Here is a 144,179-nt window from a genome sequence, read left to right on the forward strand (position 1 = left end):
CTGTAGTTAAAGTCGATCCCAAACACACCATCCTGCTGCTGTAAATACTCAAGCAATAAAAGTGTATGAATGCACAGTGTAAAATAGTCCCTAACAAATGCATTATTCATTCCAATTTGTTACCTGGATCTTATTTTGAGATTATTTGGGGGTTTTTAAAGGTCCAATATGTAGGATTTAGAGGGATATATTGACAGCAGTGGAATATAATATAATAAATATGTTTTCTTCAGTGTAGAATCACCTGAATATAAGAATTGTCTTGTTTTCATTACCTTATACCTTGATATTTGACGAGTTGGGATGACAACAAGTCTGCAGTCCTCACTGCTAAATGATCCTGCACAGTGCCCCTTTCAATAAGTATTTATGACATTTTTTTAAAAAAAATTACACCTTCAGTAGGAGCCAGAAAGTTTTGGGGTGCCACTGACAAGGCGGAGAAATTGAATAGTACTGAGGAAACTTTGGCATGCTTTTTTTGGCCTGTTTGTTGACAATGAGTAAAACATAGATAATCCCAGTTTATTCTGTAATTGCAGAGAAGTTCAGTCTGTAAACTTAGTTTATGCAGAGTATAAATAAGTAAATGTATATGTAGAAATTAACCATGGATGATGTAATATTACAGTATGTCTTAGTCACAGTTACAGCATGCATATGTAATGTTTAAGTGCCTGACTTCATACAATAAAGACATGATTCCTCTTCTTCTGGTAGCAGCAGACAAAACCGTAGCTCCTAGCCGTGCACCACTTTTATCTCCCCCCAACAAAAACTCTCTCTCTCTCTCTCTCATTAGCATGCACTTGTCCTCCAGTGTTTTCTCTCCCCGGTTTGTCAAGCGCTGATCTTTTCCTTCAGAGGCCGAGCGATAAAGGCCCTGCAGAGTAAACAAGCCGTGGAGAATGGCCTCTTGTCTTTTTATTATTGCCTCCTAATGCCGCGCTCATTCCTGCCGTGATGGAGTGGGGTCGGAACCTACAAACACCACGTGAGGGGGGGTGGCGACACCGTATTGTACACGCAGGAAAGAGCGCATAGAAAAAGACACACTCAAAGATATTTATATGCGCAAATGCACACTCAAGTGCCTGATCTCAACAGCAGTTTTTTACATTGAGCAGCAGAGATAAGGCGTAAAAAAGATTAGCTGCAGTGAAGTTTTTATGCAATTGTATTTCCAGTGTTCATTGAAAAGTGCTCAACATGTCAGGTATTGTATTGCTGTCTGGAAAATATGTGTAGCAGGCCCCCCACTCTCTCTCTCTCTCTCTCTCTCTCTCTCTCTCTCTCTCTCTCTCCAGACTAAAAGGAGGGGTGGGGGTTTTGGGTGGCGAAGGTCACTTTGATGTGACTATAAAGACACACAGCAGGCCAGTGGAAAGAGATGAAAGAGCCGGAGCAGAAGTAAAATAGATCCTGGTGGAACGGCGAAGGCAGAGGAGATGCATTCTCTCTTCTCCTCCGCAGCACACACAGGATAATGATGCTGTATCATAAACAAGAGGTGGCCGGGGAATAGAGCAGGCATCTCGCAATTAAAGTGAGCAAACAACATTTTTGAAGCGAGCTGACAACAGCTATGGGGGAGATACAAAGTAGCCATCTTGCATGTGAAACAAGCACCAAAAACAGCAAGTTATTAAGCAGGTTAATAAATTAGCATTCATCAAATTAGGGCATTTGGCACATGCTGATCATCCACTGTGACTTATTTACTGAAAGATTAATAAATTCTGCCTGATTTTAAGCAAAGATGCTCTGGATATGCCACGATTACGCAAATTAGATCTGTCTAGATAGCTATCGTAAGAGCAGTTTGCCTGCATGTTGATCTTAATATCTTAATCGCTTTAATGTATGACATCCACTTTGTTCATATTTACAGCATGTTCCTAAAGATTGCCTGCAGTCTGGTTTTCTCATCACCTTATGCAGTTGTCTGCCCCCGTTAGGCTCAGCTGTGTACTGCACATGAATCATCATGTAGTTATTGACTCCAGACAATTTTGGGATGTGCCATGTATCCTGACAAAATGATCATAGTAGCCAGGGGTGTTTCTAGGATTTCAGGACACTGCGGGCTTAGCCCAGACCACTATTGGGGGATCCACAGGGGATTTCCCTTTTTAGCTCTATTTTGATTCTTTTTTATTTTGCACTGTGGTGGCTTATTTACCCCCTTTATTTTTAATTATGAATTTAGAATTTAATAATATCAGTAGTTGTTGTAGTTTGGAAGGCATGTTTCCTAACAAACAAAACTGAGGACCAAAGAGATTGATAGGCATGCTTTAAAAACATTGGTGATTTTTTTTTTTGTCTTTAAAAGTTTTTCAGGGTTCCTTTCCCTTTAAAAACTTGTTAACTTAAAAAAAATGTTTGGTGATTTTTTGAAAACATGCCTTCCAACCTCTTGGGCCCACAGCTTTGTAAGGCATGTTTCCTTTTTTTAAAAAAAAAAAAAAAAAATCCAATTAATTTGTTTGAACAATGTTGGCATTTTTTTCCTGTAAAATTTTTGGTAATTTTTTTTTTTTTTTTTTCTTTAAAAGCTGTGGGCTATTTTTTTTTTTATTGTTATCGATTTTTTTCTTCATTTAAACCTTTTAGTGTCTTTTATAGAAAACATGCCTTTCAAATCCAAGGGCCCGCCAAAATAAAAATCACAGAGTCAGAGTCAGGCAACCTACACATTACACCCACAGGAGCTTTTATGAAATCCCATTCTAAATCCATAGGCATTGATATGGCTTTGGTCCCCTTTTGCAGCTGTAACAGCTCCCACTCTTCTTGGAAGGCTTTCAAGATTTTGGAGTGTCTGTAGGAACGTTTGCCCATTCATCTTGATTTTTTATACCTAGGGCAATGGGACTGAATGAAATACCTGAATTCAATAATTAAAAGGTGTGGCCCAGTACTTTTGTCCATATAGTTTACATTAGAGCTCACTGATGGACACAAACCGATAGAGCAAGATCATGAAATCTCACGTTTCTCTTTAAATCACTATATTTCTGCACAGCTCTGCCTTGACGTTTCCTCTCCGTCTGCTTGTTTCTAACTGCAGCTGAAAGTGTTTTGATGATGGAGCTGTTTTTAGTATTGAAGGTAGCACATACAGAAGCACACAGAGGGAGGAGGAGGAGGAGGAGAAGAAAGAGGAGGAGTATAGAGACAGCAGCGAGACACCAGATGTTCCCATACATTCCAACCAAACCAGCACAGCAGAGGCAAGATTAGTGTATGCAGTACAGTAGGTTACAGTGTGTATGTGTGTGTGATTATTACCCTGGCCAGGGCATGCCCATAGCCTGGGTGGCCCATCAGGAATTCGATGGTGGCAGTAAGTCTAGAATTAGCTCAAGATGTGAGAGATCTGTCCCTCCTGAGGAAAAGATGGAGATCTCACTGGAGGAATTGGTGTTAGAGTATTTAGAAATATCACAGGGTAGACAAGTGTGTGTGAGTGTGTGTGTGTGTAGATGTGCTTATAAGATAAAGATCAGATGAAACTTTAATGATCCCAAGGGGAAATTGGGTCACTGCAGCAGCAAGGGAAAAAGTGTGAAGATAAAAAATACAACAAACAGAACAGTTTGAAGATTAAAGATGCAGCAGCTACATCATTTTAATACAGCACTCCTACAGACTTTGAAAGAGCTCTGCCTTCATCCTATGCATCTGTATATGTGTGTGTGTGTGTGTGTGTGTGTGTGTGTGTGTGTGTGTGTGTGTGTGTGTGTGTGTGTGTTATCATTTCCTTATGCATTTACCTAAAAACAGCTCAGGTATTGCTAGCCAAGGTGTAACTCCAATGAATGCCAAAGAGGATCACAAAACTCCCTCTGTGACCTTTGATGGGCTCACAATGTCCTTAGCCCCTTAAGGTCCCTAAAAAACATCCAGGTTTGATGGCTATAAAGCCTGTGGAATGAAAGCCATAGGCTCCTAAAAACACATCAATGGGTCCCTTAAAATCACCTTTGTTTGGGGCTAAAAAGCCACAGGAAGCACAGCACCAGGCTTTTTAAGAACTCCAATGTTTGAGGGATAAAGAGGAAAAAAACAGCAATGGGTCAATAAAAAATATCCACATTTGGGAGCTAAAAGGCCACAGGAAAGACAGCAATGGATCCATAGAAAAACATCCACATTGGAGGGCAAAACAAGTTATAGGAAACAGCAATGACTCACTAAAAAAACAACAGCTCAGGTCCCTACAAAACACCCAAATCTGAGGGCTGAATATCTGCAGGAAATACAGTGACAGGTCCCTAAAAACTCTTATGTTTGGGGGATATAAAGCAGCCAGAGAAACTGATTGGAGTCCCTAAAAAATATCCACATTTTGGGGCTAAAAGCCACAAAAAAGATGCCATCCGGTCCCAAAAAAACTCAGAGCTCAGATCTCAGAAAAACATGTTTAAGGGTGAAAAATTTGCTGGAAATACAGCTATGAGTCACTAAAAAACAACCATGTCTGGGGGGTAAAAAGCCATAAGAAACACAACGTGTCCCAAAAAAACAGCGACACCTTCCTAAAAAAAACAAAACAAAAAAGGTCCCTAAAAAACAGCATGTTTGGGGGCTGAAAACCACCATAAAAACACCTACATTTGAGGGCTAAAACGTTGCAGGAAAGACGGTAACCAATCCCTAAAAAACACCCCAATTGGGAGCAAAAAAGCCACAGTAAACACAGCAATCAGTTCGTTAACACCACCCACATTTGGGGGCTAAAAAGCTGCTATAAAAGCAGCCAGGGGTGCATGTGTTTTTTATTCACTTACCGGCCCTAAAAAATGGTTGGAAAGCTCAGATATTGTTAACAGAGTTGTCACTCAAATGGATACCAAAGGGGATCACAAAACTCCTTCTATGACCCCTGATGAGCTCAAAATGCCTGTAGCCCCTCCCACACAAACACCACACACACACTGGAGATGCTGATAGGGTCAAGTCGAGGCTATCTCTAGTTTATCTCTGCAGCCGTCAGATCTAAAGCCGTGTCTGTCGCTGATGAAGAGAAGAGAGCTGAAGGCCTCGACTGGGATCACTCAGCCTCTCTAAAACACTACTAGACTCTCTCACAGTTTCCTCCTTGAACCTACAACCGGCTGACTGAGGAAACACACAGATGGGAGAGAGGGGGGAGAGAGGTGTTGAGTGAATAGGTAGAGAGGTGTGTGTGTGTGTTTGTGTGTGACAGAGACGGGGGAGAGAAAGAGAAAGAGAGGGAGAGTTATCAGTCATGCTGTCAGTCTCCGGGGCAGGTTGTGATAAGAGAGGCAGCGGTTGGTATCTGTCTCCCCCCCACACACACATACACACACACACACAAAACGGGGGAGAAAGACCCTGTTGTGTTCCTCTCTACCACCCATGAGTGAACACAGCGCAGGTGTGCCGAGGTGAGGAGTTGGACTGTATGGCAGCCATTTGTCGACTGTATTTTGGGGCAGAGAGATGACAGAGGGAATACAGATGATAAGAGCTGGGGTAAAATATATTAGAGAGAAAGGGCGTTTACATATTGCAGCTGCACGCTGAGCATTTGATATCACTGCTGTGGTGCTTAAACAGCCTCTGACACTGAGACACACAGCAGCCTGTGGCTTTTTTTAGTGTGGCCTCACACTATAGCATGGTATATGTTTGGAATAAGACAGGCCGGTCAACAAAATTGGCCATTTTTTTTACAGAATCATCACTGTTTTTCCTGAATATTTTTAGCCCCCAAGCATGGGTCTTTTTTAAAGACCCATCGCTGTGATTCCTGCTGCTTTTTAACCCCAAATATTGCTGTTTTTAGGGACCTGTTATTGTGCTTCCAGCAGCTTTTCAGCCACTAGAGATGAGTGTTGTTAAGATATCCACTGCTGTTTCTTGCTGTTTTGTTTTTTGGGGGTTTTTTTGCCCCCAAACCTGGGTTTCGGGACCAGACGCTGTTTCCAGTAGCTTTTAGCCCCCAAACATAGATGTTTTTTAGGGGGCATGTCACTATTTTTTAGGGAACCGTAGATGTGTTACCATCAGCTTGTTAGCCACCAAACGGGTGTTTTCTAGGGATCCATTGCTGTTTATCCAGCGGTATTTTAGCCACCAAATGTGGACTTTTTTAAAAGTCCCATCACTGTGTAAGGTACCCATTCAACATAGTTGTCAGACACTACAGACAACATACAGGATAAAAAACATGACAAGAAAATTAAAAGATAATTTTTAATTGTTTTTCATATACAATGCCAACATTATTTCTGATGGTTGGGTTGAGTAGGATATTAGTTTCATTTTTATTATGACAAATGTCTTCTTTGCTCCTCTCTATTGGAGCTCCTTTTATTTAAATTAAAGTACAGGGAATTATGTAAGAGGGTTGATGGCCAACATGGCTGATTGTGCATCATCTACAGAAACTCATATTTCATCCCTGGAAAATCCAAGAAAAAATATATCAGATTATCACCTAACTGTATGTATGAAAGCTCCAGAGTATGTATTCCCCTGTGGGATCAATACAAACATTTTCCACCCACAACATTCCCTCTCTATATCTCTCTCTTTCTCGGGTTCTCTTGTGGACTGTTGCCCTCCATTAGCCATGCATTGACCCAATATTTTGGGGGTTGAGAGCTGATGGTGGGGGCAGAGATGTTGACAAATGGGAGAGAGGAGTATCAAATGACCTCTGGGGACTGGGAGGGGGAACAGAGCAGAGCAAGAAGTGACCCACTGTTGCTTGAAGGTTTTATTGTGGCTGTTTTCGCTTTATCTCTCTATCTCTGTGAGAGGGTCATTGGAGGGGTTAAGCGAAGATCACGCCGCCGCTCGTCAAGAGAGTTTAATCAATGCTTTCTCATCGATAAACTGCTTGAAAAAACTTACAAGCATAAACAACCCAGCGCATGGCAAACTGGTTTATGCCAGCGCAGACCCCCCGCCCAGAGGCTCAGATTAGCCAATCACAGTGATGTGTGACAGCCGCCGCGCCCTCGGGCTAGAGGTGGGCTTAGAGAATGACTGACAGGCCTTAAGAAAGCTGCAAGTTGATGGCATCTAGTCAACCTGGGGGGTGCGGAGCAGCAGGGGATGACAGTTGAGTGAGGTGACAGACAGACAGTCAGGCAGTGACACCCAAACCTGTCATACAACCTTCTGTCAAGGGCATCGGGGTCTTTTGTTGACATTGTTTACAGCTCGTGGTTGTCACGGGAGATGATAATGACTGGGAAAGCTTTTTTTTTCTCTTTACCACCATCATCAAACACTCCTAATGTTCAGTTCCCTTCAAGAAAAAGTGTTTGCATGGTGCCTTTTGCATGCACCAAAGTTCATGCAAAAGGCATACAGCCGGGACACTCGACACTCTTGCTTTGCGTGGGGGCCACTTTTGCAAAATGACGAGGCCAGGAGCTAGTTGCATCAGCCCCATGCATGTTTTTTTTTTTTTTTTAGGACATTTAAAGGATTTTAGAACATTTCTTTGATTTCGGGACATTTCTAGGATTTTAGGGGGTGTTTCTCGAAATTTTAGGACATTTATAACACTTAAGGATGTTTCTAGTATTTTACGACATTTCTAAGATTCTTCAAAATTTCTCAGATGGTAGGACATTTATCGGATTTTAGGGCATTTCTAGGATTCCAGCACATTAGAGGCTTAGCGAGGACCTCTGGTGGGGGGTGCAGGGGATCCTCTACTGGTACTTTTTTGATAAACAATCTCTATTTTGATGTTTTTTTTTAATGCACTCTGGCACCTTGTGTATACTAAAAGTACAAAAACAACTCCCAGTGTAAATCACTTGTTATTGTGAATTAAAAAACGATTCCATTCATGGGCAGCAGGTCGTAAGTTGAGTATCTCAGCGTACAGTGTGCTACATTGCCCCAAAACGTTTCCCCATGTGTCTTGACCTGTAGGAATGCACCTAGCTGTTCCAAATAAAGATGCCAGCGGGGATACATACTGTACTTCATTACACAGCCAGGCCTCCGCCAGCCCATTACATTACACGGTAATACAAGCCATAGGCAGGGCACATGGGCTGGACGCTGCAGAGGCCTTTCTCAGCAGATTATTTTGGGCTCACTACTGTGTCATTACACGGCCTCCCGCTCTGTATTTAGGCCTGTTGATTGCAGGGCAGAGATTGGGCAGGGCTGAGGTGGGCTCTCCCTCCATTGAGTTGAGGGCTTTGACATTGGCTGGGTCGTTTGATGTGTTTTGTGGCGAAAGATGGCCTTGTGCCTTGTTTGCTGTGCAGCCACCCCTTCCCCAGTGTGACACTCCTCCCTGCCTCACTCTTTCTGGGATTCTCTCTGCTGCTTTGAAAACACCCTGAGGAGAAGTTCTGCACCCGCGTTTACATTACAATATGTCTTATCTGCGCCTTATCTGTGGGAGAGTTCATATCTGTGGTATCTTCTGAAGGGGGATGCGCCTGTGTGTGTGTTAGTGTGTGTGCAGCTATATGTGTGTTTGAGAGAGAAAGAGAGAGAGCGTGGGGCGCGTGCACGTGCGCTCTCTCTCTCTCCCTCCCTATAATCAGCGAGCGACGGGAGGGGGCGGAGCCGAGGCGCCGTGACTGTAACGCGATAGCTGCTCAACCTCAAAAGCGCGATCACTCACACACACACTCCACACACACCTCCCAGACGCGTTCACAGCACACACGCCGGTGTCAGAGCCGGAGCGCTGGCTGCACAGAGAGAGACACACAGGAGAGAGGAGCGGTGCCGCAGGAGGTGGCACGACATGACCGGTGTTTTTGGAGCGCGCAACACTTTATTTTATTTATTATTCCGTGACTTTTTGAGGAGCAGCTTGTGACACTCGGACTGAGCTGCTTTGAGAACTGTGGACTTTAGCTACCGAGCAGGAGAACCTCGTGTGCGCAAAATACGCGGGGACGCAGAGAGGGAGATACGCGGACTGAGGGGCTCTCAGTCGGAACTTGGCGCACCCTGGAGTCGCCGTTGCTGGAGCGCAGATATCGCTCGAAGCCTTCCAGCTGCGGAGCGCACGCAGTATTGATCAAGGAGTTTGTTTGTTCACTATTTTTGGATGAGTATCAGCGGCTCTGCTAGATGGACAGACTGAAAAAGGCGAAAGGGCTGTGCAAATCTGAATTTCTTCAATGACATGTTGTAGGCACATCCACCGATGGTTTAAAAAACGCCGTGGGATTGTTCCTGAAGTGGGCTAGTTTTTGGCTGTTGCCAGCGTTTTTTTTGGTCCTACACGGGTGTGGATTTTGTTTTTGTTTTTGGAGGAACAGCAAAATTGGAAACAAACTTAAAAGCTCTCCGCGAGTTTCTGCATCATCCAAGATGGATTTTGACTCATCGTTGATTGGATTTTTAATGGCAATGTGTCATCTGGCGTTGAGAGTCAGAGGCGATGAGGGTGAGTTTTGGTTACTTGTTTGGTTTTGACGCACGCATGGTCTGCCTCCACCAAAATACAAATGGAAGAACAATTCAAATCGCAGAAGCAGGAATGTGGTCTCATTTAATTGAATGTGTTGGGCTTATTCGTTGCGATTATTTTACTGTTTTTACAACATTTTTCAAGAGCTGCTTGTCATATGGTTCATATTATTTTAACACACATCAGCGTCTGGCATGATAAAGCCATTGTGTGATAATCAGATTCATGTGTGTCTTGGATATTTTTCTCCCATAATCTTGGGAAATATTGGAGACATCGAGAATGGCTAAGTCCGTATGTACATATAGACTTATACATGCACATACATACATATACATATCTGTATGTAAATATGTGTGCGCTTGATATGAAGCATAGGACTAGAGATCCAAGATGACTTTTAAAAACTGAGCTCAGTGACTAATTCCGCCCCTGTGCAAAGTCAGCTGTTACACATCCTAAACTAAAGAACTTAGACGCTTTCATCAAATATTTATTAGCTGGGAAACAGTTATCTGTCCCAGCTCGACTGGGAGCTGCACAGAGCCTACCATCAGCCCACTGGACTGTGAATGAGCTGATTATATGCATGAAGCTTTTGGAAATTCAAACACATTGTTTATTCCGAGTTGCCTGTTGTTTATCTTTGATTTAATTATTCATCAAGTGAAATAAACAAACCCCGTGGCCTGATTAAAAATGCTATTTCACATCCGGATGAAAATTTTAGGCGGAGGCTGACCTGCTGTTTTCGAAAATCGCTGGTGTCCAAGAAAACCGTGCGTAAAAGCGACGCTGTCATTGGATTTCCGCTAATAAGACTGTAACCACTTCCATTATAATCCCTATCTTCATCGGCCACCACAAGTCTCACTCCTTCATTATCTCCTCGTGCTCCGTGGGGTTGCGTGTGCAGGGTGAAGGCTGCTGGTGACGGAGCGCCGGCAGCTCCAGGCGGCGGCGCACCGTCACCTCCGTGCGCTCTTAGCAATCAAATAACAATAAGAAGGGAGATTACAGTGCGGGATGAGCCGCGGAACAGCAGCCCTGCAGCTGGTAGGGATCCACAGCCTTGCTTTGAGGCACTTAAGAAGCGCTTATTCTCCCCATAACGCACGGATACGGCACCAAACGCGTCTGATACACTACCGAGAGAGCATGAGACAGTGCCAAATTTATGTCGAAGCCTCATTAAATGTGGATTTAACACCAGGGAGCGCACAGTTCCATCTGGTGACATGGCGAAATGATAATTTTAAGTATTATGTCACTAGAAGTGCGCAGGGTGTTGGTGGGAGAAAGGGTTTACCATGCATAGAAGTGGCGCCACTGGTGGCATGACACATGGCCTTTCGCTCACTCATCCTTGTAAGGGACTATTCCAGCATTCTGGCTGCTTTTGCGGTGGTTTGAATCCGCGTGGCACCGTTTTATATTTGTGCGTTTTCGCAGCAAAGTAAAATTTTTACGCACAAAGGAAACACGTAAATATAATGTCCTCGCGCGTTTGTGTGTGTGTGTGTGTGTGTGTGTGTGTAACATAATCATGCTTATCCACACGATTTGATTTTGGAGAAAATTATTTTTTCATATCATAATTAGGACTGTCAACATTAAAGCGTTAATCAAGATGGGAAGAAAGTTTTGTGCAGAGTTTTTTGTGTTTTTTTAAATTGCCAGTTGACATTCTCGTCTTTAAGAGGCACTCTTGGGCTGAGTTTGAAAGCTAGAGTGATGATACTGGTATTATCTGAAACTAGACGAATTAAGGAATCCGTGTCATGCTAGCTTCTCAGAAAAATTGCTTAAAATGGTCCAAAGTTTGGCTTAATTTGTCCATTTCCATTTCATATATCTCTAACCTCAAGATATATGAATGAAATTGGGTAATGTGGGTAGCCATGAGTCTCCTCTTTACAGACATGCCCACTTCATGCTAGTCCCATGCAGTTTTTGCTGCCATTTGATTCCTAATCAAGACAATCTGGTAACCATTGCCTTACTTTGCCAATATGGACTTCAGAACTGTTTTGTAATGCGAAATAATGGAAATGAAAACATGCTATTAAAAATGTGATTAATCACGATTAACTGCTTAAATTCTGCATTTAACTGTGATTTAAATTGACAGTTCTTATTAAAACAGACTCTGAATAGGATGTACAAGGTGTTTTACATTGGGCCGGAGTGCTGCAGTTCCTATCCAGCGGGAGTAGGCAGGGTGACGAGCTGGTGACGAGCTGTTCATGATCCCATGATGTCTGTTGAGATTTTACAACACCACCCGCTGGTTTGTCTCAAGCTCTGCTCCCTTCACATGGTGCTCTTCCTCTTGTTTAGGCTACTTGTTTTAAATAGGACAGTCACCCCAGCCATCCCTCTGAATATCTGTGTGTGTGTGTGTGTGTGTGTGTGTGTGTGTGTGTGTGTGTGTGTGTGTGTGTGTGTGTGTGTGTGTGTGTTTACTGGCTGCCTGTGTACCCCTTGATCAGAGACAGATGTGGGCCTCTTGGCAGCCATCAGGCAAGCAAGAAGCTAGATCCCCCCCCCCCCCTTCTCTTCTCGCTCCACTCTCGCTCTCTCTTTTCCCCCTGCCAAGACACTGCATGTCCCCGCTCCCCTCAAGAGCCACATTACACACAGATGCCAGAGGAAAGAGAGACTGAAGGGGAACAGAACGGAGACAAAACACGGAGGTTCGGAGAGAGATGTGAGGGGACAGAGAGACTGCAGAGAGGGAGGGAAGCTACCCAGAGCACAGAAAAGTGAGCATGCACCAGGTCTTAATGTGAAAACAGAAGGAACACTTGGATGGGGGGCGGGGGGGGGACTGTGCAGAGCGAGAGGAAACAGCAACATCAAAGCGTGCAGGGGTCGCAGAGTTAAAATGGCACTGGACTTAGAGGGAACAGATCGCGTTAGGGGTTTATGAAGTGACACGTCTGGTGTGACGGGGGGTGGAAGTGAAATATCTAAAAAAACAAAAAGATGCTCTCATGAAGCACATTGGAGTCACTTTAAAGGTTCCTGCTTTTGATGATAGACACCATCTGTTTTTTAGCAACCTGGTCCATTTCCAGTACCAAAAAGGTTTCCTTAACCCTTTGAAACCTGGTTCAACATCACGTTTTCTTGTGCTGCATTCAGATGCCTTTCACAAGTATTTAAACCCGAAGCAAATTGGTTTGATTGCTTTCAAAAACACTGGGAAAGGGGAAATTAGCAACTTGGCAAGATCTGCCTCACAAGTTGTTATAAATTAGTACATTTAGAAAAATATTTTGAAAAAAGAAACTATATTTCTCATGATCTTTTTTGTTTGTTTGCTTTGTGCTAATTTTCAGGTAATTTTCTTTCTTTCTTTAAAAAATAACAACTAACTAATTTCTTGCTAATTTCTCAGTCGTTTCTTCTCAAGTCAATTATTGCCTTCTTCCCATGTTTTTAAAAGAAATCAAGCCAATTAGGGTTTGTTTCAAAGGAGGGAACATGGGAAGGAGACAATCAGCAACCTAAGATACATTAATTCAAATTAGTAAGAAGTACAAGAAAGTTACCTGAAATTTTAGCATAAAAACAAAAACAGAACTGAAAAAAACAAATGAGGAAATGACCTGAAAAAAGTTTTTAGAAAATTAAATGTAACATAATTTCAAATATGTAATTATGATAATTATATGTTGGTTTTTTTCCCGAAACATCTTCCCCTTGATTAAAATAAGTATTCTAAAGTTAAACAGTTGTTGCAATTAGTGAAACATTTCTTTAACAAGTTGCTCTTTGCCTTTTTTCCCCCATGTTTTTGGAGGAAATCGAGCCAACTTGCTCAGGGTTTAAAGGTTTAAATACTGGAGAAAGACATCTTAAAGTGTAGTCGATCCAGGTTTGAGAGAGTGAACTACAACGTTGTGGATGTTTGACACCTGGGACATATGTGCCTGCAGCTCTAAAAAAATCTTACATGGGCCGAAAGATAAATGATCCATAAACGATGCATTGGACGTCTCCTGTTGTGGCTTGCTGTTCTCTGCTGGTGGCGACTAGAAATGGTCCCTTTTCTTGTCTCTTTGGTGTAAGACTCCCCCCGCACTTATACTGTAATCGCAATAGTTTGACTCAGTGACATGTACATCAATTACTCCTTACCACATGCATTAATATTCAGGCCATTAAGCAGCTCATTTGCATGTTTATTGAGTGGGCGGCTGTGCATCCTCTCCACCTATGGTATCAACTTCTTCCAGAGTTCTACTCATTTAATCGTGTCTTTTCCAAATGTTAGCGCTTAGCTCAATTTTATCTTCTTTGTTGGTCTTTTTTTTTATTATTCTCCCAGCCTGCCCTTCAATTCTTTGCATTTCTCTGCGTTTTAATCTGCCCCAGCCCTCAGAGGTATCAGCTGCGAAAACAAGGTCACCTATTAGCATTCATAGCCAAAGACAAACCGAGCGGCCCGTTCAATAGCAGTCAGGTATGAGAGTCACAGGCTCATGCAAAGCCCCTGGAACAGCCCGCCGCACTTGGGGTGAAATTAAAAACAAGACCCCCATAAATAAAACAGAGCTGGGTCTTTCACTCCACCGCATTAGCCGCGCAGGGGGGTCTTAACGGGTGCTCAGGGACGGCTTTAGATGGGAGCTGGAGGGGGGTTAGCATTGTCAAGAGGCAAAGCGTTTTAAATTTACTGTAATTCACAAGCGGGGTTAAAGAGGAAAGGGTGTGAATTTACAAAAACTGCTTTTGTGTGAGCCGCAATTCTTCCAGAAATGTCAGTCAGTTCCACTGAAAGGTAACATCCTGTGAGGTGGGGGGTACAGGGTGGCAACAAATCGCCAAGACTCTTGCAGCAAAGCTCAATTCTTCACAGCTCTCTCGCTGATGTAGGCTCCGCCATCTCTGCTCTTTAGACGGGGGAATCTTTTGTGAAAAGTGCTTCGGCTGTGCAGGTTTGACGCCGGCGCACAGAGACAAAAGAGTGCGCCAGGGGAGAAAGAGACATGATACTTTAGTCAGGTAGTGTTTAGGACCACGCCATTACCCCCCTGCAGGCACCACTAACCATCTGTTTACCCGATTGATCCATTGAACCATTGATCACGATGGCCAGCTCTGTGCATTTGGCTGATTAGCATGGGGCACTTATCCTGTTAGGGAGAGAGGAGGAGAGAGGGAGAGGAAGAAAAAGCAGGCAGAGAGAGAGGAAAGAGGATTTGGGGATATTATCTCCCTTTGATGTAGCTTTTGTTAATTCTTAAAAGAAAAAAAATCCCCCCTTAAACACATTTAACACTGTTAAACAAAAAGCTATTGTCTGTGTGTGTTACAGTTTTTGGGCTGATTGTTGTTTGCTGGTGTGTTTTGATCAATTTTCTTTTATTCTGGTAAATAACTGGCTGCAGAATATGTTGAGTTAATCAAAAACATCAGCACGCATTTTTAAATGAGCAATTTTGTACCAGTTGTTGCAAAATATATGTAATTATATAAAGACATGAGTGTATTACCAAATCCAGTGGCCTAAAGGCTTGAGGGGCCCTTAAGCCAGAGCCTCCATGTGAAGTCACTGCTATTAACTTGGCATTTCTTGTCACAGGGCTGAGTCATCATGTAAAGAACAGAGCCCTGAAACAGGGATGCACATTATCTGATTTCTTGCCAATATCCAATATGCCGATATATAACAACTCACTTGGCAAAGAACAATACAGATATTGATATTTCCACTTTTTTTACCACCAAATTTTAGCGATCATCAAGTCTCTTCTGTAGTGGAATAAACATCATATAATACAAACTCTTATCATGATGGCCCACCAGCAGATAGAGACATAAAATGCAACAGTTTTCAATGTGTGTAATATTCATTCATTGTGATTAATAAGAAAAATATTTCAACTTAGGGTTTATGTGTTATATATGTTCACTTTGTCAATAAAAAAAGACGTTGGCTTGTATGTGATATTGTCAGAAATCAGCATGTTGGCCGATGCTGATATTACATCTTGAAGCCTATATCTATTACTATATATCCCTACCATATATATTGAATAAAATTGAGTTGCATATCATACTGGGCCAATAATAACATGTAGTGGTTCCTAAAGTGCCATGTATACACAAGCCTTTTTATGGTCCATACAGTGCCAAGCTATTAAAATAATAATTATATATAATAATCATATTAGTTTCTTAGGTGGAGGATACTTTTGAGTCTCTTGCTCAAAGTGTTTCAAAACAGTTTACTTCGGCTCATGAGAATGTCCGTACACTTGTGATAATACTACAGCTCATCTTGTTCGCCCTGCTGTTATGGATATGATGATTGCACAAGGATTTATGGGTAACAGTTAGGCTACCATCAGTGTTGTGTATTGTAACCTAAATCATTTTAAGTTTAATAGATAAACTAAAAAGATAATTATCTCTTTGCTAATAATATGTAGGATCTAGGATCTGTAGGATATTTAATCGTGCCAGTGAGGATTTTTTTCATGAATGTGAGTTTTAACTTTGCAAATATTCACTGCCACTAATACTGCTCATACCGCTACCTCTGTTCCCTGAAGCACCGTCATTCTACCTCAGCATAAAGGTGTAAAAGTAGAAGGTGATGAAAGTGAATCTCTTTTTCTTCGCCCTTCCTCCTCATCCTCTCCTTCTCCTTGGGTCCAGTCTAGTGTGGAATGGGTGAGATTAAAAGCAGTCAGAGAGACAACCCCTGCTCCTGACTGAATGGATGAGTGCTGCCCACTCTCCCCTCTCATTCCCTCACTCTGGGCGATAGCACTTTTTAATTAAGGTGGGGGGGGCGAGGCGAGGGAGGGAGCGAGCGAGCCAGAGACACTAGGAATGATGGAGGGATTTATCAGTGCCTCTCCTCACACTCGCAGCTTATCCCAGAGCGTGACGCCATACTTCCCCGATAAGGCGGCTAATAGAAATGAGAGCGCGAGCGTGCATGTACACACACACATTGTGAGCTAAGACATGCAGACATATGCACATTTTCCCAGATAATGAAGATAAAGGCACTCACAGCGGGTACAAAGACGTCTCTGGCTTTGACTTGATCCGGAGTGACTAGAAAATGTGCACACACAGATTCACCATCATCATTGACACACTGAAAACAAACAGCTGCATGTACAGGCGCACACAGGCACACACACACACACACGTTTATAGTATTTCTGAATTTCAGTTCCAAACAGAACAATAATGAAAAACTCACTTTTGCAAATACGCTCTCACTCTCACATGCAGTGCACACACACACACACACACACACACACACACACACACACACACACACACACACACACACACACCACACGCACGCACGCATACACATAGTGGTGACATTGTTCTCATGTAATAGGGGTTTGGTCCCAGCGTGGTGGAAACATATGTGGCACTTGTGTGTGTACGTGTGTGTAGACAGATTGGCTCCTCTAGTAGAAGAGACAGTGTAATTCATGAAGCTCGCTGGCAGCTCCTGAGTGCTTCCCCCGTGTTACTCATCCAACACCGCAAGTTCTGTTCTCGCCAAAACATGCTGCTTGACAACGAAACACATTACACACACACACACACACACACACACACACACACACACACACACACACTCATATATATGCATAGTTTTTACTAACTAACTGCCACAGACATTCAAGCAGTTACGAAAAAATACACACATCTGTCATCAGAATAAAAAAAAACATTGTCACAGCAGCACCCCCCCCCCCCAATGTAAGTCAATTTGCTAAAATTTACTTACATAACTTTCCAATAGATTTATGTAACTTTATGTTACGTTTGTTGCGACCCCTAACCATGTTTCTTTTCCCATACCGTGTACCCATCTTCTGATGTAACTTTTGTTTCCTAGAGATAACTTTTTTAACTTTACTTTCTACTTTCTTAAAACAAACTTATGTAACTTTATTCTCTTAAATCCTACCTAAGGAACATAACATTAGGTTCATACTGTTATGTTAGTAACATGACAACAGCCAACCATCTTTATTTTCCTGTAACTAACCTATGTAACTTAACTTTTCTAAGGCTATCCTATGTACTTTCACTTTCCTAAACATAACCCTTGTATCTTTATTGTACTGAACCTTATCGACATAACTTTATGTCAAGTATTTTATGTTACATAATGATGCCCAACCATGTTTTTTCATGTATTTTCCCATACCTAACCTATAACCTTTACTTTTCTAAATCTAGCCTACATAACTTTAAGTTCATTTTGTAACTTTATGTAAAGTACGTCACGTGATGATGCACAGCCACATTTCTTTTCCTAAACCTAAACCTAATTATCACAACTAAATGCAGAACCTGAACCTTTAAACCAAGTCTTGACCTCAAACAGGCCTTTGAACAATGACAACTGGCAAAATGTCCTCACTTTGTGATAAAAAAACAAAAACATTTGTTCCTCACTATGTTGCAAGTACAAGTACACAAATGCGCACACACACACACACACGCACACACACACACACACACACATACACACATGCTGCCAGGAGTAGTGTATGTGTAAGCTGACTGACAGAGGTTTCCCAGTGGGGTCAGTGTCTACAGGGAGCCGCTGGATAGCAGGCATGTCTTAATGAGGCTCGTCAGGCTCTCTGCACACACACACACACACACACACACACACACACACACACACACAGAGTCCTTCGCTCATCTCTTTTCTCACTCGCTGCATCTTCTCTCTTCTGTGTATTTCTCCTTCCTCATCACCTTTTGTTGCTGCCCTCCCTCCCTCACTATCTCTTCGCCTGTCACTCCTCCCCTCTCCTCCTCGCTCTTCCCACCGCGCACACCGCCCATCGTACATCAACCCCACCCACCGCCTTCACCCTCCTCCCCGTCCGATCAATCTTCCCCCTTCTTCCTCAATCCATCTTTTATCCATCGCCTCACTGTCTCTCCTTCGTACCAATACTCCTCTCCACTTCTCTTCCCTTTCATCCTCTCCCATTTTCCTCCCCGCTGTAATCCCCCATCCCTTCCCGCTCCTTCCCGCCTCCACCCCTTCCTCTTCATCCTTCTTGGAGGCCACTGAATGGGCAGCTCAGGGAAAAAGTGTCGAGGCTGCAGGATTCTCCCCAAACGGCTTAATCTGCCGAGGCCCTGCGTGCTGATAGCCTCCTGCACGCTGTTACCTCCATAGGCTTCCCAACAATGCCTGTCTGTCTGCACTGCCACAGCAGATAAAGAGATGTCTGTGTGTGTGTGTGTGTGGCTCTCTGTCTCTCTCTGTCATTCTTTGCCATTCCTGCTATCTTTTTGAAATTTTTCAGTTAGCTATTTTTCCCACCTCTGTCAGCCCCTGTGATTGACAGGCCCTCTGTGTGTATTCGGATGTGTGCGTGCGTGGGTGGCCGTTTGAACACGGAGCAGCCGCTGTGTATGAAAGTGTCGGCGTGTGTTTAAGCATCCCTGTATGTTCCTTCACACGCGCACACGTCGCTGAACTTGACTGTGTGTTGCACATTTGTGTAGCAGCTTGTGCATGTGTGCGTGTGGGCGGCTGAAGTCGTGCACACGCATGAAATCACCGGCAGCTGTGTGTGCCTGGTGTGCTAGCGTGGGCATTGCTCCTCTCCAGCAACAAAGTAAGGAAGCCATCGCAGCTCTATCAAATGTCAGAGAATCTTAAGTGTGCCTTTTAAGCACAATAGGCGGTGGAAATGTCAACACTTGAAGGGTCTATTACACTTCAAGCCTTTGGTGCTGTTTTTTTTCCTCCTTTCTTTCCGCTTCCTTTATTGATGCTTTCACAGAAATTTGAAAGAATATCAACCCATTTATGTCAAGAATAGATGCATCTCAGCAGCTGAGTGGTTAAGCCCACCATTTGGCAGTGCATTGATAATGGCAGTATACCATAAGCTTTAGTTTGTAGCCTGATATAGTCAAGTCAATTCTATTCATGAAATGCATTATCACAAATAACACTTTGCTTGAGAGGGCTTTACAGCATGCAACATGCCTCTGTTTTTGGACCCTCACAGCAGATAAGGAAGAACCCCCCCAAAAAAATCTTTAAGGAGGAGAAATGGTAGAAACCTCAGGAAGAGCAACTGAGGTGGGATCCCTTTTCCAGGGCAGACAGAGATGCAATAGATGTCTTTTATTCAGAACAGATCAACACAATAAAATTACCAGCCCTAAATATACATTTTATCAAAGAGAAAAGTTGCAAGTCCACTCTTACATGTGAAGATGGTGTCCGCCTCCCGGACCAAAACTGGAAGATGGTTCCATAGAAGATGAGCCTGATAGCTGAAGACTTTGGCTTCCATTCCAGTTTTGGGTGACTCTAGGAAACACAAGTATCCCTGCATTATCAGAGTGCAGTGCTCTTGTAGGATAATAGTGTACTATGAGACCTAGCACTTTTTCCTTCCTCTCTGTGTTGTTTTTATTTGGCCGACAGCTACATTATTAAGAAAACATTTGTCCCTTTGAGTTCAATATCACAAAGTTCATTACATTTAGAGATCCCCCTGGTGCACGAGCAGCCAAACATACACAGAGGTAGACAGCTAAACCACCCATTGCTGTTGTCATGGAGAACACGTTGCGCCTTTGCCTCCTTAAAGAATAATAATGCCTGCAAATCTATTGCAATGCAAGAGTAATAAAAGAACCATTGTGAGCTGTTTGTGTGTGTGTGTGTGTGTGTGTGTGTGTGTGTATGTGTGTGCATGCAAAATAACCATATACATGTTTCTTTTGTATGTGCATGTGAGTTTATGTGTTTAGTGTGTTTATAGGAGATAACGCAAAGCGCGATGGCTGCCTTAGCTGTCAGGGCGTGAGCACAGAATAGGGCCTTTGTTGCAGCGTGAGCTTCTCATTACAGAGTCGGTGTGACCCCCAGAACCCTGCTAGACAGGCCGTCTGTGTGTCACTTCCTGCCTAAGCCTGCCGAGCAATGCCATTGGCAGGCTATTGTTCCTGGGAGAGCGTGATAGGATCAGGGAATGTGTCCTAATGTTTGCAGATTGGCTTGCCGGAGCAACAATTACACTTGGAGAACGCTCCCGACGGGGAACGAGAGAGATAAGAGCCTGGGTGTGGAAGAGGGTGAAAAAGGCTCTGTGTGTATCTGTGTGTGTGTGTGTGTGTGTGTGTGTGTGTGTGTGTGTGAGTGTGTGCGCTCACCAAATGCAGCATTGATGATCTTTTATTGTCTTAATAGCTTACCCGTGTGGTTCCACTCGCATTGAGGATCCACAATGGAGAAGTTTTTCCAATTTCCTCCAAACGGACGGACTAAATTGCTTTCTTTGTTTTACTGTTCATTTGTTGCTCATCACATCTTCATAAAGAGTAACAAGGTAAATGAAAGAGCGTCCTCCGAGTCGCTGTTAAAGGGAATGCGCCATTTAAGTGGGGATTTTTATGGTTTGACGCCAGCTCACCATTCAAATGATTGATATAGAAATGCATTAAAATTAGGGCTGGGGGATTTAGAGAAACTCAAATATCATATTTTTGACCAAATGCCTTACAATCAATACTGTGATGTGTAGGTTAGACTATTGGTGCTTTCAAAGTATTTACATATTACAGTCAATGCATAACACCAACAGTACAGAGCAACTGATACTCCGTTAATATGGCTTGCGTTCAGGTATTCTCTGAGCCCTTCAACCTTTATATTGTGAATAATAATTTTAAAAAAAGAAAGAAAAGATTTCTTACACCCCTGAAAATCAAGAAAATCACCTCTTACTGTTTAATGACCCCAAGTGGGGGTAGGGACCCCAATTTTGGGAACCAGTGTTCTTTTTCACCTGGAACATTTAAATTGTATTTCCTGAACTATCTCTTTCACACGTATGAAATTTACCTAAATGATCAAACGGCATCCTTATTTAATAAATGAAACAGCGCATAGTGCTTATAGGGTTTGCGGTTTTGATTTGAGCTGTGGACCTGGTGTCGATGGGTCTGGTCGTATTTGGTCAACTGTGCAGTTTCTGGTTCAGGAGCAGGTCTTTAAAATCAGCCCCATGTGGGACTCTGATGTGGATATGATATCGATATGTGTATCTCCCAGCACTAATCAAAACTATCTTTAAAATAAAAAATGTGTTCAATTTTCCTGAACTGTTCTTATATTTTGTGTATTTTACAGTCACTAACTGTTTCCCCTCTGTCCCCCACCCTCCTGTCTCTCTCACAGTCACAGAGTGCGGAGGCGTCTTCGATGCCAGCGAGGCGGGTTACATCACCTCTCCTGGTTATCCCCTGGAGTACCCGCCTCACCAGAACTGTCACTGGATCATCACGGCGCCGGAGCCTTCGCAGCGCATCGTCCTCAACTTCAACCCACACTTTGAGATTGAGAGGCTGGACTGCAAGTAAGGCGGGGAGGGTGCAAATTGTGGCTTTTTGGCGTCATGTCACAACGGTGACGTTTGAAAGCACTATTCTGTCAGAGTGAAATTGCTTTGACCAATAAGACTTCATGGTGTATTATTATTCTGGCTGAATGATGATCTGTGTTTACATTTTCATTAGTATGCTGCAGGCGCATTTGCATCTCAAATAAGTAATTTCCTCTTGAAGCACACTTTTTTTTTTACATATTATTGTAATTCAGTGCCGGCGGTTTGGCTTCGTCCCAACTTGTTGAAACATTTTCCACATTTTGACCACAACAGGTCAATTGCAAAGGAAATTTTAATTGTAGATACAAGCTTTCTGCAAAACGCAGACCATTAAGTGGACTGCGGTTTTCTTTTTTGGGGAATAATTATTTATGGAGAGAATGGCGAGCCATCAGCGCCATCCCCTTTTTCACATTCACACCATTACACACATTATGTCCTGGATGCCGCCCAGCACAACCACAGACTTTTAGTATTGGCCTTTTGAGGAGCAATTACTGGGTAAAATTCCTTGCTCAAGGGCACATCAGCTGCATGTGACCTCAACAGTTCAAGGAGCAGAAAATGTTGCTCATCTGAGTTTCCACATTGCATCTGCACAATGGTGAGACGAGCAAAGCGGGTCACATGAAAAGCTGAGTGGAAAAAATGATTCATATGTCTCAATAATTGGTCCATGTGCTCCACTGGTGAAAGTGATGATGTAGGACAAAATACCTTTGCCAGGGGTTATTTTTGTTTAATTCTGCTTGGAACCAGATGTTTTTTTCACGCTGAGGGACATCTCATCTTAAAGAGATAGTCTTTTGAGTTGGGGTTTCATGAGGTACTTACTAACAGGCAGTTTATTACACAAGGTGACAGTCGATGACAGTCGGCAGTTTGGAGGAGTATGCTGGAGTCCAATGCAGACGCTATACTATATACTGCTGTGGATGTCCCACCTAAAAAAATCAATATCAATTTAAGTGTATTGAGTATTTTCACTTCTCGAAAGAGTAAGAAAAAGAACAACATTTTTTGCTTGAGTGCCTCCTCCCTGGAATGTTTTAAAAATGTGCAGGGCTGAGAGGGGGGCTAAGACACACCCAGTTGCCCATTTGTGTCTCCTCTTGATCCACAGCACCTCCCCGACCCCTTGGATACACACAAAGTAGTCAGTTGGTGAGAGTGTGCCAACAGGGGGCTCGGTTGGGGATGAAAGCAGGCTCTTGCTATCAGGATCAGCCAATAGCAAAATTCAATTGCAAAAACCAGGCTTCAACCTGTAGAGAGTAGTCACTATGCACATTTATTCACAATGTGTAGGATTTTAATACTTTGTACTCAGATGTCAAGAGTTGTCCCTTTTCAGCAAGACCAGACCCCATTGAGACAAAGAGTAATTTTAGCTTACTCAACACAGGAGCTGCTGGTCTACTGCTGCTTGAATCAGTTAGACAGTTTGTGTTACTGTGTGACTTTAGGGAATCCAAACTAACTGTTTTAAACAACAAAGTCGCACAATAACACAAACTGTCTAACTGATTCAAGCAGCAGTAGACCAGCAGCTCCTGTGTTCAGTGATGTTAAATCTGTGCTTTTCTCAATGAAGTCTGGCTTTGAAGAGAGCAATATAATGGCTTAATTTTCCCATTGGAAAGCATTGTCTGACATTAAGATAAAGCAGTGAAAATATTCTAAATATAGTGTACACTTTGATTTGTATTTTTTTTTAGGTGTCTAAAATGTGTTTTGTTGCTACACCAATCCACAGCTGTACATTGCTGAGCTTCCATGGACTCCAGCCTGCGTCTCCAAACTGGGAATGCGCTGACTGACATTTGCTGCATGTGATACACAGACTATAGATAAGTGCCTCATACAGCCCCACTTTAAAAAAAATGAACTATCCCTTTAAGGACAGATGCAAAGACAAATGAGAAAGGATGAAAGAAAAGAATTCGGGGAGAGAATAGACAGGGAAGGGAAATAGAAGAAGAAGAAGAAGAGAATGAAGCCCAGCTGTTTTTCTGGATATGACTACGCTGGTCAGTTTCCTTTCTCAGAGACATGAATAATCCAAATCATATGTTCTTCTATTGTCTTTGACCTCAGAGGAAGGAGGGAGAAGTCAGTCTCCACTGTTTAATCCACTTTTAAACAACCGGGAAGAACGTTACACAATTCATCCACTTTGAGACTTTTTCTGTTTAGTCTGTTTAAAGCGAACACAGGCTGGATCTATCAGCGCAATTATGGCCATTTATTTCTCCAGAATTAATAATCCTAGATGGGTGTTTTTTGTATTGTTCACTGACAAAGCACTTTGTCCAGCCGGGGGAAAAAAATGATGACATCAATGGCAGCTTTGGTGAAAAGGGTTTTGTAATGATCGTCGATTCTATTCACACAGTCGCAGCGAGTCGGGGAAATGTTATTTTGATGTCTCGGTTTTGTGTCTCCAGGTTTCTGTCGCTTTTGTCAAAAAAAAAAGTTGCATAATTATCTCCCTCGCAGTACGTTTCTCCCGCTTTTACACCAAGCGTTACAGTGTCAACACAGAAGCACACTGGACATCCCCTGCTGTAGTGCTGCGGAGACGAATGGCTCAGCTGTTGATAAGCAGTGTGTCAAGCAGTTTCTCACAGCCCAAGGCGTGCAGGGCAGGAGGAGGCCGAGGGAAGAAAAAATACAGCGTCTTTTTTCCTCTCCACGGAGGATTTTATAGGGATGGGTTTCTTTTTTACACTTGCCTGGAGGGGCTGAGGCCTTGGCCTGCCCTCTAACACACACACCCACTCAATCTGCCTTCATCCTGTATGTATGAGTGTGTGCATGAGAGAGAGTCAGCGAGCGTGGGTGGGGAAGAAGGCGTCTGCGTGTGAGTAACTGTGCAAGCATGTAGGGTAGTATTAGTTTGTAAGACAAGCCGCCATCCAACCATCTATCCATCCATCCATGTCGCCTCCTTGTGATAACCCCCATTAGAGAAAAAGGGGATCACACCAACATTTAATTATGCATAACCTCGAACACTAATGCAGGGATACTCAACTTCTTTGCTTGGGGGGGCCACTCTAGCAAAATGCCTGGAGGCCAGGGGCCAGTCACAGCAGCCCCGTACATGCTTCTAGGATTTGAGCATGTTGGGTTTTAGGATACTTCTTGGATTTTAGGAAGTTTCTTAGATTTTAGGAGAATTTCAGGATTTTAGGACATTTCTGAGATTTTTAGCACATTTAGGATTTCAAGGCATTTTTAGGATTTCAGGGCATTTTAGGATTTAAGGAAATTACTCAGATTTTAAGATGTTTCAAGGATTTTGGGCATTTCACAAATTTTAGGTCATTTCTCAAATTTTAGGACATTTCTCTGAATTTAGGACATTTCTTGGATTTTCAGATGTTTCCAGGATTTCTGGTCATTTCCAGTATGTAAGGGTACTTATAGGATTTCAGGACATTTCTAGGATTTTTGGCATTTTGCACATTTTAGGTGCTTTCCAGGACTTTAGGACATTTCGAGGATTTTTAGACATTTCTCAGATTTTAGAACATTTGTACGATTTTAGGACATTAAGTGCTTAGCTAGGTCGGGGTGCAGGGATCCTCAACTGGCACTTTTTTTTGATGAACAAGCTTTATTTTGATGCTGTTTTGGCACCTTATGTACACTAAATGTAAAAAAAAAAAAACTATTCCCAGTGTGAATAACTTTGTATTGTGAATTGGAAAATGTTTGGAGGGTGACCAAGCACCCTATCTGGGGCCACATTTGGTCCGCGTTCCGCAAGTTGGGTATCACAGATGTGCTTGCCCCTTTGTGTTTCATAGAAGATGCATTTTCCTTCAGGGCTCAGAAAGAGCAGCAGAAATAAGTGGAAACAGCCAAAGTACAGCTCGATATTCCTCCTCTCTCCGTCCTACGCTATGCTTTTTACCCAGATTGATCCGAGCCCTGTAGCACCGTTATGGGTTGCTTCCTTTTTTTGCCTGTATGATTAGACACGGCAGTGTGAGCGAGCAGAGAGTAGATTTTTGCATGTTTTCACGGGCCTCGGCGAGGTTGGGGGCCGGCCGCAGGGCTGCAGAGGTGGAGGGCTCAACATCTCGGTCAAGGCTGGAAATCTGCGTGACAGCTGGGATTACAGAGACAGCAGTAGAGCAAAGCGGAGCTGTGTGTTACCTTAAAGAGCAACATGGTGTAGACTGCTGATCGTGGAAAAGAAGAAAATATATGATAGCATGGTCATAAAGATAAATGGACATATGTTTTCAGCACTTAAAAACACATGCACGTACACTCTTAAGCATGAAACCTGTCGGTGTAAGAGCGCTCATGAGCCATCATATCCCCCCTTGGGCACTTTAGGCCCGTATAAAACCCAGAAAAGTGCTTGGTCAGCTCAAGCATAGGGTCTAATATCCCCGGCCAGCTGGTGAGTATCCCTCAGTGGGTTCAAACAGTCAGTCCTCGGACGATGTAACGCAGCCAAACCGCCGTTCTACTGCAGCAATCAAATCGGCAGCCTTATGCAGGCGCTCCGCGTCTGAGGTGGCACTTTAATTCAGGATTTCATTTCAGGGGGAGTCCGGCTGCGTGCCAAATAGCTCTTACCTCCAGGTTGCCAGCCGATTGATGTGAACTAAATGTAATAAAGGCTAGATGAAATATCAGGCCCATATCTCTAATGCAATCTGCCATCACCAAGCCCCAGGATGCTACCTAGTGATATACCAGGAGCTGAGGAGGAGGAGGAGGAGGAGGAGGAGAAGGAGACGACTCTCTCTCTCCTTTTACTGTTTCTCTCCGGCTCCCTTCCTCTCTCGCTTCATCTCCCTCCCTTTCTCTTGATCCATCTCTTTCCTTCCCTTTGTTCCTCCATTTTCCCTCTCCTCTCGCCCGAGGATGTTTTATTTTTACACACTTGAATTAAACATTGAAACAATCTCACACACACACACACACACACACACACACACACGCACGCCATAAAGCTGTAGTCATTCTGGAAGATCCATTTCTTCCACTATTGTGGTTTTTATTTTCTCACTTTTATTTGGTTATTTGTTATTGACTGCAGCCTGCGGTGGGAAGATTTCATGAAATAACTTTATAACTTCACACACACACAAACACACACAGAGCTGTAAATCCCCTCTGCCTGTGACATGCCACTGAGAAGCGTCACCAGCAACTCTCTTGTGCGCATGATATCACCCTCTTACTAATACCCAAAGGGGGCACAGAGAGGTGTGGGATCAATGTGTGTATTCCGCTTGTAATGGGAAATCGATAGGTGATCAGGAATGGCCACAGGCAGAGGGAGAAGGAGATGAAGAGGAAGAGGTGGAGGAGGAGGAGGGTGATGGTGAAAAGATGAAAGGAGAGACAGATGAGTTGCCAGAGGTCATGACTAAAGGGAGTTGTTCAGGTTCAGATTCGTCAATATCTGGCACTTGGCCTGCGTTTAGGACGAGATCACGGTCATCAGCGTGCAGTGGTCAGGGCTATTACAGTTGTCAGTGGTGTAATGATGATGTAATAAGTAAGAGGTATGATTAAATTAAAAAAAAATGTGTTATACATTTAAAATGCTCTTGCAGCCTCTGAGACATTTAGATAGATAATTTTGGGTGGTTTCCGCCTCACTGCTCTGTATAAAAGCTATGACTGTGGAACAGGATGCCAGAGTTGTCTCGCCTTTGTGCCGCCACAGGAGGTAGTAACAGTGCCAAATCAACATCTGTGTAAAGGGACAGCTGGCAGGATGGGACGGGTGAGACTGGTGTTTGGTGGTTTTGATGACGTGTTATATGTGGTTATACTGCCAGGAGATTTAAAAAGCAACTAGCAGCTAACTTGACGAAGAACAGCGGCCAAAAATGTCCTCAAATAGGGAAAGCACTGAGATCCAGGGGCTCCTTAACCTCTGAGCAGAGGACAAAATTACACACCATAGATGTAGATGATTATTATTGCCGTGTAATGTCATTGTTATTATTTAGAAAGCAGTATTTCCTATAGAGTTAGAAGCTATCCAAGGAAAACTTTTGTTGGTTTTAATCTTATGTATGTGTTTGTCCCTTTATCATCATTCTGTGTCCCCTCTCTAATTTCAGGTGTTTTTTTCTGGTCTGTGAACGCATCACAGGCAGAGCTCTCTATGAGGTTTTTTTTTTTCTGACACGCGTGGTGGATGATTGACCTGTCGATCCGGTCAGAGCTGATTAGATCAGATTGATGGATGAGAAAGCAAAGCAAAGCAAAGCAAGCTAAAAGCAAAGTTTTAGACCAAGTTTTAGACTGCTGAGGAGAAAGAGCACTCATGGGGAACTCCGCTTATGCTATGCTCCCACTAAAAATGCTAAATTTATAGACAGGACACAGAATGATACAAGGGGAAACACATGCAGAAGAAGAAAAAAAAGTTTGCTATAATCTTGCCTTTTGTGAAGGTCTTCAGTTCAAACAAATGTAAGCAAAGTGAGACTGTAGGATCTAAAATGTGTCTGAGTAAAGTGCAAGGAAAGCGAGAAAAATGTCCATCACAAATCCACGTTGATAGCGGTCGATTAAAATGCATCCAGCACGGGGCGGCGGGGTCGCGGCTTCAGCTCAGACAGCAGTTACAGTCTGATGTTTCAGATCGATGTCCGCACTAGAAGGTCTGGGGCCGAGCCCAGACTGCCTGTGGTCAGCGGTTTGCCCTCAGTCAGGTGTAAGTATGAGCGTGTGATGGACAGCAGAGGAGGGAGGTGAGGCGCGAGGAGATGAGGAGACAGGGAGGGGGAGGAGTGCTATTTGTTTTTTGGGGCTAGATTGAAGATGGCAGGCCCTGTGGATCTGCAGGGATTTTGCTCGCAGCATCTAGTTAATATTTCAGAGGCACTTATGGTTTATTAGAGTCCCCATCGCGGGCAGGAGGAGTGGGTGGTAGTGTAGATGCTCGTGTGTCTCCTCCGCCTTACTTAATTCGTGCCTCTGTACATCTTTGAGAAGGAGAAGAAAGATCTTCGTTGTTTACCAGATCCAGATCTTGTTGTGCTCCCAGAGTGGAAAACAAGGGGAAAAGAAACACACACACAATGGAGCAGAGCAAGTCAGGGCCTCAAGTGTGTGAGCGCAGCCAAGTTTGGTTTGCTGATGTACAGCTGTTGCTCTTTTATAGGCGTAAACAAAATAAATCAGATGAGTGTGACGCGCCCACAGCAAATTATGTGTTAATCTTTTGTGTAATTTCTCCCACTGAATGCTTTATGTATTTATGTAGGCATTTAAATTAAATGAAACACAAGATCCCAAGCTGCTTCTTTTGAGCACTAAATGAGAAGTGGTGATTTCACAAGATAAAAATAAGAAATATTACAGATTCCTAGAATAAGAATACTTATAAATAGAGAAAGACCTATAAATATTTATACAGACCAGGGATACTCAACCGGCTTTGCTTGGGGGCCACTTTTGCAAAATGCTAGGAGGCCAGGGGCCAGTTGCAGCAGCCCCACGTGTGTTTTTAGGATTTAAGGACATTTCTAGGATTTTTGGACATTTCTTAGGATTTAAGGACATCGGATTTTTGGATGTTTCTAGGGTTTTTGGATGTTTCTAGGATTTTAGGACATTTTTGGATTTTAGAACATTTCTTGGATTTTAGGATGATTCTAGGGTTTAAGGTACATTTTCAGATATTAGGACTTTTCCTTTTGTATACTAAAAGTCCAAAAACAATTCCCATGTGCATCACTTAAATCTTCATGTGAATTAGAAAATGGTTTGGGGGCCAACTGGCACCCTATCAGGGGTCCAGATTTTGCCTACAGGCTGTAAGTTGAGTGTCACTGGTATATACATATTACCGTTATGCTTCTTTGTGGTGAGGTGCCAGTGCCTGCAGGGAGTGTCCCCCGTCCCCGACAAACAGCAAAGGTGTGAAAGGCAATTAGTTGTTTTGGCGGAGTGATATATGAGAGCAGAGGAAGAGGAGACATGTCTGGACTGGTGCAGAATTACCGGCCCTTAAGGGTTTTTAGTTTCCTTAACCCCTCTCCCTCTGCTCCAGCTATTCTCTGGGGGAACAATGGGGGTGGGGGGGGGGGGCTGTAATGATTCCTGAACCCAGACAGACTGCCAGACAGACAGAAAGCTGGGGATGGGGAATAGACGGTGTCAGACATAGGCGGGGTTGGGATCAAAACATGCACCCTAATGGAATCTAGATTTTGGATGAGAGGCTGAGTCTGTGAGGGGTATGTGAAGCTAATGTGAGTCTTCTGTGTGTGCGCATGTGCGAATGATTTATGTCGCGGAATGCGCTCAAGTGTGTGTTTTGAGAGAGACAGACAGCGGGGCTCTCACACGTCAGGGCCTCATGCATGTATTCATCAGAGCCTGGGGAGAGGCTGAGCGAACAGGTCAATAATCACATCTGAGGAACACTCACTCACTGACGCTAATCCACGACAGGAGAGAGCGAGACAGAGAGAGAGACAGTGAGAGAAAGGATAGAGACCCACTCCAAAATCAATTAAAACCTAATTAGGCTCTCAGCTCTTTCGCGGGCCTTTTATCCTTGGTGTTGGCGATACGGCGCTGAGTGTGTACGCGCACGTCTGTGTTTGTCCGTATCTGCCGGTGTCTGTCTATCCACGCGTGTATGTGTGCATTTGTTGGCACATTCTCGAGTGTGTGTTTTCCCTAAGCATGTGTCAGTTACAGCCCTAAGCAGGCGTACTTAGGGATAGCCGTGGCTCTTTACAGGCTCACCGTGGGAGCTTGCAGCTAAAGCCTTCACGATCGCCTCTGTAATGCAGGATTACAACCAAGACATGTATAAGAGAATTGGACAACGGCTCCTGTACTCACCAGCACAAGTGCTCTTCAGGCCTACTTGGTGCAGATTTGCTTCAGTCCCAAACATCACACACTGCAACTTTTAAAAATAAAGGTGCCAACTAGAATCATATAGAGTCCTTCTTCTTATATGGGGACAAGCCGAACCTTTTTATAAAGTTTTTATGGAACCTTTTTTTAAAGTTCCTCCTGGAACTCTTTCTGCCCCTTTTTTCTGCAAATGAGCAAGTTTTTCAACTGGTTCTGTTCAGGAAACGTTTGTGCTATCTAGCACTCAAAACATTTCCACCAATTTTGAGTGGCATCACTGTAAACAAGGACGCTTCATCAGTAGAAGGTGTTGTACAATCCACCATGGAAGTAACTATAGTGGCAAGATGGCAGATCATTTGTTTTGGACCAACAATTAATTAGACCACATGCTCTTATTTTGCAATGATTCCTCATTTAACCTCTCTCAGAGTTGTAGTATTTGTCGAGGAGATTGGTGTACTATTAGGTAGAGGGGTATGTCACAGAGGAGGAAGCGGAGGTACTCTCTTACATATTCCAATTAAAATTAACACAATTAAAATTAATTGATTAATGGGGCTCCAGATACGTCTACATACAATAATATAATTTAAAACATGGGTAAAAATGTAAATGTTTGAGGATCTTTTAACCCCCATGCTATCAGCAATCCTTGAAGAACTCTTTCTTCCGAACTGGGTGATTTAGATGACAAGGGTTCTTAATGGATCCGACCGGTTCTTCAAAAAAGGGTTTTTCAGAAGCAGATGGTTCTTGGTGCAACCTCATCCCTTCAGAGAGAACCCTTTTGGACCCCTTATTTCTAAGAGTGTGGGACACTAAAACTTCTTATCAATAATCACGGCACAAAGTCGTATTGTAAGGATTGTAAGGATTGCTTAGAGAGGAATGACATCTGTGTTTGAATAATTCACATATGTTCTTCCATGCTGGTGCACAGATATAATATGAATTGGTGAAAGAGCTTTACAGGGATGTAGAGTTGCACTTCCAGACAGCTGAGGGACACGAGGGAGAAAGAAGAGCCAGCCTTAAAGCAGCAGAGGCAGATAGATGCTGACTTTTAGTCAAAATTTCTGCATCCTACAGCTTCCATTAGACCCTCATCACACCCATGACTAGCAAACTGGTCTCAGTGTGAAAAATTGGTGAAATGGACGACTCCCTCCACATTGTCCCACACTTGCACAGTGCCAACAATGTTGTGGTGACATTACAGTCTCATTGCAGCATTTTCGCACTTTGATCCTCACCTGTACATGTGTCAGTCTGACCCAGATTAAAGTGGCTGGGATTATCCCTCCATCAGCAGTCTGAGCTTGAATGCTCTGTATAGGAATCAAAACACTGCAGGAATGAGATAGCCAAAAAAGAAGCTTACTCACTCCACTTAATCCACATTTTATTCCAAGCCGCAGCACAAAAGCAGCCTCAGTGCTTCGATGCTATAAAGGAACACTGATTGGTACCTCTCGGCTTTACTGAAGACTTTTTTGGGGGAAGTAGTGAGACAAAGCAGTTTAGAGTATTAGCAAGATGCTGTGCTTAAAAAGTGTCTGAAAACCCGGAGACGTCTGTGATGCTTTTTTTCAGCATCAAAGAACCCATCACAGTAATTAGCGAGACAACAGCGGCCCTGTTGTCTTTCTGACGGCTTCGTCATATGAACTAATTGAGACGAGTGTGTTAGTATGTCTGTGTGATGGGAGGGCGTCCTCGGTGTAGCTGCAGGGCTCCTGTGGCGATGCAGTTAGTTACGCAGGGAATCACAATAAGGGGTGAAGACACACTCTGTAGTACTGCAGAGAGAGAGAGAGAGAGAGAGAGAAAAGCAGGAATAATGTTATGGAAAGCTAAATTACAAGGAGATTTAGTACAGTAGAAATACAATAACACGCATATTTAGCCAAAAATTCATACACACAAACACATGCTTACAGAAAGAGGTAGAAAAGTGAAGATTACCTTTTAGTATGATTGCCTGTTTAAGAAGAATTTTCCTTAAAACAGCACTTAAGCACTGAGAGAGTAACAAACAGAAATTAAGGAGTTTTCCACACCTTCCAATATTGTCACAACCCCAAATTATTACCTTAAACCTGATGGTTCTCTGTCAGCTCGCAGGCATGGACTGGTCCTGACTTAATCATATCAACACAGCGATGGTATCAATTACTGGATGTAATGCACAGGAGGACTGTGTTTTATAGTAAATGACAGTTTTCATCGTGCAGTACTCAGTGGGCGTCTGAGGCCTCAAAATGTTGTCAAGTTAATCAAGGAATGCAAACTTTCTGTGGAAACAGCATCTAGATCACATGCAGGGCTGCAACAAACAGTGTAATAGTCAGGAAAATACTCTGATAGTGATGCAAGGGTGCTTTAACTTGGAGATAAAACAAGCAGCAAATAACCTTCTATCTTCTAACTGGGCTTCACTGGAGTGTAGAGTCTCTCCTTTCCCTCTTACTCTGTACTTTTTATGGCTGCCTTTATTTGACCTGACTCCTTTTTGATGCTTTTTAGACACTCTGTCTGCATATTTACATTTAAAGTATGAGCAGATTCCCAGTGTGCATCATTTTATTTTCATTGTGAATTAGAAAAATGGTCAGCAGGTCACCCAGCACCCTGTGGTGGGCCTGTGGGCTGTAGATTGAGTTTTTTTATACCATAGAACCAGAACTATTAAATTCATCATTAAATGTCATTATGTTTGTGGTCACTCACATTTTCAGCATCTGTTAAAATTTGAGAAAACTTTCATTTTTTGCCATGCTTCAGTGTTCACCCCTCTTTGTGACTGTGTGCTGCTGCATGCTCATAATAACATTGGAGGAATGACACGCAGGGCTCTGAGCTAATTCTGGATCAGCCAGGTGGGCTCTCTGTCTCTCACACACACTCATAAACACACACACACACTCAGTGACCTGACAGTGAAGAATTTGCTTTTATCGTTCAGGGTCAGTTGGCTAGTCAAAAGTCATAATGAGCTGAGAGCTCAAGCATGTGGAAGCTAAAAAGTGAGTTGTCTTTGCATATATTTACTCTAATTTCTCTCTCAGCTCAACCCCAGTGCTGCTGAAGGCAGGCAAGCAAGCAAAACTTTATTTATGTAGCACATTTCATTCCAGGTGGAAGCACAATGTGCTGCACAAACTGAGAAGTACAAGTTGCAGGCACAAAATAAAGCCTTAACCAGCCATGACAACAGATCAAATCCACTGAAAATAAAAATAAAAAACTCATAAAATAATAACTAAGAAGAAGATGAAACCAACTAAAAGATACAAAGACATGTGAGTCAGAATTGATCTTAAAAAATGTAACTAAATAAAATAAAAATACTAAAAGTAGGCCATTAAAAGAGGATAATACACGTTAATTGAAATAAATTAAAGGACTAAAAATAAAATAACATAAAATAAGATAAATAGACCAATAACAGATGATAGAGAGATGATTTTACATATGAGTAAAAACAAAAAAATAAGACCTAACAAACTTATCGAAAATGAGACTTTTCTAAAAATAAATAAATAAACCAGTGAAAGTAAAAACACACCTAAGTTAAAGGTCCTCACCTTTTCTCCCCTCAAGCCCTCACCTCTTTAGTTTTTCATGAGCTCTACTGTCTATTTTTACACTTCTATTAATGAATCCATCCAGCTGTCTGTTTGCAGCATCTTCATCTTCACCCTCAGTCTGCAGCCACTCGTTCGAGTATATTTGAATCCTCTTTCCTGTGATCTAAGATTTGGGGATTGCTCGCCCCAAGCAGATGTAAAAGGAGTTTGTTGTCCCGAGCAACAGTGGTTTGCAGGAGCTAAATTTATTGAATGCAGCTGAGGGGAAAGGTGGAGGAGCTCTGACTCCGAGCCAAGTCTGTGGCAGATATATTTCCTCGTGTCTTCATGTTGTGTTCCTGAATACTCCACTCAGACACCATGTGCTCTGTCCTGAGGCTGAACTCTGATGGTAAATAGGTCCACACCTGTCTGTTTTTTATTAGCTTAGCTTGTTACATAACCCCATAACTATCTCTCTATGTTTATCCCCCTCCACCGCTCTCTTTTATCTCTTTATGTCTCTTAATTCCTTCCTGCTGCATTAAGCTCAGTGTAAACTCAGTGTTGAGATTGTTTTCTGAAGGTTGCTTTAGGGAAAACATTTTAAAGCAATAATGTTTGTTTCATCAGGTACGACTTCATCGAGATCCGCGATGGGGCATCAGACAACGCTGACGTTCTGGGTCGACACTGCAGCAACATCGCCCCGGCGCCGATCATCTCATCCGGGCCGTCCCTCCAGATCAGATTCGTGTCAGACTATGCACACCAGGGGGCGGGCTTTTCTCTGCGCTACGAGATCTTCAAAACAGGTGAGGGACCGGACCTGAAACATGAACGGCATTTTAGAATAAGACAGATGTGTGTGATTGGTCGACAAAGTTTGGTATGTGATGCTAACTGGCTTTTTGATTTATGCAAAACTATTGCATAATTTAAAAAGTAATCAGATTAACAATATGATTGATATGTGAATTGTTGTTTTATAGTATTTGAAACCTAAGCAAATGATGAGGAAGGCAATGAAAAGTTATGGGGAAATGGTAAAAAATTAGCAAAGAAAAAGTTGTAAAAAGTGCAAGAAAAAAACAAAAATAAAAAATAAAGAAAATAACTACGGAAATGACCTAAAAATGTGCTTCAAATAATACTAATCTTGCAAAAGAATTTTAATCAATATTTAATTGTGATAACTATAAATATAGGTTTTTGGACATTACCTAAATCAAATTCATTTGCTGAAGTTTCAAAGGTTCAAGGGTGTCTGACTGCAACACAAAAATGTATGTTTGTCCAGGTGTTTTTTTTTTTTGTAAAACAATCACAATCAAATCTGACGGCGAAATGAATATTGATATTTACCATACCCTCAGATTTCCCGTCCATTCTGTCGCACTAAAGTCTAAGCCCGCCCACTTTTTAGCAGTCTAATCAAATATGAAAGATTAGATTTAAATCCTTCCTATATCTGTACACTGCTCAAATATTTTGTTTCACTGGGAAAAACATCACAGCACAAAACTTCCGAATCACAGGAAATTCAGGTATCGACTCGGGTCACTTGGAACCTTGACTGAGATAGTATGAAAGAAAGTACCAGGTACAGGGTGCTATCTCCAGCTTCCGCTGATGGGAACCCAAAAGAGAACGGTTCCAAGCGAGTCAAGCCGTGCCGTGGAAATGACACAATAGTGAAATTTTGTCTGCATTGTAAAAATATGCAACATGAATCAAACATGAATCAGCTGCTATCCTTTGTATTCCAAACTGCACATCAGCATAATGTAAAACTGAAACTAGATTATAATAAAACAAAGTGTTAGAAGGTCAGAACAGTCAAGAAATGCTCTGCACACTCTGATCTCTGCTGAATATCTAACACACACATTTCCAGCTACATTAAGCCTTAAATCTTATTTTCTTTTAAATTATTGGAATATTTTACCAAAAAAGAGTTCAACTTCAATGTTTTGCAGACATTCTCCTTGTCACACAGGACTTTAAAGCCTGAGTTTCAACACTGCACACCGCTGATTGGTCAAAGAAAGTCTTCAGTAGATTTGTCACCTGTGCAACACAGGACTTTGTGCACAAACCCACTATTTTTAAATAGCGAGGCTATGGTCCATAGTTACTTTTTTTTAATTATTATTAACATGACCCAGAACTGAACCCTTTGGAACCTGGGTCAACATCACTTTTGTTGTGCTGCATTCAGATGTCTTTTGCAAGCAGTGAAACCCCCAGGACCTGAGAAAATTGGTTAAATCTCCCTTGAAAAAATGGGAAAAGGGCAATGAGCAACTTGGCAAGAAATGTCCCATAAATTGCAAAAAATTAGTGAAAGGTCACGAGAAATAACTTAAAAATTAGCCGTAGGGGGGATTTTGAGATACTATCCAAACGTGTATATATATATGTTTTTGATTCTTATAATGACAAATTTAATATTAAATATTACAAATATATAAAATAAAATTATGCAACAGAAATGATATATTCTGTGGTAATTTTCTTTCAGTTTTTTTCCCTTTTTTAACTGATTTTTTGCACTTATGTTCAGGTAATTTTCATGAAACTTTTTACTAATGTTTTGCTATTTTTGGGCACTTTCTCATTAAGTTGCTCATTGCCTTCTTCCTATGTTTTTGAAATAAATCAAACCAATTTGCTCATGTTTCAAAGGGTTAAAAAATATGGCAGCCTGCAAAGTTACGCCGTGGTCAACTGACAATGTTTGGTAGCTGACAAAAGAAACCAGCCAGAGGCCACACTGTGTTTGTGTTGTGTTGAAGACGATGTCACAGTCTTTTCACAGGGTGTTGTGTGACGATCAGCTTAGAATCAGGTGTAAATGAGTTCCATCTGCAGTGGAAAACAATTTCAAGAAAAGTCGCAGAAGTAGAGTCCAGTGTCACCATGCAGTGGAAATGTGGCATTAATGTTGGAGCTGCAGCGTCTCTGTGTCTGTCACCACAGTCTGCCAGGGTCCAATGGTCATTGCATACAATTTATCTCAAAGTCTTTAAGTATTTCTGACCTTTGTGGGAAACACAAGTTTCAACTTTTCCACACTCTGAACCAAACACGAGGCTCCGCTGTACATTAATACTTAACTTAATGATTTTGTCTTTGCCCCGTGTTAATGGCCCGAAACCTGTGATCGTTCACCCCAACACTCTTACAACAATTTACATCAGCAGAGGCACCCGTGCATATAAACAAAAGTTAAAGAGAGAGGAGGAGAAAAACTATTTTCAAGCCGCCTGGAAGCATGTGAGGAATGCTCGCTTAATTGGAGCAGGATCCGCTTCCTCTGGGAGACGAGGGGTGGGGGATGTTGTTGGTGTGTGAGGAGGTGGTGGTGGGATGATGGAGAGAGCTCCAAGGCAACTTGGAGTTGGACTTAAGGTTAAAGGTTTATGGGTAGAGGTGGAGGCGAGGAGATTGATGGGGATGAGTGTGTGTGCTGAAATGGAATTTTCTCCAGGTCCTGGACAAGGTGAAGTGCTCATTGCAGGTGAGGTTGTAGCAGGGAGTGTATTTGTTTTGGTGGTTGTGTGTGTGTGTGTGTGTGTGTGTGTGTGTGTGTGCGCGCGCGCGTGCGTGTGTGCGTGTGTGTGTGTGTGGTAGTAGTAGTAGTAGAGGTGAAATAGTCAGACAGCCTTGAGGGAGCTAAAAGATTTATGCTTACGTGAGGGACCAGCTGATTGTCTTAACAGCATGTGCTCTACAGCTGGCCAATTTTCATTTAAAGGGACAGTTCAGACTTTTTGAAGTGGGGTTGTATAAGGTACTTATCATAGTCAGTTTATTAAAGACAGCAGATGTCAGTTGGCATGCTCCTAGTTTGGAGAAGCGGGCTGCAGTCTGACATGGAAGCAAAGCAATGTAATGCTATGGATGCAACAAAACATATTTTAGTCACCTAAAAAAATCATATCAGTTTAAGTGTACACTATATTTAGAATATTTACTATACTATACTATATTTACTATACTATACCTTAATGTCAGACAGTGATTTCCGTCAGGAAAATTAAGCTGTTATATAACTCTCATCAATGTCAGACTCCATTGAGAAAAACAGTGATTTAATATCACTATTTTTTGTGCTGTTGTGTGACTTTGGTGTTTAGCCCCTTGAAACCTGTGCAGATTGGCTTGAATTTTTTCCCCTGTTATATTATATGATTAAGATAATTTTAAATAATCATTTTTGGACATTTTCCCTTGCACATCCCTCCTCCCCTGCAGGTAATTTTCAGATAATTCCCTCGTCACCTTTGACTTTTTTTTTCCAATGTGCAGGACATTTCTCGTTGTGTTGCTCATTATGTTTTTTCTGTGTTTCTGAAAGAAATCAAATCAATTTTCTCAGGTTTCAGAGGTTTAAATGCCACAGAAAAGGTCGTCTGAATGCAGCACTAGAAAATGGATATTGATTCAGGTGATGAAGAGTCAAAAGTGTTAGTTTGGATTCACCAAAGCCACACTTTAACTGCACACACATTACTGTTTTTGTCAATGGAGTGTGGTGGCTTCTACGAGAGTGTAGATGGGTAACTGAAGTAATAAACGGCTTTCCTATTAGAATGGGCTGTCTGATGGAAACTTAAAGCAGTAAACATATTCTCAATATAGTGTACACTTGAACTGACAATGATTTTTTTAGAGTTAGGACTTTTTTTAGGTGACAAAAAATTTGTTTTGTTGCTGACGCCCATCTACAGCAGTACATTGCTTAGCTTCCATGTCAGACTCCAGCCTGCTTCTCCGAACTTGAAGTGTGCTGACTGACATCTACTGTTTGTAACATATTCACTATGGATAAGTACCCCATACAACCCCCCTTTAAAAAATCTGCACTATCCCTTTACATTCAGATCATTGGGTCTTAAAATGTATTTTCATTGAAAAATAAAAACTTAAGAGTGTTTCAATGGAAAGCTGTTGAAGAAAAGTAAGAGTCAGGGTTTATGGAGCACAAAAAAATCAGCATTCATCTTACAGGGAGAGCACTGAGTTATCACCTCCTACCTTTGAAAAAATATCTCCGCTTTTATGTCAAATGAATGTGACCCAGATTTGACGTTCAGCTCCGTTACCAAGGCCACCAGCTCGAACCCCGACAATGTAATAGCGTAGATTGCATCTGTTTCACACACACACACACACACACACACACACACACAGGGATGAATTGAAGGCTGGTGGATGGGGGATGCGGTTGCCATGGCTTTAACAAGATCCTGGTATAAATTCAGGGGGCATAAGAGATTGTGTCACTGTATGAGCACATGTAGGTGTCTGCTCGCTGCGTGTGTGGGTGGTTCCACTCAGCTTGTTGTGTGAGATTCTGTCTGTCTGTATGTATGTGGAGGCGGAATGATCCATGCACGTGTATGTGTGTATATGTGTGTGTGAGAGAGACAGACAAACAGAGACAGACACGATGGGGAAATGATTGGGGCGAGGGGAGATAGGCCGGCGACACAGCAGTGAGTCAGAGAGTGAAAATGTATTCAGGATGCGTGATTGAGGCCATGTGTTAATTACGGCGTTTCTAGCGCCTGCACGCTCTCTCATCATCGCTGTTTGTCTCACCGTGGCAGGCCCAGGCCACGGGTTTCCACTAAACACAGCTTACAACTTCTGATGGGAGCGCAGAGATTTCGGCTGAGATGTGTTTATTTAACCGAGTGGAAGTAATTGCACCACCATTACTTTTACCCTCGTGAATGGATTTTAGCAGCATTTTTGTCTACCTGTAATTTCTGAGCAGCTTTGGAAGAAAGTACTTATACTGGTTTTATTTAACTGTATTTTACTATGTTTAAAGGGACAATTCACCCCAAAAATATCTTCCCTCTTACCTATAGTTCAAGTTTTTAATCTAGTTTTGGTGTGCGTTGCAGAGTTTTGGAGATATTGGCCGTAGAGATGTCCGCCTTCACTCCAATATAAAAAGAACTAGATGGCACTTGTGCCAAAAAAATACATTTGTAACACTCAACAGAAATGACTCTTTCCAGAAATCATGATCTTGTTACTCAAGATAATCTAGAGACCTTGTGTGCAGTTTCATGCAGGAACTTTGTTCTTTCAACACCCGCCAACTGTATCACAGTGTGGAAGGAAGTGTGCATCTACTGCTAGCTCACCTAGCAGTGAGCTGGCTGATGTTTAACATATCTATCTACAACGGTTTATCGGGTATCTTACTAGTTTGCGCCCCACAAATGAAGTACTGAAAGTAAAGTTATGTACTGACCATTAAGTTACAGAGGTTATTTTAGGAAAAGAAACATGGTGACATCATCTGTACACACTCTTTGCTGAGAATGAAACGTACAAACAATGCACAAGAAAAACCTGTGTTACAGCTCAGCCGAGGAGGGTGTTATAAATGTTTACATCTTGAGCTTTTATAAGCATGAGCCTCTCATCCAGGAGTAGATGCACTATTCCTTCTGTGCAGTGATTTGGTTGGTGGGTGTAGTTCCAAAGAAAAAATAGTTCTTACATGATATCATACCAATTGTTGCATGATACATTGTGCACTAACTAACTCAGTGTTGCAAGGTTTAGTTAGTGTGATACGGTTGGCGGGTGTAGTTTGGTAGAAAAAAAAATAGTTCCTACATGAAACTGCACACAACAAGGTCTATGGATTATTTTAAATAACTGGCTCATGATTTCTGGAAAGAGACAATGCTGCTATTGAGCTTTTCAAATGTATTTTTTGGTGTTTTAAACACAATAAATCAAGTGCCATCTAGTTCCAGTAAATTTGAGAGAAGGCAGACAGCCGATATCTCCAACACTCTGCTACTCACATCAAAACAAAGCAGCCTGATAAATAGCACTACAGCTAAGAGGAAAAATATGTAGGTTTGATTTTGTGGTAAACTGCCCTTTAAAGGGAAGCTGTATGAAATCCTAGATTGCAGCGACATGGAATATCTTTGGTGCAGTGTGTTTGTGGGTGCGTATGTGTTTTTAAAGGGTGCGTCCTGGAAGAGATAGACATCTCAGCACAAAGCTGGGAGATGTGTGTGTGTGTGTGTGTGTGTGTGTGTGTGTGTGTGTGTGTGCGTGTGCGTGCATGTGCGCACGTGCACGTAAGTGTTGAGCTTCCTGACTATATCAAACAGACAGTACAGTTTACAGTCCCAGCTGACCCCACCACGTTGTGTCTGGAAGTTAGACAGTGAGTGTCTGGTTTTGGTTGTATGTTTTTGTGTGTGTGTGTGTGTTTGTGTGTGTGTGTGAGAGAGAGAGAGAGGCATATCTTGGCCTGTTTTCTGTACTATGAACTAATGATACTGCCGCTTGTTTTTGTTTTGTTCATTCAACCCTGTTACATAAGCAGTGACTGTTACAACTCTAGGGGGTTTTGGATTGGACAAGCAATCTGTTTGTGACAACGTGTGCATACGTGGGTGTGTGTATGTGGGTGTGTGTGTGTGCGGGTGTGTGTGTTACAGTGCAGTGAGAGCTAATTATTTCCAGCAAGGAGGAGCAGGAGTCGACCTTTGACTGTACATCCATCCTGATAACCCTCCATCCTTTCGTGAACCTCCTGAGGGGAGCTGGGGTGAGCGTTTGCCCCAAAACAACATCCATCCACCTATGACCAACCCCCCCCACACACACACACCCACACACACACACACACACACACACACGTATGCCTTAACCCTTCTGTACAGTGAAACTCCCCCCCCCCCCCCCCATTATTGTTGTGGCCTACTTTGCTCCTACTCATGCGTGCTTAACCCTTTATTCAACCCCCCAGCCCCCCATCCCTCCCTCATAGACTTTCACTTACACACAGTCATGCGCAGCTGACGCTGTTACCACGGCTACAGGGGGAAGACTTGCCAGTAAAGCCCCCTTTCTCCCAGTTCCCCAAAGCCCACCACTAGCACGACGGGGGCAGATAACGTCAGCCAATCCCGAGTTAAGACACAACGGGTATCACCCCAGGGCGTTGGGTCCCCTGCATGACCGCTGCATCTGTGGGGTCGCGGCGGGAGCGCAGCCCAAGGCAGGACCCCCGACCAAGTGCGAGTCACAACATTGGCCCTGTGTGTATTTCTGACGCCATCGCAGTGATTGGATGTCAACCCGCCCTGCGTCAGTCAGTCATAGCTGTTACTATATAGCTAATTGCCATGTGGTGTTTATTCCCAAAACACCCGATTCATCCCAATGCTGAAATTAGACTAAAGTAATTAACTGGCAAAGGTAAATTAAATTCATGAATAAATAAACTGGATGAGTGTGACGAGTGTTGATCAGTAATGAAGTGAACGTGTCTGAAAATGAAATAATAAGGCGTGATCAGCCGGGGCATGAATAGGGAAATGGAGAAATGTGCAAACACTTTGATCACAAGCAGCGGGAGGCTTTTTTTGGGCATTTGCTCAACATTAAAAAAACTTGATGATGGCATTCCACATAACGGAGGCGTCAGTGTGATACGTGACTCAGAAGGAGCATTCCATTCTATATAAAGCCACCTCAGCTTCTCCGAGTCCATAAATGTGTTGAGCCGTGCCACGCCAACAACGCTGTCTTTTCTTGGGTCTTGTTCGCAATATTGTTGTTGTTGTTGTTGTTGTTGTTGTTGTTGTTATTGTGGATTTTTTGTGTCCCAACCCCCGCTGTGTGGCACGCCCCTTCCGCCACACATACACACACCCTGACTCTGGAGAGATTTTCTTCAATGAAATGTTGCTCCAGCAGTGTTACATGAGAGAGGAGCAGATGCACGTCAGACCGAGACAGGCAGGTAGAGAGCAGAGGTTTTGATGTGCGGCAGACACTCTGCGCCCTCAGCAAGAGCTGCACGGCGAGGACAGGACGAGCGAGACGACGCCAGACTAGAGTTAAAAGAGTGAATGAACACAGACTCGGCGTGTCGCTGCCGAGAAGACAGGGAATGAAGGAAAGGAAGAGAGGAGGTGGAGGAGGAGAGGGGGTTGCCCTGACACAACATGTGGAGCAGCTACTACATCAGGCACTCATGTGCAAGAGTCTAGTGCTTTCTACCCAGCAACCCGCCCCCGCCCCCGCCTCACACTCACACATACACACTCACACCATGACCTCCCAGTCTTTGCCAGCAGACAGCTCTTGCCAAATGGCAGCTCATGGTGCGATGCAAGCACCAACCGGTGCCCTGCAGAAGGCAAGCATGTGCGAGTGTGTGTGTGTAAGACATGGGTCGAGAGTTGATGGAGGGAGGTAGTAACAAGGACTTGTTTTTGGCGTGTGCATACACTGTGAACTAATGAATGAAAAGAGAAGGTACTCATGCATACACTGCAAAGGCTGCACACGCGAACGCATGAACATATTCTTACAGCGTTGGCACGTGGCAGAGCTGAGTGTGTGAAGCAGCAACTGTGTGTAAAGCACACAGGAGCGGTGTGTTCGGAGGCGATGGAGTCAAGCTGTGCTGAGATTGAAGTTTTTCGGCAGTAGGACTCCAGTCTGCTGCACTGTGACCCAGTAAGAAACAAGGCCAGTGTGTTACTGGGTCTCACACATGCTGCGAAGCCATCACACACACCTTCAGACACACACAAAGACTCATGCAGAGAGACAAACACGCCAGCAGCAAAAAATACACATGTGAGGAGTTTAATAAAAGGTAGACACAATAAAAGGCATGCACAAACATGCTTTCACAGAGCTCATACATTCTGCATTTTCTGTTTCACTGTTAGCATATTACACACACATGCACCTTACTATTTTAAAGGGGTTGTTCTGCTTTTTGAAATGCGGTCTTATAGACTACTATACATAGTCAGTGTATTACATCCAGTAGATGTCAGTCAGAATGCCCCCAGTTTGGAAAAAACAGGCTGGAGTGCTGAAACCAAAGCTAAGAGATTTCCCCCCCCCCCCCCAAAAAAAAAGTATTAGTCTAAGCCACCAGACTTCATTGACAAGAACAGTCACTTGACACAGACACTTTGATCAGTTAGTTCATTTGTGTTATTGTGTGACTTTTGTGAAAATGAACTAACTCTTCTAAAATGCCAAAGTCACACAAAAACACAAACCGAGGCAGCATTAGACCAGCAGCTCCTGTGTTGCGATGATCACTGTTGTTCTTTATGGAGTCTGGCTTTAAAGAGAGATCACGGTCTAAAATTAGGATAAAATGCTACGAATATTTTATATGTAGCATATACTGAAACTGATATTGATTTTAGAAATTAATTTAGGTGGCTAGAATATGTTTTTATACATCCACAGCAGTGGGGCTCTAGCCTGTTTCTCACATCCTGACTGACATCTACAGTATGTAATACACTGCCTATGGATAAGTAGTCCATACAACCCCACTTCAATCAATCGGAACTGTCCCTTTAAAGCAGTAAGATGCATGCAGCTGTAATGTGCTTACAGTGAAACATTAAATGAACTATGCAGTATGTATGAGCCATATGTGAGTGTGTGTCTTTGCATGATTTTTATTGCCTTTCATTAAGCTCCTCACTGTTCCTTTAATGGATTCATAGCATTTATTCCAATTTATGCAGTTCAGTCAGTAGCTGTAGACACACACACACACACACACACACAAAAACACTCTTTCCACAGAGAGGTGAGGTCAGTAGTTGAGGGGATGTGGAGATATCGCCGGTAGCTTGCTGTAAATTACTGTCATATTTCAACACGCCTGCTGCTGTGTGTGTATGTGTGTAGGCAGCCAGGCTCCTGGCATGACGGCAGATGATCCAAGGGTGTTTTTGATGCTGCAGCGTGCGTGGGAGTTGACACAAGAGGTTGAGTGCCGCTTTTAACATGTGGGGGAAGATTGTGTCAACATCTTCGGCAACAACATACGCTCATGTATGCAAAATAGATCGATAGACCGACAGGTACATGCATGGGCGTCGTAAAAACATTAGCGCATACATGAGTCAAGGAAAATTTGTGAGACAAACGGTGTTAAAATAGAGAAAATAAAAGCAGGAGAAAAACAGAGGCTGCTGGGAAAAACAAAGTGAGAGAGACACAGACAGGCTGTTTCTCGGTGCTGATTGGGGTCAGTTCTCTGCCATTAACCAAGTGTAGACAGGGGAGGGCCGGAGCAGCCAGTCGACCCCTCAGCTTTTATAGGGCTGCCTGATAATAAGGACTGGTGCCATGGAGGAATGCTGCAGAACGAACGCGCTGTCAACATGTCTGTGCTCCTTAAACACTGCTTTTTACAAATATGTATCTGGTTATCAAACGCAACCTGGCACTTCTCTGAGACTGTGCAGTGCTGCACACTTTCCCAGGTTTTGAAATCCACCAGAAAGCTTCTCCCCTGAGTCTCTTCAACCTGGCCTCCCTATCTGCTTTCCAGCACTTTCAATGATAGGAAAATACTACAGGAACTTTTCCTTCTGCTAGTTTTGAGTCGTGAGAGTCTTGGTGAAAGGGAATAATAATGAAATGTGTCTTCTATTAGCTGTAATTGGAGACAAGCAGTGTCCATTGCAAGTGCTCTTATAAATAGCCACAAGAAGAGGAGTGATTTAAGTGGCATCAGTTGGTTTAGAAAGGACACAACCGCAGGCATTTCTGACATGTGCAGTTAAAGGGATAGTTCTGATTTTTTCATGTAGGGTTGTACAGACTACTTATCTAACTTATTAGTTTAAGTGTACGCTATATTAAGAGTATTTTCACTGCTTTATCCAATGTTAAACAGTGAATTTCAACTGAAAAATTAAGCCTTTTTACTGCTCTTTCCAAAGCCAAATTCCATTAAGAAAAACAGTGATTTAAGCTAGCTAAATACAGGAGCTGCTGGTCAACTGCTGCATGAATCAGTTTGTTAGTTTGTGTTATTGCGTGACTCTGGTGTTTGACAGGGTTAGTTTGGATTTACCGAAGTCATGCAATAACACAAACTAACTTATTGATCAAGGCAGTCGGTGACCAGAAGCTCATGTGTACAGTGAGCTAAGATTACTGTTTTCTCAATAGAGTCTGGTGGCTTTGAAGAAAGTATAGAAACTGAAGCTGTTTACTGCTTCCAAGATGAAACAGGCTGTCAGACATTAAGGTAAAGAAATGGAAAATACTCTCAGTGCTGCTTACACTTTAACTGATATAAATTCTTTTAAGGTATGACTTTTTTCAGGCAGTTGAAATGTGTTTTGTTGCTGGCCCCCATCAATAGCAGTACATTGTTTAGCATGTGTTGGACTCCAACTTGACTCTCCAAATTAGAGGCATTCTAACTGACATCTATGTTATACAGTACGTTGAAGATGGTTAAATGCCTCATACAACCCCACTTTGAAAGATCTGTAGTGTATCTATAAACAAGGACACAATGAAAACCCTGCAGTCTTATCTCAAGAAGATATTTGCCTCCTGTTAAGCATAAAAATAGCTAGATGCAGAAAGGATACAATTAAACACACCTGCTGTTTATAGCCTGTATGTAAAGATAGAAATGTCTGAGGTGAGAGAGAATAAACCGGAAATACCCAGGGTTTGTGAATGAGACTCTGTGTGACATTTGTGTGAAGTCCCCTGTATATTTAGTGTGTGTGTGCATGTGCTGGACCGTCTCCCATCCTCATTGATGTGCCGGTCCATAAACACTCGGCCGTGACTCAGGCTCCCCAGCGGGGCCACGGAGCAGTGGCTGATGGGTAGATGATCTGAGCCACACAGCTGCCGCCGCTCAAGGTGAGCCGCCCAGGGCGCATAAATCTGCATGGGTAATGAGCAGCCGCCGCAATGGGCCCACTTAGAACCATTACACAACGTTTGTGGTGTGTGTGTGAGAGAGTGTGTGCAAGGAAGAATGGGAGGTTAGAGAATATTTGTTTAGGACAGAGCAGGGGTCGGTCTGGTCCCCTCTTTAGCCTTGCATATTATGAAAGGTAAAAGGATGGGGTCTTTTGAGGGCACAATAAAGCCATCAAAAATCGATTTTTTTCCCACATATTTATTATTTTTGAACACGAAAGTGGTTGAAGATATCGGTGTGTTGTGTCAAGTACGGAGAAATTGGTGGCACACGACTGACAAACAGAGCTATTAGCCTGCTCATCTTGCACGCCGCAGTGTTAGATATGCCCACTTGAGCATTTACTCACTGTGTATTTTCTCCTCCATCGGTGATCATAAACTGTGTTTGTGTGTTTCACCACCACATATTCCAGCTCGCTGTCAGTGATGAACGACTCTCTGAAACACCCTCTGCAAGTCAGATGAGATATCCGAGCGTGATCGATTGCTCACGCCCATATCTTCCCCTAATATGACCGATTGTTTAAATATCCTTGTATCCGCACAGGGTCGGAATTCTGCTTCCGCAACTTCACCAGCTCGTCCGGCATGATCGAGTCCCCGGGCTTCCCGGATAAGTACCCGCACAATCTGGAGTGCTCCTACATGATCATCGCCCCACCCCACATGGATATCACCCTCACGTTCCTGACCTTTGACCTGGAGAACGATCCCCTGCTGGTGGGAGAGGGGGACTGCAAGTACGACTGGCTGGACGTGTGGGACGGCCTGCCGCAAGGTGGGTGCGCACAAATTACACTGACTCAGCACAACAAATCATTTCATTTATTAAAAGGATAGTTCCATTTTTTCTAATTCTGGTTATATGAGGTACTTAAATGTAGTCAGTGTATTATATACAGCAGATATCAGTCAGCACGCCCCCAGTTTGGAGAAGCAGGCTGGAGTCCAACACGCTAACTAAGCAATGTACTTCTGTGGATGAGGGTCAGCAACAAAACATATTTTAGCTACCCTAAGTCCCAACTAAATAATTCTATAACAGATAAAGTAGACACTATATTGAGAGTATTTTTACTGATTTATTTTAATTTTTGTAAGGAAACTGGATCTGTCTTCAAAGCCGAACTCCATTGACAAAAAGAGTCATTTTAGTTAATTGAAGACTCCAGCTGCTGGTCTATTGCTGCTCTGAGCAGTTAGTTAACGCTTTGAAACTATAGCAAATTAGATTGATTTCATTCAAAAACATAGAAAAGGGTCATGAGAAACTAAGCAAAAGATGACCCAAAAATGAGCAACATCATTTGAAAAAAAAGAAAAAATTGAAAGGGAAAAATAAATAAATTGATAATAATAATAATTAAAATAATAATAGACAGTTTTCCACAGTGTTTTGATAATTTTCCCGTAATTTTCTTCTTTTTTTTACCCATTACTAAGTTCTTGCATTATGCAGGACATTTCTTGCCAAATTGCTGATTGATGTTGTATTTGAAGAGGCATCGTTTTTCCTTTGGAAATCAGTGAGAATACTCTCAATGTACTTTAATGATATTGTTTGTTTTAGGTGGTTAAAATACATTTTGTTGTGGACCCACGTCAGACCCTAGTTTGTTTCTCCTAATTGGGGGTGTGGCAACTGACATCTAATGTATGTAATACACTGAATAAATAAATAAATACCTCATATAACCCCACTTATAAAAAATGAACCATCACTTTTAATGTACAGGGACACACATAAGTAGAAAATATTTCTGGGGACTCTTTACATCCACATTCAGAAAAGACTCCCCTACACTCCCACACAGAAATTTGCATCCCAGTCTTGAATTTCCTGTGCAGCCTTTGATGTAAGCAGCCTCGCCTTACATTTCTTCACATTCCTTAGAGGAAACATTATTTCACACGGGGAGCCGAAAGTGCCTGGACACCCCTAAGGAGCAGCCCTTTCCCATGCCCCTCTTCCCTCGCCATAATAACACCCTTCATCACCCCCTTCCTATCCTCCCTGTCCTCCCTCCTTATCACCTAGCGCTTCCTTCCTCCCCCCGGCGAGTGAGAGTGATGGCTACGATGAGTATCTGTTTGCATCCAATAGGAGGTGCTGGGTGTTGCGAGATCAGGAAGTGGTGAGGAAAAAACATTTGAGGATAGCATCAAGGGTTTTGATAGTGACCGCCGTAGGGTAATGTTGATGAAAAGCACATTAGCAGTGGCGAGCGGTTCACTTCCCACTTCTCTCTTGCTGACTTTTTTTTTTTTTTTTTTTGAAATATGAAGCAGAGAACTGAGGATTTGCTCTAATTATTCTATTTTCAGTTGCTAAAAAGGGATCCGAGTGGATTTAAAATTCCAATTATAGCCTTGAATTTGGGAGCTTTGATAACTGAAAACAATTTATACCATTCAAAGTTGAGAATTAGGAGGAAATTAAAGTGTAACCCAGTTCCAGTGCGCCGAGTCCTCAGGCGTGAAAAGAGGGACGGGAGACAAGACAGGAAGGGTGAAGAATTTGGTGTCTGGTGAGGGAGCTACTCTTGAGACTATTGTAATCCTCGCTGGTGTGAGTCTGTGTATGTGTGTGTGTGTGTGTATGTGCAGCTGATCCCAGTGCAGCTTGCATTAAGGCGGGGATTCCAGTCCCCCTGCTGGGCCCTGGCTGAGACACACATGGCAGATGGAGGGATGGACAGGAGAGAAAAGGGAGCGAGAGGAATGATGGGAGGAAGAAATGTGGGGGAAGCATGCTGCGACTCATTAGACAACACTTACTTAAGCAGCATGGCCACTGCAAACCTGCATTCCTTTTCCTATTTTACAGGGAAAGGACGCCCCTAAAGACGCTGCAGGACAAAATGTTTCACATTTTTTCTTGTAGCATCTCATAGAAAATACAGCCCAGCTGGTCTCTAACATTATTAGATGTTTATATGCAGTTGGCTTAAGGGTCAAGTGACCAAGATTCAGTGTCAAGATGTCTAAGGCCAGCGTCAGTTTCACGTAGAAAATGAAAGACTGCATTGATATTTTGTTGGTTTGTATTTGTGTTTTAAACCCTTTCAAACCTGAAGTGGCTTGAATTCTTTCAAAAACATGGGCAATGAGAATTTTTAGAGGAAATCACCCAAAATCAGTGAGAAATTACTACAAAAGTACAAGAAAATTACCCGAAATTTTAGCACAAAAAAAAACAAAAAGAAAAGAAAAGGTAAGAAAAAAAAAACAAAAAAACTATTAGCTCAGGGTTTAAAGGTTTTAAATACTTGCAAAAGGTGTCTGAAAGCAGTACTAGAAAAAGTGATGTCAATCCAGGTTTCAGAGGATTAAGTAACATTTTCCAAATGTCTCATGCCAACAACGTCTTGACATAGAACAACAATATTTGATTGAAAGGTATGGGAACAAAACCCAACGTGTGGAAAACATTCACAAGACATGAAATTCTAACGTTAAAGATTTAAAATATTGTCAACCTGATTTTTATTCCAACCAAAATTTAATGTCTATTCGATGTAAGACCCATTTGGATTTAAACCAGATACATGGTTGCACGTTAAAGTACATCGTCATGCCTCCTCGTCGGCCACAGTCATGGCCGTCCATCCCATTCTTGTGAATGTGATATCTCAAGGACACCTTGATGGAATTTCCTCAAATTTAGTGCAAACGTTTACTAGGACTCAACAAGCAACTGATTCAATTTTGGTGGTCAAAGATCAAGGTCAGTGTGACCTCACAAACATATTTTTGTCCATAAGTCAAGAATTCAAATGCTGATTATGACAAAATTTCACACAAAGTCACTGTGACATCATAATGCTCTGCATAAAAAACTTTCCTGGCATTGCTTAGTGTCATAATTTTGGAACAGAAGGGGAGACATTTGTTCAGATACTGAATTGGTGACACTCGTCTTGTGTGTCTACTTTGAGACTGTGCTGATTGTGTCGATCTTCTGTGCTGCCGGATGAAGTCTGTGAAGCTAGTTTTCAAAATAAAGCACAAATGGCTTCCTTTTACTTCATAATCAAGTGTTTTTGAAGAGTTTTTTATTGCAATATCACCCTGAAAACTGATTTAAAATGAAACTATATGACAATGTTTGTGTCTGCAGTGTCTCCTCTGATTGGCCGGTACTGCGGGACCAAGATCCCTCCAGAGATCCAGTCGTCCTCCGGGCTGCTGTCCCTCTCCTTCCACACAGACATGGCCGTGGCCAAAGACGGCTTCTCCGCTCGATACAACATGACGCACAAAGAAGTCAGCGACTGTGAGTGCCAGATAACTTTTAGCCAGTGTGTGTGTGTCGGTTTGTTTACCCGTTTCTATCGCCACCTCTATTTTCTCTCTTTCAACAGCCTCTCCTTCGTCATCTCTGCTGGCACTCGTCTCTCTTTCTTCATCTCTCACTCCTCTTACCCTCTCGATCTTTTCAGCTTTGCCTACTTTAATGCTATTTAAATCTCTCTCACCTCTCTCGGTCTATTTTGCTCTCTCCTAAGAGAGCATGGTTTCACAGAAGCAGGCTCATACTTTTTTCTTTTAGAATATAAATTAACTTAACCTCAATTTACCTTGGCTCACCTGTTGGGCTGCTCTTTGGCTCCTTTTGCCCTTTCTCTGTCTGGATTTACCTTTTCTCTGTCTTCAAGTGTATAAAATACAGCTTAGAACTTCACTTTCGGCCTCTTTAAAATGTTCTTGCATCTGTCATCTGTTTGACTTCCTTTTATTCTTTTTTCCCTGATAGCTTATTTTCCTCCTCTACTGTAAAGTCACCAAATATACATTCAACACCGCTGTCTCCATCTCTTTCCAGCGTTCCATTGTAGCATGGCGCTCGGCATGGAGTCTGGGAAGATCAGCGACGATCAGATCACCGCTTCCACAACTTTCTACGACAACCGCTGGCTGCCGCGCCAGGCTCGCCTCAACAACGACGACAACGCCTGGACGCCTTCAGAGGACAGCAACAAGGAGTACATACAGGTCAGTTTTCCATCCATGAGATCTTGCAACAATTCCAGCAGTAAAGTGGAGAAGATGCATGTGCAGTGAGGACATACAGCAGGACACACACACGTGCTGAAAGGAAATAGAGGAACTGTGAACTGATGATAAGGAAGTGCTTCTGCGCTCTCAATCTTTTCCTGTCTCGCGTCGGCATGCATACGTCGACACACACACGAGCGCAGAGCAGCCCGTGATTGATGAGGGCGCTCTTCAGGAATGCATCCGAACACTACGCCATTGATCTCTGCCTCCAGCCTTCCTCCCCTTTACACACACCAATACACACACACACACCACCTAAGCTCCCGCAGCAGTGGGCCACAGTCGGTGTCTATCCCCTGCTGTGTGTGTGACAGATAGAAACAGCAACCGGTCTGTCTCCGTTATCTACATCAGCGCTATAAATCCCTACAGCAATCTGCACACTCCTTCTATTGCTCAACTCTTTTCTAATCCATTTTATTTTTATTAAATAATTTCCCTTTTGTTCCTTTTTCCAGGTTGACCTCCACTTTTTGAAGGTTTTGACAGGCATTGCCACACAAGGGGCCGTTTCCAAGGAGACACAGAAGTCCTACTATGTCACTACCTTCAAACTGGAGGTCAGCACCAACGGGGAGGACTGGATGGTGTACCGGCACGGCAAGAACCACAAGGTAGGAGTTTATACACTCACATAAAAACACAAAGGGGAAAAAACGCACTTCCCTCATCCAGGATATGAACTTGTAGCTACAAGACTGCTTTTCTCCAACCTTTACACAACCATCATGATACCTTCTCCAACAACAGAGGCTGCTGTGTGCATCCAAAAGCCATATCAACATTCCTGAAGGAGTCGTTCCCCTTCCAGGACTGTTTATGAACCTGAGTCATGAACCCAGTCATGACGTAGAGAGAGAGAGAACAGGAGGGAGGAAGAGATAGAGATAGAGAGAGGTGGGGAAGCTGACAAACAAGAACAATGGAGTCCTCTATGTGCCCTTATCTGGGGCTTGCTATTCATCATCTCTCTCGCGCCAACACACACGTAAACACACACACACACCTGGGGTTGTGAAGTCAAACCAGGTGTGAAGTGAGGAAGTTCAAGAGTTTCATGGATTTTTAATAAATGCTGTATTCAGCGGTAATAGCTCTGATGGCTTTCTGGAGATGTTGATGCTGAGGTTTTTAATGTTACCTGTTGTTATTGTCAGGGGGAGTTTTTAAACACATCATTCCACAGGCTTTGTATAATCATGAAAAACCTGGAAAAGTCATGGAATTTGCAAATAGCAATTTCTAGGCCTTAAAAAGTTTTGGAAAACTAAATGTACTGTGATAGATTTGGAAAGGTCATGGAATTTTGTTTCACAAACAACTCAATATGTTCAAAGACTGTCAGAAATGTGAAAATAAGTTTGGTTTTTACGATTTCTAACAGATACCTGGTGCTTTTGGTGTTTTTTTTTTTTTTATAGAAAACATGGTTTGGGAGGCAAGTTTTCCTTAAAAACTGCCATATTTCCCCATAAAAATTGCCAGTAGACAGTACAGAAGACAAAGTCACCAATTCTTTTCTTTAAAATTGCCCATTTTTTTTTTTTTAAACTTTAAAACTTTTAAAAAAAATTATTTTATGTAAGAATCCGTCAAAAAATTCGACGAGCAAAAGCAAACCAATCCATTTTTTTTTTTTTTTTTTTTTTTTTAATTTGCCAAAATCAATTCTTGAAAAATCTGCAATGAAAAAGAAGAAATAAGGAGGGTCATTCAGAGAATGTGTGTTCTTGAAATTTTCCCTCAAAGTCATGGAAAGTGTTCCAATCAAGTGGATGAATTTTAGATTTTAACTGATTTATAGAATACCCAGATATCTTGGAGAACATGGAAAGGAGCTTGAAGACTTCTGGGCTGGGTTCAGTGCTTTGCGTGTAAGGTTTGGCCTGAACGTGTTTACAGTGCAGGTTGTTGTTGTTGTTGTGGCGTACAGTAAGCCGTCTCCAGGGGATTTGAACTCTGTCCCTTATATCTGGGTTAAGGTCACTGCGGATTGCAAGAAAAAAAAAAAAATAGAGAGTGGCAAGGGTTGGGGGAGTGTATCGAGGGTTAATCCACATACCAACACAGACTGGGGGCCCCCTTCTGTGTGTGCCAGTGATTGGTTTGGGTCGGGCCGGTGGGGGGTATCTGATGTGGTGATTATTGAGCGAAACGTGGATTTGACTTAAAAAGTCAACATCTGTGCAATTTATTAGAACCCCCCTCCCAGATGCCCCCCAGTCGTCCACATACACACACATGCAAAATGCATAGACCCCTCCTTTAAATAACCTTTGGCTGATCTCTCTGTCTGGAGATCTGTGCGTGTGTGCACATATGATGTGTGCCTGCCTGTCTGTCTGTAGCATGTAATCTGAGTCTACTAATCCGTCTGAGTAAAATAACACTTTCAGACATGAAAGCAGACCGATGCATCGATGGGCATTCGGGAGAGATGCTGCTCGCATGAGCGGTCACTTTGGAAGTTTTAAATTTGGTTATGTTTTCAGCTTTTAGAAAGTCCAGCAGGAAATAATAGATCAATGAGAGATTGCAGACACATTCGACTCAGTATCAGCTGACCAAAGAGCTTCTGAATATTCCTCTAAACCCAAGTTAAAACCAAGGAAACTATATATCAATAAATATACATAATATACACTATATACTAAAAAAATAAAAATATATATATATATATATATATATATATATATATTACTGGTAGTTTCCTTGGTTGAAACCAGAAATCAAGCTTGTTACTTTACTAATGCAATCAGAGATGTCAGTTTGTTTGTTTGTTTGTTTGTTTTTTGCTTTTAATAGCCCAACACTCATTAACTGGTAACTACCTGGTTAATCTTTATTTTTTTTTATTTAAACTTTTCTTAAAAGAAGCAAAATTACGTAAAATACAAGTTTTCTTTTGGTGGTGCTCCATTCTTGGGTTTCAAAAAGTTTGAAAATAAATGCAAAATACTACTAGTTAAAGTTGATGGTCCCTCCCCTTAGTCGAATCAACAATATAACTCCATCCTTAGTGTTTTAAAGTTTTTTGTAGTGCCTCCTCCGTTTTACACCACCCCCTCCCAGCTTAAAAATGACAAACAGTCCCTATAGGTTGAGATTCTCCATGTTTAACTGATTAATGGTTAGCTGTTGACATCTCTAAATGGAGCATTACATCATCTATGTAAATGTAGATAAATGCCATCTGTTTTTGATGATCATAAAGAAAAGATGACAACATTTATTCTGTGCATGATCGGAATAAATGTTGAATTATGTTTCAAAGCCGCAAGGATTTATTTTGCATCATTCTCTGATGTATAATTTAAAGATCTCAGATTACACAGGATAAAATTGTCTTTGTATTTTTGCCGACCTCAGACAGTGACGGATGGATACGATTCAAGAATAACACTTTGACTAATCTGATCGCACACAATGTGCAGTCCCGGCCTGACTTTAAAAAGCCAAAGAGTTCACCGTACCCTTCACTGTCCCCTGTCAGCCAGGTCCTCCTCCGGACCCTGTGGGCTGCGTTTGAGTCTTCCGTGACTGCTAATCCACCAGTCTTGTCGTACGAACTCCCAGTTAGCCCGTCCTAAGCCCCCCAAAGAGCCCTTAAGTGGTTGAAACTGAATTCTCGTCAGGGGGTGCTGTAATGACTGGGATTTGGTTCTTCTAATTGTCATTTAACAGTGAGCTCAGAGCTAATGTGGCTTTGGGAGAGTACATGTGCGTGTGTCAGTGAAGCACAATATGTGTGTGTTTGTGGAAGGTTGAGCCGTGAGTGAGTCTGTGCATCAGATATGAATCACCCGTGAATAAAAGGATTGGCTTGGCAGTTCTTGCCTCACTGTGTTTGTTATTGGGGGAGAACGTGTTGCCATTTATTGTCAAGATTTGTGTTCTTATTTGCTGTGTTAACAAAGAGCGACGGATTTAATGCCAATAAAGATTATTTGACAGAATGAGAGGCGGAGGGAAAGAAAGGAGCTGGGAAAGGAAAGGCATTGTGGGAAATGGCACTTTTTTTTTTTTGTCAAGCAATGGAAGTGCTGTCAGAAGAGAAAAACACCAGCGCTGCAGATTGCAATCACCTCAGTCACACCAGCAAACACGCTTTGTGCACATGTGTGAGTTTGTGATTTTTTTTTCTTTTCATTTTTTTGCACGCCAACACATTTTCACTTTGACACCCATGTGACTTGTTAATTTTAAATCACACTACTCACATATGCACCTCATTACTTGATGAGACGCTGGCACTCTTAGGAATTGCATATCTCACACACACACATGCACACAGATACAAACACACAATCTTTTTTTTAGATACACACCCAAACAAATTAACATTAAATACACACACTGTCATTCGTCTGTGAGAAAAATCCCATCAGCCCCAGTGCTAACCGAGAATTATTATTGAAAAGCATTGTGAGGCTAAATCTGTCCGACACACACGCACACACATACATAGACACACATGCTTGTACTTCTACCTTTGTGAGGACCATCATTGACATAATGCATTTCCTAGCCCCTAACGCTCACTGCAATCATCATAATTAAATACATAACCCCAAACCTTACCTTGGCCCTAAGCCTAATATTATTGATCCTCAGCTAAGCCACGCCCCTTTGTGATGGTCGATCAAGCAGTCAAAGCGAGCAAGGCTCTCACACTGTAACTAACGGCACTCCCTTAAGAAATATTTTCGAATATTATGGTAAATGACACAGCGATTTCACAATGAAAAATACAGATGGGTCTACAATATGTGTTTAAAGTAATATATATATAGGATGTGTTAACCTCACTCAGCAGCAAAAACTGGTTTTAAAGATAAAGCTAAAGCCTAACAGAGAGATCACAGAGTAAAACTGAAACACTGGTGTTGTTGTATTCAAGACCACTTTTAAAGAGTCTCGTCTCGGTATTGAGCGCATTTTGACTCAGTCTTGTCTCGGTCTCTGACATTGCAGACTCTGGACTTGTAATCAAGACCTGTCGAGACCACACGGATTTATTTGTGGACATAATTACTGTGATTGGATGTAAAACTTCCTTCTTTAAATCCAGCTAATCACATCAGTCATTTGTAGTTTCCTTTTTGTCACTGATACCGGCTGCCACCCATTATAGAAAGGAGGAGGAAAATTGTTTTTTTGTTTGTTTTTGTTTGTTTTGTTTGTTTTTTGTCTCGGTCTTGACTTACTCAAGGCCCTTTAAAGTCTTGGTCTTGTCTTGGTCTGGGCACACTCTGGTCTCAGTCAAGTCTTGGTCTCAGTTAGTAGTAGTTAACGCTATGAAACACCATGTCGCCTGGCAAATGAGACAGAAGAAAGTGAAAATAAAAGTAAACTTTGCTGATATTCAACCAGTTGTGTGTCATCGCAGTGTGTTTAAATAAAGAGTGTTAAGCTTTCCCCCATGTTGCTGCCAGCACCCGGTCCTTCATCAGACAGGTGGAGGACAGGCCTCTGCTCTCTGCTGCATTATGTTTTTTCGCCCTCACTATGTAGCATGTACCAGTGAAGACACGCACACACACACACACACACACACACAGTAACCTGGAAGAAAGAGAAAAACAGCCCACACAGCATTTCAGCCTGCTTCTCCATCACAGCGTGTCACATACCCTCTGACACACACACACACACACACACACACACACACACACACACACACACACACTTTGTTTTTTACATCCTTCAAGCTAATATAAACATAATTCCGCACATGCAGACAGACAGACACAATATTGGTACAAAGTGCAAGACTTTGACATAAGACAATTTCTAAGGACCACTGCTTCAACCTCACACACACACAAACACACACAGTGCTAGTTCCTTTTAGAGGCAGTTGTGGAGAGCAGCCAGCTGGAACCAGTTCCTTCTGTCAACATCTTCATACCGAGAACGAGGGAGAGAGAGGACGTCTGGAGCAAAGATGGAGGATTGAAGGGGAGAATGTAATGGCTAGAAAGAAAGAGACAGAGGGAATAACTAGAGCAAGAAGACGGGGATGACGAGAGTAATGGACAAAGAAAGGGACTGGGACCGGGGGAACAACACTGGGATGAAAAAGCGTCCAGGAAACGAATAATGTCTTGCGCAGAGCTCGCCGCGTCTCCCTGCGGTGCCATCAGCTTGAAGGAAAACACTGGCAGAGGAAGGAGACGTGCCAAAAACACACAACTGAGACAGAAAAAGATGAATCATCTATCTATCCACACATCGTTTTCCAGGCAACAAATTTTCTTCTCTCTAACAAGACTCCAGTGAAATTGAGTCTGTTTAGGATAAAGAGAGGATGTTTACGATAAGACATGTCTTTCACGGTGACCTCGTTCTCCGGAGAGGTTATCAATAGTTAAATACCCATGGTGCCCATGTCCCGCCAATGTCCACACAAAGGAGTCTGGTCGCCTGCTGTGTGTGTGTGCGGGGCTTCGTTATATTTTCATGACTCCACACTGGGAGACACAACATGACGGCGTTAATTATTCAGCCCACCTTGCCAGCACGTCACGTGACAGACAGAGCATATACAAAAAAACACACTAGTCGTCAGGCAGATTACAGATGTGGCGCAGACAACAGACTGGCAGCTTTGGTCCAGCTACAACACGAGCTGACGTTTCAATTCACATTCCTAGTGAGTCAAACAGTAACCACAGCGTGGTGAATGACCAACCATCTGCTTCCCCAGGTCACTGACCTTTAACCTTGGAAGTAACAGGTCAGAGGTCACATGGGTGACCTCTCAGGTACCCTGACAATAACTGGGAGGAAGTGAAGGAGACAGAAGAAGCTGACTGACACTTCTCATTGTCTGTCTCTCTCCCGTCTAACTTTGTTCTCTCTCCGCTCACATCTAAGAAAAATGGAAAGAGCCTCCTGAGAGCTGATTCGTATTGAACAAATTGTGTCAGTAATGTTAATGCCATATTGTCTGCTTTTATCCAAAGATGAAAAACAAAAGGAAAGCAGCTGGAGATGTTGTAATGCATCAACTAATGGCCTTTTAGTCGTGACGGGCATCTCGAACGACTGGAACATCAGACATTTCTGGGAAGGCAAATATTTTACAGACCTTTTGGAACTTTACACTTCTGAAACTAATTTCTGCTGCTACAAGACCGTCTTACCACTTCCCCATAGCACTGCACCATCTTTTAGCGTCATTTCCATTTAAAGGTGAATGGATGAATTGGTTTACAAAAAGATGTGTGTGTGTGTGTGTGTGTGTGTGTGTGTGTGTGTGTGTGTGTGTGTGTGTGTGTGTGTGTGTGTGTGTGTGAGATGAGCCAAATATGAAAACCTTATGTTGTCGTGATATCAGATCAATACATTCCTCTTCTTGGAAAAACTGACCCACGCGATGGCACTTTTACTTTAAAGGTGCAGTATGAAAGATTTAGGTGGATTTAATGGCATCTAGTGATAAGTATAGCAGATTGCAGCCACATGAAACTTTTCTTAATTAAAATTCTTTTAGTGCTTAATGTTCAGGAGGTTTTTTTTACATGAGCTAAATTATGCAGAGGACTCTTCCTTTCCAAAAACAAAGCAGGTGATTTAAACTGGTAAAAACACCAAATAAAGCCGTTTTGTGTTAAAATCAGTGTTTTCCTACCCTGTTTTGTTCACTTGCCCAGCGCCTGCTCATGAGCTGCTCATGTATTTTGTGATCCATAAGTTTAGCAGATTTCTACTGTGAGACGAATTATCCACAGAGGTCCCTTTCTCCCTATATAACTAACAGAGCAGGTGATTAAAACCAGTAAAAACACTGAATACAGCAGTGTCACATTACAAATCATTGTTTCTCCAATGCTGTTTGGCCTGAAGGAGTCGGGCCACTTGTCCAGCGCCTGTTAATCTTGTTTCTCTGATAGCTTAAGATCCCAATATTCAGGAGGATTTTGCTGGGAGCAGAATTATCCACAGAAGTTTCTTCCTCTCCAAACAAATGGACCAGTTGATTTTGGATTGGATAGATATCTCTAAAAAACATGAGAGGAAGACAATGAACAACTTATCAATAATAGCCTAAAAATTAGCAAGGAATTTTTAAAATGTTACAAAAAATTACTGGAAAATATAGAAAAAAAACAAACAAAAAATGCCAATGTATCCCCCTAAATCCAACACACTTGAGCTTTAATTTCTTCATTGAGAAAATGAAGCCAAAGTTCAAACTATTGGCAACAATATTCAGTCATTTGAAGAGTTTCCGCAGAGTTTTGTCTCATCATGAGATAAATTCTTGGACAGAGAACTTCCTGTTTTAGTGATGAATCTGTTGTTCTTTCCGTCCTACTCGCCACCACTCCCTGCCTCCTTCTCCAAATTTCTCTGCTCCTGCTCCTCATTCAGATATATCCGCTGCCCTCCGTTCAACCTGTTTTTTCTCCTCTCTCTCTCTCGCTCTCTCTCTGTTTCTGTGTCTCTCTCTCCCGCCTCCACCCCTCTCTTCATCTGTTTTTAACTATTCTTCTGTGGACTCTCCCTCCCCGCAGTAATTTTTTTTTGTTTTTCCTGTCCTCCCTGTGTCTTCCCTCCACGCTGCTCTTTGTTTCACCGACAGAATATCTGGGAGCGGTTGAGATGGGGCCGCTTGTGTTCGAGGCAAACCCCTCCATCATACACTCGTCTTTGTGCGAGCATGCGTGGGTGTTTACATAACCCCCATAAGAGCCCACATCCACTGTTTGGCCTCTTAGGTAAACATAACGGCTGTCTGTCCTCAATCGAGCCGCAGATACAGCGCAGATAGACCCGCTTATCTGTTCAAACACTCACGCTGCTTTGTATTACCAGTGTCAGCTCCACTTGATTAAATCAGGCCATGCCCAAAATCAAATAAAACCCCTCGAGTCGGATTTTGAAGTCATATCTCTCATATTCCCACTGGTTGTGGAATTTCTGGAATATCATTTTTTGGAGGCATACGCCAGACTGGGAATTTAACAAATAGGTCACTTTATACCAATATGGCAGAGCGATATTAACTGAAGTCACACTGTTTATGACTTATAATGAATAACAACATTATCAAATCAAGAGGGAATCAGATTTTTAGGCTCAGGGAGCATGCTTTGGTTTGATCATCCTGTGCTTGGATTAGAGTAAAAGAAAAATCATGTTTTTTTTTTTTTTGTTTTAAAAAGTGATGCCTTTGATGTTTAATTCAGCTGCTTGTAGCCGTTGTCTCTCCTTTGTGTGTAGTGATGTTTGTCAGTGGGTTTTTTTGGTCTGCTGTGGCTGCTCCTATCAGGCGACCCGGTCGACCACAGACAGATAGAGCGAATGACACTTAACAGTCACTCAGTCGGTTTAAAGACACTTCCTCTGCTTATCTGAGTGACGGAGTGTGTGTGTGTGTATGTGTGTGTGTGTGTGTGTGGGTATGTGTGTGTGTGTGTGTGTGTGTGTGTGTGTGTGTGTGTGTGTTTGTGGCTTCCTGTGGTTTCCTGTCCCTTTGTGTGTGTGGTTTCAGTTTGTAGCCACCAAAAAGAGGCTACATGTGTTGAAAGAGGATGTGTGCAGAGATGTCAACTGTAAGGTTTAAAAGAAGAAGCTTAAAGGAGGTGTTCAGACGTCTTCAGAGGGACGCGGTAATGACACACAGAAAGTGGAGGGAACTTGGCAGAGTAGGAAGAGGAAGTTTTTCAGTTTGTCCGTCCATCCATACATAGACTCGTCCCATTCCTGCCTGCGCAGTATGCAGTTTGTCAAGAGCATCTTGAGGGAATCATTTCAAATTTGTCACATACGTCCACGTGGACTCAACGAGAAACTGATTACGTGTTAGTGATCTATTGTCAAGGTATATAGAGAATATCTTCAGCTTTGGCACAAACGTCCTTTTAATTAGTCTTTTATTTTGTCTTTTAATCTTATCTTCTAATTTATCCCTTTACTTATCTTTTTATTCTGCCATGATCCTGCTTATTATTATCATTATTATCAATGCTCTGTGTCTCCTGACTTTATTTTGTTATTTTGTTTTCTGCTTCTAATCTCCTGTTTAATTCTGCCTCAACTCTTATCTCTTGTCTTCAGCATTATTGGCTAACTTCAGTTGTCAAGGTCAACCTCACAAAATATATTTTTGGCCACAATTCAAGAATTCATCCGATAATCATGACAAAATTTCACACACATGTCTAAAAGGATAAAATGATAAAAGTGATGATGTTTTTTTTGTACAAAAGGTTGAAGGTTAACTTCATGATAATGTTTTGCAGAAACACTCTGGCTTTTATTTAACACCATAACTCAGGAACAGAAAGGGGAGACATTTGGTCAGATACTGAATTGGTGACTTAACCTTGAAACTGTGCTGATTGTAGACATCTTCCATGCTGTCGAGGGGAAGTCGTGTGTGAAGCATTCATGTTCTCACAGACATGGATGTAAACTATAACTACATCTGGTATGTGGAGTCATACAACAGTGAAGCAGTAATTATTTTCTAATTATAAACAGGAAGTTATGGTTTTAGAAACAAAGTGTGACAAAAAGGATAGAAAGGAAAACTCATGTCTATCATTGATTGTCTTCATCAAACGCCCTTGAGCATCATGGGATTTCCACCCAAAACAGGAAGTAACTTGATCACCCTAGTTACACTTGCCCTCTGACCCCCTGCTGCCCCACCCCGCTGCTTAAGAGCAAATGGAAGGAAGGGAGTGTTCATAAAGGAGAAGTGAATGTTGATGCTTTGGGAAGTTAATTTCTCTCACATCCTGCCCACCTGCACGGATTTCCTACGTCTGACGGCCAATCATGTTTAGTCGTGTCGGGTCATGTCTCCCACTGCTTTGTACGGCCACCAGCAGAGAGATGTGTGGAAGTTTCCATGTGAGCGAGGAGCAGCGTGTGTGTGTGTGTGTGTGTGTGTGTGTGTGTGTGTGTATGTGTGTGTGTGAGAGAGAGAGAGAGAGAGAGAGGAACCCTCGTCCATCGTCGGGCTTTCCCAGCCTCCCAGCGCCGAACCTTTGACCCCAAAACACATCGACAGCTGGGCTGGTGACATCGGATCTGTGTTTGGGTTGTCTCTGCTTTGTCCGGCCTGCCACTGTGTGCGTGTGTAGCCAAGCGAAACCGTGCACTGTGGGTGGCTGTAGAGCAAGATGTGTGTGTGTGAGAAACAGAGAGATAAGACATACCAGCATCAGCAGCACGTCTCCCTCTCACAGTAACCTGTTTGTCTTCTGTTTTCCCAGATTTTCCACGCCAACACAGACCCAGCTGAGGTAGTTCTGAACCGGGTCCCACAGCCAGTGTTGGCCCGGTTTGTGCGCATCCGACCGCAGACCTGGAGGAACGGCATCGCCCTGCGCTTCGAGCTCTACGGATGCCAGATTACAGGTGTGTGCGCAGGCGTGTGTGCATCACAAGGTTGCGCTTTTCTCACCTTGATTTTTGCCAGAACAAAGTCGACTTTGCCAGAATCACACTCTTACAGTTTGACTGAGCGGGAACAGTTTTCTGCCGCACTTCTGTGGCATGTTGTGGTCTGAAGCCCAGTGTTGTGCATGTTAACACTTTATAAGCGCAAGCTGAAAGTTCAGTTCGCACAGAATAAAATCAACTAGTTTTCATTCATCTCGTCTGCATGTTTAACAGCTTCCCCATTTTTTGTTTTTTAACTAGAGCTGTTCTCGACCCCGACTCATTGACTACGTTTACGTCCACACAAATATTCCTCTTGCCAGCTTACAGTCAGTTCTGTGTGTTTTCATGGATACATTGTACACAAACCAAAGATCCCCCCCCCCCCTTTGCACCGTTGAACAAGTCATCCAGTGGAAGCAAAAATGGACCAAAAAATCCCATTTTGACGCAAATAAGCAAAATGGCGCTTTTAAACATTTTGATGTAATAAACGACTTGTTAGGGCACGTTAATCAGAGTACACATGGCTGCATATAAACGGGAATGAAATGTGATAGAAGTAGTGTGTTTTTCAAAATAAGGACAAAAAACAGAATATTTTGGGCATGTAAACATAGTCATTGCCACTGCCCACTTCTCAAGCTAAATACTTTTTTTTTTGTACTACTATATGTAGTTTCACAGACACTACTTTTAAACAACAACAAAAACCTATGTCAGCGCATGTTTTACCACTTAAAAAATGTTGCAGAGTGAAAAAGAGGTGCAGTACAGTTAAACTGTAGATGAAATGGAAATTTAATTTAGCCCGCACGATCCACATTATGTAAAAGCTCAAAATCGTAAAATCTAAAATTCATATCCTTTGAGCGAGTTGGTACACACTCCACCATTGGCTTGAATACAGTAGCCAGAGCTGAATGATGTATTATAATGTCAGTTCTGCAGAGCACGCAATTTACAGAAGCAGTGAAAGTAAAGAAGGTTTTACTCTTTGTTGATGATTTTTTGTAATCATCATTCACTCGCATGTATTATCTAAGACTGGCCGCCTGCTTCAGCTGGATGTGTCGTTTTAAATTCATGCCAATGTGGCTGATGTTGACTTGTTTTTTCAGACCCAGCAGGAACAATTTGCATATAAATCTGTAATAATTTGTAGATAAAAGTCCTCCAAATATCCATATGACCTGGCTTCAGCAGGACCGGCTGCAGTTGTGTTGTGTCGGCATGCCAGGTGCCATAAATGAGGGTTATTTGGATTAACTGTTGGGAGAGTGGACGATTGTCACGCTCAGTTTCATAAGTTGCAAACTGATGTGTTCAGATCACCATTGATCAAAAATATCAGCATGTTCAAACACTGCTGAAGCCTGCCTTAAAACAAAAGACAACAGTTTTGAGTACTAAAAATAAATTTGTTTTAAAAAATAAACTTCAACTGCAAAAAAGTAACACTCTAAATCATAAAACCCAGGAACACACACACTCAAAGGCACACACTGGCTTACACACAGTGCATGTGTGTTTCCACTCTTTCCCACACTCCCTCCTGCTATCTTTTAAACATAGCAAGCCTCGGGCTAATTAAAGGAAACTTTTACTCTATTCTTCCTTCCAGAAGCACCACCAGTCACATTCCCCTCTCTCGACGCTCTCCCACTTCTTCTGCACTCTCCGTCTTCGTCTCCCCCCAGCGACGCCTCTTTTCCCCCTCTCATGGTTTCAGATGCGTTTTTGATGTGTCCTCTTTGCTCTGTGAGCTCGTCTATATTGAGAAATGAGTCGCGATCAATCATTCATGGCTCCCTCTTCGCTCTTACATCAGAAACTGTGATTCGCCGCAGCCTCGACAGCTGCTATTGAAATAACTATTAGCTCTTACAGTACAGGTACATCCACACACAGGCGGCTTCTAAATATAGCCGATGACCTCAAAAGCAGGCGCACCCTCTGAAATGTACACAGACACCACCCACTGGCACACACACACTCATACACACTTCCTGTGCCTTTTATTCATTATTTACATCTCCTGCTTTTGCAGTGACATAACAGCATGAAACTTTGATCTGTGTTCTCTTAAACCGTCAGCACAACTAACATCTCCCCGTCTTCCTCCCCCCCTCTTCCTCTGTGTCTCCTCCTCTTCCTCGAGCTCTCTTTACCTCCCTCCATCCTCCCCTCTCCCACTGTTTGCCTCTGCAGGAGCCTCATCTCAAACATCTTGCTCTCCTCCCAGCTTCCCAGAGCCGTCATCCTCAGCTTTTTTCCTCCACTCTTTCCGCTCTCTACTTCTCTGCCTCCCGACTCCTCGTATTATACCTCTCTTATCCCCTTAATCCTCATTTCTCCCTCTCACACACTCCCTCAGCAAGTTACTTTCAATGATACCCGCTCATCCATATCTGAATGTTTTCATTTCCAAGTGCTTTTGCGTGTATGCTGAACTTTCCCTCACTCGCTGAATGTACTTTCAAAAAATGTGTGCAGCACGTTGAACAGAGAAGCTATTGTCGAGAATATAAAGATGCAGTCACATTTTTTAAAATGTTTGTGTGAGATGTGAAGTGCATGAATGCAAAGCAGGGAAGTTAGCTTTTATCTTTCTAATGGCAGCCTAATTGCATATAAGATGAAGCAATAGTGCTGCGCTACACACATCTCTGCAGACTCCTATCTGCTCCAGTCTGAACTCTTAATGCTCAGTGGCCACTAGTGCAATCCTGTGGTGAAGCTTAACAGCTCCCAGGTGGGAATATGTGTAACAGCGTGAGTGTGTGTGTGAGGTCATCAGCTCAAACTTCTCCATCATGAGGCGAAGGTTAAAGCTCTCTCTGCCTCTTACTCCAGATGCTCCGTGCTCAGACCTGCAGGGCCTGCTGTCCGGCCTGCTCCCTGACGCACAGATCTCAGCCTCCTCCAGCAGGGACATGGTGTGGAACCCCGGGACTGCCCGTCTGGTGGCCAGTCGCTCCGGCTGGTTCCCCGCGCCGGCGCAGCCATTGGCTGGAGAGGAGTGGCTTCAGGTACAAGACAATTTTTATTACATTTATTGGACATTTATACTGTATTTTTCCAGATGATAAGCACCCAGAATTGGGTAGTAGTGAACCACATGTGATTAAACTAATCGTTTAACTTTATTTCGCAGTAGCTTGCTAGTAGTTCAGATTTTCATTGTGATTCCAGTAGTAAAAATACTTTTAATGTATTTTTGTTTTTCATTTTTTTTAACTGCTGAAACTACAAGCAATTTTAGGCCATTAAAGGAAAGAAAATATATATATATTTTTTTTTCTTTATTGTAATTGAAGTATTGATTGTAACTATTTACTAACATGTTCAGATGGAGTTGCCCGATGCTGTGTTAGGAGTTACGTGGCACAATTAGTAATGAGTATATGGTGAATATTAATTGCTTGGTGCAATTCCCCCTCCTGGCAACAAGTTTCTGAAGGCAGTTGTCTGACTAATTGACATTAAGCACTTTTTTAAATAGCTTTATTTCTAAGTAGCTTTAATCAACCAAACTAGATATCTCCCTTTGGTAACTTTGCTGTCGGTTAACTTTTTCCATTGTGAGGTTATTAGTAGCTTAAAAAGCTATGCTTTCAAATGAGCTTTCCCAACGCTGCAAGCACCCATAATAAAATATGATATTAATGTAATAATAAACACTGAAATAAATGCATCTACTGGTTCCCACACTGCATTTTGTCTGTGCAATGGGGTCAGGATTAGTGCTAAATATGCAAGACAAAAAACCAGCAGCAGCCTGTCTGCGGTGTCATTTTTTCAGGGTTATTGTTGTGATATACATAATAAAGATGTCATGTATATGTATGCAACAAGTAGGACCTTAAAGGTCCAGTGTGTGGGATTCAGGGGCATCTGTTGTCAGAAATGTAATGCAATATTCATAACTCTGATTTTATTAGTGTGTAATCACCTGAAAATATGAATTGTTGTGTTTTCTTTGCTTTAGAATGAGCCGTTTATATTTACATACGGAGCGGGTCCTCTCTCATTGAATCTGCTGTGTTATTTCTAAAGTAGTCCAGAAAGGCGAACCAAACACCGGCTCTAGAAAAGGCCATTTGCATTTTTGCACTGGCTGCTGTAGTTTACCTTGGCATGGGAAAAGTTTGAGTTCTGCAAACAGGCTAAAACAAGAAGCATAGCTCGCAATAAAACCTAACCATGTGCTATTCTTTGTTAATGGCCATCCATTTATCTCAATCTGATCGCTGCAGGTGGACCTCGGTGTGCCGAAGACAGTGCGTGGAGTGATCACCCAGGGAGCGAGGGGAGGAGACGCAGGAAGCGGGGCGACCACGGATAACCGCGCATTTGTTAGGAAGTACAAAGTGGCGCACAGCCTGAATGGGAAAGAGTGGAACTTCATCATGGACAGCAAGACGAGCCTGCCCAAGGTGGGGGAGGGAGAAGGATAGATGATAAAATTACGTGTTTCTAAAAACAAACAATCAAGATGACGTTTATACAGGGTTCCCACGGTCATGGAAAACCTGGAAAAGTCATTGAATTTCACAATTCTAGTGTAACTGTGTGGGCAAGTGCCGCATACACAGTGTAGTGCATGCTTTTCCGAAATGGAAATGACATTATGCATCCTTGAAACAGTTTGAAATGTTCATGAAAATTTGTTTGTATTTGTGTGTTTTTGGACAGATTTTTGAGGGGAACACACACTATGACACCCCAGAGCTGCGTCATTTTGAGGAGATTGTGTCCCAGTACATTCGGCTGTATCCAGAGAGGTGGTCTCCTGCAGGAATCGGGATGAGAGTAGAGATACTGGGCTGCGACCTTCCAGGTAGGACACTCTGCTGCTGCTTCTATGACAGGGAATCACTTTATATATGATAATTCTGTGCCCGCACTATTCCAAGCTGAATTATTTGCCACACACTGTAATGAACTGATCTAACCAGAAGTGAATGGACCTTGAGGAAAGGTGGCTCACCAGAAAAGTGCAGCTCGCATTAGATATGCATGAGAGTCATTAGAGCCTGCCCGAGGTGACGCCGAGAGAGGGAAAGTGAAAGCTTGACCCTGAAAGGTTGTGATTTTATTTCTGAGGTTGTTTCACCTGGAAAATCCCAGTTAGTTACAACAAGTGTTTGCATCAGCAGGGTGCGGACGGGGTTCGGTTTAAAGGAATGCGTCCCCAGAGACAGAGAGTGTTGGTTTGTTCACTCTCCAGCCTGGTCTGTTATCCAGATGTGAGGTTGTGCAGGAGGAACACGTTCACCAGCACTCGCACACATATGGACTCTCACTATTTACCACTCCCTCTGTGCCTCAACAGGATGACTATATGGCGCAACATGCACAGCAGAAAATACACCACAGAAGTAAAGAAACATGCATGTATACATTCTCCAGACACTAACTGTGAGTCAGCCTTCATTCTGTGAATGTTTGTGTCAGCATGTGTGCAAGTGCTGATGAAGTTAGCGCATCATCATTATCGTAGGACAGAGTAATAGTCAGATATAATAAAAAGCCACAAATAAAGAAAAAAAAGAAGTGATGAGGCAATCATTTCTGTACAAGTGTGCTTGAATTTAAATGCAGTCCATGAACACATGCTCTCAACACCTGCTATCTGGTCACCTTTTTACACCGCACCATGCGGGCAACGTGTTTGCATTCAGTGTTTGATTAGGTAAAATAATCCTTTATTAGCCCCACAGTGGGTTAAGGTTTGGGGTTAGGTGACCTGTGTGAAGGGGAGCCTCATGACAACAATAAACAGAAACCAAAGACCAAAGACATGAAGAAAGAAATGAAATGAATAAAATAATGATGTTACCCATTGGTTTTTGGATCCATTTTGAATCTTTGAGTTTGGCATTTTGGCTGTTGCCATCTTGGACAGAACTGAACTGTGAAAATGCTAATGCAAATTGTTTTTTTTTCTGCAAGCGAAAAACTGTCTTGAAAAATTAAAACAACAGTGCTTCCTAACCGATGGGTCACAGCCCACAGTACAGTAAACTGATACAGAAATAGCACAAATTGGTGCATAAAAAATCACCAGAATACAGGCAAGTAAAAATTCTGGCAAACAAAAATTTTGAGCGAGGACACCCAAGCGATATATGTTCCCCCAATGTTGAAACAAAACCTATGCCCTTGTTACCTACAATAACCAATGTTGTTGCTGTTGTAGCAACTTGTGAATGAACAGCACCTACCTGTCACTCAAAGCAGCCATACCCGCAATTATGCATAACTTTAGACCCTAATAACATTGAAACAGGAGCGTTATATAAAAATCTTTTTGCTGTACAGTTGTCATGATGTTGACATTGGCTCTAGAGACCAAAACTGTTTTTCGTATCAGGCTGTAAACATGTTTATTTCTGCTGTAAAGTTTGGCATTTTAAGAAGGTGGTCTATGGAAACTGACTCGCTCTTGGAGCCAGCCTCAAGTGGCCATTAGAGGAACTGCAGTTTCTGGAACGGCAGCTTTGGCTTCATTTTTCATGCCTGGAGGTTTCCACTTGGACAAAACAAGAACTCCCAGGTCAGGGGATTTTTTGCAGAGCGGTAATTTCAATCAGATAGTGTGGAGGGTTTGAGGGAAATGTGTGTCAGAAAACTGCTGTTGAGGGTCACACATTGTTCACAGGCCTCCAGAAACTCAGCAGGAATAGCAAACTACTGCTGACATCCTGTAAATCATTCACTTCCTCTAACACGCTCACTTCTTTCTGTCATCTCTTAAGCTAAGCCCTCTTTTGAATTCCTTCTCATTTATAGGATTTAGGAAATTAAATGGATGTATTTTTGTACCCCAAATCGTGTAGTTTAAACATAGCAGCAGCTCCCACAGTGAAGCAGAACGAGGTCTCTCATCATTCCTACACATGGTTGCAGTTCTTTCTTTTCCCACCCTGAGGCCTCAGTGCGTGGGTCCGCAAATGTTTTTAGTTCTTTTTTTTCATTGCTGTGCCTCCTCTCCCTTTCTCTCCTCCCTCTCTCCCCCGTTACTCATCACTTGCACCTCGTTTCCATGCTCTCTGCTGTTGGTCTTCATTCCCTCTGTTTCCCCCGTTGATGCGCAGCTGCCTCACACACACATAAACGCACACACCCACACTACAATTTCTAGTGTACGTACTCCAAAAATGAAAAATTTATGAGCTCAGGAAGGAAATTTTAGAGACTGATCTGTCACAAAAAAATGCAAAGTATCACTTCTTTCCAGGAAGCATCATTTCACTCTTAGGAACTGTGGCTCCCACATGCACACACACACACACACACACACACACACACACTGTAATGTAAATCTCAGGTGTGTCAGCCTCACACTGGCTCTCTGGTTCCTTCAAAACCTCAGTAAATACAGTGACTTTAAAATGGTGACAGATTTCTCACAGTTTGGTCCTGTACTTACCGTAGCTGCTCATATAAGCTCTTTATGTCACTGTCAAAGCATCCTATCCTTTAAAGGCTTATGTGTGTGTGTGTGTGTGTGTGTGTGTGTGTGTGTGTTAACCCTGAGTAAATTGGCTTGATTTCTTTCAAAAACATGGTACAAAGGCAATGAGAAATTAAAGAAGAAATGGCCCAAAAAATTGGAAGAAATTAGTAAAAAGTTACAAGAAAGTTGCCTGAAAAACAACTGACTAAAAAAATGGGGGAAAAAAGTGTAAATATAAAATTATGAGAATTATAGGTATAGGTTTTTCCTAGCTTTTTTCTCCAGACATTTTTTAAAATAACTTTATAAATCTATGTATTTATTAAACCCTTATGTGAGAACTAAACTATTTAAAACATGAGCAAATGGGTTTGATTTCTTTCAAAACATGGGAAGATGACAACAAAAGAAGAAATCACCCAAAAATTAGCAAGAAATTTGCAAAAAAATTTGCAAGAAAATCACCTGAAAATTAGTTTTAAAAAACCATAACAAATCAAAAAAAGAAAAAATATATATTTTTTTTTTAAAATTGCTGAAAACTTATAATTTTGTGACATCATTTTAAATATGTAATTATTTATATAGATTTTCCCTCACATTTTTCTTTTCTCCCTAGTTTTTAAAAATAATTCTTTCAATCAAAGAGTTTCCTGTAATTTGTGGAACATTTCTTACCAAGTTGCTCATTACCTTATTTCCCATGTTTCTGGAAGAAATCGCACCGATTTGCTTACAGTGCAAAGGTTTAAATACTTGTGAAAGCAAGAAAATTGATGAGGCTCCAGGTTTCAAAGGGTTAAACTCACCCAACGAAATATCAAACAATGGCTACTTATCTTTTCCATCATGTTTTCATCTTTTGGGGTGAATGTGTGTGTACGTGCACGCACACACATCCATTTATCTGTGTGTGTGTGTGCCTGGGACTGCCAAGCAGAGATTTACAGAAAAGCTTTCTACATAATTGAAGATTTTTTTTACTCCTCTCTGACATATTGCTGAGTCAGATTCTTTTGGAGGGAGCAATGTCTTTTATGCAGGGAGGCCTTTCCACTGTGTGTGTGTGTGTGTGTGTGTGTGTGTGTGTGTGTGTTGAAAACTAAGCCATGTCTACGTGTGTATTTACGAGCATGCTCAGCTGCGGTGTGTGTTTGTACTTGCCTCCATTATCTATGCCAGCAGTTCCCCTGGGTCCAGTTCTAAGTGTGGGTGTCTCATCCTGTGCATGACGATGACTTGCATCATCACCTGCAGCAGTCAACACATTATGTAAGACAACACTCCGCTGCAGAGAGGACTTTTCCTGCATTGCAAGGCTGCACATGTACAGTAGGCCTGCGTGTGCATACATGGGCCAACTCGCGCAGCTCCATGACATCACACACATCAAGGACAGGGCTCGGGTCAAGGTAGGCAGGTCACATACGTTCACACACATCCTCACATAAACATACGCACCCACACGCAAGTCGCTCCCATTCCCATTGCCCCCGAACACTCCTGTCACACCATGGAAAGGTCAGCACATTTACACTGTGACAAGGCCTGACCTTTCAAAGCATGGATTGCTCAGGAGCCGGCTGGAATCTTAATGGACTCGACCGTGTGTTTTGTGTTTATGTGTCGGACGCACATATGGGTGCTCAGGTAATGTATAGGCCCCTGGTTTATTTTAACACCCAGTCCCAAGACTTAAGTGGAGGGCTGAAAGGTTATACTGGAATAAAAAGGCAAAAACAAGAGGAGAAGGAGCTCAGGAGATGCATTTGCAGTAAGAGAGGTTTGAGGAAGAGGCTCGCTTTCCTTGTTTTTACCTTCCCGGTGGGCCGGCAGCGATAAGAGTCTCATTAGGTAGTTAATGACAAGCATAAAGGACATGACATTAACGCTGGGTGAATGTCAGGAGCCGTCGCCAGCTGTGGCCGGCCCTTTCATGTCTGCCATTTCTCCAGCTGGGGCGCCGTCGCGCTCATTTCCACAGGAAGTTCCTTTAAGCGGATCAATTGTGTATCACACCGCGTTTGTTGCCCCTAGTGCCTTTCATAGTCTTTAAACGATGATGGTTGTCATGCAGAAAGACCAGTAGGAGGCTCTGGTGTTGCCACTAACAGCCAGCCAGCAGAATAAAACGTAGTGATAGATCCATGTGACTTTTTGTGTGTTTTTATTTTCAAACTGATGAGCTGCGTTTCACAGAGAGATCTTCAGGCTATTAAGCCTCGGAGTTGTTTGGGTAGACTTTTAATGAGACGTGTCAGGGAAAGCTAACAGAGCAGTATCGGTATTTTTCAACATGGACTCTATTTTCTCATGTTTTTGTTTCTAAATGACTAATGGGAGCAACAGTTTTTGAAAATGGTCCAGTGTTCAGTGACGGGGCTGCAGCCAGCAGCAGTGAAATAGGCTGCAGTGTAAACACTGCATGTTCCCACCATCAGTTTATGTCCACTAAAGTGTTTGTTTTTTTGCCACTGACAGGTTCAGAGTATTATTATAATGTGTAACGATATATAGATAGGATCCCTACAGAGATGGACCTTTTTGTTAAATCGTAGTTCTTTTTTGTTTAACCAGAAACAGCCTTGAAATCACTATCGGCAAACATCCCAGACTCTCCAGAAATTAACAAAAAAAAATAGTAATATGTGGGACACCCGGTAGTTCAATTGCTAGAGTAGCCCCCCCCCCCCCCCTCAAAACAAAAATTTTCGTTTTTTTTTGTTTTTATAATTTCATAATATTTTTGGGGCTTCCCTTCCCTTTTTTTGCTTTTTCATTTTTTCCCATTTTTTTTTTTTTTTTTCTTTGTTTTTTTTTTTTTTTTATGAGCCCATTTGAAAGAGGCCGCGGTCATATATCTGTAGCTGCAAAAAGAAAAGTGTGTAGCGAAATGACAAAAAACAACAGAAACAAGTTACTATATAAACATGTGTTGTCATTGACCCTTTGCCATGGTTGTACAAAGAGAATCGGAGGCTCACACAGTTTATTCACATGATAAATTTGGATCTTTTGGTTTGAAACGTGACCCAAACCTCTGCGTTAACTCCCACAACACACCAGAGTTGACCCATCTGCTCCTAATAACACAGCGCTTTCTCCCACTTTACATTCCAGCTGCAGCCTGCTCAACATGTGTCAGTTTGTGCGCACATGGGATGAGTTTTAATGAGCAAGTCGCTGGTGTGTTGTTTGTGTTTCTTTGTGATGTATGTACACTTAAATAGATGTTAAGGGCAGAGAGAAAATCATACATTTCACTCCGTGTTTGCTCTCCGTTCTTTCAGTGAGTATGAGTTATAGAGTGAGCGAGACACTTGTGTGTAACACACGATAGCTCACACATGCGCAAAAAAACAGAGCGGGAGACAGAGTGTGTGTGTGCGCTGTATTCTCCCTGACAGCCAGTGAGTAGTCCCAGTCAGAGTGTGATCATCCTGCCCAAGGTCGAGGGGAGTTTGTTAGACACATCCATCCATCAGCCTTAACCCCAGACGTTCTCTGTGTACATGTGAATGTGTGTGACTCTGATTGTGTGTGTATTAGCATGTGGACATCAGCATATTTGAGTCAGTGTGAGGCAGATACTGACGCCTGAGCACCCAGACACAACATGACGGGGGCCCCTTTGGGTGCTCTTGGGCTATCTGTGCCTGCCCTCGCCTGTCTCTGACACTCTGGGTGGGTTGGCCGGATAGAGACAGGAGACGGCAGGAGATAGTTTCAGACCATGACCTCACATTCTCAATTATGACTTTATTTCATTATTTATACAGGGCGCTGAGACAAACTGTTTGCGTGCAGAGTTATGGGTAAAATTGATTCAAATTAAAAGTATATCGACCTCTTAGTGCAATTAAAGGTCCTGTATGTGACAATCAGAGCATTAATATAGCAGCACACTGATATTTGCTATGTGAAGATATAGCTGAGTAATGGCTACGTAAGAAGAAAAAAGAAGTCTGAGTGCTATTGTGACTGATTTATTTCTGTGTATCCCTCATGCTATCTCATCGCCACCGCGCTACACTGTGCTTACACGCCACTTAACATTGGTATTTTGACGGTGGCGTCTCGGAAGCATTGCACCTACCTGCCGGATGTTTTTACTCCATATCAGCCTGCCTTATTGTTGCCTCATATGTAGCCTGCAGACATGACGGTTCTTCATCTAACTCTCAAGAGAGCAAAACAACTCAAACTATAACTTCTTCCAGCTTACTTCCCTGTCTAAATCAGAAGCATATAGGCAGAATGGAGAGTCATAAAAGGTAGAAAAAGACATTATCTCATTACCTGCTGGTCTTTTCTGCCTTTGTTGCTTATCACTTCCTCTCACATCTGTTTTTCCTGCCTCTCCCTCATGTGTGCGGAAGGAGAAATTCCTCATAAATAATCTCTTAAACAAACATTAGTGTGTCCTCTTTACAGTAATCTGACGTCTGATTGTTTCATACACCCACCTTTGACCTGCGTTGTGTTATGTTTATTCCATAGAAACCACCACGCCGGCCGACACCGTCACGCCTACTCTGCCCGCCGACATTGAAACCACCACTGTCCCCGTTACAACTACAGGTGAGTCCAGGCAGCAGAGTATTTTACACGAAAAGAAATAGTGGATTAATGGCGTTATTAGGGAGCAGTAATAGAAAAGATGAAAGCGCTGAATGGCATTATGTAGAGCAGCTGCTTCTTTATCTGAAATGATTTCTCATACCTTTGTGCCCTTTGGCTCTTACTCACGTTTCCTTCCTCGCTGCTCTGCACCTCCACAGCCGCCACGTCTCCGCCATCAGACAGTGTGTGTGACTTTGACCATGGCCTGTGTGGGTGGACGCACGACCCCAACGCTCCTCTGCTCTGGTCCCTGCACAGCAGCGGTGAGTCTCTTCATCAGTCATGTGAAGATTCTGCTCATGACTCAGAGCTGCTGTCTGGTTAGCAGAAAACTCAGAGCTGCTTCAGGAAGTTTTTATGCCTCTCTGCCAGCGATAGCTGTGGACGGTGGTATTATGTTTTTGGATTGTCCATCCTCTGTGTGCACATCACATTTTCTTTAACACTATATCTCACAAATGCATTGAGTGAATTTCTTCAAAGTTGGTACAAACATACACTTGGACTCAAGGATTAACTGATTAGATTTTGATGGTCAAAGGTCAACAGTCAAGGTCACTGTAGCCTTGTCTGTCTTATTCATATGAAAGCAATATCTCAAGAAAACCTTAAGGGAGTTTCTTCAAATATTGCACTAATGTTTTCGTAGGTCAAAGGTCAATTTTCCTGTGACCTCACATCTGTCTTGTTTTCTTGAACCCGATATTTTAAGAACACCTTTAGGGTCACTGTGACCTCATAAAACATGTTTTTGGCCATAACTGAAGAATTCATACACACATAATTATAATAAAATATCACACAAATGTCTAGTAGGATAAAATAATGACATGATGACATTTTTCATCCAAAACGTCAACTTCGCTACGACATCACTACTCTGGCCATTACTCAACATCACAACTCAAAGAGAAGTGGAGACATTTGGTCAGATACTAAACTGATGATGCTAATTTTAGGTGCCCACCTTGAAACTGTGCTGATCGTATATAACTGTTTTGCAGGGAGGAAGACATATTATAACAGTGAACTGGTAAGACTAGTTCTCCATGTAGCATTCATTTGATGGACATTGACCTGAGGGGGTTGTTTTGTTTTAAAATTGGTCTAACATTTAGGATGATTTCACAACAACAATGGAGCTAGCAGCTCAAGTGGACATCACACATGACTTCTTTGCTGCAGAGCTTTTATGTATGCAGCTACAGGGAAAATTCCATTTGGGCGCAGAAAATTGCACAAGCACAAATGCACTGAGTTTATTTTATCACTGAGTCTAGACAAGACACTAATTAAATGGAGTCATTCTCCCTGTGCATCTTCATTGAGTCCTTTTTTTCAATTTGATTAAAATAATTCCTTAAATTGAGACTGGTCTAATTTAGCGGGCTACATCGTCTGCCAGCCGCGCTGCTCTTTCCAAGCGATTGAGAATGAAAATGGATTGAGGGAGCGAGTGGAGTACGAGACACAGCCGCCATGTCAAGCAGCCTCACACGCGACATGTGACACGCGCAAGCTCGCTCGCCTCTGTGCATCTCGGCAGGAAGGGGTTAAGACCCAGTAGCTCCAATTAAGTTCAGAGCAGGAGATTCCAGCGACGAGCGGTTATTCCCAGCCGTCCGTTCCTGCAGGCACATCCCAGATGATGCTGTGTAGACTTCCATCTACTTAGACATTCCTTAAAGAAATAATTATTCATTTTCCCTTCATACACGCCCGCGGATCAAAAGTACAGCTTTTGGCGTGTTATTAAAAACTATAGAGGATGTATCCTGCTGGGTTCAGGAGGAATTTTTTTGCAGCACTATTTATAGCAGGGAGTTAGGGATTGTTATCCCAACCTTGTTTTAAAATTCATTGGTTTTGAGCAAGTCTCCATGAAAGATTCAGCATCTCTCCAGCTGGAGAGAATTAAACACGAGCTTCAGCATGCCCTCTTTCTTGTCAAATTTGTGATGTCACCTGGGTCATGTTCAGCGGGCCTCACAGCAAAGGTTCCCTGAAAGCGTGACCGATTTAGGTCAGAGTCGTTTTGACGGGGGGGCTTCAAAGCAGCGTCTTTCATCACCGGCCGCATTGGAAAGGTTTGCTTAGATTAGTGAGGTTGTGGCTTTCATGTATGGAGTACCATTTCGAGGCGTTTTGACACGCCACGCCAGCCTTTGATTTTTCCCGCTGATGTCAAAGGTCAGAAATCCCAGCCAACACTGGATCATTATTTCACTGCTATCAAATCGCGGTTTAATCCTCTGTAGAGTTCCTCTTTCTCATGTGATCTCCTCACCTCCTGACCCCAGTCATGAAACCAATTATTAGGCACAGAGATGGAATTATCTGTCATATACTGTGTTATTTGGCTTAATATCCCCCCGCTAGTAAAATCATGCTAAATAGGCTTCATAGATTGAATCCTTGTTTGCTTCTCGCTGCAGGAGACCGCTGTGAAATGGATTAATAATGCTCTGTTGTGCTGCGTACAGCGAGGCAGTCTCGATTATGAGCTGTCTGGCGAACAAGAGGCACAACAATGGGGGGCTCGCTGTGAGGCTGAGACGGCGGAAGAGGCTTTGGTGCACACATCAAAATGTGCGATAAAGCACCTCGCAGAGTCACAAATATGTTTCACTGGCCCGTCCTCTATATCCACACAGTGTAAGAAAACAGTGTCATGTGGAGCAAAGGGAAGCACACACACTCATTCCAAGGCTGCGAAGGGCCAAGGGACATACTGTCACACACACTGTCTGAAGTGTCACACACAGGCGAGTCTGGGCGTATGGCGGGCAGAGGGGAGCTGTCAAGTCGGAGGAAGATTTGTCCCTCCAGATACTGCTTGTCGGATCTGCTGGAAAGGCCGCACACACGCGCGCGCGCACAGCGAAAGGTTATCGACCCAGTCACTCAATAACTTGGCTGCGCTAAAAACACACACACTTTCTCGCTAAATGCTACTGTAAGGCGCTTTGGATAAAACAAAAATGTTGTTGTTTAGTCCAGCTCCCACGGTATGAGTCAATTTGTAATGTAAAGCCAAAGCTCAGGATTTATGTGCTTCGCTGTACAATCCGATCATACAACCAGAGTGCTCACAGTGGGTCACAATCATGAAATGTCAACAAATCTGTGAGTAGATCTGCACATAAAACACCTCAATACTAAAAACCTACACCGGCTTCATGAGCGCTGCAAAAAACTCGGATTTGAGCATAGGCACATAGGAAAGAAAAACTTTGCAGATGCTTAGATTGAAGTTATTTTGAGTTGAGTTGAGAACAAATATTCTATTTAGTAGTAGTTAGTAATGGTGTGACACGGACAGATCCACTGAAGCAGTCAACAGCAAACTCAGAAACACACATATTAAATTGAATTAAATAACTCATTCACATTTTAAGAAACCTAATCTCAAGCTTGTTCTATTTGTCAACTAATTTAGCTAAATAACTTGGTTACATAACATGCAGACCTGATCAAGAGAAAAGTAAAGTAAAATATTATATTTCCCAGATCCTCTCCATAATGTTTTCAAAAATTTTGAATAACAATCTGAGCCTGTCAGTGGCGAAAACAAGCAGTTTCAGGGGCCGTTGACATGGGAAAGGTGGACCATCTCTAAATGTTATCATATGAACGCAGAATTTTTTAAAACGCAAAGGAAAGACTTCCGTTTTTGGTAGGGCTGTTCTCGCCTTGATGCTGCACATTGCTCAGAGTGGTTACATTGCAGCCTTTTTCTTGGCTGCAGCACTCTCTCAATACTTGATCAGTTTTACAAAATGTTGTATTTGTTAAGCAATAGTAGAGTCCCATGACACGTATAATAACTGTACTTGTTTTTGCCACTGAGCAAAAATAAGTACCTTGTACATTTACTGTGCAATATTGCTCCAAGTTGTTACACTACAGCCTGTTTTGCAGCTGCCGGCTGAGGCGCTCTCTTACAGTACTGGAGCTATTTTAAAAATTGTAGTTCCCATTAGTCACTTTGACATAAAAACATAAGAAAATAAGGTCCAGGTTGAAAAATACAGAAGTTTCTCTTTAAAGGCAAATCTTGTGGTGTCACGAGGAAACAAAAACTAAAACAGACACACACTCTGGAAAATACCTTTTTTTCTTTGCCTGAGAGTACTTTTTTCCCTACTTGTAAGACAGAAAGGCCCAGAGTTGCTCACACACACACACACACACACACACACACACACACACACACACACACACACACACACAGAGTTGTACATGATAAAGCAGGTGATTTAATCTGCAGATTGTTGATACTGGACATTTTCCCACCGGGCCCACTTAAGAAATTCTTCACCAGACACCTCTGTGAGTCACTCTCTCACACATTTTTCTCTCTCTCTCTCACACACACACACACACATACACACACACACACAGTCAGACATACTGTAGACTCACCGATCTCTCACAATAGAATTCATGTCGGAGTCCTAATTTGCAAACTAAACATCCTCTGGTGTAAACAAATGGAGTGGCGTGCGTTTTGTTGGGCTCTTCCGTTGTTTAAGTCAATCACCTGGGAGGGAATGAAGAGAAATAGTCCCCGAGGGGTCTTGGCTGGAGTCCGGGTAGCGCTCTGTGTGAGAATGACGCTCTCACTGCCCCTATTCTTCTCTGTGTTTATATTTGTCATTTCCCTATTGTTTGGGGTGACTATTGTGCAGTAGCGATCCCGTTCCTGTTAGCAAATGGTGATTCATTTCTGTTTTGTTTGAGGTATCTGTAATTATGTGAAAACATACTGTACATGTGTGCATATGGATATTCATGTGTCTCAGTCCGCTTGTACGTGCAAACAGGGATGATTTATGATTGTAATTGTGCGACTGTGTTCTCACACTGTATGTGTATGTGCTGCATTCGTGCCCCACAAACCAGCAGCATTTACAGTGCATATCAAAAGAGGAAACATCCTTCAAATTTCTGAGTTTTTGTCGCCTCCAGGGCTGAAATGGAAACCCATTAAATCAGGCCTTTTTTTCCCTCTTTGGTTTGACTGTAGCAACCAGCAAACTCAAGGTTAAAACAAGGCTCTGCTCATTTCAGACAGTGTGTTACAAATACTCAAACAGCTTGGTTGCATATTGTTGCTGTGAAATTTTTCATGAGGTTTTATTTTATTTTATTTTTTATTTGATCCGATGTATTCCTGAGTTTATCGTATTAGGCTTAAACAGTTTCATATGTCCAAAGTTTAGAGGGTTTTGGAAACCCGTCTGTTTTCAAAGCACGGAAGTTTAAAACAGTGTGTGTGTGTGTGTGTGTGTGTGCTGATGTTGAATTAATTGTTTTGTAATTCACAAGTCAGTCTCAAGTCTTTGCTGTCAAGTCTCCCAAGTCAAAACAGACAAGGTGAAAGGTCCAAGGTCAAATCCTAAATTAAGCCCCAAGTCAAGACAGGCAAGTCCCAGGTCAAGTTCCAAATCAAGACAGAAAAGTCACAGGTGAAGGCTGAAGTCAAGTCCTAAATCAAGACAGGCAATTCCCAAGTCACGTCTCAAGTCAAGACAGGCAAGTCTCAGGTCAAATCATAAGTCCTCAATAAGGACAGGCCAGTCCCAGGTGAAGTCCCATATTTAGTCCCAAGTCAAGATAGGCAAGTCCTCGGTCAACTCCAAAGTCAAGTCCCAAAACCTAAACATTGACATTTGAGTCCTAAAAAAGTCATTATGCACTCTTCACCAAACTTAATGTCATTTAAAAAACAGAGTAAAAAAGATATTTAATTTACAAAAATGCTTTTTAAAATTTGTTTTTAGCTAAGCATTTGCTTACTAACCATGTTAATATTAGCCTCATCTTACTGGTCATTGTGTAACTTCAAAACTTTGAAGGAAGTTGGAGGTTGCTGCATTTGCTTCTGTAAAGTAAAGTTTTAAGTATTTTCAAGTCAAAGGGCTTTAGTCCAGCTGAAGTCTTTTGCAAGTCTTTTTTGATTTTTGCAAGTCTAAAGTCAATGAATTTGTGGCTTGATTTTTGACTTGAGTCCACGCCTCTGCATTTTAAACTTTTAGAATAACGCAGACTCATCTTTCCTCTCATAATGTCCCCTCCAGAGCTCAACAGCTATCTGTACATGGACGCCAGCCTGAAAACAGAGCAGCAGCGCGCCCGGCTCGTGAGCCCCGTGGTGGTGGCCGACACGGGGCCCCTCTGCCTCCTCTTCTCCTACCAGCTGTCAGGGGAGGCCCAGGGCCACCTGAAGGTCCTGCTGCGCGACGCACACAACGAGGAGACTGTGCTGTGGACGCTGAAAGACGATCAGGGCCCCGTGTGGAGAGAGGGACGCACCATCCTTCCTCAATCCCCTAAAGACTTCCAGGTAGTAATAAACCCGTGAATGCGTCACACTTCTATCCAATATCAGCTATATTAAAATGTGTCTGCGTGATAGTCGGTATCTGGGTCAACCCCTTTATTACGTGTCTCCCCAGAAAGAGAATCATGTCTTTTATTTCTTTATCAGGCATCAGTTTTAATCTCTCTGTCACCTTAGGCCAGGTTTGACTTCAAAAGGAGCTAAAGTAAGCCATATTGTCTCTATTGGCGGTGTGATTGTTTGGGGATCGCTGTGCATTTGTCAGAGACATCACAGGCAGTTAGCGTTCTCATGAAAAAGTAAGTGGAGGAAGCTTGCAGAAAAGGGGAGGATGATTGCAAGTGTTGAGCGCAACTTTGAAATCACAGGCACCATATTAAGTTTTTATCCTCTTTCTCCTCCTCCTCCTCTCGCTTGTCCCCATTTTCAATTCGCCTCCACCCCTCTGCTCCCTGTTGCCTTCATCCTGTCTCCGTCTTCCTCTTCCTCCTCAACTTTTACCTCCTCCTCCTCTTCCTCTTCCTCCCCTGTTTTGGCGGCGGTAGGTTGTGATGGAGGGTTTCTTTGTGCATGGCACCAGAGGACACATCTGGATCGACAACATCCACATGAGCCCGAACACGCCGCTGAAGGAGTGTACACGTAAGTCACACACATTTCGGGGACAACTCTGACTGACAGACGGGGACAAACTATATTTTTCTGGCTCAGAATGCCAAGAAAAATATTGAAAAAAAAAACCCAAAACACACACATCCATTCGACCCACCACCTCTCATTGTCTGTCAGCTCCACCAGGGACGTTTTTAGGATTTGAAGACATGCAGGCGTAGCCCGGACCTCTGTAGGGATGCCCTGGTTGATCCTCCTTTTTGATAAACAAGTTCTTGTCTTGCCTATTTTGCAGTGTATTTACCCTGAAAAACTTTTTTTTTAACTTAAATTATGAATTATGAATTGTAATGTTAAAAATATTAGTAGTTGTTAGTAATTAGTACTGAGTAGAAACAGAATATTTTACAATTGCTTTCATTAAGTATTTATCGAGTGGACTTGGAAAAATAGTCTGTATTTTTGTTAAAAGTGGCGATATCAAAGAATTCTTTAAGCGCTGGGTAGGGACTTAAAGGGTGTTTTTTTTGGGGGGGGGGGGTTGGCTTAGGGAAGGGGCATACAACCTCAGATGGTTTTGTGTTCATTTTACCGCCGTTTTTAAAGAAAAACTTGTTTTCTTTAAAACTTTTTGGTGATTTTCTTTTTTTTTTTCTTTTTTTTTTCTTGTGAAATCTTTGGTGATTTTTTTTTTTTTTAAACATGCCTTCCAAATCTGCAGGCCTGCCAAAATAAAAATTGACAAAATTACACCATTTATCACAACCAGAAACTGCAAAAACAGAAATTATTGTTGGGTTTTTAAGTTTCTGATGGTCTCTTAACACATCATGTGAGATGAACACTTTACGTGTTTTACCTGAGTCACTCCGGGTCAGGGAAAAATATTTGTATCTTTGAGGAGGGTAAAAAAAAAAACAAGCCACCCCCTGCCTCTGATAAATATAGAACAGTAGAGCAGTCCCCTAGGCCTACTATATATACAGCATACAGTATATATATACATTCATGCTTCAATCTGGGGCTATTTATTAAACATTCGAGGCTGAAGCCTTGGAAACCCACTTCCAGTGACATCACTGAGCTCCACCATCATCTCGCCCTCCATCATTTTGCCATTTCCCCTTCACCTCCTCCACTTTTAGCCTGGAGGTCTTTGAATGGTGATACAGACAAAGTGATAAACACCCCCAATCCTCCCTTGGCTCCCTCGCCCTCCCATCCCAGTTTCAGAGACTCCTCCAAAAAGCCCACCAAATATCGAGATGAAAGGAGGCAGGAGAGGGAGGGACAGCATTTATTCCTCCACAAAAAGAAAAGAAGAATAGGAAAACTAGGCCATAAACGCCCCTCGGGCCCCAGCGATGCTAATCTATGTTTCATTAGATTTCTCTTCTTCTCTTTCTCCGCTCTCTCTCTATCTCTCTCTTGCGCTCACTCCTCTGTCGTATTTGTAAACAGAGCTTTTCCCGAGCCGTCAAAGGGAATTACTAGACAGGCTGTTTCCCAAGCAACTTTTCTGGGCGCCTGGTGCGAGCCGAGCGCCAGCGCAGCCGCCTTAATCTGGCCCGAGCAGGGGCTTTGGAGAGGGTCTTAAACAGATCAGAGAGCGAGCCGGGGGTTCAGAGCCAAAAACCCGCCGTCATCACTTCTGAGTGTGCTTTGGAGCTGGACCACGGTCCAAGTGTCATCAAGGGGGAGTGTGTGTGTGCTAAGTGTCGCTAGCTTCTGTTTTTGTGTTTTGTGTGTGTGTGTTGCAAGAGTCTTGAGAGCAGCACAGCAGCTTGGAAGGCAAAGAGGACAGCCCAGCCCCCCTCCTTTGCCACTCCCAAAGCATTCTGGGATGTTGCTTATCACCTAACGCAGTTGAGTTTTTCACAGTACGTTGGTGTTCCCGCCAAAAAGAGCCAGTTCCCAAGTCCCTCTTTCTTTCTCTTGTGCTCACACACTACTAAAACACACATACACCACGTCTTTGTGTTTGCATTCCAGGCAATCAAAGTGAAGGTTCTGCTCTGTGCATTTGCAGCAAGCCAAAAACCCCCCTGCCCACTCCACTTTAACTGGACTCGGCAGATAAACAACTTGAAATGAACTTTGCGAACACACACACACACACACATACACTCTCTCAGCACAGCCCATCTCAGATTCCCAACTCACACAATGCACTCCGTTTGAAACTGGCAAAGGAGCCGAGTAAATGCCATAACACATGCGAGTTATCTGAGGAATTAACTTAAATTTCCTCAGGAGGAGTTTGATAGTCTTGTGACATTTGTGTGACATTTGGCTGACTTTTCGCTCGTATTTAAAGTTATCTAACAATCGTCTCTCTCTGTCTCTCTGCTTCTCCCTCTCTGTCCTCGCAGAACCCTTTGCAGCATTTTCTCCAGAAAATCCAGGTGAGTTTCACTGCTATGATGTCACTTCCTCTCTGGTCTTGCTTTCTGCCCGTTGGTATGCACTAGCCTGGGGTTTTTTTTTTTTGCTTGGTGGCACTAAGTTGTTTCAAACATTAAGTCCAAACCGACAACACCGAGGCTGCTGGAGCTGTGTGTGATTCCTCATGAATAAATCTGCATTCATTATTATTAAAACGGAGTGATTCATGGCATCATCAGCAGCATGTAGACTTCACCAAACAAATACTAAACCCCTTGCTAAAATCTTAATTAGGGCCTGAGCACCGAAGAGTGAAGCTGAAGGAATTATCCTTTTACTTTTTCTTAACAAATAAAAAGCACTTTTTTAAAGGACTAAAGGTGCCCAAAAGCTCAAAGGATTTTGTGCAAGCATCAGAACGGGTGAACATTTACATCTGATATGGGTCTTGTGATCTGGTGTGAAAAAATTGGCTGAGTAGCACCCCTTACAGAATTTCTACAAAGCAGCCCCCATCGGAAGTTTCACCTGGATGTACAAAAATTGTGAGGCAAAATCTTTTTGGGTTTTATAACCTAAACCCAAAAGGAGATCAGCCAATATGAATTTACAATTCAATTTTTGTTCTTTTTCCACCATTTACAAGGGTCATACTTTAACAAACTCCTCTGACAGAGTTATTCCTATTGACTTTAGGTTTTGTCTCTAGCATCTAAAGACATCTGACATCAAAAGTTATTAAAAGCTCAAATTTTCGTAGAACCGTGTCACCATGGTGAGGCCTCAGACTTTTCACACCGATGCCCACTGGCAAAAGGAAACATTTTATACTTTGATTTACTTCTCCTGGCAAGTTGATCATTTCTGCCTCAAATTTATTTTGAAAAGCCTTAACAATTTAATAATGCTTTTTTCTGAAGATTGTAAATTTTGGTCAAACAGTGCATGTTTCACCATGAAACACAAAATAGTTCTAACACGAGCATGCATTGTCCAATCTGTCCAAAACTGCTCACCCATGATAAGAGTCCAGGCAACATGACATCTACATGACACAACTGAGTTACAGTCATAGCGCCACCAACAGGCAATAAGAAATGACATGTTTTATAGTTTGACTTTGACTTGGAACAGAAATCAACTACCCCGTTAGCCGTCATCCTGTCAGTACCTCCTACATGTACAACGGTGCGAAGGCCCTTTCATAGCTATTTGCAGCTTTAATTAGCAAAAAAAATTTCACAAACAAAAAAGTTGGAAAATGAATTCATTGAGTGATGCGCTGTTGTGCACCAGTTTTACCTTGTCAGTCTCGGTGGAAACAAAGGATTATTCTCAAAAGAGCAAACTCTGCGTGCAAGGCAAGCTGAATCAAGCACACCTCATGGAGCCAGATATTTGAAAAGAGCTACATATTCTCAGCTCCACGCTGCCTGACACAGCCTGAAGGGTTTTAAATAACTGTCTGCCTCATGAAAAATATTTAGAGCATCCTGGGGGACTCTATGAGATTGATGTTAGTGTTTTGGCATCTCATAATGTCTTCCAATAAGATAAGAGCTCGGCGGTTTCAATGTGATGTGTGTGCACTTCTCCGGCTTTTCTCCTCCTCTGCCTTCACATATACACACCGAGGTTCTAACCCTTGACAAACACACACATTAATATCACACACACATACACCAGTGTCCCCAGTGAAAAGCAATCAGATAGAGTGACTGAGCAGCGGCGAGCACGGGTGTCTCTCTCTCCTCTCCCTTACTCGGCGCTGTCTAATGAGTGTGTGCAGTGTGAAGTAGCAGGAGCACGCACCATTTCCCTCTGTAATTATGTGACACGGTCCAAAAATCAGGATGTATTCAGCTCTGCTTCACTCTCCCTAGTTCAATTTGACATTCTCTCGCTCTTACAACTCTCCACATCAAGTTTGGATGGCACATTTTTGTAGTTTTCCGATGTCTTCAGGGGTTCGTTTTTGCATAGCCGCCTTGGATAGAGGAATAGAGGCTTCTTGGAAGGTGGTTAGTTGGTTCTTACCAAGAATTTGAGACGGGAGGTTCAAGCCAGGGGCAGCAGCGTAGAGGATCTGTGGAGATAGTCTCCAAGGAGACAGAGCTTGGCTTGAGGAGGAGAGGACTGGCCAGGAGGCTGATGCATGAGAAAGAGGGAAATGAAAAAGCAGGAACAGAGAACAGGATAAATTATGTACTCAAAACAAATCTGCCAACTCGAGCCAGCTAAATACCAAATCCCAATCCAATACGGGCTCCGAGAGCTCTAAAACATTGGATTCCCATGTGGTGTCTGACTGATTTTTGCATGGAGACTTTATCAGGGGGGCCTGTTTGTGACTTCCTGTGCCAAACGGGAAGAGGAAGCTCCTTAATTCAATGTGTGTGGGTGCTTTTATAACTAATTATTTTGGCTTTCACACCAAGTCATTCCATCGGAGCTTTGAGAAAAAAAATAATTTCGTTATATTTGACTGGATCAACCATTGGACTGATTTCAAACCAAATCTCTTGATGATCTTGGTGTGAAAACTTGTCCCAACCCAAACTACATGGTCAGTGTACTTTTCAGTCTTTGAATTTTTCCTTTCAGAAACAGAAGTGAGAAAACAAAAACCAAATAATTATTTGATTTTCATTTCAAATCCAATTTTCAAACACAAAAATGAAAAACAAGCCGTTTACAGGTTCAGAAATAAAACATACAGGATACTTAGTGAGAGAAGCAAAAAATGAAGACTGAACTTATTGTCATAACTAACACTGTAAATGCTGTGTAACTTTGGTCCATCAGCTACAGAAATCTGTGTGTTTGTCACATGAGTATGTTCGTCAGAGGTTTTCCTGCAAGGTGTGTCAGGAGATTCTGCACTGAAAATGGAAGACTTCATAAGACTTTAGACTTTATTTAATATTTATTTAAAAAAAAGAAAATTAAGTGGCATTTCTATTCTGTAAATTCCATTTCTGGCCACCAAAACTAAAAATGGCTTGTTTTTTAAATTTTCGTTTTTGGATTTTAAAAATGAAAATCAAATATGTATTTTGTTTTTTGTTTTTCCATTTCTTTTTCTGAAAGGAAAATTCAAATACATAAAAGTACACTGACCCTATATGAGAGACATGGATGCATTTTCATTTTTTTTTGGCCTTGGAGATTTATTTTATTTTTTTTGCAACTGGCATGCTTGTGCATGCTCATATGAGGCCTGCTGTTCATGTGATGAACACCAACAGGGATAGAAAGTAGAGAATTAAATGTAGTGCCACTCCTCTTTTCCCGCTGGCCAATTACTCTGTATCTCTCCACCAGGGGGAGGCGTTCCTGTGCCTCCCTTGCCCATCCACTGGTATTACATTATGGCCGCCGGGGGCGCCCTCCTTCTCCTGGCGGTGGCCATCTTGGTCAGAGCGCTCTGTTGCTGCCGACAACACCTGGCCACCAAGAAGAGCCAGCTGTCAGTGGCGTATCACAGCTCCTCGCAGTGCTTCCAGTATTCTAACTGGTCCTCCAGTATGGCCGCCCCAGGGGTGGAGCCAGTCCTGACAGTGAGGTTGGACAGCCGGGACCGCCACCGTACCCTCTGCTGAAACGAAGCACTTAGCTGTGTTTGGCAGAGCGGGAACTTGTGATGTCAGCGGCGCAAGATGCCGCAAGATTGACCGACCGGATGAACTCATTTAGTTGCAAGGGTGATGACGACCTAAACTGCCAAGTGAAAAGTTGCAAACACTGTGCTCTCTTTCTGTCTCTCACGGAGCTTCGGTTGCTGTTTTCTTTGTTCCATTACGGAGTTTGCTGTTGACATTTTCACACTATGCTGCTCCTGATGAGAGGACTGAAGTCTGAGTAAGTTATTTATCTGAACAGCTTGTTTCGGACCATTGAGTGCCGTCTGGTTCCTCATAACCCCAACGGTCCTCCTGGAATGACCCCAGCATGGACACACACACAGACATGTGTGAGCTGAGGGGGAGAGAACGGGGTCGAGCTGGTTCCGCTGCGAGAGCCAGCCAGAGCTGCCAAACCACAGGCTAAAACAAGACCCCAGAGACACGAGGAGCTCTGCAGCGCTGCGAGAGAGAGGAGAAAACTGTTAGGCTGAGAGGCATTCGACATGCTAGCTGTGGAAATGATCTGGCAAGCCCCAGAAAATAAAGCTCGTGGTATCTCTGTAATAACAACACGAGATAGCTGTGATATGAGTTGTACCAATAGCGAGGGGGGTGAAGCAGAGGAGAGAGAAAAATCCTTCCATTGTGCTTCTCAACAGAGCATGTGCACATTTAAAAACAAAGGAATGCAAATCCATCATACTTTAAGTCCTGCATCACAAATGGAGATAACCAGCTCGTTTGATTGAACGTCTTGTCTCCTCCTGATAAAGGCATCAGTCAGTGATGGATGCGGCCGTCTTCAGTGTTTAGTGTTTCATCTTGATTGTCTGGCGTAATAAAGCACGTTGTTCCCACTCCCATTTACGCTCCATACCACCCACTCCCGTTGTTCCCCGTGTCTCTGAGCTGCCCAGATGAAACTCACGCTGAGCCCGAGCCTTGTCGTGTTTTCAGTGGGAATATGCGCTTGTTGTTTTTAGGGTTGTAAATAGACACAGCTGTCTGCCATCACCATTTTTTGCTTGATTTACACTCCTACAAATCCCACAATGCTGCTGCACCAGCTGGAAGCCATAAGCGCAGTGTTTTCTGTATATGTGCACCCTTGAGAGGGATCCAAGATATGATGAAAACCAGAGCAGAGCGCCAGCTATTGATGGTTCTGCATCTAGTGCCATAAGACGCCTTGAGCGGCTGTTAAAGGGGAACTACACCCGCTTTCAAATTTCAAATGTTATTCCTATGATCTAAAACAGTCCAGAAAATATTACAAAACATGAATGCCTCTGCCAGATCTCAAAGTTAAAGTGCTAAAAAACGAATTTATGATGTCATAGAGAATAAAATCTGGAACTGCTCATAGACGATGAATGGTGAAAGATGTTCTCGATGATGCTGAGAGCAGCCAGGGAAAATTCTGAGTATTTATTTTCTGTTTCAGGACTGAGGATGTTGAATAAAACTCAATGAGTATACAAAAGAAAAAGAACTTTCTTTTGGTCCACAAAATCAGGCTTCCTGTTTATGGTGCATCTCCAGACTTTAGACCCTATGACATCAAAAGTTTGAGATTTAGGACGGATTAAATTTTTTAAAAATGTACCCTTCTCCCTCATTTTGAGTGCCCCTTTGTCCCTGGCAACAGACTAACAAGGGGGAGACAACCCTTCGAAGCCCTGACATTTAAAAAGGCATGACTTACGTAAATATAACTATGCAGTATTGTCCACACAATTAAAATGTATGTGTGGCATTGGCTGATGGGGGGGGTGGGGGGGGGGGGGGGTTACTGCTCCGTCTTTACCCAGAGAGTTATATATATATTCCAATAGCAATTTTCAATGGTTTTGCATTTTTGTAATACTTGTTATGAAGAAAATGACTCCTCTATTCCAACAAGAATGGGGACGCCTTACCTCCTGGAGGGATGAGGGCTAAGTTGAAGGGGCTAGGAGTGTTTTGGGATTCAGCCTCTGATTTCTGGCTTTAAGAGAGAGCAGCTCATATTCGCCATATTAACTGGGCTTTCCTCGGCCATGGAGATAACATGTTGGAATTCTGAATTTAGTTGTTGTTCCCCTTTAACATCAGTGAAGACAGAGCTAATGCACTTCTTACTAAAGCATATCTGAAATCTAAACACCTGTTTTATTGTTTATGTCTCAAAAGTCTGACTGAAATAGACAACTTGGCACCAATTTCTGTGTCATCAGTCGGGACAGAGGCGGTGAGATTTGAACACGAGCTCAGTTTAACACCCTAGATTGGATCAAATTGAGGTCTTCACTCTGTGGCTCAACGGGCCGTGCTTTTCGTGATCTGTCACACCAGCAAAAATCCATCAGCCACTATAGCGCACAGCTCAGCAGAATGCGCTTCGATTTGTTGCCACAATTTGGAAGCTGCACTTTTCTCTTTGGAGTGAAAAAAGTGTTTTTTTGGCACACTCTCACCGTGTGCTTTTAAATCAACTCATGGAGGAGGGATTGGACACCCTACTCAGGCCATCTCGACACCGTTACGCTCCAAGCCTCTAATAGTTGTAATTAGTTAATGGACAGATAACATTTATTAAGGCTGCGGTAAGCACTTTTCCCTCCCATCTACCGCACCTTCCGCTGCCCAATCCGCTGCCAACTACAGTTCCCCCGGAAACAGTATTAATAACGCCATTGGCCGCCATAGACCTCCACATCGAGACGTGTGCCTTGCCAAGCAGTTACTCCCACTCCTGCATGCTTGCCAAGAGCTGCAAACACACACACACACAAACACACACACAAAAAGTGAAAAGAAACTCATCTAAAGTCTAAGTACACTTGAACTATTTGGCTCAACTTAAGTGCTGCAGCCATTGCTAGTTTTAACACACTTATAATCTTCCAATTCAGACGCTCACACACACATATCAATTTTCAGTTCAGTGAGTGTCACCGAACGGAAAGCACTACTTAAAATGTTGACATTTGTTTCTCTTTTTTTAATTTTAATTTACTCATCTTATCCACCACTCTTAAACTTGACAGTAACCGTGTCGATGATTTTAATGGTGATAATGATGGGTTGCGTTATTATTTGACATGTTTGCATCTTTCTCCACACGGAATGAACAGTCTTATACCATCAGTATGCTATGTGATGACTGTGTGTTTGACAGGAATGTATCATAATGATCTTTCTCTATTAATAAAGTCATATTTTTCTATTATTGCAAGACTTATGTGTGTGTATGAATGCCATAGTGCGATGTAATCATAATTCGCACCAGTTCATATGAATTTGCAGTAATCAAAGGGTTATTGTTTAGGATGTATTTGTCTGGTCTGTTGCTGATGATTGCATATGTGTAGATTTCGTGGTAACGCAGGGGGCACATCACCCTCAATATTTAGAACATGTGCATTTTACCTCTGCTTTAAAAACAAGCAGAGGACTTTTATTTTGAAGAAAGACATTTCTGATGCAATAAAGGTGCAAATTGGTGCATAAAAAGTCACCAGGATAAAGAAAATAAAGTGTTTGATGCTCAAAATCTACATCCCTGGTTGATTGTATAAAAAAAAAGTATTTAATTGGAAGCAGAAACAAACAATTGTTGTGCTACACAATAATATTTCTGTGTAGAATGTGCTTGATGCTTAAACATCCTGTTTCCTGTTCTTTCTTTCCGACAGTTAAGAGACCCAATGAGTTTGGAGATGGGCGACTGTTCAGTGGCAGAGACCCGCTCGGTGGAGGTAAGACACAAGAAAATCACCTCAGCACATTTTCATCAGTACAGTCTGAATTTCAGTCCTTTCTAAGGGACTGGTCTTTATTTTCAGAGGTAGCTAGGTCATTTCTTCTCTTTTTTTTTGTTTTTATCTTGAGTTTATCTAGACTCCTGAGCTACTTAGGGGAAATAGGCCTTAACCCATATTGTTTTTTATATATTCACACCAAATGTAGGTTATTGGAGCCAAAGCAATGAGCAAAAATCACTGTGTTATTAAAAAAAAACAGCTAAATTCTGAAATAAAATGCATTTAAAAAAACAAGCAAACAAGGAGCTAAATTCTTGAATAAAATGCAAAAAAACTTAAAAATCATCATCATCACACACTGATGTTTGAGAAGTTGAAAATTAAATTGTTGAAACAAAGCTTTGTTTCTTTCAAAGATGCGTGCATGCAGGAACGCATGAATAAAGAGCCATATTTTGTGAGGTTGCTCTCTGCCTTCTCATGATTTTTTTTGTTTAAAAAATTAAAATAAAAAAAAAAAGTCCCTCCCAGTGCTTAAAAAAATATTCGACATGCCTCTCCTGTTTTGCACGACCCTCTCACCCCTTTGAGATAATGAACAGTCCCAAACTGTGGCGAAACTAACTTCTACTTTTCCACTTCTCGTCACAGTTTTACAGTTCCCGGAGCGGAACACAGCGTCCCCGTCATCCGAGCCTCCGGTGACCCGAGTCTCCGAGAAGGACAACTCGTGGCTGTACACCCTGGACCCCATCCTGGTCACCATCATCGTCATGAGCTCCCTGGGCGTCCTGCTGGGGGCGGTGTGCGCCGGCCTCCTGCTGTACTGCACCTGCTCCTACAGCGGCCTGTCATCACGCTCGTCCACCACCCTGGAGAACTACAACTTTGAACTGTACGACGGCCTCAAGCACAAGGTCAAGCTGAACCAACAGCGCTGCTGCACCGAGGCGTGAGGAGAGAGAGAACGAAGAGCCATCTTGTGAAAAACCTCTCGCTAACTTCTTCATTTCCTCCACTTTCAGTTTACTTCCTCGGCGGTGCAGATCTCTGGACACAACGAAAGCCACTTTTTTTTAAGCTCAGATGAGAACTCCCCGCTTGTGGCGTAGTCCAGTGTTGGTAGTTTTTGTGGTGAAATGAGAGAAAGACTGGGGTTACCCATTGCGAGGATGTTAGGCCTCAAAAAATATCTACACATATCAATTACAGATTCCTGCTCCACCAAAAGAGAACTGTTTATAAAAGCATCATAGATTTGTAAGAGGTCTAGTTTTGAAGCTGGATACTGTAAGCTACACACACCGAGTCAGAACACGTCGTGTTGGAAAGGTGGTAGGTTAGGAACGTGCTTAGAAAGCGTCTTTTTTGATCACATGTGAACACAGTGGCCTAGAACTTAGCTCCTTTGTGCTGGCTTTTTTTTGTTCCGTCGTAGACTCCGCTACCTATCAGTTATCCTCTTAGTTCCTGCGGTATTTTTAGTCACAGACGTCTATCGTCTCGGCCATTCTCTTTCTGTTTTTTCGTTCTGGCCTGTCGCCAATGTGCGATAGCAGATAAGTAGAAAAATGAGGCAAAGAACATGTATGTGTGTGTAGAAGTGGGAGGGGGGGGTATTTTAACACGTTCTTTTAATGACAGAGAGAGTTATTGTTAGATTTAGTTGTGGGAGACGGTTGTTACTGGTTCCTGTCAAACAGAAGGTCATGTTTACATTGTGCGTAATGGTGAAAGGTCAAGGAGCTTTGGTCGGTGCAACCTATGGATTGCTGGTTAAGGGCAGAAAACCACTGAAGAGACAAAGAGAGAGTGAGAGAGACTGTGACTGACAGAGCACTAAATGAAGCCCCCTGCCTCTCTCTCACAGGGGGGCGACGGACAAACAGGATCAAAAACAGAAGCAGCTCTTCTCAAGCGACTGACTTACAAAGCCTTAAAAAGCAAACTGTTCACGGAAATGGTGAAAAAAAGGAACGTTGAGGCGACACCGAGACAAGAGACGAGGTGTCCATCTCTCTCTCTTTTTATGTGGACCTCAAAAGCCATGATTTAAAGGACCTACCCCCCCGCCCCCCCCCCCCCCCCCACAACCCACATATACACACACATCACCCTCACCTTAAACTACTGGCTGATTGTGTCCTGCTTTTTATGCTTTTTTTGTATTCATTTTTTTTTTCGGCTCTCGCACAGCAAGGTGATCATTCTTTGCGAAAGGGTCTGAGTAGACTCACAAGCCATGAGAAGGAGAGGGTGAGAGAAGTCTCCCACACACGCACACGCACACACACACATTACTTCACTTGTATATACAGATGTATATACAGAACATGAAGACACACCCTCTCTTGCTCGAGAGGCACCGAATGAAGGGAACAGTGACTGCTGCCGAGAGGCCTGACGTATATATTTGAGACCATGGATTCACACACATGCACTCGACATTTAATTCCATCCACCATTGACATGTACACACACATCGTCCCTCTCCTCTGAGGCCCGCTTCTCTGGACCCCACTGACTCTCTTCAAAGTGCCTTGGAGCCTCGGGGATCCAGCTTGCCTTTGGAGCCGGTATCAGAAACAGTAACTTGACGCTGACAGTGACGGTCGCAGCGGCCCCTTCCGCCTGGGAGGACCAAACAATGTTTAAAAGAGAGAAAAAAAAAAAAAAAAGGACAAGAGCCCCGTTTCACACTTCTCGGACTGCTGTCGTTGTTGTTTTAAAGGGGTCTTTGTACAGAAATGCTCTTTTTATGATTGTTATTATAATTATTGTTATGATTATTTAATAAAGGATTTATACCATACTGAGGAAAAATGGTCCGTTTAGCTGCTGAGTTTCCAAAACTTTCGCTGGGAAGGTCAAGTGCAAAAGTTGAGCATTTAAAATGTTAAAAACAAAAGTGATTACAGCCCTGGATTGATGCACTGTTTTTGTAGCATTATTGACATTCCTGCAATACTTGTGGACACAACTAACGGTTTCCTTTCCCCAAACTACATCTGAGACTTTGAGCCAAACTCTTACTTTTAATTGCAAAAGGAATACACACGGGGAATCTCTCTCTCACACACACACACACACACACACAGACTCATGTTCTCGGTCTTTTTTCTCTGTCACATACACATACATACATAATGCCGTGTTGTCAGCCTGCTACAGTTGGCCTCTAAGCTCCACATGATGTCCCATTAGTCTGGACCTCTGGTGGCCCTCATTTAGGAGCTCCAACATCAAAGCTTTGAAGTACCCGACGTATCAACCGCACACACATACACACACACACACACTCATACAGTACACATGCAATTACTCTGCTTTCTTTTATACAGCGTGCTGAGTCTCCCACACATGGCTCCATTTATCCACATAAGCTTTCCTCACCTAAATGCAAACCCTGTTAGCAAGTCCAGCACAGAGTTTCAGATCCGGGATGTGATATATTTGACTTTTTGGGGTCTCCTGGACGCCAGCTAAGACAGTCAAAGTGGTCCAAGCTTTTTATGAGAAACTAATGCTGCATTTCTTAGCTTGCATGCACTGCTGAAATGTGTTTTTCTCCTTCCGTCAGTGTAACTTTTTAATTAAAGCAATGTTTAACACAACTTTGAGTTGATATGAAATGGAGCTTGTAGCTCAGGTACCACATTATGAGCCGTACAAAGCAGAACGACACATGTTGTCGCTGCACAGCGGCGATGGCAGTGGCTGTTAGCGCGCTCCGGTCCATGACATAGCGGGCCAATTACCGCCTCTGAAAAAAAACCACACACAATCCCCAGTCCACCAGAGGAGTGCGATGCCATCTGCTCACAGGTTTGATTGATCCCGGCAGAACAGTCACGACCACATCACACGAATGAACGCCGACAGGAATTACCAAAGGAGGCAGATTGTCATTGTTCCATACCGCCTCTTGTTTTCCCAACCAAATTATTCTTAATTTTTTTCCCTCCCTGCGAGTGTGTGTGTTACCCAAATGTTGTTTTTCTTGGTTTTTATCAGTCTGTAACGGCACACTGCAGGGGCCCTTTCCTTTAGCCGTCAGATCAGAGAGTTCTTTTGCCTCTGAAGCCGAGGCGGCCTTCAAAGAAAAAGCTCTGGCACCCTGTAAATCGATAGGCCAGATTGAGGAGGGAGTCCATTTGAGGGTCGCGCCACAGGAAGTGACTGCAACACACAGCTAATTAATCTGGGGATTATGTAATCAAGATGGAAGAGAGAGCAAACAGGCGGCACGTTAGCCATCACAGGGAGAAAACTTTGTTTGGTTTTTCAAACTTAATCACTTAGTATTTCCTTTATGTCACAGCAAAAAGGCGTCTCACAGCGTGACAGTTTTAAAGGTCCAGTGTGTAGGATTCAGGGGGATACTGGAAGAAATGTAATATAATATTCATATCCATGCTTTCTTTAGTGTATTATCACCCGAAAATAAATAGAAATTTGGAGTTTTCATTTTAGAGTGAGCCTTTAGTATCCACACATTTGTATAAAAAAATTATATGATTAAGTTATTTAGGTTCTTTGTGGAACTGTAAAAGTTCTCCCTTTTAGGTTGCATTGGGAACCTTTTATCTAGAGGTTCTCTGAGAAACCCACACAATCTGTTGCTTTAGAAAGCCAGTACAGACATAATAAAAGGCTCTTAGAAAATCTAAGATTGATGTTTTAGATAAAATTCTGTTTTTTATTGAAATGCAAAAACACACAAATAATTGAGCCCATAATTACTTCAGCAAAAAAATCGTCTGGAGGGAAGTGGGCGAATCTCTGCAGCACGTCCTCAAATGCTCAGAACAAAATAAACCAATCAGAGCAGTGTGTAGTGTCTGGCCTTTTTTCAGTTTATCCATCTCATAGACTGTATATAATATCTGTGTCTTTACATACAGTTTATGATCTGTCTGCATCATTCTTGTTCAGAAGTGTGACTGCAGAGATCTTCTTAAAGACGTAGAGAAAGAGTTATTACTCGCAGTGTGGAGCTGCATTACACTGACAAAACAGGAGAAATTAACAGTGAACTACTAATTTCTTACTAGCTAATGTTAGATATGAGCCTAAAGCTTGCGTTAGCTATAGTGTTGTTGGTTAACTTTAGGTTATCTGACTGCACTCCCTTTCAGAAATTTGATATGTATTTATAACTGCCTCTTTATGCTAATAATCTAACTCTGCAGAGTCACACTTCTGAACGGGGATGATGCAGACAGATCATAAACTGTATGTTAAGACACAGATATTATATACAGTCTATGAGACGGATAAAAATGCCATTAACTACACGCTGCTGTTATTGGTTGATTCCACTATGAGAGTTTGATGACGTACGGCGGAGGTCCCGCCCACCTCCCTCCGGACTAACCATGCTGGCATCGATCGATATGTTTGTTTGTCGTTAGTTTCAAGTTATTGTCCACGTTCATCGTCTACAAATGAAGTTTTGATTGAGGACTGATGCCAAGCAGTGTTGGAGCACGGAGTGACAACCACAGGCTCAGTGCCTGGACAGGTAGGTCGACATCTCTCCCCTTTAGCCCAGCAGCTAAATGCTAACTCTGGTAACACGCATGGGTGACGCGTCAACACGACGCTCTGACCGGCGGACAGCTAGCATCTGTCCAGCGCAAATATGTCAGACTTTTTTGTGCTGCTTTTGGATGTCCCAATAAAAGAAACAAAAAAATTCAGTAACAGGATATTGCATTTCACTGGTGAGAAGTTGTTTTACATTAATTCACTGTATTGAACGTTTGAAATGTGATATATCTCTCAAGCTAGCATAAATGAAACGAATTGAAATTCAAAATAACGGAAATGCTGGCGCGGACTTTAGCTTTAGCTCGTGCTCTCGGTAAAGAAAACAAAAGGAAAACATTTTTGTCAGTCACACATCAGTAAGATGCTGAAAATTACATTTGTGAGTCAGCTACTGTATTTGTAGGTGTGTTAAGTAGGCAATGTTATTCCTGAATTATCTATTCAGTCAGTTTTATCGCATTGACGTTAACTGGAATGTGAATATAAGTTATGTTTTGCATGTGATCAAGTAAGTTGTGTTAAATTATTGGTTCTTTGTATAGACTCCCGTGATCAAAAGCTGCTTTTACACATTTGAAAGAATTAAATCTAATTTGATCTCAACCAATGCTATTGGATAAACATGCATGAGTCAATTATTTGTAGAAACAAATTTTACATTTGTTAATTAAAATAATGTAGCTATTAACCTGTAATGTAAATTAGCATACCATTACACCCCCCCCCCCAAAAAAAGATAAATATGGACTCTGACACCGTGTGTATACTAAAAGTACAAGAACAATTACCAGTGTGAATCACTTTATTTTTATTGTGAATTACAAAAGGGTTGGGGGTCCACCAGGCACCCTATCAGAGGCCAGATTTGTCCCGCAGGCCGTAGTTTAAGTATCACTGCACTAGACCTTTAACTGTCAACCCTTAGAAGTAGCTGGTGATATAGTTGTGCCAAATATTACTAAGACAGAATTATACCTTCTTGGGAGACATTCAGATATCAAAACTCCTCCGTATCCTCCTCCCTGCACCTTCAGTGACAGTCTGAAGAAGAGAAGCACCTGGAGACTAAACCTCACATCTCTTTCAACAGCATCCAAAGTGCTGTCACAAACTGCAGCAGCCTTGCACAGACACACACACACACACACACACACACACACACAGATTTACATGTTTCATACACACACCACCACCACCACGCACCCACATCCCAATGGTCTTCCTGGGAAGGGGGCCCAGATAATCTTGTCGGGCCTGCCAGCGGTTCAAAGCACCTATATGGGTCAGAGTGGGGAGGGTGTGTGTGTGTGTGTATGTATGTGTAGGATGGAAAGGGGCTCTGTGGCAACTTGCCCGCCAGTGACGGCAGACCCAATGACAACAAATGCCAGAGTCTTGTATAAACACCAGGCGGACCATCACTTTCCTTCCTCCGTGACATTATCATCTCCGCAGCCTCACCAGAGGATACTGCCTCCGAAAACAAATACATGGAGGAAATGATTGGAATGAGGAGAGCTCCATTCAGATCCACAAACTAGGACAGTTTCCTCATCACTGTGAAGCAGCAGAGAGGAAATTAACTTGATAAAAAGATACTCAGGGTGGTTTGAGGCAACCTGGTAGAATGTTGACGAGGGACCACAACACTGATGTTGTGTTTTAGCTCAGATGAAACTTCCTCTCGATCAGGATTACTCAACTTGCTTTGCTTGGGGGCCACTTTTGCAAAATGACAGGCAGCCATATATATATTTAAGACATTTTCAAATTTTAGGATTTTTCAGGATTTTGGGATGTTTCTAGGATTTTAGGACATTTTTAAGGATATTAGGCATTTCTAGTTTTTTGGGATAGGATATTAGGGGCTTACCGAGGACACAAGGAATCCTCCACTTGCACTTTTCTGATAAACTAGCTCTAGTTTGATGCTGTTTTATGCACTCTTGCACCTTATGTATACTAAAAGTACAAAACCTATTCCCAGTGTGAATCACATTTTTTATTTTGTGAATTGGAAAGTGGTTGGAGGGCCACCCTGCACCCTATCGGGGGCCAGATTTGGCCTGCAGGCTGTAAGTTCAGTATCAGTGCTCTAGACTGAAGTTCATACCTCATATTGGGATTTTTCAGAAGGAGTGTCTGGGTGCAGAGCTCCGGATTTGATTTCCCAGAGGCATCTAAATATTTTCTCCATCAACAGATCTGAGGCCATCATCTGGAGCTTTTCCTCGTGGCTGAACTGTCATTGTGGACGCTCAACGTGACCAGTGGTCCTGTGTGGTGGGCCACCTGTTCGCTCCACTTGAGGTTGGTGTGTTTACAGTTACGGTTGTCCTGTATAGCACAAGAAACTTGTTATCAGGCACTGCGGGAGGCCTCTCTCAGACGGTCCTAACCATCTGTCTTGAGTGTTTGTGTTTGAGTTTGAGTGAAGGTGTTGCAGCTCAAGAGCTTGACGTCAGAGATCAGTACAATTATTACACAAGCAGAAGAAGGAGCGCTGCTTGAGAAATTCTCTGTTGAGATTATGATGTTTAAGGAATGGTATATTCAAAATTGAATATGCAGAAAACAGAGATATTGTCAGTTTTATGTAGTTTGCTTTTCCTTGTTAATATGCAACACATTCTCCCTCCCAACTCATCAGTTACGGCAGATTTAAACAAACAAAAAGCTGGCATTGCATGTTTCTGCAAAGCACAAATATGTAACAATTGTGTGTATCAAAGCTGTGGTTAAGGAACTGTTAGCTTTAGGCTCAACACATGATAATGGTTTGGAAAAGATCATGTTCTCAGCAAAATCCCACCTGGAAACACGAGCGTGAAGCGTAAATAAAATATGTAAGTATAATAACACTTCACTAATTGAAGAAATTTTTTAAAGTTGGAGAACAGCTCTCTTTTTTTTCAGTGAAGTCAAGATCTACTAGACATTACACACCCACAAACGAGAAAAATGTCTCAAAGCCCATTGCACAACCTTTCCCACCATTTCAAGGAAACATTGTGTTCAATCCAGAAACTGGTAAACCGTGGAAAAACGGTGCAAAATGTTTTAAGAATGTCCCTTGTCTGCTGTTCCACACAGGTGAAGGAGGCACGGCCTTGCAGAACTTTGTTGGTGAGGAGGAACAGGGGAGTGAGGAAAAAAAACATATTTTAATTAATTGATTAATTTTATTACAGTGGTCTCTGAACTGAATGGATGCAGCAGTGAACCAGAGCGTATGGAGGACTGTAAAGCAGGCCACCAAGCCAAGGCCGGGTCCTTTCTTTTCCTGATCAACAGCCGGTGAGTTTGATTCTTTTTTGATTTTTTTTTTGCAATGCATTGCTTTGTCCAGGCTTTTATTTATATTACCCAGAATGCAACTTCAGAAGTTCTGTCACAGATTTAGGTGTGTTATGTAGCTAATGATGAGCAGCGGGGCTTCCCCTAAACTATTGGACAAGAAGTCACATCAGAACCCTTCCTATCAGCCTGGCTGCACTGGAATAGTCTTATCTCTTTAAGAATAGGATATACTTGACCATCCCTCACGTAAGTTAAGGAGTCAGTGCCTTCCCACAATTCCTTACCGCAGCAACATTTACAGGACCCGGGTCAATAACTGGAAAAAAGGCAATGAGCAACTTGGCAAGAAATGGCCTGCAAATTGAGAAATTAGTAAAAGATTACAAGATAAATCACCTGAAAAAAAGAGAAGGAGGGAAAATTGTAAAAAACAAAAAAAAAAAAAGTTAAGAGAAATAAATGCATATTTATTGTGATTATATATTTAAACCTGTGCCACATACATATATTTACACATATTTTTTTTCACTTTTCTCCAGGTCAATTTTGTTTATTTTAGATTTTTCTTTTTTGCTTACTTTCATGACATTTTTTTGTCACTGTTACAATTTCTGGCTATTTTTGGGGGGATTTCTAGTAAAGTTGCTCATTGCCTTCCTCCTATGTTCTTGAAAAAAATCAGGCCAATTTGCTTATGTTTTAAAGGGTTAAGTGCAATTGGATTCTCTGAGGTTTTCCTCTCCCAAACATCTCGTCCACACAGTAGCAATGAAGTCTTTAAATTATTTAAAGAGAGATCAGTGTGTTGGTGCTCTAAAGATAAATCAATACCTGATAAAAAGTTTTAACTCAACCTAATTCTAAAAACAGATCTAATAACTTCTGTGAAACCTTAATCAATGTGAACTCTTGAACCTGAGAGGGAAAAAACCTAAAAATAAATCTGCCAATCACAAGTTAAGTAAAAGAGAGCTGTTATTGGAGCACTCATGCTTGACAGGTTGTCAGGGATCTCGGACAAAAACATCTTCTGTAATATTCAGTTGGTGCTGAAGCCGTAGACAATTCTTCACTCCGAATCTGTCAAATGATTTCAGAGCCGAGTCGCCAGGCCTGTTGTTATTTGAACAAGCATGTCGATAGTAGAGCGAAAAACAAAGTTGTATTTCATGAAAGTGGTAATCAATTAACAATGACAAAAAAAGCATAGCGCTTTCAAGAATGCAGCTGGGGCAGATTTCAGAAATAAACAGCTGTGCTCATCATGAATCCCTCTCGCTGTCATTAAAGAGGGACGAAAGAAAGAAAATAAGAAATGGAAAATCATCTGAATGCTCTAGTCTGTTGTGTGAGGCCAGTTTAGTTTTTGGAGTAATTGAAACGGCCTTCTCATAACTTTCTGTACAAATTAGGGCTCTTTCATTATGTATTCCATCGAGGCGATAATCAAATTCAATTGCACTTTGAGACCCATCTGTTCCAAAATAATTGACGATTCTACCCTTCAAAAAAACAACCTCCCGAGTCTCCTCGGCTCTGCACATAAATCTCCTCATCTGAATCAAATTAGCTCCACAAGTAACATGTGTTTACGAAGCGGCTTTGTGAGAACGCCCGCCACATTTCCCCTTTGATGGAGTTGGACGCGGCAGAATGAAATGCAATAAATAAAAAGGTGCAATGTAAAAGCTTCGATTGTTTTTCACTCTTACAGTGAAAGGCACTTCAATTGTACAATGCAGTAATAAATAAAGTTATAATCATACATTTAGACATATAGTAGATACATTGACCTAATTCCCATCCTTTGTGTATTTATACACAGCGCTGATTTCCATTATGCACTAGCAGAAGCACCGCCTGAGAAATTATCCATGTTAGGATTTTATTGTTCCAATAAATGCTTAGTTTCTAAAATATCATACCCTTTTTCCACCAAAAAACCTGCTAATAATAACCCACTAAATATGGTGATAGACTTAATGCACCACCCCTTCCACCTGCCCCATCAGCAACTTTGTGATATCACGTCATTAGTAGCAGCATTTCAACCTGACGCCATCGTGCTGCGTTTCACGCAAACTCGACAGGTACTGTGTGGCCATGTTCTCAAGTGAACTCTCTGAATATTGCTGCGGATGGGTTTACACTGGAGTCTCATACAGACTCCAGGGTGTTTTGTGTCTTTGAAGTTGGACACTGCAGTATGAAATGCTGCAGTAATAAAAAGGTGTAATGCAAAAGCATGAGATAATGAAGTTGTAGTCATGAATTTAGACATATAGTAGATACCTTATTTCCATCCTTTATTTATTTATACACATTGCTGATTTCCATTATGCTTTGAAACCATCGTGTTTTCTTGTTTCCGTCTTTCCTCTCGTCATGATTTGATCATAAGCTATGTGGTGGAGGGAGATTATGTGCCACTGAGGCCTGCGAAGCCTCAAGAGGAGATACCTCTGTGTTTGCTTAATGTGGGATGGAGCTCTTGTGCTCTGTGTACATCCTCAATCCTCTGAGTGGGTTGCTGCTGATGGTACGGGTTATATTTTATGCCTTGTAGGAGGCAGAAATGAGTGCGTGTCGTGTGTGCGACAGTAATGTGGTGGCATCCTTCTCTCTGTGATCGTTGTGTACCGTGGCGCTCTGAGTAACTGCACCCAGGAGAAAGCGGATTTACAGCCTCATTCGGCTGTGCTGAGCTCCAGTTAAACATCACTCAAACCGCCAACTTAGCAATCCAGCTCTCTTTTGCGCTCTCTCTCTTTCTCTCTATCTCTCTCTCTCTCACACACACACACAAACACACACAAACTCTTCCTTATAACAACATACACACACACTTATGCTGAGTGATGTCATGATGGTGGATTCATGGGGCATTTGCAGTAGGTGTTTTGGAGATTTATCTCTGCATACTCCTCTCTTTTCTCTGTGCAGTGTTGTTTTCCTTCTGAATAATGAGATGAATCTCACACTTGCACAGGAGGGCCGTAATCACCTCTTGAAGATGGGTGGCGGGGCAATCTCTGTCATGATCAGATCTCCTATGTCTTCGCTTCCTGCGCTTATGTGTGCAGTTGCTTCTTTTTTTGCCTGCATTTGGTCTAAGCCTGCTCCCTGCTTTCCAAGACTGGGACATTTTAAGTCGGCTTTGCTTTTATAACTTTTTGATGACTTTTTATGACATGTTTAGCTACTTTTTAATAATAATTATGCTATGACATTTTTATGACACACTTTACTTTGACTTTTATATGACTTATGTTATTTTAAATAACTTTAATAATTCTTGATATCATCATGACTTTTTAATGAGTTTTTAATATTTTTTACCTACTGTACCATGACTTTATATTGCATTTGAAATTGATATGCTATACTATGACATTTAAATTTTAATGAAGCACTTGAATGACTCTTAATTAAATTATTCCATGGCTTTTTAATGTCTTTTAAGTGGCATTTTTTAAATGACCTTTAATAATAGTTTTTTAATATATAACACTATGACACTTATGGCATACTGTACAATGACTTTTTTAAAAACACGTTTACAAATTTTTGATGTGCTATACTATGACATTTTGATTGTTTTATGACATACTATACTAATGCATTTAATGAAATTCATAATGAATTTTATATAATTTTTGATATACTATGTAATGACATTTTAATGACTTTTCAATTTTATTTTTATATATCTACAACATTTTTTGACTTTTATTCACATACTATACTAGAACTTTTAATCAAATGATTTTTAATTTTTTTAAAAAACATTTTACTATGACATTTGATTTGTTTATGTCATACAATGGATTTTATGTCATGACAAACTATAGTATTACTATTATTATATACTACTATACTTTTTATGATTTTTCAGTGACATTTTGTTTAATTTTTGATATTTATTTCTATATTATACAATGGCTTTTTTTTTTTTTTAACATGTTTTTGATCATTTTAATGACATATTATTCTATGGAAATTTTCTGAGTTTTTGATGCCACTCTATACTATGACTTATGACATATTATACTATGACATCCTTTGTAGTGCTTCACTATTTAATAAAAACAATGAAATAGAGACACAGTGTTTGACAGTGATGTACCCACCCACAGCAGTTGAGCAGTGGCTTCTGCTGGGGTATGACAAACCTCTCACAGAACTGCAATACACAGTAATGCTTGATTTGGTAGTGATAATAATTGCAATTGTCTAGTTGTCTAGTTTATTCATGATTTCATGAGCTTATGATTATTTAGGACAGGTGTGTAGGCGTGTCTTTATTTTTTATCAATATACTGAGGGGTGTTATTTTTAGCATTTTTGATTATTGGGTGTGATGAATGTCACTCCAATATATATTATTATTACTCCCTAGTTGTGCAGGCGTGAAACCACCAAGGTTTTGCACTCATGCTCAGAAATATTCATACAACTTACACTGATTTAGAGCAGAAGGAGAGCGAGCAGTAAAAAGGAGAAAATAGATTTTACACAAATGAAACAATCGTTGTGCATATAAGCAAACAGAGCGGGGAGGAAAGGGGCCTGCTCAATTTGCTTATCAGCCCCTCTCAAGCTCCAGTTTGGGCCCTTTGAGACATAACAGCATCAGGCCACTGGGGCACAAGCGGGGAGTCAAGTAAACACATCGTAGTAGAATAAGCAAGCCACACAAAAGGCCTTCCTCCCATGACCAAGGCCACACACAAAGACACAGAGCTGCACTTTCCATATATACACACTGGGAAGAACAACAAACAAGCAACCACATCCACTGACAAATACTGCTGTAAATATCAAATCAATATCCCAGCTTTATTTTTGAAACTGTTTGGACTTGGCGTCATCGTGGGATTATTTGTTACAGTAATAACTCTCGGAGGATGGAACCAGGGGAGCACACACCACCTGCCCTCTGAACACACACACAGGAAGAGAAAACAACATTACAACTGCATGGTTGTATGTATTCACGCATTTAGTTCCCATGCGTCCTCCCACCCATCCTGCTCAGTGTTTTCTGCTTAGCGGACTGTCTCCCTCACCTTAAGTTGTTATGGAAACAAGAGTGGCTGCAGCAGCATTAGCATGGGATGTTGTGTGTTAGCCCTACAGAGCGTGGCATGCTAAAAAGAGCCAGTTCAGCAGGTCAAACTACAGCATCTCGTTCACTCGGCGCCCTGCCAAAGAACGAGAAGCACTTCTGTACTTGGGTGCCTCTGTATTGAGTGGTTTGCCTCCCAGATTTATATAGAAGTGAAAATACAAAAGGTTTTGCAAATTATGCGCATATAAATTCACTTCTCCACTGCTTTTCACCTGTATTTTCCAGCCATTTGTGTCCAAAATATGATATTTTCCCTGCAAACGAGTCAGGAAGAAGAGGATATGAGCCTCCCTGCTGAACAGGCGTGTCCCCTGCTCAGTTCTGACTGGTGCCATTGAAAATCATTCATAAATATGAAATGATATATTCTTTTTATGTCAGCACAGTATATACATAATTGTAGATGTTTCTTACTGTATTATAGGGCTGGGGTGACGTGTCAACGTAACTGATGTAATCAATTACGTGAATACGTTGATTCACGTGAAGTGCGTCGACGCGTCGTATCGTTTCACACAGCACGCATCATGAGGGCTTGAGTAGCGCCAAGCGTGTTGTTTTTTTTTTTTTGGACACTCATTTTATCAAGTTAGAGCGTGCACACTGCCTCCCTGAGCAATGCCTGTCAGGCGCGTCTGAGCCGCGTGTCAGCTGCAGCACATCTAGAGAAACGGTGGCTCGCCGTTTTTTGCTGATAGAATGCATTTTATTTTGAAACATTTATAGGACTGGGTTGTCAGCTGTGCAGGAGCTTGCGCAACTTCATATATGAGTGGAATATGTACTTATGAATATGAAAATACAGTACTCATATCAGCAGGTAGCGATATGCCTTAAGGCCCAATGACTTTTTAATATATTTTATATGCTATACAAGGACATTTTTAATTTCTAATAATCTTTGATATACTTAACTATGACGTATTTGACATTTTTATGTTCTTATGACATACTATGCTATGGCTATTTCAATGTTTTTTCAGTGTTCTATGCTTGTAAACACTGTATTTATGCAAGTGTGCATGTTTCTTATGACATGACCATCCATCCAACAGATCTGTATGACAACATTTGGTGTTAAAAAGGTAGCCTTTGACACACAACACACACCACCGCTGGCACTGCAATGTGTCTGAGAGCATCAGTTCTTCATCTGCAACAAGATGCTTCCAGTATTCCCATGACCCCCAACCAAATAAATAACCCACCCCCGTTTGACATCAGTGAGAGTCCTTGTCTCCAGATGCTCTGCCTGCCTTGCATCCACCCAGAAGGCCTCTTCCTCCTCCCCCTCCTCCCCTTCCATAACCACACTGAGCCTTGAGGAGAGCAATGCTACCTGCATACAATCAGCACATGCACACACGTAGCCATGATGGATGGCCTTCTTCTCTCGGTAATGCACAAAAGCATTATCCGTCACCCTGCAGCCCAGAGGAAAGAGATGCTCTTTTAAAGTTGACACTCTGCTCCGTGGCAGCATCCCCAGCAAGCCTGTGTGGAAGTCAGCCCGGCTGTGGAGCCACTCATGCAGGAAGGTGCCTCCTCCACCTCCCACTAATCTGTCTTGGGTGGGAGATCATGGAGGCACTTCCAGTTCATTTAATACTTCTCACTTTATACTCCATTATTCAAAGTTGTTCAGGATAAATCACACTAAGTGTGCATTTGTGTCTCATGGCAAGGGTATATGCATAGAAATACTCTGTAACCTTAAGTGTTTGTGAATGTGCATACTCCACCAGTGTCAAATCCTGGAGGAAATTAAAGGGAAGTTTACCTTGCATAGAGTAAGACAGCATGTCATCAGAATGGCCAGTTCATCATACAGAGAAGGAAACATGATGTGTTTCAAACCTGGGTACATATTCTAATTGTCCAAAACGTTGTGAGCAGGTTAAGGTTGCAGAGGCAGTAGAACCTCTTGAAACATTGTGTTGGGATTATTTGGGTCAGTGTCATTGTCCAGAGAAGGAAACCCAGTGCCTCTAAAATCTGGATTCTTCTCATGATGGTCTTTGATGACAAGCACATCCTTTAGAGGAGATGGGGTTGAAGGCATTGGAGCCTACTGAGGCAGCAGGTTAAGAGGCCTTAACATGAGACGGGCCTCTTTATCATCAGCTACATCAGCTTCATCATCCAGAGAAGTAGGTGGAGGACTTGAAGGCAGGGGAAGCTCACAAGTCTTTATCCTGAGGCGTGATATTAGATCAGCCAGTTCTTCATCCAGAGAAGCAGGTGGAGGACTTGGAGACAGGGGAACCTCACAAGCCGAGAGAGGCTGTGACACTAACAGGCCAATTTGTCGTCCAGCGAAAGAAACCCATTGTTTTTCAAAGCTGGTTACATCTTCTCATTTTCCATGGCCAACACATCGTCAGCAGGTGGAGGACTTAAAGGAAGTGGAATATCCACCAAAAAACCCTCTCTAAACCGCATTTCAATATATAAGTTCTCTGCTGAAAATTCACTTTACTTCAAAATAAAGTGGATTCTTCACAATCTTGATATGGCCGCAAGTCACTTGAGGTCCATTCAAAGTAGACCACGCAACCAACTTTTGTACTGTTTTGGGACCTACCAAATTAGATCTGCTCTATTATATAATATGATTTTATAGTGTCTTTTTGGTGTAACTGACTCAGTGTCTTTAGACATGTCAGACCCAACCAGCATTTTTATTTACTTCTCTCACACTCACTGAGAGTGAGTGATGCACTTTAGTGGTTTTGATCAGCAGACAGTGATGTCCAGAGGCAGCTGTGGTCGTGTCAAAGCCACTGCCGCCGCTCACTCTAGGGGTTGAGGATTTGGCAAAAGTTGCATTTGAAGGTCAAACGCATCAACCTCACGACATTTGCAGCAGGTCGCTGGAGGGCATGAAGAGCTGGATTCACTCATCAAAGACTCATCACTGGTGGTGGTATCAACCCTCACAACCACAAATCTGTGACTGTCAGGAGGGGACATCAGGAGACTGTGTCACCTCAAATGGCTCCATTTCTTAGCTAAGTGCTTATTCATTAATGTAATAAATTGTGTTCATTTTGGGCTTTTGATGAGAGGAAATCCTGTGTTTTTGAGAATTATTTTTGAACTTTCTTCAGCATTTGTGTCACTGTTTTTCTAAGAGGGTTTAAGAAATTAACTCAGAAGAACAGTTAGGATCATAATGTCATGATTGTGCTCTCTGTGCTGGGAGTTAATAACCTATACATATTTTGAAAGTTTGATGAACTCCAATCTTTCCTTTTTTTTTTTCCAAAACTTTATGGTGGCCATCTTTGGCTTTCAAAATGGTGACAGACTTGTTTTTCAGTTGATCTCTAATGATAAATCAAACTGCCTTCTAAGTTTTGAAGCTTACCATATTTTTTGTAAGCCTCGAAAACAAGTGGTACCATTTTCAACACCCTAAATATAGAATATGATTGGTATTAGTGCCATCATATGCTGAGGGAATGAAAGTGTTCAGAAACCATTCTTCTCACCTCAATTCATCTTTACACTTCGTGTAGTCCATGTTTATTCCCTGTGGGAGTGGAGTGCAGGAGAAAGGTGCTTTTTTCCAGTCCATAAAGCACAGACTTTATCCAGCATTGATGTACTAGGGTCTGTGGTGCAGCATTGCAATCATCCTTTGAAATTTGTGTTTCATTCTACTGTAAAGTCTTGTGCAGGTTTAAGATACACAATATCTCTCTTTTATTCCATTAATGTTCTGTTCATCTTCATATGACTTGTCTTGAGTAGCTGCAGGGAATTGCTCTGATGTGAGACTGCCCCTAGTGGTCAAAATAAAAGCATTTTGAAGATGGTTTTAGAGATGTGCCACTCAGGATGCAGTAGTGGACAGAGTATTTAGACCATTTACTTAAGTAAAAGTGTCACTACCAACCTGTTAAACTACTCCTGTACACTGAAATGCATTGAAGTGTTATTTAAGTAAAAGTGAGTAAGTATAATCAGGAAAATGTACTTCAAGTATTAAAAGAAAAAAACAAAACAAAAAAAACATCAAAATTGCATTATATTACAAAACACCTCAAAAGTACCTCAAAATCATTTTAAATAAACACACTTTGCAAGACAGGACAATACTCAAGTACAACTACCTAAAATTTGTCCTGAAGTACAGCACTGAATAGATTTCTTTAGTTATATTTCACCACTGTCAGGATGTAACAGCATTGGCATGGTGCAAATGCTTTTACACAAAGAAACTGCAGCTCAAAATCCACATCTGTATTTCAACTGGGTAAGGTGCGTGGTTAGTTTTCAAGTCCATTGTCCCTGAAGTGTGTAGATAGGTTAGTTTTGGGCTCTTCGTCCTCTCTAACAATACCTCTTTGCCTCAGCCTATCTGCCTCTGTATCTGTGACAGATTCGCCCACATACTGACGCACTGGGGCGTCAATCTGGTTTCTTTAGCCTGTGTTATCTTGCACATACACCCTCTCCTCTCTGTCTTTCTCCACCACTTCTCACCCACCTTAAGGACCATAGTCAGGGTGCAGTTGAGCAACACTGGAGGTAGCCCTTTTGTGTTTATCAAGAGCGGTTTGACAGCAGATCTTATCCGCCGTCACAGCAGGAGAAGGTGGCTGAACTACTCTCAGTGGGCTGCCAGGGTCGGACAGTTCAAGCTCAAGCTCATAGATACAATGTCAAGCTCAGTAGGCCAAGTGGAAAGTCTCTCCGAGTGGTGAGCGCTTTCAAAGATCTCTTAAGCTAGAGGTCATCGACCCCATGTGCTGAGGAGCTAGTCGCCCGTTTAAAGGCTTTGGGTTACATTCATAAAGTATCAAAAAATCAGAGCATCCCATCCTTTAGTATCCCCTCACAGGAAATCTGTTCGGGTGTGTCTTAACTCAGCATGAGAACTGTAGGTGGTCCACTCACTCAAGTATAACAATGATGAAATAGGTTGAAAACTTCATGAATGGAGAAATCTCGCCGCAGACAGCCGTCAGCGTGCAGGTCAAAGGAAGAGTCTAGACCAGATATCTAAACTAAGAACTGGGCACACAGTTTTTTCCAGGAAATTCTGTTTGTGATTTTAACTGTGGGTTGGCTCTGGCAGATAAGCGTGTCTCTTGAAAAACAGACACACAGTCGTAGTGAGGGGGAAGCTGTAGTATGAATACAGACCATCAGACATATGCCTGCATCATGCATTCAGATATCTAAACACAACAAGGGCTACCTATCTGCGTTTTTCCTCAAAAAGATAAATATACAGCTTTAATATGAAGGAGAACATTCATTGCAAGCAATAAAATATTTTCTAGTAACTCACATTCCCAAGTTTCACCACATCATCTGGTGTCCTCGGAGTCATGTAAGTGACTGGATGTTTTGGCTGTGGGCCCGCTTTGCATCGCTGATGGCTCGGTTCAGGGTGGCTCTTGCACCTCATTGGTCATCCAGGGTTCCTCATTTGCACAGACAGTGATTGTTTTGGTGACACAGACATCCTCTATATATTTTGTGTATGTATCCAGATACAGCTTCTGCATACTCCTCCACATTGACCGTTTGTTGCTCACTGGCTGCCTCTTTAAACACAGACCAGTCAGTACATTCAGTCAGTCAGTCCAGCAGCGCGCTCATGCCCTCCTCTGGCCAAAACTTAACTTGCCTCACAACAGGTTTTGATCTTGTGAGCATGGGTCTGTGTGCTGGGATTAGCAGCACTGAGGTATGGTCAGAGGAGCTCAGGTGGGGGCAGAGAACTGCTTTAAAAAGCCCCTGCTGTTACTGTACACATTGTTCAGTGTGTTAACTCCCCGAGTCGCAAAGTCCATATTTTGGTAATACCGAGGGAGAACTTTCTTCATGTTGGCCTGGTTGAAGTCCCCAGCAGCAATGACCACTCCATCAGGATGTGTGGACTGTAACTCACTGATGGAGCAGTACAGAGTGTTAAACGCCTCACCATCAGTTAAAGACACACCTCCAAGTCGGTGGCCCCGTTGTATGGAGATGCTTATCCCCTGCCATGCTGGGATGATGAGCTGAGTCAGACCAACTCGAGCCAAGCCAGTATGTGTGTATGGAAAAAGGCTAATTGCAGCCCAGTCGCAAGCAGAAAATGTTTGCATTGTAGGTTCATATTGAGGTTTCTAAAGTGACGAGTAGTCTTTATGAGCTGACTTTATCATTGGGTGGTGGATGATATGTAGACCACTGTTTGAGACCTACAAACGACAAAAGTGAGTCATTACTGTATTTTCAGCGGCTTTATAGTTGCCAAACTTGGTGTGGGGGTATGGTTTTAGTTAGCCGTCACTGTTTGTCCAGTGGGGATAGTGTCATTAAAAGCAGTTGTTTTTAGGAGACATCACTACATTTACAACTCCATAGTGGCATGAAAACCAGTTGTATTTTTGCTGTCGCATTGCTAATTTTCCGACAGGAATTGTACCCCCAAAACCAGGTATTTTAAGCCAAATTTTAAGCATAACTAATTGGTTTTTGTGCCTAAACCTAACCACACATTAACCACAGCGTTTCAAGGTATCTGCTACATAATAATATGAAAATCGCTTTCTTAAGTATTTGCGGTTTGCAGAAACATAAAAAATTTCTTGCAATTTAGTTGTAAATGGACACCACCTCATCAGATAGCCTAGAACCTGGAGCTACACTTCTGTTTAATGCATGCCAAAAACAATTTAATTTTGGCAAATGTTGCGCATCTACAGTGTTTCACTTATGAGGGATGAACTGCTTTCCTCTATTACATTCTGACTGTTGGATCACGGCTGCTATGACAAGCATATTTTGGGTTTTTTTACATACGAAGCTTGCCTGCAGCTTTAAGAGGAGTCAACAGAGTGTAAAAGGTGTTAATGTCTTGTTATGGCCGCAGAGAATCATGATCATCACCATCATCATCATACCGTCACACCCACAGATGTCTAACGGTTATGGCGGCATGGACCCAAGCTGACAAGCAAAATGGCAGAGTCTCCTGAATCAGCCATTTTACCCCGACAGGATGTGTGACCCTGAGGGCACAAGCACAGAGCACACATGCGATTGTACTCTCACTCACACACACACACACATAGGCCATCAAAAGTAATGGTGTGTGTCCAGTGGCAGGCAGGGAGAGTCCTTTCATGTCTGGCAGCCATAACGGTATTATTGCTGTAGATGGAGCGTGCTGGGGAATATTGTTCCACACCATTGGTATGCTGCAGACGTCCACCAGTAACGAACACTGGCGGTGATGACAGAATTCGGTATTAACACCAGACTTGTTGGTTGATGGTTTGACAAGGAGCCGCAATATGTGGATTCCTCCTCAAGACGAGAAAAGTGCATTTTTCAAGTGGAGTGTGGATTTATGTGTCTTTTTTCAACAATAGGTGACTATTATCAAAGAGATGGTGCTGTGTTATTACTCTGAGCCTTTGAAATTCAACACAGACAGCTCTATCATTTACTAGATACTATCTGAGTTCATTTACTCACTCCTTGTTTTAATTTAAATAAATATCAAAGGCTGTTTAATTTAAGCTGTGAGTGCTCATTGTGTTATTATACGCCTCTGATACAGATTGCAGTATTATATCTGGGTCTGGTCTGAAGAATGCATGTGCACACAAACATGCACGCGACCTCTGTCCAGGCCCATAATTAACCCTCTTAATTAAGAGGGAAAAAAGTTGCTAACGAAGGAAATGGATTTAATTAGCTTGGTCTTAGCCCAGGCACACGAAAAACACACACACTCGTGCACTCACACGCACACACAAAACAATTAAGCCTCTTTTATCCCGGCTAATGGCTTCAGTGACTCAGAGCCTTTCTCATTAAGACTATCAATAATATGCTGATTACATGCATCCACTGCTCTCCTTTATCGGGGCACAAAGGGACGAGTGTGTGTCTCTGAGGTTTCAGGGGTGGGGCAGTCTGTCTGCACGACCTTATCAGCTAAAATAGACGTTTGAATTGTTTGGCTGGAGAAGCTAAAAGGGGCTTCGCTTTGTGGTGGCTTTATTTTCTGCAGTTTATCTTATCAAAGAGGCCACGTGTGTCTTTCACAGGGAGGAAATGCCTATGAAGTTGTACTGCTGAGGGCTTTATGGGGGCGAGATAATAGACTGTGGAGTGTCAGGGACTGTAGGGCCGTAGATCTGTCTGCTTGTCTGAATGTGTGCCACCAGCCCCTGCTGGCTTTCAATCAAATACGTTCCTGCCTGTCTTTGGAACTGTCGGTTTGTCATCTGTCCATCTGTTATTTAATCATTTTAAAAGGGACCTGTTATGCTAATTTTCAGTTTCATACTTGTATTCTGGTTTCGACTAGAACATGTCTACACGGTGTAATGTAAAAAAAAAAACATGTTATTTATATGATATTGTCAACTTCAATATTTGTATTCATCCTCTGTCTAAAACACTCAGTTTTAAGTAAAATTGAGGAAAAATTCATGCAGCTACTTGTAGCAATGTACTGTACATGCTGCTGGTGAATAACTGTAATGGAGCACTGCAGCACTTTCTGCTGTGAAAAGGCACCAATAAAAGCATTTAATCTCAAATGGACATGTGGACAAGCAGAAATGTGATCAGAAATCACTGAGAAATGAACATCAGCAAACAAAATTAAATGTTTCCCTGAAATAAGCTGGTAGCTAATGCAGCAGTGTACCTGTAGCTGAGGAATGTCTGTAGCAGAGTATAACAACACTTAATGTTGTGAAAAATCACAAATAAAAGCTTCTAAACCAAAATCTTCAGAAACTGACATCTTCTAGGTGGAATATAAGATGGAATCAGGGTAAATTGTATAAATAAATAACAACATTGTCAACCAGAATTACATGTTGTCCTGAGGTTAGCATGTAGGCCTAGCTTTGCGGAGCAGTGCACTTGCAGCAGGGGAATGACTGTGAGAAAGTAGGCTGAACCCCAAACAACTTTTACCGATGTCTATAAGTGCTTCTCTGTTGTAGAAAAGTCATGCTTCAGCAGAAGGGGCCATGGTGTTGAAAAACAAAAAAGCAATCCTCTAACTTTTTCTCTTTTTCTGTTGTACTCTGTATGTTGAGGTGTGTAAAAATGTGTGTTTTAGACAGATAGTAAAGAGAGATAGACAGGCGTCTGTCACACAGGCAGGAAGACAATAGGTCTGTGGTTTGACCTTCAGTCTCTTCCTGTTGTAACAGACACTGGGGTCCCTCCCAGAGGAAGACAGAGGAAAGCGGGTGGCTTGACCTGCAAAGCCACACCTCCAGCCCCCCTCCATGCCGCATCCCTAAACATCCCTGGTAGGGGCTGCCACGCTCCCTCTGATCTCCACTGTTTTCCAGTTGATGCTATTGTGAGATTTGTTTTTCATGTAAGTTCTGAGGGTCTCGTGTGGCCACCTATGGTGCTGACAGACAGACCTTTGTTCGCTTCCCAGCCTCCTTTAAGTAATAGTTTAAAAAATGCATGCTGCAAATCTGATAAAATTCTGTTGACAAAATGAATCAAAAATTATAAAATTGACCAATGTGCATTTTAGTTGCTTTAATGGATAACAGTGAACACATATAATCGCGTTTAAATTTGATTTTTATTTTACTTTTCGTCCATTTGCTTGCTTTTCTGTAAGCTTTTACTGCATTTCACCGTCAACAGAAGGAGTTTGCGCCAGAAAAGGATTGCATGTGGACCTTCAGTTAATATTAATTTTTGCTTATAATTTCGATTAAAGGGACGCTTAATTAATTCACTATTGCTCTTTCATAAAATTGTGGGACTTAACAGCAACAGATTAAAAAAGAAAGTTTAAAATCTTTACAGCAACCGCAAAGATATTACAACTTTTAGCTTCCAATTTGGATCCTTCACCAATTTTTCATTTTCCATCATGCAACCAAAAGCATAAGCATGAAGGTTCAGTTTTAGAAATTGTAGTCTGACACTAAATATTGACTTCGTCAAACTTAGAGTAACCAAAAGCATCCTTAATGAGACACTCTTTCTCCAGCCTTGTAACTCAAGCTTGCGAAAAATGAATATGTATGAATATGTAATTTTCAAGCTGAAATAGCCCCAGTGACATCATCAGGGTTATTTTCACGCTGGGAGCTAGGCTTTGAAGCCAAATTAAGTAGTGGACAAACAGTAGAACGCCTGAGTCTGTCACATGATGCCAATGGCCCTAAAAGACTTTTTTTCCAAAGACTTAGATGGCAAACGGCACATATGTACATCAGTGGATTCATTTTTTAAAGCATCACAACCCCCTGCAAAACAACTTGTTTCACTGTCAGGCTTTAATGCATTTGGTCAGATATTCTTTGGAAACAGCCGCAATATTAAATCGCTTGATACCCATTTGAGTTAGCCGAGCACTGAATTGGAAGTAGCCAGCTCGGCCAGCAGAAGTCTCTTGTGCACTTGCTCTATGGGCCCAATGATGTGGACGCAGTACCGATCATTGGGGTAAATTCATATGATGGAAACAGAGCTTTTTTTAGCTTCATGTCCACTGAGCAGCTGTCATAAGAATGAGGGGGTCCCCACCTTGAATGCTGTATCTGCATTTTTTGATACATCTATGTTCAGGAAAAATGTTTGGGGACCCCTCAAAAAAAAGGAAAAAGGGCCCCTCATTTTCCACTATTATACAATGCCAATTCATGTAGGATCGCCACTGGAAATTTTACAGTTTTTTTCACAAGCTGAGTGACTTTTATGTGTTAATCGGCAAAGGTTCACTTTAATCTTGTGATACTGATTCTTATTGTCCAGCCCTTCATGTAGGTGCAATATAAATCATGCAATGTACTCAGCAGGGGGGGTAACCTGCTTCTAAAGGTAGCTACAGGCAGTAGCTCCTTGGTGTGGGGCTAATATTTTAGAAAGGACAACAAATCAAGCCACTTCCACAAAATACAACTGTAATCCATTGATTTGTTTCAATAAGCAGCGTTATAGACTTTGGACTTCTTACATAGAATATGATTCATCACAACACTGCAGCCTGCTTGCAGATCTGGATGTCACCGTTCTACCTCTGGATGACCTTTCTGAGCTAAAGATTGCAAAATAGAAAGAGCTCAGGAAGGATTAATTCACTGAAACCTTTCCTTAAAGTTGCAGCTACCTTTTTCACAACTTATCTTGTTCCAAAATTCCTCCCAACCGTCTGTGCCACATGAGCCAAATGCAACAGCTCCCAAAATGAAAATAAAGTCTTTCTCGGAGGCCTGTGCTCCCGTGGCTCCTCATCAGCTGTGCCAACAGCACGGCGCAGATCCTCTCCGGCCCAAACACCCACCGTATACGAGATAAATAAATCACCATGCTGGGAAGCATCTGCACCAGGGAAGTTAACACGGATGTGACTTACTGCAGAACAGATGTCTTTTCCGACTGAAATAACATCAGATCCATTGCATAGTGAACCTAACACCTTCCTTTTAAGCACCAGGAGGATAACCACAACAAAAGGCCCCTCTTCCGTTGATTCCAGCTTTAGATGTGGGTTTTTTTGGTACACAATAGATGAAAATATTCTGGCCTTCGTGTTTGATGTGGACTTATTTTCTTGCGCTGTTTTTCTTTAATGGGAAGATGTGAACGGTGTTTGATCCCGGCTCTCAGGCGCATAAAAGAGGAACAAGGCCGCAGACGAAATTCACACCTCTCATTTATGGATTCTAATATACACATATTTGTCCTATAGACCACGACCTTTAATCCTGACTGGCACGCTGAAAGGGGATGAACACCCGGCACACAAACACGCTCTTTTATTATTCAAAGTGCGCCAGAGCTATCAACCTGAATAAATAAATCCCCCTCTTATCTCACAACGCAAAACTGGATAAGCGCTCCCACCGGGTCTGGATGGAGGAAGCTGTCAGCACCTCTATTTTGGTTTGCTTCATACAGAGACAGAATCCTGTTTTTCTCTCAAATCCATCCTCCTGGTTTTCAATCCCCAGAGAGTCGTTTTCCCTCCATGTGCGTGAGACGTATGTGTCCCTGCCACGCCATCCATACATGATCCCTCTTTCCTGCTTATCTGCGCCGCTGCCGGGCCTATATCTTTCAGCAGTCGATAAAGCTGCGACGCTGCAGAAATTTCCAGGTTAGGGGGAACGAAAACAGGATTTTCCAAGTTGTCAGCCTTTAAAGCTGTTTGGGAGATATATTTGCCATTACTCGTCTCGACACCATTGCCTTCTATATCACACCTATGTGGCTGATTTGACACCTGTAGCTGCTGAAAAGGGTTTTATCTGTGGCCCAATTTCACAAACCTTGGATTTAGTTTGTTTCATGTATCAATACAGTAAGATTCTGGATGCAAAATCAGACATTTTTGCAGTGTCAAACATCTGATGTCCTCTGCCTATGATGGATATTGCACAGACATGATTTCTAATCTACAAAAGCCAAGACAGTTTGTCCAGAATAATCAGTTTGCCTTTGGTGGCTCAGAAAGTCTCTATTCTGCAGCGTTTTCCATTCATCATAAAGAACAAAAGGAACCGAAAAAGCCCACATGAAGGGATAGTCTTGTACTGTATGTCATTCAGCTTTCTCACAGAGCAACATTGCCACCTGCAGCCAATAAAAGTCCAAAAGAGACATTCACATGGCTCCTCAGGCATGCTCAGTTAAACATAGATAAAGGCTTTTAATGGATTGAAAAAAAACCTTGCTCAGACATTTTGAGTCTCCTCCTGGTTGGTACATGTTAATTTAAATGACATTTTGCATGTGAAGTCCAGGGGCACTCCTGATGCTTTGGACCCCTGGGCCTGTGCCCTTTCGGCACATTCAATAATCTCTCTATAAGTTCGGCACACTGGGAGCTCAAATGGAGATTCATCCATGCTAAATACTAGATGTAAACTGAATCCAGTTATCTGTGCTTTAACTTTGTTTCTTTTGGAAGGTAGTCTGTTTCCTTATGTTTTCAAAACTTACACAAAACACAAAACTTTCTCAGCATGTTTCATCCCCCAGACATGATACAACAATCCAATCAGTAGGAAAATGTTGGCATTGTAGGTTTCTATAAATCGATACTTTGAAACTTAGTTGTTTTATGTTTCAATGCAGTGGTGAATGTGTGGTTAGGTTTAGGCTCACGTTGATTATGGTTATGAAAGATGTTTGTTCATAATTAACCCAGCTTTGGTGGCATATTCATAACTAGAGAAGCAGTCGATGCCTCTGTAGAAAAAAAACAAAAAAATCTGTCAGGTAACCCAGTGATGTCTCAAAAATTTCTTAAAAAAACAAAAGGCTTTTCCTGGCAAAATCTACTGTGGAAAAACAGCAACTGGTCACTAAAAACACCCATGTTTCATAGCTGAAAAGCTGGAGCAACTTGGTTAGGATTGGGAAAAGATCATGTCTTGGCTTAAAATACTCAGTTTATGGGGGTACAATCCCAGCAGAAAAAGCAGTAATGTCTCAGTAGAAAAACCTTTGTGGTTTTCGTCTTCTACAGTTGTCACGAATGTGTCAGTGAATGAGATGTTTGACTGTGAATGTGTGAGATGGAAGCATGGATGTATTGTAGAGAAGGATGGAAGCCATTCCCTTTGCTCTGCTGCACTCCTGTGGAAGTCTAGGGTAGGACAAATTGTGAAAAGGACGAGCGTAAGGGGTTGGACAGAGCACATGTAGTTTTATATTTGTGCTTTTGTGTTCCTTTTTAAGATAGGTTTAAATCAAAGACACGGCCTCCAGGGCCCGAGACTGAGGAGGAGTACTGAAGGGTATTCCATCAAGGTGGATTAAGGAAAAGCCTGGCTTACTAGTTCAAGTGAGAGACCTGTTCATGAACGTGGCTTATGTGAGTCTCTGCTCAGTAACCATGGTAACTTGTCCTACTGACCTAGTCTTCTCCATGGCCATGATGTTGAGCTTAGTTTAGCTGCATGTCAAAGAATAACGTCCTATATGTCCAGTGTTTGGACGTTTTTCTCACTATGTGACTGAGCATAAACGCACGTGTTTGGTTCAGTTACAAAGAACGTAATAGTAAAGTTTTTTAGAAGTCATGTCTCGCCACTTTTACGGTCTCAAAAAGCCAGTAGATTATTTGATAAAGGCCAGCCTATTTCAGTTAACCCCCATTTTATTCACAATCACCCTCGTTTTAAAGGTTTTAGGCTTTAGGCTATGTTGTTGTGACGCCCCATTTTCCATCATGCCTAGTGATGGACTGAGTGCATTTGGTTTGCAGTTAAGTTTGCTGTTTTATGTTCCAAAACAGCAAATGTCATTTGTTTTTAGTGTTCATAATTTGTCTATTCAGAACATGGTGGTTTATGCTGATTATTGTAATCTTGTGTAAATTATAATTTACACCATGAATGAGTTGGCGGTGAAGCCTTAGCGCTAATAACTGGGCGTAGTAATAACTGGGTTGAAGCGTGGCTATTGACATATCCTTTAAGAGCATCTTTTTGATAATTTTTTAAAAGCAAATTTAGGGTATTTATGTCAGTTTTCCTAAGTAATCCTGCACAATCATTCTAAACACATCTGAAATTATCTAGCCTACTGATACTATAGTCAACGCCTTAAGCTTATCTGACTGTTTATTTTTTATCAAATGCAAACAGAAAATAAGTAGGCTTGTACAACTTTTGCATTTGGTCTGTCAGCTTTTCTCCCCAGGCCGTCCCCTACGCCCTGTTAAGTACATACAGCTTTATATTCCTCATTAAAAAAAAATGGCATTCTAATTTTTCCCTCTTTTGATCATCTTTTCGCACAGCCATTCATCTGGGCTTCTTATTTACCCTGGGTGTTAGCACAAAGCGGGGCTATGCAGGCCTGAGTCAGCCTTGATTAGATGAGGCTAGATTAAGATAGTGGAACAATTTGAGGCGTAATTGGGAGATGGCACTAGTTTAATATGGGCATTTTCAGGTGAGCTTGGCTCTTTTAAGATATGCTGATGGAAGATCCCCCTGGTAAAACAGAGTTTTGCAGTGGCCAGAAGTAAAAAACTAAGGTTAGGCTATAAACAAACTAGAACTATGCTCAGTCTCATCTGGCCACCTTTTTTTATGTCTTTTTTATTTCTAATAATTTTTTGTCTTTTGTCTTTATTGTATAGGAAAGGTTTACGAGAAAGGAGGCGAGAGAGAGGATGACATGCAGCAAAGGGCCGCAGAATGGAATCAAACCCACGGCCACTGTAGAAAAGACACTGTATATGGGACGCCCACTCTACCAGGTGAGCTATCGAGCACCCCAACATAGAACAAAACGTAAAAGTCTCTAAAGCCTGTGTTAACCACAGACATAATGTCAGGAATCCCACCCAAAATCCCATTCACAAAACCCACTGACTTAGAGACAAGTGAACAGAAGATGCTTGTATGTTAAGGGATTTTTCCAAAGTTTAAAAGTCATAATGTTTTCAGTCTAATGAAAGATGTTACTTAGCTGCATCATGGGAAATGTATAGCCTAAAAGACAGGATATTTAGGCCTCCACTGCTTCAATTTGGACCATTTTGTGTTTAATCCGTCTCTTGTGAGTCTTTCAGCTTCATGAATGTGCAACACTGAATCACTGAAAGGCCCCTTTAAGTATAAATTACCATAAGGATTTTATGTGTGCAAATTCAAGTCTGCTTTTTTCATGTAAAGTTGATCATTTCTGTGATTAAATTGCTTGGGGCAGATTTGCAAAATAATAGATTTACAGATATTTTTTTGTACCTGCCAAGGCCACAAGATGGAGCAATCTACCCATTATTGGAGTTCAGGAATTTCGATGAATGTCATTTAGTAGTTAAAACAAAATGTTTAATACATTAAAATAATAACATTGAAGTCAGAATATTTTCAGTGTCTGCTTATTTAATGTCTGTCTGTATCTGGATTTATTAATTTTTATATTATTATTAATGTTAATAATAATAATAATGATAATGATAACATTTATCTTATATAGCACCTTTAAATACATGGAATGCAGATGAAAGTGCTTCACAGAGCAAAAAAAAGAAATGCATAAAGGCATAAAGCGGAAAATAGCAATTAGGTATGCAGAGTAATTAAAAGAATCAGAAGGTAAGATAAAACATAAAAAAACACTACAATATTAACAGATCCAATATCAGAGACATCTGGACAATATCAATATATGACCATTTGAGGGGCAAAAAGAATCAACATAACCTTTAAGTCTCAATAAAATATCTGAAATTAGCAATAATATTATTATTTAAGAGCATGTTGTATATTTTGCTTAGGTCGTACATGATTTCTCTTTTATAATGTTATTTGAATGATAGTAATCTGTGCATTTAGCTCAGAGGTCAAGGCAAATATCTGTGTCTGTGTATGTGTGTGTCCATAGGTGTGTTAGCAAGGTATTTAATTGATTCAGCTCCCCGGTGCACCTCTCTTCCCGCGCACAAACACACTCACACAGGCACAAACTCGCCGATCCGCCGCCCACTCTCATCCATAAATACATTTCCCCTGCAAATCACACAGCAAATAAATCACCATGGTTACAGTAATATAATAATTGGTGTACTTGAAGGAGGCTCTGACTGATGATGCTTGCAAAGCCACTTAGAAATCGATAATTACAGAGAAAATATGGCATGCGCGAATTCATTTAGCAGCAGAATGGATGTTGAGATGCCTGTTTGATCCACTGAGCAGGATGGTGCGTGGAAATCAGAGCGAGGAGATATGAATATCAGGAAATATGAGTGCGTGTGAGCGTGTGTCTCTTGTTCTTCTCAGCTCATATGTAATCACTGGATTGTCATTTGTGAGGGTTTCTTGTCAGTGTTATCTGCCATCAGCAGGCTTTTAGAAGCTGCTTTGCAAGCCAGACTTCACATAAAAAGTTGCTAAATTTGAGGTGATCGTTTTTCTTATTTTCTGATCTTGTTTTAAAATTTGCAGCAGAATTAAACATGTAAACGCAAGATGAAACTTAACTGAAAAGATAATGACCTTGTCATAATAAACATTTAAATGATTTCATTATCTTGAGGCCCCGTCCTGGAGAACAGCAATATGTTAAAATCTTTGTTTAGGCCCTTTATTACTTCAGTACGAAATATGCTTATGCAGTGATTTTTGCAAAATACATTTGTAATTAATCAGGTTACCAAAAACTAATTACTGACTGATATATCCACAAAGTAGGAATAATAGAGGGGCCCACTGCCCATTTTAACTCCGGAGTGCTGTGAGTCGGTTAATTAAAGCCCCGATTTCAGAGCAAAATGTTTAAGGTTCAACTTTTTAAATCAAAGTTAAATTACAAATTAAAAAATCAGATGTGAAAGAGGACTTAAACAGATACAGGACAGTGATATTTTAAAGGAGAAAAAAAGGTCATGAGTTGACTGAGTACATCCAGGGGCAGACCCAGATATTGGAGACATTTGGGGCATTTACAGCAGCTATAGTTCATATTTTTCAAGCCATTGTAGTCAATAGAAAATCTGTACATCATTAGGGAAAAATATGATATGGTACATTTTAAAAATATCAAAACATTGCAAAAAACATTTCATGCTTGGAGGAGGTGGAAAAAGTTGGTTTACACAGAAAAGGTAATGTGACTACTGGAACACAAATAAATTATGAATTACAGGTCAGGACCCACTGTCATTGCTCTGTCACTGCAAATTTTTTTGTTGTCTCTTGAGGCTTTTAATTGTTTATCTCAGTGAATCAACTCCCAATATTTGCATAACGGCAGTGGATGAAAATGAACATTAATTCAATTTTTCTTTAGCTGTTTTTTGGAAAAATCAGGTTAAAATTGTGCTACATTTGGATGGGAACCCAACTATAATTGCCAAGCAACAAAACAAAACATCCTGTAGAGACTACATTGTATTTCTGAATCTAATTGTTATCCAGCTGTCTTCATAGTTCTGCAACAATAATACAATACCAGAAATGTTGATGACTAATTTTGACTCCTACGACCTAAAAGAGGAAAAAACTGTCTGATTTTACTGTTTTTAAGCTGAATAACATAGGTAAGGTAGGAAATTTGTATAAACACTCATCTTGAGACCAGTTTTTGTTATATTATGCTAAGTGGAGTTCACAGACCGAATGCTTAGCTGATAAATCTGCTCCATTTGAATCCATGCCATAATAATCTGGGACACTTTGATTGCAAATAAAGGATCCCCAACAATGCCAAGTGACTGTGGTATCCAGTGAACTGAAAATTTGGCAAACAGAGGCACATTTACTCAATTATATTAGTATTTAAGGAGTATCATGGCAGGATAAGCAGCATGAGTAAATCCAATAACCAATATAATATAGATATTTCCACTTTTTTTCCCCACCTAATTTTAGTGATCATCAAGTTTCTTCTTTGATGGAATTAACATCAAATTATACATACTCTTATCATGATGACCCACCAGCAGATGGACACATATAATAAATACAATGCTTTTCACTGTATGTTATATTCATTTAATTGTGCAAAATAAGAAAAATACCACAACTTAGGGTTCATGTTAACTTAGTAAAACTTTTTTTCACCATGTTTTCAAATGAGATCAAACCAATTTGCTCAGTGTCCAAAGGTTTAAAAACTTTTGAAATGCCTCACAACACAAGAACAGTGATGTCAATCCAGGTTTCAAATAATTAAAAGCCTAAAAAAAATAGGGGCTTTTGCAAAAACATACAGGGTTAGAGCTCATAGGTCCCCGACTGCTCCAACTGTGGTTACATTGACGACTGTATCTGTTTTTGTATACGTTTGTGTTCATATGTGACAGTATGAAAGCCTTTGCCAAATTTCCAATTTGTTGGAGACCACTTTAACGCACCATCAGCCTCAAAAGAAATTTGTTGAAATTCAAAAAGAGTCTAACACTATATTCATAAAAATTCTTTCATCAAGTAAAATAATTACTTTCTTAAAGTGGAAAATTACAGAGCTGGACAAAGACGGACACACGGTCAGACGTAGACAGAGGGGGGACGCCCACCGTCTGTTACAGAGTCTAGGAGGTCAGCATGTCTTTGCTAATGGAGGGGGTTGCCTGCTCTTCTATGAGGCATTGGAAGTGTCCTTGCAACCTGCTGCGGCAGCCAGCAGCCTTGCAGCAGAAACATCAATATTTCAAGCTGATGGGTCGCCTTGAGATAGGTTATTATTGTCTCTTACACTGAAGGAAACACATACACACAACCACATGTACACTAATATGTTTTCTCACTGTGTTACGTCTTTCACACTGGAAACAGAATCCAAACACTAATTTTTCATTCACTAAAATCCCAACATCATTATGGCTTGTCAAAGTGCAAATACTTAATTACTACCTCCAACTTCACTCTGTGTTTATGAGCGTCTGTGTGTGTAAAGAGGAAAACAGTAAGTGTGTGTGTGTGTGTGTGTGTGTGCGAGAGAGCATAATTAGCTGACTTCTCTCTGATCCTTAATGTATTATTGAATATTTCAAAGGAGCCTCAATCCTCTGGGCTAAGTGACTGCCAAGTGTGGATCACAGGGCGGGTTCGGCCGTGATGAAGGGTGGTTCAGCCATTAAGGAGTCTGGGCCGAGCTGCTGGCCTTGTGTGAACCTGGGGCTCATGAATAATATAAATACCTCTACTGTATTTGGAAGCACTTTGGACTGTAGAGAGGGATGACATTGATTTTCGGTCGTGCAACTTCAGGGAACAATTCAATTTTAGTGGTCAAATAATGGGTTGTAGAAAATAGAGGATTTATTGCAATCATCCCTGATGGAGATCAACAGCCAGTGTCTCGAATTTGTTGCAGCCGAACTCCACACACTGCAACCTTGACAAGGCAATAGCTGTGTTGTCATGGTAATATGTTATTTCTCCTGACATTTCCAAGATTTTCATCTCTCACAATTACTGCCAGTCTGTTTTCTTCTCTGAAATGTCACCATTCATTATTGGATTTACTCTGCAGTGGGACGAGATCTTGAAATTATGAAACACTTATAAGGCAAATCTTAATTATGTTGGGCTGAAAAATGATGAAGTACTTCATTATTATCTGAAATTTCTGTCATTATTAATGAGCGTTTAATAGGGAGGTATCTATTTGAGAAAGCAGCAAATAGTTCACTGTTATACTGAATGTAGACTCTAACTTGGTCCTTGGTTAACAAAACACTGCTTTACCCAACTAGAACACATATTTCTGAGACACTGAGTAATGCATGTTTTTCCAAAAATCTACACACTGTATTTGGTAATGAGCTCACACAAATGGAGCATCTATCATCGGCATATTTTATGGATCTGCGTGTCAGGGTTGATTTTTTAGATATGAGCCACCGTTTATTCAATAAAGCTGGAAAACCAGTGGTGGAAAGTAACTAAGTAGGCTATTTTCACTACACTTAAAGCTGTACTAATCAATAATTCTATACTGACAATGGTTAATGTGAAATGATGGTTAACGTTAATTCTTTTTTTCATCTTGAGGTTGCCAGGCAACCAGCAGGGACTCCAGAAAGTCACTGCGCTCAACCAAGAAATAGCAAATGGGAATCATGGATGTATAGAGAGAACTGACTTATTGTAAAAGCTGAGCTGTAAATTCCAAGATTAAACAAAAAATTACAATCTTGCCCAAATTTATGCCATATGCATGAACACAGCCAAACTTATCAAAGAATTAAGAATGAAAAGCACGTAAATGCGCCAAGCAGTCCCCAAGGGTTAACAACAGAGAAGTTAGGAAACAATTGCAGCACATTAAGTTAGTCAGGTGCTTCTTTTGAACTGACTCACAAATGATTCAGTGTGGATTCTCCAGTATCTCCATTTTTGCTGACATGGATCCTGGAGGAACTGATGAAGCAATATGACCAAATGGCTGCAGCAGATGATTTATGGTGATGCATAACTAGTGTTTTCACAGCAGACAAATGAATCCGCCTCAAAATGGATCCTCTCTGCATTTTGAATAAGCTCTCCTGGTGCAGTGGACCCGCATTTGGGGATCATTTTGTTCAGTGACAGCGGGACCATCTTCAATCCATCATTACTTAGGACCCTGTGATTACTAAAATGCTCATCAAAGTCATAGTGGGAGTAAAATGCCCATGCGATCTCCCTGCAATCAATCAAATTGACTAAACCACAATGAAAGTGTGCACACACACTCTGTGAGCTTTGTGTCAGCCATAAGCTGTTTCCATTAAACCTGCGCTGCATTAAGCATTTGGGTTAAAAGCTTTCATAATCAGGTGTGTTCGCATTTAGAGATTTTCAAGATCAATACTGTCCTTGACGCGGGAGCTTTGCCCACTGTGTGTAGGTGTGAGTGGGCGTACGCAGAAGGACCTCCGAGTCAGAGCTTTGGCCCGAGTGTGTGTGTCTATGCGCACGTATTTGCCCGTCTGAGTGTGTGTTTGCCGTCTTCTATCTGCGGGGGCAAACTGTTTCCTACTGTGATCTCTTCATTCTGTGTTTGAGAGGAGCCAACAGTGGTGTTCTGTAGATATTGCGGTTGTTTTTCTGCCTGACGCCCCCTCAGTTGATCCCAAGGTCCACTTTACAGACTGCAACTGCAACGAATGTAGAGTTAAAACCCATTAATGAGCAGAACACACACACACACGGGCATCTGCTTTGGTGCCTTTGAAATGCATGTTGTGCCTCAAAGTGTATGTGGATATCTCGTATCCGTCTTAACTGGTGATATTCTGTGTTAAAAGTGCGTTTTCTTTCACTTGCGATTGTTTTGTATCCAAATTAATCTGATGATCCACTTTGCAGTTGATGGATTTGTCTGTTCTTCAAAATAAAGCCACCTGTTTCCACATAAACTTTCTAAATGTCCAAAATGAGCATGCTGTCCACACTCAAAACACAATCTACCAGCTAAATTGTTGTCTTGTGTAAGACAACTAGGTAAAAAAAATGACAAAAATGTTTTAACCCTTTGCCCACGTCAGTGTATCAACCTCAAACTTCTTCTCAAATCAAGTTAAAGTCTTGTTGAATTTATATTTTTGTGCTGCATGTATGCGAGTGTGAGCCTAGTGTGCACTTGTGTGTTTTGTTTGCAAGTGTGTGGGCGTTCAGGGACTTTTAGAGAAGTATGCCGGCAGCAGCGTTTTTACAAATGCCTCCTCTGCATTCAGATCAATATGTTGGGCCTTGGGGGATGAGCTTGACCTATGTGAGCAGTTTTTCATAATCACTTACGTCTTGAAAATACCATTTTTTTCTCCATAGTGGAGCTGCCTTGGCTGGATTATATTTGGCTTTTTTTTAACATGATATATTTGGATGAAAATAAGATCTTTTTCAATTAAATATTGAAAAGAACACAAAAAGGCTGGGACATGGGTCCGGGGCACAGATATGCAAAAGCCCCCCCCCCCCCACCCCCCCCCCCACCCCCCACCTCTCCAACATATGAGCAAGAAACACAGACCTTGTGATGATTTTGCCCCTTTTTGTTGTTGTTTTGTATATATTTGTAGTCATTATGCACCTTTTTGTGATTTGGTGTCTCTTTGTACTCACTTTTTGGGTGTTTTTGGTCATTTTGTGTCTCTTTGTTGTCATTTTGTGTCTCTTTGTATTCATTTTGTTTCTTTATTTTGCTATATTTTGTTTCTTTGTTGTAACTTTGTATCTTCTTGTGGTTGTTTTGCCATTTTTTGTCTCTTTGTGGTTGTTTTTCCCCCCTTTCTAGTGTTTTTTTGTGTCTCTTTACAGCCATTTTATGTTTCTTTGATGTCTTTTATGGCCATTTTGTGTCTCTTTTCAAATTTTCTTTTGTCTTTTTTGTCCTTATAGGACAGGTGAAGTGCGAAAGGGGGAGTGAGAAGGGATGACATGCAGTACATGGCCACAAGCTGGAGTTGAACCCACGGCTGCTGCGGCAACACAGCCTCTGTACACGGGGCACCAGGTGAGCTAATGGGCAAACCCTGTTTTGCCCTTTAAAAAAAAAGGTATCTCTTTGCAGTTCCTTCGCATCATTTTGTGGTCATTTCAGTTCTCTTCCTGGTCAGTACTTGTCTCCTCAAGTGATATTTTGCAGATGAAGGCCAGGGGGGATACAGTATACAGTATTCAAAGAAAAACAGATACATTTCTTGGTTCTCTTTAAGATCTTTCTGGTTGCTCTGTCTGAGAGTTTAGTAAATATTAACTCGCACTGTGCCACCACTGTGTCAAATGTCACATGATGAATTTTGTTGTGACACAAGTTACTAACACATGTCAGCAGTTAGCATCACCCATCTGACCCCATATTGTCTGTCTTTGCATCAACATGATGGATGTTGAATTGAGCCCGTGCATGCCTTTGCTTCAAACAACTCTTTATGAAATATTATAGTTCACATCAAACCACTGCCGACTAATAACGTCTTCATCCCTGACACCGCCACTGGCCTGTGTCCTGACTAACTGTGATGCCTTCATTCCCAGTAGCATTCCACTGAAGCAGCCCTTGGCCCTGACAGAGCAGTCTGTGATGGCTATGTTCATTGTTCATGTGCTCAATAGGCAGCACATGGCGTGGGCAGCAGTCAGTGGGGCTAAATTTGTGCCTCTCTGCTCATTCCGGGGATATTTGTGACTTGCTCCTTGTTGACTCGTTGCGCTTCTTGCTGACAACGGGTCTCTGTGTGTCACAGACGGCTAAATCCAGCCAGCTGCGTGCAATTAGGCTGCAAAATGCTGGGGATGTGCATGCTCCGCTGCGAAGCATCAAGTGGTGATGATGTGCTGATTTAAAGTCTTTGATCATCTAAAAAATTGAATTAAATATATCTTCTGTCATTTTTTCCCAACAGACATGTTTTGACAAATTTGAAATCGTAATAAACTCAAGTCAATACATCACAATACTAATGAAAATATGTATTAAGACATATCCCCGTTGTCATAACACAAATCTATATGTAATAAAAGAAAATTAAAATAACAATGATGATTATTAATTGATGAAAACATATTTAAGCCAAATTAATGAAATCACTTATGTGTTAGTGCCACTAGCATAAAATAATAATAAAAATATCAAAAACTTTCAGTATTTATCTAGGAAATTGTGTCATAAGATAAGGTTTTGCGTCCTTTTATTTATAGTTTGCATCTATTTTTCGTGTTGTTATGCGTCTTTTGTGGTTTTGTGTCTCTTAGTTGGCAGTTTGTTTCCTTGTAGTCACATTATGCCTCTTTGAGGTCATTATGTCTTTTTTGGGTAGTTTTGTGTCTCTCAATTGATGATTTGTGTCTTTGTTGTCAGCTTTGTAGTGGGTTTTTTTCCTTCTTTTTTTGACATTTAGTGTCTTTTTTGACATATCCTTTGTCAAAACATATATCTAGATGTATATTCAGGAAAAAATATGAAGCCAAATTAATAAAATCACTCTCATGAAAATACCACAAGACTAAAATAATTTAAAAATATATATATACAAACATTTCCAAATTTATCTTGGATTTGTGTCCATAAATATAAAAGTGTAATAACTTATAGGAATTAATAGTGCATCTCACAGACTAAAATGCAATATTTTTTGTCAAATGTCGTTAATGATTTCATCCTGTCTGTGGCAGGCTATTTTGACAGACAGACAGGCACTGGTTCATAAATCAGTGGCCACATCTTTTCCCCCAGGGAGATTCACTGTTGTTTCCTAGGTAACAAGCACCCCCTCCTCTCCCTTTACCCTTGGTTCCTCTGGACTGTACCACTTTACTGTAGGGTGGGAATTGTTTATCGAAAAGAAGTACATTTCCGTGTTTAAATTGAACGCTGTGTGTTAACACGTTATAATATCATGCTTTGTGTCTTAGTTTCAGCTTATGATTTCTCAAATACTTGAGAATAAATGCGTTATTAATGTTTAGTACGTTGCACGAACCCCCTAGCGAAGCACATTCAACATTTCCTCGAACTGTCAAAATCGCTTGTTGCTTCCTACCCTAGCCTTAAAAGTAGTTAGCGAGCTAGCGTGTAGCGAGTGATAGCCCACTCCTGCCTTTCACTGAAATACATTTCGAAAGCGAAAAAAAGTTTGCCGCAGAAGAAAATAGTGTGAAGTCTCCGTCGAAGACTATTTTTTGCCGTCCTGTTCCGATCCGTGGGTCTCGTTACAACCGAAATAGCGCTCACGAGTAGCGGTGGCGGAGGCTGAAGTGCCGCTGGATGTGACAGGTTCGTCATCAGGTAAGCTGCAGGTAGTTAGCTTAGCAGCTAGCACCATTTGCCTATGGCATTTCTGTACACACTTGTAACGGCGGTTTGGTAAAAATAGCGGCTCTTTGGGCACGAGAGGTGGCTAAAAATGGTCCTAGTGATGTCATTACAGTATTATAATCATTATGCGCACATGTCTGGATCGCCATGCTAGCTCAAAATCACTGCTCATAGCTAATGAAAACAAGTGAAAGCAGCTCCATAAGGAGACAGATCAAATCAGCATGCGGAGTGGTGCCTGCGTGTCTCTCCTGCACGGTTAATGCTTTTTGGGGCATGCTGTTTGTTATTAGTGAGGTAACAAATGACCATAATGCAATCACTCGGGGAAAGGTTGATAATAACTCATTTATGATTGATTCCATGAATGATAATTTTAATGCTTATTATAAAACCTAATATATAGAAAAGGTAAAAGGTACAGCACAGGCCAAAAAAAACAACATAAAACATAAATTAACATCTAAAAGATGTCAGTAGCAAAAAATATGTCAACAAATGAGCAGATGAGATAGTGAAGTAACGAATGACTATAATGCAACCACTTTGACACAGGTTGATAACTCATTTATGATTGATTCCATGTATGATATTAATTATTTATTAACTTTTTTATATACATATACAAACCGTCAGGTGAAAAAGTACAGCACAGGTTAAAAAAAAAAAAAAAAAAACAATATATGTGATAGATTTGAGTTTAAATGCGAATACAAATGGTAAAAATGATATTGACAAATTAGCAGATAAATTAGAGAAGTAACAAATGACCATAATGCAGCCACTCAGGGGACAGGTTGATAATAACTAATTTATGATTGAATCCATGTATGGTGTATGTGTATTCATTTTTAATCTATTTATCTTATCAACAAATTGAACATATGGAAACATCAGGTAAAAGGTACAGAACAGGTTAAAAAAACTATATCTGTAAGATGTGACTGTAAATGCAGAATACAGGTGGTAAAAATGATATCGCCAAATAAGCAACAAGATAGTGAAGTAACAAATGACTATAATGCAGCCACTCGGGGACAGATTGATGATGATTGATTCCATGTATGATATTTTAAAAGAATGGAACATATACAAAATATCAGGTAAAAGGTTTGTCATAGGTGAAAAAAACCCCAATATATCTGAAAGATGTAAGTAATTATGCGGAATCCAAAAAGTAAATACATAAAGAGAAATCAAACAAAAACAAATCATAAAAAGAAAGACAGACAGGGGTACAAACATACAAATATAATGGTAGTCAGAGGATTCAGGGAAGAAAGGAGCGTCATTTTCCAAAAGCTTGACACTTGTCTGGATTATCATAACAACAGATGATATCCCCGGGGTTAAAGAAGAAGATTGAGTTGGAGGTTTTAAAGAAGTGAGATTCCAGATCTGTCCAATTTTTTTGGACATTTCACATCAAAATGTGTAATAGTTTCTGTGTTATGTTTAATGCAACCACTTTGACACAGGTTGATAACTCATTTATGATTGATTCCATGTATGATATTAATTATTTATTAACTTTTTTATATACATATACAAACCGTCAGTACAATGAACTTACTATTGTATGCTAAGACACAATAAATGTAATGGGACCTCGATTAATGGATTGTTAGATTTAATTGCTGTGTACAAGAAGAAATAAAATGGATCTAATGAGATGTAAGTGGAGGCACATTTTAATCTACTGCAGGATGGCTGAGCATGAGCTTTAACACCTGGGTGAGGTTAATAAGTTGTGATCAGGCTGGCTGTTCGGTCAGTAATTGGTCCATCTGAAAATGCAAATGGACATCTTGGAAGAGAATTGCACAAATGAAAGCATGGTGCAGACAGGCAACAAGCGTTATTAGCTATCAGTATCAGTATAACAATATAACTTTGGCTTGTTATATTGTGTTCATTTGGGCCATTACAGAAAATACACTTGACACATAGGTATCCAGAGCAACTGTGATTGTTTGTGAATGAAATTTGGATAATCAACAGTATAGATAATTGGCAAATAAAGTTTTATGGGGTCAAATTAGCATCAGGTAAACTTGCAGTAAATAGTTAATATGTAATTGATTAATCATGGGGTTAAAATGGTTTAAAAATTGATTTTATATCAGTATCATGACATGAGACTAGATATTGTCTTATATCATTTGACAGTGATCCTATTGTCTTATAATGTCTTATAATTCAGATATTGCAATATAGTAAGTGTTGTCTTTTCCTGTTTTTAAAGCCTGCATCACAATAAAGTGATGTCACTTTCTTAATTTAGGAATATTAAGGCATATATGGTGTGTGACCTTTTTTTTAAAAAAAAAAAAATGTTTTAAATGAGGCTCAAAGTAAAGAGGTTTTGATAAAATATCATCATTCTAAGCTCTGATTTGGTAATTCATTTATATATTTTTTATGATGGGAGCATTACTCGCACATGATGTGTTCATGGGTCATACGAAATTTGAAAATCCAATGATATCTTGCGTTTCTTACAGTTTCAGGCTATGATTAATGTTGTGTAATTCTGTCGATTTTTAAAAATAGGCATGTTGCCTACTAAAATTGGTGGTAAAATAAGTACAAAATCCAACCATTTAAATTTGTATGCCACTACCCTAAGACAGAATAACACACGCATTTCCTTCCTGAGTGTTTAATAAATTATTTGACATGCCTCCCACTTTTTGTACCACTCCCTCCCCCCTCATATAATAACAAACAGTCCCTGACCAGACCTTCCCAGCTATTCTATTTTTTTTCTTTATCCATTTAGTCATTATATCCAAATTTCTGATGATAATTTATCAAAAATCACATTATGTAAATATTTTGTGAAAGCACCAACAGTCAATCCTAAAAATCTTTCTCAATATCAATATATTCGGTAAAAAATATTGTGATATTTGTCTTTTTCCATATCAAGCCGGCCCTATCTTAAGCCTGTTGTAGAGCATCCGGTACTTCTTGTTTGATCTCAAGGAAACTTTTATAGTTTCCTTGTTTGATCTTTTTTACACAGTCTCATTGCACAGCCTTGAATTTGCTCCAAAATATACTGGTTGACCACTTGCCTACGCATTCATTGGACGCTTGTTTATTGTCCATCATCGTGTGGACTTGTGTGACAGACTTACCAGAATGGGCGTCAGGGGCGGAAGGAAGCACAACTCTCTGCCGCTTGATATTTGATTACGGCTAATAATAGAAAAAGACAGCTGCCTTTTCATTGATCTGTCTTTGGTGCCCTATTTCTGAGCCCTGTTTTTTTTCTCTCTCTGTCGTGTTTAACTATCCAGCAGCACCACGGCACAGAGTACAATATTCTGTAATAGGGAGCATTTTCAAACCCATCAATCTTCATTTGCCGTAATTAGCCATGTGTTTCAGAATACTCCTTTTGAAAATGAAGCCGCTTTGGGCCGCAGAATCCTGAATCTGGTTGTGTGCAAGCGAGCCAAGCCGTTTGGGGTCAAACAGGACAGGGATAATAAGAGGGGAGGGGACACGATGCGGGAAGGAAGTGGCTCGGCTTGTTTGTCTACCAGGCTTTTGTTTGTTTTCCTGTCGAACAAATCTATTTAGAAGGTAGGCTATCTGAGGTCTGCTGGTGGAAATTGTCTACAAGCAGGCAGCCTTGTTATACATTTATTGACAGTCAGTCAGTAATGTGGTTATTGAGAAGTCGGTTGCAGCCAAATGAGAAATTGATAAGCTTCATTCATCAGAAATAATGAAGCAGACTGGCCCATCCAACTGCGATTGTTCTGGATGAATGATGTTGAGTTGTTAAATTTTCTGGACATTACAGTCAAGTTTTATTCTGCAGTATTGTTGCCGCCCAGTAGCATCCCTGCTCTTTTAACCCTTTCTAACCTGGATGGACATCCATTTTTTTGTGCTGCTTTCAGATGCCTTTCACAAGTATTAGGAAAAGTTAATATATAAAATAAATATTAGTAAACCTTTGAACCCTGAGCAACTTGGCAAGAGATGTCCCACAAATTGCAAAATATAAATAGATTTAGGAAATTATTTTTTAAAAAGCAAGGGAAAATATTTAGGGCCGCTGTATATTTATAATTATCATATTTATATATTTAAAATTTTATGTTACAAAATTAATGTAATATTTAAACTTTTTTTTGTTTACCTTTCAGGTTGTTTTTTTTCCCGTTGTTTCTTTGGAGGTTTTGTGGTAGGGTTGCAGATTGTAAGTAATTACCTTAACCAATTATTGGTAAAATAGATAATTGATCAATTAATTAATTGTTTCAGAATTTTTTAGAATTTATTTATTTTTTAAAAATCTTTTCACTTTTTAAAAAAACGTTTTTCTGTAAAGTTTTTGGCGATTTTAAGTTTTTTAAAACTTATTCCAAACCATACTAAATGGGTTTTTTTCTTAATCAAAGCTCACAGCAACCTATTACATGTATTTTGACATAATTGTATAGCCTTTAGATTGATTGATTAAATTTCACGTTTGATTAAATTCTTGAGGACCACTTAATCGATCGTCAGTTACCAAACACCAAACATTGTCAGTGTTTGTTTGGTTTTTTTTTTGCTAATTTTCATGTAATTTTCTTTTACTTTTTACTTATTTCTTGCTTATTTCTTGGTGATGTATTCTTAAGTGGCTCATTGCTTTCTTCACGTTTTTGAAAGAAATCAAGCCAATTTACCCAGGTTTCAAAGGGTTAATCTGCTGCGTATGATAGTGACACTACATTCACGGAAGGTGTAAGCTGACACTTTTGCTTTCGACAAAGCCTGACATCCCCCGCCTTCCCGTCCATATAATGGCTGGTCCGTGCTGTTTTATTACAGGTGCTCTGATGCCTGAGGTGACGTCAGTATTCAGTGTCATGTGCTGAGGTAGACAATTTCTCATGCTAGAGAGATTAATCCCCCCAACCCCCATCTCCCCTGACAAATCTATTTCCTGTAGAGCATCAGATTATATATAGCTATTAAAGCACAATCAGCCAGTAAAAAGGTTTGTTTATCATGGAACTGTAAAGCATGTTTAACCTCATTGATGTCAACGAAACGCCCAGGCTGCCGCGTCATTCACAGCCTTTGTATGAGGCAGAGGGAGACAGACAGAGACACAGCGAGACAGACGGTACAGCTGTTCTATTGAATCTGGATCGAAAAGTCATGAAGCTGGATCTCTGACTCATCAGTTCTGTGACGCTCCGGTTTCACGGCTCATATGATGCCAAGCGGCATGTCATCGGCTGGGTGGGGAGGAGGGTGGGGGGAGGAGACAGAGCAAGACTTCCAATCCCACCTACAACCAGTCTTTTTCCAAATTCTGATGCAATAACAATAACAGAAATGTTCACCACTGTGCAATTTTCCAGTCCGGTGAATTTTAAATTGAAAAATAGGAAAGATTGCTTTTTGAAAAACGCGCAGGTGAGGAATGGAAGAGAGTAAGAGAAGGGGGGGAGAGGAGTGTCTGGATGGTGGATGAGTTTAGAGGACGGATGCTGAGGGGAGGTAGAGGAGAGTCAGGAGGGGGAGGAGGTGTGGTGCTCTTGTATCCTGGGGGGATGGTGTTAAATGTGATGATAGACAAGGACAAGGCTGATCTTCATTATGCGACTGCAGCAAATCTTTGATTATCGCTTACTTGCATTGCCCTGTATGAGTTTATATTTTGAGCTTCTATTGGAACAGTGGTTCCCAACTGGTCCAGTCACTGGGCCAAGATTTCTCCTGAGTCATTAGTTCAAGGTCCGGACTAAGGAGAAATGACCACATATTTAATTTAATTTGACAAAAAGTAATAATCTGGGTTTAAAACAGAATGAAATAAAACATATTGCAAGAATTAAGTGTAAATAGTTAAACCCAGGTTAAAACAAATTAGCATTTTTGTCTTTTAATTATTTGGTGATTTTTTGTTTTAATTGGATAAATATTTTTGGTGTTTTTATTTTTCTTAGAAAACCTTTTGCCATTTTTTTCTTTGAAAAAAATGTGCTAATTTAAAAGGAAAAAAGGCAGTTTTATTTTTACCTAAACTTTTTTTATCATTTAAAACAAAATTAAATAAAACATATTGCAAGTGCAACAAAGTCCATTTTGTTGAAACCAGGAGTGTTTCTAGGGTTTGATGGCATTTGGGCTTAGCCCTGACTTCTAAATGAAAAAAGGAAAACATGTCTTCCAAAGCTCCAAGCCTGCCAAAATAAAGATCCAAAAAAATGACACCGTTTATCCAACCATAAACTGTAAAATAGAAAATATCTTTTTATTTTCAAATTTCTGTCATTTCAACATGTCATGTGGGATGAAAAATAAATGCATTTTTTCGAAGTCACTCAGGAAGGCTCAAAAAAACCAAACTTTTAGCTCTGGGGAGGGTAAAAAATAAGACAGCCACCACAGTAACTAACGAATGGTTCCTTAGGCTTATTATTTTTTTCTTTTTGGTTGAAAAACAAACAAACAAACAAATAGAACAACAACATAATGCCAAGAACAGGGCTGTGAAATAGTTTCTGTTCTCAAAACAACAACAACAAAAAAAACATTCTACAGCAGGAAATCGCACCTCAAAATAACAGCTCCGTGCTTTAAATTCACTGCAGTTCAAAATAAAGTGTGTTTTTCACAAACTTGACATGGTTGTGAGTCCGTACAGAATAGACCTACGACCAACTTTTGGACAGCAACCCACCAGTTGGCAAACACTGTATTAGAAAACAGGTGATTTGATCACCAGGAGAATGGCAGAAAAGGAATAAATAATGCGAGTTGAGCCGGGCATGAAATTGGGGAAATACCTCCCAAGATCAGCATTCAGAGGTTGTTACTGTAAGCACAGTTTTCAGCCTATCACTTGCAATCGAGAGGCTCAGAGAGCTGTGATTCAGAGGAGCTTGCATTTTATTGGCTGGAGCTGTTCAGGGGCAGGGCCTTGCCACAGGCTGGTGGGCAGGAAGGGGCTGGCTTTAGGGGTGTAAGGCGGAGGGAGGGGGGGGGTTGGCTGGAAGTGTTTCAGCCAGATAGTTGGAGTAGACACTCTTCTGCTTCCTGCCTGCCTGCCTGCCTCGCTCGCTTGCTCCGTTGCTGAGAGAGAGAGAGAGAGAGAGACATCGAGAGAAAATCCCTGTCTAGGCATGGACCTCCGGCTGCAGCACTCGGCAGCTCGCGAGGAATGACAACAGTTCACATGGTCATTAACTCCAGTCGCTGAGGCTGAAGGGAAAGCTGTACTGTAGCTCAGTGTCACAGAAGCACCGGGTGAAGCGTATGTTCGGGACAGACAGCAGAGCTTCGGGACCCAGTGAAACGAGGTGGGAAAGAACCGTCATATTGGCTTTTTGTTGCAAAGATTTTTTTCAGGAGTTTTGCTGCAGTGTGCTGCATACCAGTCTGGGTGGGGAGGGAGGAGAGGTTTTATCTGTGCAAGAGTGTGAGGCTGAAAACGAGGGAAGAAAATATAGTGTGTGTGGGATAAATGCACAGGGAGCTTGCAGCCACGCACCCTTATTGCAGTTTCCAGCACTGTAATGGACTTTCTGTTTCGGCTCCTGAGGGAGAGGCATTATCACAGCAGTTGACTTGCCCCTTCCTCAGTGCAAATGTCAGGAGCTTTTTGCCACATGGGCTACATATTTTTCACTCTCTGGAGAAAAGCTTGTCCTGTTGTGTGGCCCTGCGCTCACAAAGTTTTTCCTCGTAACTCTTGGTGTTCAAATTTTCCAAATAACAAGGGCAAAGATTGTTTGGTCAGGACAGGCTCTCATGTTGTGACACTCTGCATTTATGTGGACACAAATAGCCTGTATGTGCTGGAACTCTAATCACATAATAATTAACCTTTTGAGTTAGATGAGGCACGGTTGACGTGTCCCTAGCTTTCCACTGCCTGTCTAGATTTGTGCTAGACGCTAGCAGCCAAAGCTGTGGACATCACTGGCCGCATGGAAAAGGCCAGGGTGGTGTCATACATCTGGCTGTGGATCAAGGGGAAGTGGGTGTTTTCTAAAATGGAACATCAGTTCAGCCCTTCCTGTTGAGAAAAGAATGGGATAAGTCTCAGACAAGTCCTTTTACTGTGAGACCCTGTCAGCCAGAAATCCCCTTTCTGTGAATTGACTCTCATGCAAATTGCACCTCGAGATGGTATTAAAAGGATTTAGTGGTCGGTAGCTTTTTCAGACATCTTCTGCATGAAAGAGGGGAGTGTGATTGCTCTGTGACACAAGGGTGAGTTTGCTGAATCATTGAGGTCTTGTGTTTTCAAGTGCTGTAATTTGAAGGCTTAAGATTTCAATTCATTGGATGTGTTTTACTTAATATTTCAAAATACAATAGCTTTAAAGGGATAGGTCGGATTTTTTTGAAGTGGGGTTGTGTGAGTTACTACACTATTGTCAGTGTATTACATACAGTAGATGTCATTTGGCACGCTGGAGGCAGGCTGGAGTCTGACACGGAAGCTAAGTAGTTTACTGCTTTGAATGATGACCAGCAACAAAATGTATTTAAAAAAAATACCACCTAAAAAAAATCAGTAACAGTGTCAGTGTATGCTAAATTGAGAGTATTTGCAATGCTTTACCTGTCAGTCTGAGGGTCCATTTTGACGGGAAAGCCACCAACAGATTCAGTTTTGTTAAATCCACCAGACCTCATTGAGAAAAACAGCACCTTTAGCTCACTGAACACAGGAACTGCTGGTTTACATCTGCTTTTATCAGCAGTTAATTTGTGTCATTGTGTAACTTTGGTGAGTCCAAACTAGCCCTTTTAAACGGCAAAGTCAGACAATAACACAAATAAAATAACGGATCAAAGTAGCGTTAGGACGGCAGCTGTATTCAGTGATGTTTAATCAATGTTTTTCTCAATGGGGTCTTGCTTTGAAGAAAGTAATATAACAGCTTATAACAGCAGAGAAAATACTGTCATTATAGCTTACACCTATAGTGATACTGATTTTTTTTGTAGGTGGGACTTTTTATAGGTGGAGACACTGTGTTTTAATCCTGGCCTCCATCCACAGCAGTATAATGCTTAGCTTCCATGTCAGACTCCAGCCTGCTTCTCCAAATTGGGGGTGTCCTGACTGGTATCCACTGTTTGTGGTATACTCACTATGGATAAATACCCCATACAACCCCACTTCAAAAAAGTCTGAATTATCCCTTTAATCTAGCATGGTTTTTTCCATTCTTGAATTTAGGAGAGTGTCAGTGGACGTTACGAGAAACAGCTACAGTAGCGCTTGTATGCTTTTCACGTCAGCCTTTTAGATCAAGCAAGCGGGTTTCCTGTGCATCATCATGTTTATCTGAACAGCACAGTTCACCTCTGGCTGTCAACTATACTGTAATTAGCTGATGACTTGCTTGAGTCCTGTGGCGAAGCAGGGAGTAGACAAGAATACTTACACAGTAAACAAGTCCATTTATAGAGCACAGAGCATCTCAGATACACATTTTTTCCTTACAAAACCTGGATGGGAAAAGTACATCATGTGTGTTATGTTACGAGACAGACCTCTGATCAGGAGAGGAAAGTCCCCATATCATGAGCAGGGCCATTCGGGTCACAGTGGTTTAGCTAAAGGCTATTATGATATGGGGCACACCTATCTGCTGACTCTGTGAAATGCTTCTTGTGTTGCCTCCGAACAGTAGCTTAGTCCTAGTATAGCCTCTGCTGAGCTCACTCACCCGTCCTTATCGCTAATGGTACTTGATGATATTGGAGGAGCTGTAGCTTATGCCAAAGACAATTTCATAAGCGTGGTAGTATTAAATACGAATTAGACTGTAGGGTATAGCCCTGCTCTGATCCTCTCTGGAGGATGCAAAGGAACATTTTGCAAGCTGGTGATGTCACACTGAGAGCCAGGTTTGTTCGGGGCATTTTGATAAAACCTTTACTGTTAGGCTCACTCACTTTCCATTACTCACTGGAACATTTTCCTGTTTCACTTCAACAATGAGGCCCTCTCTGCGCAGCCTTGAAAAACATTGACCACTTGTTCCTCTTGGCCATGCAAATGACCATAGAAGTGTGGTTTGCCAGCATAAAATGGTAATAAATTGAAATGCAGCCCCTCAGGTATCCAGTTCATGTGCTCGTCTGTCACATTTGTGTTTTATTTCACTGGCAACACCTGGCTGATGCCACGGCAAACGTTGTCACAAGGCTTATGACCAATGGAAACCAGGTAGCTTATCGTCTCTGCTGAACAAATACAAGCAGCTAAGATAAACTGCAGCACACAGACACGGCGCACAGATACCAGACTAATGGGTTACATACGTGGTATTCAGAGGTCAAGCCAATGACTTTCACTCGAGACGCCCCGGTCCCGCTGACTCTCATTCAATTAAGCAGACTGACCAAGATAATGCCCCTGCCAGCTGGCCTTAGTAAGCGTCAGTAATCCATAAAGTCTAGTACGGTGGTGCTTTTCTTCACATCTCTGCCCCTGCTTTATCAGGTCAGCCTGTCTGTCTGTCGCTGTTTGCACTGAGGACACAGAGGGGACAAAGGCTTCTTGCAGGAACTCAGGGACTAAAGATAAACAGGATATACAGTGCTGAGCAAGATTTGGCTCTTTAGATTTTGTTAAAACTGTGGTCATGTGTAACTGCAAACAAAGGATGACACATAAGGATTAAAGATCTTATTTTGGCAAAGTGAGCATTTATAATAACATCTACACACCCAGAATGTCTGCTGGGGAAATTAAGTCTCATTACAATACCTTGAAATGCAATATATTTCTTTTCAGAGCCATATTGTACTTGATTCAAGTTCTGTTTGTGTCACGGTTTGTCCCGGGAAGGACTCAAAACTGCAGAAACAGAACCTGGGTCAGTCACGAAGGTGCTTATCTCTGAGGTCGAAACGTTGGGCTCTGTATGGTCCCTTCCTACCTGCTGACCATCTGTCTTTCTCTGTATATCAGCGGCATTGTGCTTAAAACTTGACCTCTAAGCTCAGCATAAACTAAGCCAGGCTGCATGTACTGCAAGTGTAATGCACTAGCAGAAGCTAAGCTAGCCTAAGACAGAGGCGCACTGTCCAAAGACTAAATCAGAACTGCATGCATTGCCTCTTACCTCAGCCAGAATTTTCCAAAGCAGTCATTATTTCAAAGCGATTTTGTTCCACTGTGTGTTTGAGTTTCTCTTGGTGGGATATTGTTATCTGACAGAGGTAACAGTTTTCTCCCCGGGATGACAGTTTTGTCTACAGCAGGGGTTTGGTATGCTTCAGGAGAGGAAGCTCGTCTCTGCTCCTGCTGTCGGCTAGCATTAGCTAACGTGCTACAGCAGCCTTATTTCACTTTTGCACATACATACATCTCTTTTACGCAAATTTAGTGAAGCACATGCAGCACACTCCAAATTATGCATGGTTGAGAGTTCAGGTTTTTAGTAAACATTATTATTATTATTATTATTATTAGTATTTGAGAACCACTTGAGCTGCATCTTATGATCATTTTTACTATTGATTAATCTATTGATAATTTCTATCTGCTACAAATTATTGATGTCACATTGATTGCGTTTACATGGACATGAAAAACATGAGGCTTATCCAGGTTATGATCATTTTGGGGTTATGGTGTTTACATGAGCACAGAGAATTTATATTCTCCGTGTACACGATAAATACTGGGAACCAGGTTACTGATTACTTAAGCCTACTTTTGCAGGCGCCTGTGATGTTTACAAAACCAAACCAACCTACACTGTACATTTACCACTACTTCATCAGTACTGTAACAGCTGTCTAATCTGAGTGCTGACATCGACTTCCCCCTTTCTTTCAAATTACACTCACACACAAATGTTACATACTGAGCATTGTTCCTAAAGGGAGCTAAGCTACTCTTATAACACTGTCCGCTACTTTGACTGGTGTCAGTAGGGCTGGGTATCTCTATACATTTCATATATCGACAGAAGTAACCCAGTAACAAGTATTTTTGAAACATCTCTAGTCAGACGATACCTGCATTCAGTTCTTTTTACGCCACAGGTCTAATCTCAGACTGTCCTGATCAGTGTTGGAAATCAGCACCAGCCACCAGCCAAATGCCGGCAAAACCAGCCAAGTGGTGCTAGATTTGCTTTATTTACCAGCCACAAAAAACAACAGTAAACTACTGAGTGGCTGTTAGATTTTGGAATCTGCTAGCCACAGTGGCAAGTAGACAAGAAACCCTGCTCTGGTCAAAACTGATTCAGCAAACTTTATGTTGCTGCTGTCCCCGGTGCTGCTCTCCTCCCAGCTAATGCTCAGCTCAATGTCGGCCCCCTTTGCACGAGCTAACACAGCAGCAGCTCCTAACATCCAATGCAGAGCCCTTAAACGGCCCCAACATACTCACATTGACATCAAAATGGCTCAGCTCTGTTGTAAACACATAAAGAAGAGACTCAAAAAAACCTTACCAGAAACCGGTTACGTCTGTCTGTTTAAATGCACTTGCGTATCACTTATCAAGTTTTGTTTTGTTTTTTATTCAGCAGTAGGCACAAGTAGTTATGTCATATGATATTCTCGGAAATGGTGCAATCATAAAGCAAATGTTTGTGTTACTA

The 144,179-nt window shown here is 41.7% G+C and overlaps 2 protein-coding genes across 13 annotated transcripts in view; both read left to right on the plus strand.

The window, feature by feature from the left end:
* Positions 1-8,665: 8,665 nt before the first annotated feature.
* Positions 8,666-95,781, plus strand: nrp2a (neuropilin 2a). The gene is made up of 18 exons (XM_042512909.1): positions 8,666-9,415; positions 21,663-21,840; positions 34,941-35,122; positions 47,644-47,874; positions 51,217-51,372; positions 51,922-52,091; positions 52,616-52,771; positions 63,392-63,536; positions 66,417-66,592; positions 67,820-67,999; positions 68,259-68,403; positions 75,526-75,606; positions 75,807-75,911; positions 81,732-81,997; positions 82,540-82,636; positions 84,979-85,011; positions 92,295-92,357; positions 93,015-95,781. Exons 1-18 carry the CDS (start codon positions 9,340-9,342, stop codon positions 93,317-93,319), a joined length of 2,745 nt encoding a protein of 914 aa, XP_042368843.1. The 5' UTR covers positions 8,666-9,339; the 3' UTR covers positions 93,320-95,781.
* Positions 95,782-131,098: 35,317 nt separating this feature from the next.
* Positions 131,099-144,179, plus strand: part of mbnl2 (muscleblind-like splicing regulator 2) — a 78,435-nt gene continuing 65,354 nt past the window's right edge. For 4 of the 12 annotated variants that reach the window (XM_042512994.1, XM_042512995.1, XM_042512993.1 and 1 more), the window contains exon 1: positions 131,101-131,541. The gene's annotated coding sequence lies outside the window, so the exon portion shown is untranslated. Of the gene's footprint in view, positions 131,542-138,664; positions 138,894-139,703; positions 139,810-144,179 lie in introns of those variants that run through there. The other 8 variants (XM_042512990.1, XM_042512992.1, XM_042512991.1 and 5 more) reach the window with 5 other exon arrangements.

This window comes from Plectropomus leopardus, chromosome 24 (assembly GCF_008729295.1).
Source record: "Plectropomus leopardus isolate mb chromosome 24, YSFRI_Pleo_2.0, whole genome shotgun sequence".
Taxonomy (NCBI): Eukaryota; Metazoa; Chordata; class Actinopteri; order Perciformes; family Serranidae; genus Plectropomus; species Plectropomus leopardus.

What these genes read in the sequence shown, in the direction of transcription:
- nrp2a (XM_042512909.1), top strand. Translation starts at nt 9,340, where the DNA reads ATGGATTTTGACTCATCGTTGATTGGATTTTTAATGGCAATGTGTCAT. An exon ending in GCAAGACGAGCCTGCCCAAG is followed by an intron (nt 68,000 to 68,258) that starts GTGGGGGAGGGA and finishes GTTTTTGGACAG; the next exon opens with ATTTTTGAGGGGAACACACA. An exon ending in CTGGTCCCTGCACAGCAGCG is followed by an intron (nt 75,912 to 81,731) that starts GTGAGTCTCTTC and finishes TGTCCCCTCCAG; the next exon opens with AGCTCAACAGCTATCTGTAC.